A 105,942-nucleotide genomic window follows, 5' to 3' on the forward strand; every position below is an offset into this window, starting at 1 on the left:
TCTTCCCTTGGTGTTGGACATCTTGGTTCTGACACCACAGAGGTGGGGGGAGCATGGGTCCCTTAGGGGACTGATGTTCGGCTTCACCATGAGCTATGGTGTTCAGGACCCCTTGGACTGGGCCGTAGAGTTCTTGGGCTTATTATGGAGAAAGTTAGTGTGATCAGTGGGTTTGTTGTTAAAGTGTGAATGGTTAAATAAATGTGTTGTTTTCTATTTTAAACAAGTGAAAGAAATTACAATATCAGTAATAATATTAACTAATATTTATTGCGTGCTTACTATGGGCTAGGCACCATGCTAAAATACTTTACATACATTTATCTCATTTAACCCACATAAGAGCTCTGCGGGAAAAGGATGATTATTACCTCCATTTTAGACACAAAGAAGCTGGGGCTGAGTGAGGTCAAGGTTCCCTGCCTGTGGTCACCCAACTTGTGAGTGACAAACCCAGCACTTGACCCCAGGCCTCTCTAGCTCCAGAACTGACTGTTCAGCAGTATGCCATTCAACGTTCAATCTTGTAACTACCCATGGGCAGATCCCACTGCTGGAGGGAACCTAAGTATGGCATTGGGGGGTGCCAAGAGTAATATCCCATGAGAGCTCTCTTGGAACCACGTGTTCTTACCCCAGAAACTGGTAGGAGGTCAGAGACTGGGAGCTTATTCTTCACAGAGAAAGGCATGGATCTGACTTCAGGAAGCGTTTGAGGTGGAGAAAGAGGGAGCTTCTGGATCCCTGGGCCCTGAAAGGGCTCATTTAGGGCTTAGCTCATTGGGGTGTGGGTGGTGGGGCGGGCAAAGAAAATGGGACTCAATAATACTGCCTTATATCAACCAGACTGGGACATTTTTTCCAGCTTATATTTTCCATGGACTATTAAAACAAACACATTTTCTTAAGGATAAAGCTACATATGACAATATTAATTACAGATACAGCTCATTGGATTCATGCAGGCTGAGGTGATTCCTGAGATATTGGAATCTAAACGTGGCATCACCATCACACTCTGGACAAGATCAGACATACTGCTGGAGGATGGATGCTAACCTTCTCCACGTCACGTGACAGCAGCAGCAAGTAGGAAACCACATATTTAACAGTTTTCATAAATAGGAGGGGACACATTCATCTTACAGCTCTGGACATTTCAAGTTCTTCCCACTGTCAAGGTGTTGGGCAGCGCTGGCGACATTCTGTCTTTCGCACTCAACTCTAGTGGTGCCCATAGGAGGTCCTGTCACTCTGCACAGGTTTGTTTTTGGACCAGGCTGTCTGCAAAGTTCAGGGCAGACGTTTCAACATTAAAAACAAAAATCAAACCAAAACAACAGCAACAAAAACAACAAATAAGACCCTAGGGGGAATAGGTGGGTATCTTAAAGCCATGGTTTTATCTCCGGACTGTTGGATGGGATAGAACAGAAGAGGAGAATGGAAGCAGGGATAGGAAAGGCGAACCTGACTATAGGGATCTCAGCACTCTGATAAACCTAACCACAGAAGCACACCGCTCCCCTCTTTTTAATTTTAAGGGGGACATTATTTCATTCACTGTCGTTTATAGCAGTGCAACTAAGTTCCAAGCATTTGGTGGGTCTTATCCCTCCTTCCTGGAGGAAGGGGGTGGGGGTGGGGGGGCAGTTCCTCATCCCTGTGGAGAAGGTCATCCCGGGGAAACTGCCTGGATTCCCCCTGAACTGGCTTTCTCCTTCCCTTTTAAGAACGCAGCATGTTTTCCGTAACAGTGCTGCCTCCGCCACTGATGACAAAGCTCCGGGAATTAGACACTACAAGTGCCGGGGACATCTCTTCGGGGTCCTCCATCTCTAGCTGGTGGTCCTCACCCACAGGGCCCTGCAGGCCTGTCTCCTGGGCGGTCAATTCTGAGTCCGTCTCCCCGCACTGCAGCGGGAGCAACGCCTGGTGTTTGGTCAGGGCGTCATTGTTTTTCTGGGCCTCCAGGGAGGTCTGGTGCGTGGAATTCCTGTGAGCCACGGCGCTCTTCTGAGGCTCGTCAAAGCTCAGCGAAAAGGTGACGGTGCCGCTGCCGAAGATGACCTTCTGCTTGCATCGGGGCGGCTGCTGCGACTGTGGCTGCGGCTGTGGGGTCGAGGGTGGCCTCGGCTGTGGCTGCTGCGCGTTGTGCGGGCTCAGGGCCAGCGGCTGCGGCTGCTTCTGCCTCTTCGGCTGCTGCTGTGGGAACGGGTCCTCGCTGTTGCTCTTGCTGCTGATGGAGGAGGAGGGGGTGGATCCCGTGGAGCCCCCTAGGCTGCTGGACCGCTGGCGGGAGACGTTGCTGCGGCGCAGCGTGGCTCGGGCGGCCACCTTGAAGGCGTGTGCCGCGGTGCTGCAGCGCACCTCCTCGATGGTGTTCCGGGAAGGCTTGAAGAGGATGATGTAGACCTTGTTGAAGAAGATGCAGGCCAGCAAGCCAAAGCTGGCAGCCAGGATGGCGATCACCTCCACGGCAGAGACGAACTTGCCGTAAGTGCTGGCGTAGGCGGGGATGAAAGAGATCCAGACGATGAAGAAGATGAGCATGCTGAAGGTGATGAACTTGGCTTCATTGAAGTTCTCTGGCAGCTTCCGGGACTTGAAGGCGAAGAAGAAGCAGATGGCGGCCAGCAAGCAGGTGTAGCCGATCAGGAAGCCCAGCGCCATGAGCGAGCCCTCGTGGCAGGTGATGAAGATGATCTCGTCCTCCAGCTCGTGGTTGCGGTAGCTCGAGGGGGGCGCTGTATTGAGCCAAATGGCACAGATGACAATCTGCATGAAGGTGCAGAGGAAGACCAGCAGAAACTGCAGGTTGAGCCCCCACCACTTCCGGTGGAAGCTGGTGGGAATCTTGGCCTCAAACACCAGGAGGACCCGATTGGTTTTCACCAGGATGCACGAGATGCAGAGCACGAAGCTGATGCCAAAGGCCGGCTGGCGCAGGCGGCACGTCCAGTCCTGGGGCTCCCCGATGAAGAACAGGGAGCTGGAGAAGCAGCAGAGCAGGGAGAAGAGGAGGAGATAGGAGAGCTCCCGGTTGGTGGCCTTGACGATGGGCGTGTTGCGGAACTTGATGAAGACGCCCAGCACGAAGGCTGTGAGGAAAATGCCCAGCACAGCAAAGAGCGTGAGTGCGATCCCAAAGGGCTCGGTCCAGGACAGAAACTCGATCTCTTTGGCGATGCAGGAAGTATGGTTCTCATTGGACCAGAAGTCATCAGGGCACTTATCACAGGCACTTGCATCTGTAAAGTGTCGCAGTGAAGGGGTTAGTACTGCGTGGCAGAGACTGAAATTTGTGAGTTTGAATGTGGTGATGAGGGAACTTTAAATTTGCTTTATTGATGAAATAATTGTGATTTTTACATTATCAGATAATGTACTGAACCCTGACTTATGCTTAATAATAAACTTAATTTCATGTTTCTTTGATGGTTCTATTAGTTTTTTCTTTTGTGCTGTACTCAGTCACGTGTGCCGTGGTCAGTCATATGTGCTGTGTGTTCAGTCATATGTATTGTGCTCAGGTCCCTTCAGTTGTGTCCAGCTCTTTTCCACCCTATGGACTGTAGCCCACCAGGCTCATCTATCCATGGGATTCTCCAGACAAGAACACTGGAGTGGGTTGCCATGCCCTCCTCCAGTTTGTATATATGGGGGATACTTTTTGAAAAAATTTTAAATTTTATGTTGCAATATAGTCAATTAACAATGTGATAGTTTTGAGTGTATAGCGAAGTGATTCAGTTTATACACATATGTGTATCTATTCTTTTTTCAAATTGTTTTCCCATTTAGGTTGTGACATAATATTGAACTGACTTCCCTGTGTTGTACAGTAGATTGTTGTTGGTCATCCATTTTATATATAGCCGTGTGTACATGTCAATTCCAAACTCTAGGAGGGCTACTTGCTTCCTTTAACACTACTTGCTGATGTACAAACCATCATTCAGCAAGCACAGAATGATCAGTCTTGCCAGACAGGTGGCTGCCCTGCACACTGGGGGTCTGGCACTGTCCACCAATTTTCACAGTGATTCACACTCAGTCTGACTTATTTTGGACATAAGGATGGGCTTTATAGACACACCAGAACAGCCTCTTAGATCATGGCAAAGTGCTCAACAATTCTGACCTGTGCCTTCTTCACTCCACATCAGTGGCTTTCTAGTGAGGGTGGCTGCAGACTCATTTGACCAACAAATGTTTATTAAGCCTGTGCTGTGTCTCAGTCAGTGTGCAGTTTTGGGAGGTGAAAGGAGCACGGACTTTGCAGTCAGTGGTCTGGATGGGAATTCTGGCCCTGCCATTTATTAGCTGTGTGACTTTGGTCAGGCTCCTTAACCATTCTGAGCCTCAGTTTCCTCATCGGTGAAATGGAAGCAATAATAACTCCATCATGGTAGTGAGGATGCAATGAGTTAATAATAATGAGAAAAAATTATATTTAGTATTTATAGAGTGCTTCCAATATGCCAATCAAATATTTCTCTATAACTTATCATGTGTTTTACCAGCTTTATCTAATTTAATCCCCCAAACTCTGTAAGATAGGTTTATTATTATTCTTACTTTATAGATGAAGAAACTGAGGCATAGGAGAAATATAAATAAGGTAGTAAGTCCAGTGCCAGGTACTCTGTAGACAATCTATCTTGACCTATTAACTCTGAAGCCTGGAGCACACATCTCTGGTTCCTAAGAGCTCATTCTGTTGTTTAGCTCTATTAGCCCAGCTTTGAATTTGATGTTATATTGTGTTGCCTACAGCATCTTCTTGCTGCTGTCATCCAGTCTCTTACTCATTTTAGATGGTGATTCCCTGATATGCTGTCTAGCACTGCTGCTGCCTTAATCAGGGAACAGACACAACTTTGTCTATTCAGGATCACTGAGCTCTAAGAAAGAAAAACAACATTGGAGTGCAGTATCGAAGTAAGATGGAGGAGGCAATGGCACCCCACTCCAGTACTCTTGCCTGGAAAATCCCATGGATGAAGGAGCCTGGTGGGCTGCAGTCCATGGGGTCGCTAAGAGTCGGACACGACTGAGCAACTTCACTCTCACTTCTCACTTTCCTGCATTGGAGAAGGAAATGGCAACCCACTCCAGTGTTCTTGCCTGGAGAATCCCAGGGATGGGCGAGCCTCGTGGGCTGATGTCTATGGGGTCACACAGAGTCGGACACGACTGAAGTGAATTAGCAGTAGCAACAGCATCAAAGTAAGAGAAAGATGTGCAACAGATGTGTTTGTAAACTTTTACGGTATTACAGAGATACCTAATATTCTGATTCTATCCCCCTCAGTGTGCAGCCCAGTGTGATGCTCAGATTGCACCTTGTTAAATGAGAAACCGTGCTAAGCACCGTCTCAGCCGAGCCCTTTCAGGGACTTTGCTGAGCCCAGGGCCCCACAGTGAAGGGAGCCCTGCATGCCCACCAGGGGTTGCTCCTTTACCTGTCTCGTCGCTGTACTCCCCATCAGGACATTCCACACACTCAAAGCAGCAGGTGGGCTCCCCCTCAATGATTCCTTTCCTGGTCCCTGCCAGGCAGTCTCGGCTGCAGTTGGAGAAAGGCACCTGAGGGCGGAGATCACAACAGAGAGGGGCTGCAGCTGTGGGATCAGTCTTCCAGCTCCTCTGACAACGTGTCAGAGGGAGGAGCTGGGCACTAGCACCAGTGTGGCAGGCTCAGGCCCAATCCAGGCGGAGGAAGGGCCAGCGGCCTGTGTTCCTATTATCTCTGAAGGGGACAAATGCCTATGGGAAAGTGCATGCACACACACACACACAGGCAAACACATCTCAGTGGAATTCGAGGAAGATTAATTGTTGTGAGTCTACACAGTAACAAAATCCTCCATAAATAGCCTTCCCTTCCATCCTCTACAAGTCCCAGAATAATATACTCCTCTTTCCACTTACTTCCTCCCCACCACATAGTCATATCTGAGATGACCATCATCCTTGTTCACCACAAGCAAGTAATACTAAACTTCCAAGGAACAGAGCAATCTTATATTACACAAATTCTAGCAAAGATCAGGAAAATATATATATTCTTAAAGGAGCACCTTCCAACTAATTCTTGTAAGCCCAGTATAATAACCTTGATTCTAAAACAAGACAAGGACAGTATAAAGGCCCATCTCACTTATTAGGTTGTCTTCAGAAGTAGAGCTGAGTTGAGGATTTGTGTCCAAGTGATTTATAAGGAAAGTTCTCCCAAGGGAATCAGGAAGAACATGGAGGAAGTAGGACATAGGAGGGAGGAGAATAAGCAAGGCTATGATTCTGAGCAAAGTCCCTCCAACTTCTGCCTGATCCCCCGGGGGAGCTCTGGATTGTAGGTTAGGCCCCAACGCTGTCCTGACCTGAAGAAAAGGGCTAGACCTTTCACACTTCCACAGCACTCAGAGCAGAAGGGAAATGTAAATTCCTAGGCTCTTCTGAGGTTCTCCTGAGGTTCTCCTTTGCCTCTCTGAGCCTGTAGGCAAAATGGGTTCCATTAGCCTGCAGGCAGTCTCTGAAAAAGAATATGAAGTTCTGATTATTGGAAGTAAAAATGTATAGAAGTTATTGGAAATAAAAATGTATAGAGATCCTGGAGATACATGCAAAGGGTAAGGACTCTGAAAGGATCTGGAAAGAATACAACTACTTTCTACTACTTGAAAACAGATGAAAGTACTAAAATAAAGAGCATGAAAAACAAAATACACCATGATCATGGTGAGTTTCTGCCAGGAATGTAAGCAAGTTTAATATTAGAAATTCTGTGTCACTCACTGTAATAATAAATTAACACAGGTAAACATGATCATCAATGGATGAAAAAATATTTGATGACATTTAACACAAACTGGAGAAGGCAATGGCAACCCACTCTAGTGTCATTGCCTGGAGAATCCCAGGGACAGAGGAGCCTAGTGGGCTGCCATCTATGGGGTCGAGAAGAGTCGGACACGACTGAAGAGACAGCAGCAGCAGCAGAAGCAGCAGCAACACAAACTAGTGATAAAAAACTTAATGATGTTTGACAGAAAACAAAATTCTGTAAAGCAATGATCCTTCAATTACAAAATAAATAAATTTTTTAAAAATTAGAAAAAAACCTAAAGTAGGAAGAAATATCTTTACCTTGAAAAAACATCTCCAAATTGTTAGCATACACATCAATCCATATGACACAATATTATTTAATTTAAAATAAATAAGGGTGTGTATGCCCAGCAGTGGGATTGCTGGGTCATAAGGCAGTTCTATTTCCAGTTTTTTAAGGACTCTCCACACCGTACACCTGTGGCGGATTCATGTTGATGTATGGCAAAACCAATACGATATTGTAAAGTAATTAGCCTCCAATTAAAATAAATAAACTTAAATTAAAAAAAAGTAAAATAAGGGTGCTCAGTATCACCACTATTATTATATATTACACCAGAGTTCCTAGTTAGTGGAACAAGAAAAATATGGGCAAACATATTGGAAAGGGCTAATAATGTTATTTTTAATAATAATGCAGATAACATGCTTGTCCACATTAGAAATAATTGGAGAGCAGCCCCAGGGCTAAAATGCCACAGACTGCCACTGTTAGCTGAGTTTCATTAGTTTTTCTTAAAAAAAAAAAACAAAAACTTCACCTTTCGATGTATGCTATTGGTTGATTTCTAGCTTCTTAAATGATTGTTTTTGACGATTTTGCCCAATCTACCATTGCTTCACCATTCAGAAATCCTGCTTCCATCTCAATCTTTGATCATGCCAGGTAACTGAGTACTTATTAGGTCTTTACTACCTAACAGTCTATGTGTATCAGAGACAGTAAATATATCATAAGAACGCAAAAAGCATAACTTTCTTGAATTAGGGAGCAAGTCTTCATTTTTGTAGCCCCAGTTACAAAGCTTTGAATAACCCTTGATACATGGTAGGGTTCATACTATTTTCAAAACATCTCTTTAAGAAGACTATCCCCCTTCCCACTACTTGCTTAAACTGGAGACATCTTACAAAGTTAAACATATGGAAAGCAGTAAAATAATTATCATTGTTTCCAGCAAAAAAGAAATAACTGGCTTGACAAGGAGTTTTAAAACACTTGAACAGATGATCAGCAATATTTTCTAATGAAAGAGGAATAGAAGTGGCAATACCAGATCTGATGATCACTGAGACTCTCAGGGCCCTGGTTTGAAGGAAGGAAAGGATAAGCTACATCTATGAACACTGTGAACCGTGAACTTCCTGATGTTCAAGCTGGTTTTAGAAAAGGCAGAGGAACCAGAGATCAAATTGCCAACATCCTCTGGATCATGGAAAAAGCAAGAGAGTTCCAGAAAAACATCTATTTCTGCTTTACTGACTATGCCAAAGCCTTTGACTGTGTGGATCACAATAAACTGTGGAAAATTCTGAAAGAGATGGGAATACCAGACCACCTGATCTGTCTCTTGAGAAATTTGTATGCAGGTCAGGAAGCAACAGTTAGAACTGGACATGGAACAACAGACTGGTTCCAAATAGGAAAAGGAGTACGTCAAGGCTGTATATTGTCACCCTGTTTATTTAACTTATATTCAGAGTACATCATGAGAAACACTGGACTGGAAGAAGCACAAGCTGGAATCAAGATTGCCAGGAGAAATATTAATAACCTCAGATATGCAGATGACACCACCCTTATGGCAGAAAGTGAAGAGGAACTAAAAAGCCTCTTGATGAAAGTGAAAGTGGAGAGTGAAAAAGTTGGCTTAAAGCTCAACATTCAGAAAACGAAGATCATGGCATCCGGTCCCATCACTTCATGGGAAATAGATGGGGAAACAGTGGAAACAGTGTCAGACTTTATTTTTCTGGGCTCCAAAATCACTACAGATGGTGACTGCAGCCATGAAATTAAAAGATGCTTACTCCTTGGAAGGAAAGTTATGACCAACCTAGATAGCATATTCAAAAGCAGAGATATTACTTTGCCAACAAAGGTCCGTCTGGTCAAGGCTATGGTTTTTCCTGTGGTCATGTATGGATGTGAGAGTTGGACTGTGAAGAAGGCTGAGCGCTGAAGAATTGATGCTTTTGAACTGTGGTGTTGGAGAAGACTCTTGAGAGTCCCTTGGACTGCAAGGAGGTCCAACCAGTCCATTCTGAAGGAGATCAGCCCTGGGATTTCTTTGGAAGGAATGATACTAAAGCTGAAACTCTAGTACTTTGGCTACCTCATGCGAAGAGTTGACATATTGGAAAAGATTCTGATGCTGGGAGGGATTGGGGGCAAGAGGAGAAGGGGACGACAGAGGATGAGATGGCTGGATGGCATCACTGACTGGATGGACATGAGTCTGAGTGAACTCCAGGAGTTGGTGATGGACAGGGAGGCCTGGCGTGCTGCGATTCATGGGGTTGCAAAGAGTCAGACACGACTGAGCGACTGATCTGATCTGATGAACACTGTAATGTTTGCTATTATTATGTGCTTGTAAATTCACTGCAAATTCTACTGGATCATGATATGTATTTCATACACTGCTGGTCCAACTTTGTTGACATTTTATTTAGGATGTGACCACTGGCTCAGGCCTATAATTGCTTTTTCTTGTACTGTTATTGCCTGTTTTTGATATTAAGATTATATTAGCCTTTTAAAATGAGTTTAGTAGCTTTCCTTCTTGGCTTCTGTTAGGCTGTGAGTGGCAAAAACCTCAAAATAACAAAATAACAAAGGTTCAATCTACACCAATTAGAGACAACTGTGTGCATCAATGGAGGTAAAAGATAACCTGGATGAGTCAACAACAGCAGGGGACAGATAATAAATAACACAGCTGATCAATTTAGACTGTAGTCAATTGATACTTGTGATAATTTAGACAAGAGTATATTTAATGGACAGAGGAACATACCCTCTGGAATCCCCAAAGCTCTGTTTGAAAAAGGGTCATGACATGTTTATAATTGAGAATTCATTCTCTGAGATAGAAACTATAAAGACTTGCATACTGTGGATGAGATTTGCTATCTATAGGAGAACTTCTTATAGGTAACTTATCCTTTAAATTGAGAAACAGTGAAATTGTAGTATCTCATCAGAAACCCATCAACCTATGAAGCATTTGGTAAAAAGATGAAGTTGAATTTTTGGTCATGTCATAAAAAGTGGTCCAAGATACCCAAAAGTGATAATAGAAAGTGTTAGTCCCTCAGTTGTGTCTGAATCTTTGTGACCCCATAGACTGTAGCTCACCAGCCTCCTCTGTCCATGGGATTTTCCAGGCAAGAATACTGGAGTAGGCTGCCATTTCCTACTCCAATAATAGAAAGGCAAATGCAAAGAGAAATGTAGCAGTTCTCATCCAGGCTTTTTGGAAGAGTTAGAGAGGATGCCCAGTCCAGGGTTTGTTCCTACAGAGGATCTGGGTCCTTAGAATATACTGTATTCTAGGACACAATTATTGTAGAATGGTTATTATTTCAGCCTATCACGTATCTTTTCCTTAAGTGCATATTCACTGGGAGTAATGTGCCTCTGGTTATTAATCAGGCTTCTAGATGAAGTGATACCTCATGGAAGGAGGCCGTGATCACAGTCACAAGCATCCTCCTATTTGCTACAGGTTTCCCATAGAAGGAGAATAAATTGTCCTTTTGATTTATAGGCCAGTCCTAAGCTATTTTGGGTAACAGGGAGCTACCTCTGTATGAATTGTCCATGCCCTGTCTTGAGTGATGCTTGTGTTTGCTTAAATATTTTGCTCTGGTTGGGGAAAGTTTTAGCCAAAGAAACTATTATTAGCCATGGAGTCAGATTTGTAAAGAATAAAATTGTTTCAATACAATAAGCATGGGGCTCTGGTTCTGAAAATTCTCTTTAGACTCTAAACACTCATGGATTTCACAGGGAATCCTGACAACGCAGTTAGTGAATTGATGGAAGTGGACTCGTGATTCTGCAACTCCAGTGGCAAAACCCAAGGCCCTCCCAAAGCCCAGCACAGTTTCTTCCCGTGGTGGAGGCATCTAGCATCCTGATGGACAGCACATACCTCCCTTGAGAATCCACTCCACAGAATTTTTTCATCATTGATGAAGAGTCTCTCTCCTTTCTTGGCATAGACATTGTAATATCCAACTTCCTTAAACACTATGGAGCCGTCCTCTGGGGAGAGGTGCCAGTTGATGATGGAATAGTTCCCTGCCAGGTCTCCACATTCATCGAAAGTTACTTGCTCCCCCATATTGCTGGTAAAATTTAGGTGCCGCAGGTGTTTCAGGACCTAAAGAACAGAGATGAATACTCTTAACACAAGCCACAGGGCTGCCACATACGGTTATGTAGGTTGCACAAAGACAGTAAGCTATCTTGTTTACAAAGTGCAAGGGACATGACTTGAGGAAGAGGCACCTTTTTGTAATTTATACTAAGGTACTTAGATGTGTTAGTGGCAGCCTTGGTAAGCCATGAGCTTTATTTGGTATGCGAATTGTGTCAGATGGTCCAAAAAGTCGTTTGGGTTTTTCATAAGATGTGACGGAAAAACCCCAATGAATTTTTTGGTCAACCCAACAACTGGGGTAGGAAACATTTTCTTGAAGTCAGAAAAGGAAAAGGAATACATCTTGCCATGGAACTGGCCAAATCAAGGCTTTTACAGGTGCAGCATCATCTGTTGGTGCCCAGGAGGGAAAGGGTTGTAAGCCAGAGCCATCCCTGGTGTCTTCTGAGATGGGCTTTGGAAAGAGTAAGTACTCTTACACTCTGCACCATCTTTCTCTAAGCTACTGCTTCTGTGGAAGTGTCCTGCTGCCAAAGTTCACAGAGAGAAGGGTGGAAGGAAGAAGGAAAGAAGGCTATGAGCGGAGCTCTGGCCATCACTGCTATAATCATGGCCAGTTATGGGGTGTTATGAGTCACAAAGCCCTTGTACAAAAAATTAATGATAATAATCACCAAACCTTACTAGTCATTTTATTACCTTTGAGGCACAATGCTGAATGCTTTATATTTGTTATCTAATCTTCACAACAGATAGTACTATTAACCCTCATTTTGGGACTTCCCCAGTGGCTCAGTGGTAAAGAATCTGCCTGCAAAGCAGGAGACACTGGTTCAATCCCTGGGTGGGGAATATCCCCTGGAGGAGGAAATGGCAACCCATGCCAGTATTCTTGCCTGGGAAATCCCAGGGACAGAGGAACCTGGGGGGTGGCGGGGAGGGCTACAGTCCATAGGGTTGCAATGAGTCAGACACGACTGAGCATGCATACACTCCCATTTTACTGATGGAGAAACCGAGGAAACAGGAAGTAGCTAGGCCCGAGTACATAGCTAAGAAGTGCTGTCAAGCCTGCACTTGTATTGGCTCTGCTCCACTGCATCGTTAGGCTCCTGCCTCTGCTTCTTGTGCACCCCTGACTTGGGTCAAGAGGAAGCAGTGGGCACTCAGCAGCTTATCTTTCATGTGGGAACTGCCCAGGGCCAGGAGGTCACTGAGGCACCGAGAGAGAGTGATACATACACACAGTCCAGACGGGAGAGTAGGGGTGCTCACTTACACTGTGCCTCGTGACTACAGGGCTTTCTCACTCTCTGGCTCTGAGTGCGTTTCCTCACCAGCAGGATGAGAGGGCTGGGCCCTAGAGACTGCAGGAATCTCCAAGTTCTAGTTTGAACTTCTCTCTGTTCTATGCTGTGGTGGCCCTAGGAATACATTTAGAAGTACCTCTCCCATTTAGCATAACTTTTAAGGTACCTGAAAAACCAGCATCCAATCTGACACCAAGAAAATCTGGGCCCTATTATCCATGTGTGTGACGAAGGAAGGGCAGCTTTCATCTTCTACTCCACTCTAGAGATGATACAGCTTTTTTAAAAAAACAATTTATATCTGTATTTGACTGTATTTTAAAGCCAACATCTATTGTAAGGAAAATTAAATAAAGAAAAGGAGCCACCTGAACTTGCTCATAAACAGCCCTGGGGTGAGTGTGGGGACTGAGAATGTGGCTGGCCACATGTGCATAGAGACACAGCACCTGGGCGCCTCAGTCACCTGCTGTCTGTGTGGTGACCCCTTTAGTGCTCTCATTGCTGCCCTGGTGGAAGTTGGCTGCTCTGATTTTTGTCCCAGGCTTGTGGGGGATGGGGATCCCTCACTCCTTACTGCCTGGTTCATTTGCTCTGCAACCAGAGCTGCTGAGTTATCCTCAAAAAATAAATAAATAAATAAAAGATGGAGAATGAATCCTACTAAGGATGTTCTCCCAAACCTTCCTCAATGATCACCAATCTTCATTTTCCCTTCATTTTTACTGAGCCCTTAAAGTAGTCCTCAGAGAGGTGGTGCCACAGACATGCTCCTTTCCTATATTAGATATCTCCAACTCTCCTCCCTTGGCCCCCTTGCTCTCAGGATGACTTGTACACAGTGAGGGTACATCCTTTTGTTTCTACCCAGATGTCCTGACACATCTCCTTCTCTCCGAGGAACATGCATTCCTTCTGCTCTATAAGACTGACCCCTCATGCAGCACTCAGAACCTCATTCTTCCCACCTACTCTGGAACTTTTCTGACATGACCAGCCCACCCTTCTCCATTCTATAACCATGCCTCTCCTACTTCCTAGTGGGGATCGTCCATGGTTTAGACGAAACGTGCTTCAAACTTCTCTAGGTACCTTCCAAAGCCTTTCATACTTTGGTCCCGTGTATCTACCACTACCTGTCAGTGCAAACGTTTTATCCTTGTCATATCCTTTCCACATGTCATGCTAACTCTGTCTTTGCCCTGATCTGCATAAAAGGTAAGAAGAGTGACGAGAGAGGGGACTACTTCTTATTTACACTTCCTTTCTGCCAGGCATTGTACTAATGCTTTGCACACATCATCTCATCTGACCCTCATAACACATCTATGGATAGGGACTATTAATATCTTCATTTTATAGATGAGGAAACTGAGGCATGGAGAGGTCAAGAAACTCACTGAAGTCATAAGCTAGAAAGTTCTCCAGCTGTGATTTAAACTTGTGCTTTTCTGCTACACCCTCTAGACACCAGTATGAATTGTTGACAGCATGGATGGCAAGTATTTGTCAGAAATATTTCCTCATTAAATATATTTTTTAAAAACATCATTCTTGTTTGAAGAATACTTTAAAAGGCATATGCAACAGTAAAGATAGATTATTTAGCATACATTTTCTTTTGCCTATGCAAGTTTCAATTCCTTGGTTCTTATTTTCCAGACAATTAGCTCCTCCTCTACTTTTTTCAGTCTACAGCTTCTCTGCAAGAAACTCTCTGGGCAACAGTGGGTGAATTGGAAGGGGAACTGGAATAAGATCATTTCACAATTAAATGGTCATCTTCCACGTTAATCAGACTGGACAGAAAAGTGACTCAAAGATCATCACTGTCTATAATTATTCTGTATTGTTGTTGGCATAGGCTAGTGATTTCTAGCATATCCTACCTTAAAAGAAAAGGGAACCAATCAAAATCATTTAAAAAATTTTGATTAAAAAACTCATTGTAGGGGCTTCGCTGGTGGTCCAATGGCTAAGACTCTGTGCTCCCAATATTAAAAACTAAGTTATATGTCAATTAAAAACCCATTGTAAATTCAAGGTTATATTTTTATACTGTTAGAATCAATCAACAAACAAATATTTATAGAATATCTACTATGTGATTTGAATTGGGCTGTGGTAGTACAGGATGTCGGAGAAGGCAATGGCACCCTACTCCAGTACTCTTGCCTGGAAAATCCCATGGACGGAGGAGACTAGTGGGCTGCAGTCCATGGGGTCGCTAAGAGTCGGACATGACTGAGCGACTTCCCTTTCATTTTTCACTCTCATGCATTGGAGAGGGAAATGGCAACCCACTCCAGTGTACTTGCCTGGAGAATCCCAGGGATGGGGGAGCCTGGTGGGCTGCCCTCTCTGGGGTTGCACAGAGTTGGACATGACTGAAGCAACTTAGCAGCTTCAGCAGCAGCAGTACAGGATGTAGTAATAAAGTCCTCAAGGAGTTTACATATGGATTAGAGTGATAAGATATAAGACATATTGGATGGTAGAGCCAACAGTGCAAGATAAAATACAGTTAATGCCTAACTTATGGGAATCAACTCTGAGCACAGAGGAATTCAGGGGAGATGGACATTAAAAGGGGCTTAATGCAGGCTTGAGGCATGGGAGAAATTTGGGGTGGTAAAGGACAAAGGAAAGGAAGGTGTTAAAGACAGTGGGCACAACATGGGCAAACAAAGTATTATGGGGGCAGTGAAGAGACCAACTTCTCAAAATCTGTATAAGTGTTAGAGAACAAGAGGAAATAAAGTTGACAGGCAAAGAGCAGTCAAGGCAAAGAGACTAGATTTCATATCAAGAGGCATAGGATCAAGTAATAACAAGTGTTGATATGAATGAAGAGAAATTAGAATCTTCCATACACTACTGGTGGGGATGTAAAACGAAGCGGCTACTTTTGAAAATAGTCTGGCACTTTCTCAAAAAGTTAAGCATAGAGTTTCCATACAACCCAGCAATTCCACTCTTATGTATATACCCAATAAAAATGAAAACATAATTCCACACAATAACCATACATGAATGTTCATAACAGCAACATTCATAATAACTAAAAAGTGGAAACAGCCTAATGCCGATCAGTTAGATGAATGGGTAAATAAAATACAAGCAGATACTATTCAGCCATAAAAATAAAGTACTGATAGATGCTACAACATGGATGAATCTCGAAAACATGCTAAGTGAAAGAAGCCAGTTGCAAAAGACCACATATTTTGTGACTTCACTTATATGAATGTCCAGAAATGTCCAAATATACAGATACAGAAAGTGAATTTGTGGTAATTTAAGAACGGGGGGAATGAGGTGAGAGGGAGTGATAGCTAAAAGGTACGCTGTTGCTGCTAAGTTGCTTCAGTCGTGTCCGACTCTGTGCGACCCCAGAGAGGGCAGCCCACCAGGCTCCCCCATCCCTGGGATTCTCCAGGCAAGAACACTGGAGTGGGTTGCCATTTCCTGCTCCAATGCATGAAAGTGAAAAGTGAAAAGTGAAGTCGCTCAATCGTGTCCGACTCCTAGCGACCCCATGGGCTGCAGTCTACCAGGCTTCTCTGTCCATGGGATTTTCCAGGCAAGAGTACTGGAGTGGGCTGCCATTGCCTTCCCCAAAAGGTGTGAGGTTTATTTTGTTTTAACTTTTTACTTTATATCAGAGTATAGTTGATTAACAGCATTGTGATAGTTTAACGTGTACGGCAAAGTGATTCAGTTATACAAAGGAAATGGAAATGAGATTTCTTTTTGATACAGTGAAATGTTCTAAAATTGATTGCAGTTATGTCTGCACAACTCAGTGAATATACTAAAAACTGCTGACTTGTACATTTTAATAGGTGAATTGTATGGTGTATGAATTATATCTCAATAAAAGCTGTTTCAAAAAAGAAAGCAAGGAAAGAGATTTAAAATATACAAATATGACTTCGCTGGTGGAGCTGACATTCAGCAGCAGGTAGAGACCTTCATACCAAGATGACCTCCAGGATACTTGGTGCTGAGAGTTTACTAATGCGAGCTGGTAACTCTAGCCTCAGACGGGACAAGAGATAAAGATGGGCAGAGGTAAGACTTAGTGCAAACATCTTATCCAGAAAAGAAAGCACCCTGGGACCTTTGTGGCTGGAAATTTATTTTGTTGTTGTTGTTGTTTGGTTGCTAAGTTGTGTCCAGCTCTTTGCAACTCCATGGTCTATAGCCTGCCAGCTTCCTTTGTCCATGGAATTTTCCAGGCAAGAATACTAGAGTGGGTCGCCATTTCCTACTCCAAGGAATCTTCCTGACCCCAGAATAATAGAATAGATATTAAATCAATACTGCTGGGTTTGTCAAATGGTGCCCCAAATGAGGTTTTCACTGACCTGAGGATAGATGAGAAAAATAAGGCCAATGTGATATTAAAGAGTAAATAGGCAGGAGGACCATAAAAATTAGGTTTTTTTAATAAGACTTTTACGGTTGGAACTTAAACCTATATATTAAAAAGCAAAATATTTAAAATTATACTGCGGGATTAAGGGCCAACACAATTTCTCCTTTTGAGGTATAAATGTAACCTAAGTTCTTGTTTCTGATTTAAAAAGATAAACAAACCTTCTGAAAGTGAAAGTGAAGTCGCTCAGTCGTGTCCAATTCTTTTCGACCCCATGGACTGTAGCCTACCACACTCCTCTTCTGTGGTCTTTTTAGAAAATTGCAGTTAAATATTATATTTTGCATGTTATGTTCTTGGTTATAGGCAAATTTAATTCTCAGTAACCGTTAAAAAATGGAGTAAACTGACTATAAAACCCCTACCACTTTCTTGAGGAAAAAGAAAGTTGGAATCACCATAGTGTAATAATGTTGGAGTGAAAGCTGGGAGTTGCCAGAAGAGAAGGGTAAGTCCCAGACCACAGCTGTTCCATATAAGAATGATGAAGGGATCAATCAACACCTAAAATGCAGGACGGAAGTCTGTTAATATAGTGAGTGCCAGAATTATTCACTTGGCTGCAATAAAGTAATTGACAGTAATTACATAATGCATGATCCTTTCTTTTTTAATAAAAAGGCCAAATATATTAAAAAGTAGTTCATTATGCATAGGCAGTGTCTTAAGCACTGCATGCATATTGACTAATGTCATCTCATAACAAACTCGTAAGTTTCAGATAGAGGCTTCTATTTCTCAGGTGAGGAAAATGAGGCACAGGCACATTAAGTGACTACTCGAGGCCATGAAGCTGTTGGGTAGCAAGTGGGATTTAAATCCAGTTAGTCTGGTGCTTGCACAGAATCAGACACGACTGAAGTGACTTAGCATGCATGCCTGCATTGGAGAAAGAAGTGGCAACCCACTCCAGTATTCTTACCTGGAGAATCCCAGGGACAGAGGAGCCTGGTGGGCTGCCGTCTATGGGGTCACACAGAGTCGGACATGACTGAAGTGACTTAGCAGCAGCAGCAGTCTGGTGCTAGAGTCCGAACTCTCCGACGTTACAATATATACTACCTATGTAAGGGTGCTGTGTGCTGTGCTAAGTCGCTCAGTTGTGTCTGACTCTTGGTGACACCATGGACTATAGCTCACCAGGCTCCTCTGTCCTTGGAATTCTCCAGGCAAGATTACTGGAGTAGGCTGCCATGCCCTCCTCACCTATAGAGGTATAGGAGTCAGATTAAATCGCCTAGCTATTAGGTTGTCTATCTCTAGCTACAACAGTGTGACTAATGTGAAATTTAGGTTGAGAAGATGGACATATTTTAAAATGGGATAGTAGAGACATGTATAATGCTGGTGGCAACACAAGAGGCAGTAACTGGAAGTGTTCCAAACTGAACGGCATTCAAATCTCCGTGCATGACCTGCCCTCCCTTGGAGACTTTCTGTTGTTTCCCCTATTTAATCAGCTTTATTGACATATAGTTTACGTAGGATAAAATGCACCCATTTTAAGTGTAGAGTTCTGAGTCTTGGTGAATATGTATGCCTGTGTAACTACCACTACTGTCACCCCAGAAGGCTTTCCTGATGTTCCTTTCAAGTCAACCTTCACCCCATTTGCAGCCCTGGGTCACTGCTGATTTGTTTTTTTTCTATCATTAGACATAGAATATCATATAAATTGCACAAACAGTTTGTACTCTCTTTTTTTCAATATGGATTTTTTTCATGATGTTTTTGTTATTCATCTGTGTTGTTATATTTGCCTTTGCATTTGACATTTCCTTCAAGGAATAGATCCTTTCCATACATCGTACTGTGCTGTGCTTAGTCGCTCAGTCACGTCTGACTCTTTGCGACGCTATGGATGGTAGCCTGCCAGGCTCCGCCACTGTCCATGCGGATTCTCCAGGCAAGAATACTTGAGTGGGTTGCCATGCCCTCCTCCAGGGGATCTTCCCAACCCAGGGATCAAACCAGGGTCTTCTGCACTGCAGGCGTATTCTTTACCATCTGAGCCACCAGGGAAGCCCTCCATACATCTTATCCATCCTTAAAGGTCCATTCAGATATCATTTACTTTCTCCTCACTTCAGATATCCTGACTTGCACAGTACTGTAGTGTTTCATCCTCATAGCAGGTATATAAGTAAGATAACATAAGTGTTGCACTTTTGTAGTCAAAACTTGCACCTTGTCCATTAATAATCAATTATCAGTTTATTAAGTCATGTCTTCAAGTCATCTCTTTAGGCATCTTTAATATTTCTTCTGGTATATTGACTTGCAAGTTAGGTACTCAAGCACCTGATTTTCTGGATCATATCAATAGCTTTTGTATCAGCAGAGGGAGAGATGGAAACCATTTCACCCTTAAACGCAATGATAGGGAATCTTTACTGTCAATTCTTTTTATTTTATTTTTTTTAAGTCTTCTGGTGTGGGCCATGTTTAAAGTCTTAACTGAATTTGTTACAATATGACTTCTGTTTTTTTCATGTTTTGGTTTTTTGGCCAAGAGGCATGTGGGATCTTAGTTCCCTGACCAGGGACTGAACTCACACCCTGTGCCCTGGAAGGCAAAGTCTCCACCACTGGACCGCCAGGGAAGTCCCTGATAGGGAATCTTTAAAGTGATAATCACTGACCCACAAAAAGGCAACATAAGTTAAAAAATAATTTAGATATTTCCCCCAGAGAAAACACTCTTCTTTTAGAATTTTATTTTATTTTTTAATTTTTATTTTCTTTTTGGCCAAGCCATGCAGCTTGTGGGATTTTAGTTCTCTGACCAAGGATTGAACCCTAGCCCTCAGCAGTGAAAGTGTGGAGTCCTAACCACGGAACTGTTGGGGAATCCCCACACAGACACACTTTTTTTTTTTTTTTTGAGAATTTTAAAAGAAGGAACTAATAGTTCCATTAAAAAATGAAATACAAATTTTACTTGAGATTATAATTCTGTGTAATATGCTTCTAAATTATTTTATCTGGGGAGAAATATGAGAAAGAGGGCTTCCCTGATGGCTTAGCAGGTAAAGAATCTGCCTGCAATGCAGGAGACACAGGAGATATAGGTTCAATCCTTGGGTTGGAAGAAAAAGAAAAAAAAAAACTGAAGGAAAGACTTAAACATAGAAGATAATATATAGACAGAGACTGACAGAGTCAAAAAGAAAACTAAATGCCAAGAAAGGCATCCTAGAAGAAGGACCATGCATCACTTATTATGTATTATTATGTATCGTCTATTGTGTGTATTATCATGCATTATCTAGTATGTGGTAATATTTCCATCTTGTGGCCTTTTGGGGTATTTCTTCTTAAGGATTTTAAAGTCAAATTATTGTTCATTATAAGCATAAATGGGAATCACCTCTTGGTATGTACTCTAAAGTTCAATTGAATTAAGCCAAAGACTAGAAACTAGACTTTCCAGCATGTACATATGACATAACTTCTTAGCACAGAGGGAAAATGGGATGGACTGCATGAAGCCCTCTGTTCACAAAAACGAGGGACAGCTCACATAGAGAAGAAGAGTCTATTGCTTCATGGCCACTTCCTGTGCTGAATGTAAGGAAATCCAGGAACAATTCCTTTCTCTAACCTCAGTTATGTTTTCTTATTTCCCCTTACCTCAATTCATCCCCTCCCTCCCAGACCCCAGTGGTACCAGCAATTCCTAGAAAGATGAATTCCATTTGACTCTTGTTATCACCACCATTCTTTCATCATGCATACCTTTATTGGGGCTGTGTTACTCGGCTTATGGGATCTTATTTCCCCAACCAGGAATTGAACCCGGGCCCCCACAGCGAAAGTATCCACTCCTAACCACTGGACCACCAGAGAATTCCCATGCATGCCTATTTTTGACTAGTAAGTGGCTGGTATAAGGTGGGAGAAAGCAGGAAGCGTGCCTTGTGCACAATCATCCTGAAAGAAGGAAGCAGGTGGTTCCTTACCTATTTATGTACATGATGTTCCATTCAAATTTGATTATTAAATCAAATTTAATATGCTCATTCAATCAGAGTTTAGACTGTCCTGGGAATGTGACCCAAGCTCATCCAATCAGCATCTAGAATATCCTGGCCAGAGTCATTGATTCAAGGCTGGGTTGTTGGGTTGAATAATTGTCTGCAAAGGACTCTCTCTATGTTGTGTTGTCAGGTCAAATCAACTAGATTGCTATTCATTCATTCATTTTTTTCTACACATATTCAGGTGTCAGAGGTTCTAGACCCAGTGCTGAACAATACAGACATAGTTCCTGCTTTTATGAAGCTCAGAGAACAGCAGAGGAGTCAGAGGGAAGAGAAAGCTGAGGAGTTGTGAGAGGAGGCCTTGGGGGTGTCTGTGGAGGTCAGGAGGGAATCGTATGCTGTGTGCTGTTACCTGTTAGTGTTACTTTAAAGGCATATGACTTGACTGATAAATTTTATGGGGAGAAAAGATCAACAAAAGAAGAAAATTGTGATTGACCTTATTTAACTAGGGCTCCTCTTCCCTGGTGGCTCAGAGGTTAAAGCGTCTGCCTGCAATGCGGGAGACCTGGTTTCGATCCCTGGGTTGGGAAGATCCCCTGGAGAAGGAAATGGCAACCCACTCCAGTAGTCTTGCCTGGAGAATCCCATGAACGGAGGAGCCTGGTGGGCTACAGTTCACACGGTCGCAAAGAGTTGAACATGACTGAGCGACTTTACTTTCACTTATTTAACCAGAAGTTTTGTTGATAAGAATCTATTTTGGTCAGTTGAGGAGCTGTAGAAGATTAAATTGGGTCTATATAAATGGTAAAAGTGAAGAAGAAAGAATGGTCAGAAAATGTGTGTGTGTGTGTGGTGGTGGTGAGGGGTATAACTAGAATAGACTTCCAGAAGAAAGAGAATTTTGAAAAAAAGTTAAAAGTTCATGGTGGACAATAACAGAGGAGACAAATATTGACAGCTCTTCAGGTACAAGTACTATGCCCAAAACTAGTAAGTGCTTTGTGGGGAGGTATGAGGCAGATTGGCTTAGAAGAGAATTGAGAGAAGGTGGGGGTGGAATTCCAGGATTAGACTGTATAGATTGTACAGGTGATATGTTTCCATGCAGGTGTTAATAATGAGAGTGAATAATTGTTGGTCCATCTCCTGACAGACCGTGACATGGCGAAGATCTTAAATTGCAGAACGCCCACCCAACCACTGGGTTCCTGAGGCTTAAAGGAGACTTTACAGCAAGCACACAGGACACTTTGCCCAATGCCCACATGTTGCTCCTCCCCAGAGCACTGACCCTATTTTCCTGTCTCCTCTCCTGGATTGTACCAGACCTCATGTGAACCAGGAGGACATATACTTACCTGTCCTAGGGTCAGCTGAGGTGTCTGTGTAGTGGCTACTCTTTATTTTTGCCACTTAGCTTTTCTTTCCTCCTCCTTTTGCTAATAGCATTCTGATTGCCCTTTGGGGATCCAACTCCCCTCTTATGCTCAGTCTAAGTAGTTTGGGAGAACTCCATTTCTAACTTCATGGATGGACTTGTGATCTCAAGCTGTCTAACCAGTGTGGTTTCTAGGACTTTTCCAAGAAATCCTGGGAAGTAAGGGTAACCTAGCAGTAAGGATTTTATGAGCCTGAAGCTGCTGCAGAGGTGGAAAACTGCTAACCCCAAGGGATAAGGAACAAAGAGATGAAGAGAGAGTCTAGTTTTACTTGGAGTCTTTCTGAGATTTTCAGTATTGTGAGATATTAATAATGTTTATGCTTTTGTTTAAGCCAGTTGGTTTGAATTTTCCACTGCATGAAACTGAAAGTCGCACTCTTGACTATAGCTTAATTCTTTTTTTTTCTCATATGTCTGTTTCAGCCTTGAACATCCAGATTTGACTTCCTTGTCTGGGAAAAGCGTCATTTAACAGCAGACCTGTTGAACTACCCACTGGAAGCCTCTTTCCCCTTCAATCCCACCCTGGGATTTTTCTTTAGGGTTTTTTTTTTTTTTTTTACCCATAGGCTTCTCAGGAAGGAAAGGAAGAAGGAGAAGGAGACATGAAAGGGAAGAGAGAAAGACACTAGTATTTACTAAAAGATGGTCTATTCTTCTTTCTTGAAACTCCACTCCTTAATATCATGGTTTCTAAAGTCTTTTTTTTTTTTCAAGTGTGTTTTTTTAAGTGTGTTTTTATTTTTTATTTATTTTATTTTATTTTATTTATTTATTTTTATCTAAAGTCTTTTTGATCTTTGACCTTCATTAGAGCTCCTTTTTCTTTGTCAGGCAGTGTGTGGGGTGCAATGTGAGGAAGGAAACTTTCAGTCCCTCATAACATTTAGCCAACAGTGATGTCTGAGTGAGACTTTTCATACACGAGGGCTGAGAACCTGTAGGTCCTCCTGGCTCATTCTACCAGCCTAGACAGTCAGTCCTTATTCTATGAGAATTGCTAAAGTGACGGACATAGGATGTACACCCTTTGTTTCTTGGCAACTTTTCCCACGGGTTTGAGGTGGTTGGGTTCTGTATGTAAAGCTATTTTCATTATCAATTTTTACCCAGTTTATTGATTAATTTGAGGCATGTTGGACTCCTACTTAAAACAATCACCACCTGTTCAGAGTTTGAAAATTTACTAATTGCTTTCACATAGATCATCTCATTTCCTTTTCCAAAAAACTTGGGTGGAAAGTAGGCTGGGTATTACGGTCATTTTACAGATGAAGAGACTGACTTAGAGCGGTGTCTTTCCTGAGATGATGCAGACAGTAAAAGGGAGAACCATAGCTGAAGCTAGATGCTGAGTCATTCGACCCATATTCAGGGTTCCACACTCTCCCCTCACTACCCTCTCATCATGAACTCTGATAGTTTAGTCTATCAGAGGAAAATACAAAGAGAGTGTAAAACATGGTCTGACTGAAAAATCAAAGTACATATGCAAGACATGAATGGCTTCATGGGATATGTCAGGTCAGACTCTGATCTTCAGAAGCTCTATGAAATAAAAGAAGATTATGTCTCTCCTGTGTATAATTCAAAAATACAAAACAAGTCTAAAGAGTAGAGGTTCCACTGAAGTTTGGATTATTTTTTATGATAACTACTTCAGGGCTTCTTTTTGAAATATCCAGCATCTTTTTAAGAAGAGTTTTTTTTTTTTTTTCTTCTGTGCCCTTGATTTACTTGTGTCCTAAGCTTAGTTGACTTTCTTGGGGTCCAACACATTATATTGTGAGTAATATAAAGGCAAAAGAGGTGGCTGAACATAGTGACACTAATTTTATGGTTTTATGCCCCTTAGCATATGGGATATAATAGGTACTCAAGAAATATTTGTTGTCTACAAGGGAACAATATCTTTAATTTAAGCACTATAAAGACACTCCGCCCAGTACTAAATCTGTCCTGGGATATTTAAAGATATTTAGGGACCATACTCCAGGTATTTTGAACCACTAGCCTAACAAATAGCTGAGCTCAAGGCTTGAAACAGAGAATCAAATTAAATTACTGTCAGTTTTCAGAAGTCAGTTGCCCAGATGTTTGAAAAGGATATTTGACTCCAAGGCTACATCTAGTGACCTCATTCAGGTATTGACTTTTTGAGGTAACCACTTTAATCTGTCTTGCTTGGATCAGTCCAACTCTGCTTATTACACAGTGAACTGCTATCTAAGAGAAGGAGGTACCTGCCAAGCTTCAACCTTCTTGATATCTGCGCAGGAACCGTTGGTGAAGAGCCCTCTCCCAGGTATGCAGGTGTATATATCTTGTAGGGCATGAGCAATGGAGTAGACAGCTAAGTAGACGTTGTAGGATATCCGTAAATGTGTATAATCCATGTAAGGAGTCTCGACACTGCTGATGTTCTCCTCCCCAGTACACAGAGGTCGGAAGGCAGTGGAACTATTGCTTAACCTGACACCTCCTTCTTCATGACCTCTCAGGAAGGTGTCCACGGGTAATGGGCCTTTAGCACCCTCTTGCAGGTGGCAGTTAAATGTTTCTTCCCAAAACTCCTTGGCAAAACCATTGTGGACAGACTTCCTGGGGTGGACTTTCTGCAGGAATTCCCGGAAGCCTGGGATCTGCCCAGCTTTCAAACCAAACCCAATGGTGCCTCCAACCACATGGAAATACTCGGGCATAGCAATCAGGGAAGAGCTGGCCCAGGCCTCGCTGGCCAGCCAGATCCTGCCTGTGATATTGCGCCGGACGATCTCTTTGATGAGGGGTTCCAGGTCTGGGCCGCTGGAGAAGACGACAATGACTTTGGCGGTGGAATTCTGGATCACCTCCACCACCTGCTGGATCTTTTCCTCATCAGAGTATTGGGAGATGAGCTCGCTGAAGTCGATGCAGATGTCCCTCTCCTCAGCTTCCTCTCGAAACTTCTCGATCCCTGGCCGGCCATAGTCATCGTCAGCTGCAATTGTGCCCACCCAGTTCCAGCGGAAGTACTCGATGATGTCAGCCATGGCCGTGGCCTGGTGTTCATCATTGGGTATGGTTCGGAGGAAGGACTTGAATTGATTCTTGTTGCTGAGGAGTCTGCTGGAGGAGGCATAGCTGACCTGGAGAGAATACAGATTGAATGAGTGAGGGAAGTGCCAGGTGGACCACAAGGTGGTGTGGAGGAGAATCTTTGAGCATTCACTGATCTAATACATCAGACATGCTGGCCATGCTGGCCACTGCAGACAGAATAAAAGCGTGAGGACAACCAGAATCTGTTCCTCTCCAGTGTGAGCACTCAAGCACCTGCCAGTCTATCAAGGAGCATTCTAATTTCTAGTAGGTGATCCTTCACATTGCTCCCTTCAAAATGGGTCTGGGACTTCCCAGGTAGTCTAGTGGTTGGGAATCCACCTGCCAATGCAGGGACAGGGGTTCGATCCTCGGCTAGGAAAGATTCCACGTGCCCTGCCTGGGGCAACTAAGCCCCTGAGCCACAACTACTGAACCCGGGCTCTAGAGTTCTTGAAGATGCAACTCCTGAAGCCTGCACACCCAAGAGCAAGTGTTCTGCAACAAGAGAAGCCACCATAATGAGAAAACCACGCACCACAACTGGAGAAAACCTGTGTGCAGGAACAAAAACCCACCATAGACAAAATAAATCAAAAAAAAAAAGGATCTGGCTATAAAGTCAACTCAACAACCATAGGATCTGCTTATCCTGTATGCACTGTTCCATAATTTTTCCTTTCTCTGTGCTTCTTCATTGGTTACAATAGCTCCATGTACATATCTTCTGTCTGTGGGGTCCACACTCTCATTTGAATATTTTAGCTTCCCCTTTACTATAATGAAGACTTTGTCCATGACTCACTTCTGGAAGGAGTCAGGTTCCCTTTGGATTATGAACCTAAGGCTCTTTAGAGGAGCCCCAGGGGTTTCCCTTTCTTATCTGCCTAGTTTCTCTCTTCTAGTCTCCAGCTATTCCCTCTCTTTCTTCCCCTATCTTCCCACCTACTCTACCCCTACAGTACTTTAGACAAAAGTACCCACAATTGCAGTCATTTCTAAGAACTGCTTATCATTTAGGCTCAATTAGCCATTTAGGTTTATTAGGCTCAATTCCCCTTCATCACAATACCAATGAGGCGCATGACCAAATATAGTCAGAAAAACATCCTTTCCTGTCCTGGCTTCTCAGTGAGCTCAACCACCACTGAGAGCCCTTTCCTCTGCAGTTTCAGGTGGTGGTCGAGGCCGCTTGACAGACTTTTTAAAAAAAATATTTATTTATTTATTTGGCTGTACTGGCACACAGGATCTTCAGTCTTTAGTTTTGGCATGTGGGATCTAGTTCCTCGATCAGGGATCAAACCCGAGCCCCCTGCATTGGGAGCTTAGACTCTTAGCCACTGGACCACCAGGGAGGTCCCTTGACAGGCTTTTGATGCGGGTCTCCAAAACTTGGAGAGGCTGAAAAACACCCTGGAGAAGCTGTCTTGATGTATTTCCACTTTCTAGGACATAGCCAGTTCTATATTTGAGCATGGGAGTGGGTCACCAACAACTGAAAGCCAAGAGCTTTGGTGGTAAAAGATCTTTGCCTAAAGGGGTATCCAAATACCATGTAAAGCATTCATTAGTGCAGAGCTTCCAATTTCTTTTCACCTTACGGCAAGGTGGGGTGAACGGAGGAGAGTGACCAGCTCTGACCACCCTAGACCCCACCCACCATCCCAGACCCAGAGAGGATTAGTGTCTTAGCTCATCTGCAGCACCCTTGGGTATTCTGGCTCATCAGTGAGGAAGTTCCAAGTTACTGGACCATTTCTTCTGAAGGACAAAGCATTTTTTACACTAAATGGAACTTCTCAGAAATGAGGGAATGGTAAGAGCTTTGATTTTGGGAATTATAATGTGAAAGTGACACTTTTTTCTTTCACTGAAACAACCTCCTTCCTGTTCTACTATGAGATCTCATCAGGCAGGTAGTTAGATTAATTGTTGAGATGCTATTGTTTTTAGAGAGCTCCATTTGCAGATTCAAGTGACAGAAAAGTCTATTCAGGCCTTTTGTAAATTCATTCATTATTGTTCACTTCTTGATCTTCTTTTGAAAAATGGGCCAAAAGGGTTTCAAAGATTTAAAAATTACAAACAAACATATCCTTCATGGATATGTTTCTTTTAAAGAATGCATTTACAATATTTGTCTACTTTTAGAAAGGCAAACTATAAAAGTGGGGATAAATACCACTTCATTACCCACTCCTCCCCCAAAAAAGCCCCTTAAAAACACACAAAACTTTTTTGTTGTAAGAGGGAAGAGTCTCATGAATGATTCAGAAAACTTCTAACCACAACTTTTTTCCAGCCAGCCCACTTGTTCCAGCCACTTGGTGGCGTGAGTGGCATTAGAAATACAACTGGGGCCTCTGTAATGGCACCCCACTCCAGTACTCTTGCCTGGAAAATCCCGTGGACGGAGGAGCCTGGTGGGCTGCAGTCCATGGGGTTGCTAAGAGTCGGGCATGACTGAGCGACTTCGTTTTCACTTTTCACTTTCATGCATTGGGGAAGGAAATGGCAACCCACTCCAGTGTTCTTGCCTGGAGAATCCCAGGGACGGGGGAGCCTAGTGGGCTGCTGTCTACAGGGTTGCACAGAGTCAGACATGACTGAATTGACTTAGCAGCAGCAGCAGTCCTCACCTTGCAGGGCAGTGGTTCCCAGTTCTGCTGTGTGTTAAACTCCTCTAGAGAGCTTTCAGAACTTCTGATGCCCAGGCCGCATCTCACGTTAATTAAACAAGGATCTCTGGTGGGTGAGTCCTAGTCATCAGTATGTTTAAACCTCTTGAAGTGATTCCAACATGCAGCCATGACAGAGAACTGGGGCCACAGATATACTTACATTGGTTTGACTGATAATCATTATGGTTTCCTCAACACTTTTAAAATTCAAGTTCAACTTAACTTGATCTTTCATCCAAACCACAGTGAATTAAAACCCTCCCCTTCATGTTCTTTATTTACTTGATGGCAATTACATCTTACATCTGTTGACCATGACAACTTGCTTTAACTGTGTTTTAAAGTATTACGGCACAATATGCCAAATATAAAGATGCATATTTGCATCTTGCCCAACACATTTACTGTTGCGGGCTTTGTTAGATCATTTTGGCACAAAGATTACAGAGCCAGGGTTTCCCCATGGGAAACACCTTTAATTCACTGAAGTAAGGATTTGGGAAATGATGACAAGACTTTGTCAGTTGCCATGTATATAAAAAGGGATAATGGCTATCACCAAGGAAATGGAAACCTTCCAGCCTAGAAATGTCAATTAGCAAAGGTACTCTTGCAAATTTTAAATACTAGATGTTGAAGAAAATAATTTAAAGTGTGATTTATAATTACATTTAAAAATTGATATCAGAGATGCAACCCAGTTGGGCTGATTCTCCCATCCACGGACATTTAGGTTGTTTCCAATTTTTCACTATTATAAAATGATGTCACAGACCTATAAATATTAACACGAAAAAAGGTTTGCTCTATAGACTTAATGGGAAAAAAATCAGGTCACAAAATGGCATTTAGAGTTTGCTGTCTTTTTTGGTGAAAAAAAACATGCAACTTGGAACAAATATTTATTAAAGCAGTGAATTGTTAGTATCTGAAAGTGTAGACATCTATTTCCCTATCTAGGCTGAGCTCTTGCACAGTAGACACTGCTTATTCATATACATTGTACAAGTACTTGTTGAATGAAACAGGATATTTTCCAGTTCTAGAATGTGCAAGATAATGATTAAGTTCCGTCGAGAAAATATGCTCTACTTTCCTCTGAGCTAAACTTTCAGCCAGAGGAGAGAGAGACAGAGACTTTTCAGGGAATAGGATTTACGGTGGATATTTTTGGTTTGAAAGGTGGGATTTACAGCATTTGGTCTTACTCCTTTTAGGAAGGGCAGAAGAATGGCCATAAACACTAAAGTTAAAAAAAAAAGTTTTATGTTTGAAATAATTTTGGAAGAACTGTGAAGGTCTAGTAGATGTTGATGACTCTGGGGTCTCAGAAATCCCCAATGGTCATGATACAGATAATTAAAAGATCTTTGGCGCCAAAGTAATGCCAGAGAAAGGAAAATATAACAGCAAACTGTATCAACACTGGGTGTGGCATCCTCCGAGCCTGCTGTTCCTGATCCCTGCCCTCATCGTCCCATCTAAGGCAGCATGGGTACCTGGGGGATGTAGAAGAGCCCCAGCAGGTTGGCCACTGCTGTGGAGATGCCCGAGCCAGTAGCTCCCACCACTGCGATGGTAGAGGGGATGTGCTCTGAGCAGTTGCAGAACTCATCAAGGTTCAAAGAGTCAATTTTGTTCTGGGCCACAAAACTCAGGGTGGCCTCCAAGGCTTTAGAGACGGTGTTACAAGTGTCGAATATCCTGTATCCCAGGGTCATGTTGGGAAGAAGGGCTGGACTGCTGTTTATTTCCTCTATGGCAAATATCATAGCTTGTAACCAGCGAAATCCTCGGAAATTATACCTAGAAGAAAGAAGAAATGGAAGAAAGCAAGAGGCTTTCTGGTCAACTTTTTTAGAGTACAGACCGGGCAAAGCTGGGTTTGAACCTGCTCTGTAACTCTAATTTCATGACATTGCCTTTTCTGAGACTCAAAGTCCTCTCTGTAAAACAGGGATAACACCTACCTCAGAGGGAGGCTGTGAATATGAGATAACTACACAAAATTCTCAGTGTGGTGCCTCACACAAAGTTAGGAATCAATAATAACAAGGACTGTGGTTAGTAATAGAATGAATCATTTTTTCTGTATCATCCAGTAAAGAATTTGAAGTAGCTGATATGAAGTATTTTAATAACAGTAATACAGAGATTAAAAAAAAAAAGGATCAGTGAAAATATAAATAGATTAGGATTTTAACACATAGGAACCTAAAACTAGTTTCAGATTTGCAGTCACAAATTTAAACTATGACATTTCTGGAGGTTGAAGGGGAAACACAAATGAGTGATCTCATCTTCATAAACAAACAAGCAAACACATATTATGCGTAGGAAGCTGTTCACAAACAGTGGTTACTTCTGGGTGGTAGAATGATGAGTTTTAACATCGTGTGCTTTTTCTGGTCTCTTTTATACTTTGTATTTTTAAAAATGAGCATGCATTACTTTTCAAAGAACATTATTTTAAATAAAAATCAGGCAAATGAACAAAGAGAAATAGGGTCCATGACATAGGTTTTGCCCTCCCAGGACACAGCACATAGTGAGAACTTGGTAAGTGTTCTCGATCTGTATCAGTGCCCAGAGAAGAAAACCTAACGATTTCGCAGGTTCTCTCTTTGTATTGTGGGTTTCATGACTTGAACTCAGTGGCAGGGGGAAAGAAATATAAGCTGTTATACTTCACTGTATCAGTTAGCTTCCCAAAGTTCCTGGTCTAACTTTTAACGTGACATTTTCTCTTAGTAATATTTCTTCATATTTCCTTCATTTGTTTATTTTTAAACCTGAAAAGTTATGAAGACATATTATACAATTTTTCATTACACAAAACATCTATACTGCTAAACTGATTTTCCTATCTTTGTGTGTGTGTGTGTGTGTGTGTGCACGTGTGTGCTCTGTTGCTCAGTTATGTGTGATTCTTTGCAACCCCATGGACAATAGCCTGCCAGGCTCCTCTGTCCATGGAATTTTCCAGGCAAGAATACTGGAGTGGGTTGCCATTTCCTCCTCCAATCTTTCTTTAATACAATTAATATATACATATTACTTCAGGGCAAGCTCTTACGTGATCTCAGCTATGTATGTGGTACCTGCACAACTCTGTCCTCTAGGGTACAACAAAGAGGATATGTGTCCTCATGGATTGTGTGAAGGTTATAAGCAGCAGCATCAAAACTCTGCACTTAGCTTTTCTGCACTCATAAAAAAATGTGAGAATGTTATCTAATTTGTGAACCCTCATTAGAACATGAGCAGAAAACCAGTTTTGCTGGAACAATTGTAGCTTTCATTTTCATTTTCTAGCTATCAGAAAGACAAAGGAGAAGTGCTGGATCCCATCTGGAAGTTATAAGTTTCAAGAGAAAGTGCTCTTCTCTCTCAGAAGATGGGTCAAGGCTTGAGGTGCAGTAACGGTCTCTGATGTTCAGATTAAGGGTGGTAATATACAGCCTACTGTCCTCTGCAGAAGTCAGACACTATTTGAAGGAATTGTGCCCAGTGTTAGATGCCATAAGAGGAGTCATGATAAATTAGGGAACATTAGACAGAGGGCATCCAGAGTGGTGAGGGTCTGAAAATCATGCCCTGAAATAATTATTTAGAAAACCGAGACTACTAGGTCTGGAAAAGAAATGATTCAAGAGGGCATGTTAGCTGTCTTCTAATGGCTGAAGAGAGAGTCCATGAGGGAGTTAGATGGATTCTGTGTTAGCAGGGCGATTTCAGCTTTCTATAAGACTTTCTAATAGGAGTGGTTCCAAATGTTATGGGCTGCATTTTGAAGATGCCTGGGTCATGCCAGTCACTTAGCTTCTTTCAACTTTAAAATCCTTAAAAAAATCAGAGTGAGGCAGCCAACACTCAATTATGACCATTGGGAGCACTTAAGGTCAATGGGAGGTTTTACTACTCAGGTTTGCAAAAACCTACAATAAATTTCTTTCTAGGTACTTAATCTTCCATTAAGCAACACTGCTTCCAGATGAACAATCATGAGTCAGTTACCCAGTGACCGAGCCCAGGCTCCAACAGCCAATGGGTTTTTCTATTTAATATCTTTGACATTTGATTTTTAGAAAAATTTCTTTTAAAAAAATGAGGGGAGGGGATAATAAGCAACAGCATGATGACTAATCACCATTTTTGAAAAGAGAACCAACTTTGAAAAAATTATTTTGGGTTTGGTACAGCTTTTTTCTAACCACCCAGAGAAGAAGCAACTTCTGACTTTACCTGATACACTCCACGGACTCCGGCCTCGACTTTAGATCCTGATCTTTCGCTGCAACCCCAAAATGAATAGGAAAGAGCCCCCCGAGGATAATGTCCCCTTTCTTTTGGGCTCGTTGGTCAGGCCCATAGGCGGAAGTGCACCAGGTAGAAAAAGCCAAGAGGATCCAACAGCAGCTATAAAGTGCCATAGTTCTGCTTTCTCTCCAGGAAGAGGGACTCAAGCGCTGGTGGTCTGGGGGCCCCTGAGGACTTTCCCCCTTGGTGCGACTCACTCCCTGCAGTGGGGGCACATGTCTACAGAATTAATAGAATGGAACCGTGGAGTTTGACTTTCCATTTCTGCCTTCTCCATTGCAGACTAGTGAAGTGGGTGGCTCTTGAGTCTTCAGAAGTCACATCATGCAGAGACCGTGTGTAGTACTTTCTAAAAAAAAGAGAGGCAAAATGAATTCAACTAAGCCTCAATCCCATGTTAGGATGACTGCAACAGAAGTGGCTCAGTATTTCCATTTAGAGAGGCAGGTGGGGAGGGCATCGCTTAGAGGCTCATGTTTATAGCAATTCATGTAAGATACAGAAAACTTCACTTGCCATATTCAGAGCAGAACTGTGTTTAAAGAGGCCACTGATAAACTAAAGCTTCACTGATGTTGCCACTGAATTTTAATCCATTCATTCTTCCCTATGAATAATGCTTAGAACTGGCTTAGTGGTAGCTGTTCCTTGTATTATAATATTATTAATGCTCTTTTATTCAGCATACATGTTTTTATGGAAAATATAGAGTGGGTCATATTTAAGTTTAGATCTGACTATAAGTCAAACAAAAATGTCAGAGAAGGCCACTTATTTTTATTTATTATGGCAGCCTCCCATTTTGGGGCCTCTTCATCCCAGATCTATGGTTTCGGTTTGTAAAATGATACTCCATAAACCTTTGAAGAGCAGTTCTTGTAAAGGATGCAGATAAATCAAGGGTCTGATTATGTTCTACCAGACTCTACAGCTGGATCTAGGGAATGGTCCTTCTGCCTTAGCACCATTATCCTAGTAGGAGCTCTCTGCTTCTCACTTTACACTCTGTCTCACCCTTTCTGTGGGTCAACTTCCAATCACCAATTACATGTTGATTACACAGCCTCTCCTGAGGCTCAGGCCAGGCTCAGGCCCAAGCACTGTAACTGTGAGCTGGGCATCTCCACCCCAATGTCCCACAGGTGCTTCCAACTTGACAGATTCTAAACTCACCTTCCTCTCAACCTTGTTCCTTCTCCTCTGTTTTCTGGCTCAACAAATGACATGCTATCCACAAAGACACAAAATAAGGACTCCTCACTACCTCCTCCCTCTTCTCATGACTGTCTTTCACATTCAAATAGTTACCATGTTCTATAGACTCTACTTCCTAAATGTCATTGGAATGCACCTGCTGTTTCCCATTCCCAAGGCCATCTTAAGTCCACCAGCATTTCTTATCTGGATTTGTGCAATTATTTCCTAACTGGTCTTCCTGTCTCTGGTTTTGTCCCTTTGCAATCCACCTTTGCAAGTCTTTGGATGCCATGGAACAAGTGGTTTGGAGCACAGGCTCTGGAGTTAAACCTGGCTTTGAATCATAGTTCCAACCATTTGACTTTGGAAAAGTTACTTAACCTCTGAACTCAATAAAATAATGCATGGAGAGCCATTAGCACAGTGTAACTAGTAAACTCACAGGAAACACCAGCTGTAATGAATACCTTTCCAGTCTCTTGCTAGTCTTCGCTTTGAACTCCACACTGCAGCCTCACTGAACTTCCATTATATCCTCAAGTACAGGCCTTTTTAAAAATCCTTAGACCTCACATATGCCATTCCCCTACCATGATCCCTCTGGCCTAAACTTTGCCTGGAAAACATCTCTTTGTCTTTCAGCTTTCAGACACCCATAACTGAACTCCTGTGGGCCAGACACAGCCTTGTACCAAGATGTGTGTCCAGCTTGGGAGTGGAGCACAGGTTGGATTTCTAGCCACACTAACCCCTCAGTTGTGCAGTAAGCAACTCAGAGGACTCTTCAGGGTCTCTCAGATTAGGTAGGTCCACCTGTTACAGTTTTTTATATCTTGTATCTTGGAGTTCCAGTCTTGGAAGACTGATCATACTTTATTATAATTAGATGCATAAATGTCTGATTTCAGACTCCAAGCTCTTAACCATGGTCATATACAGCCCCAGCCCCTTAGGAGCCCACCTCCTTCTCCAGTAGTCACTCTAGCAGAGGGTGCTGAGCGCCCATTGGAAGGAGCACCCCAGCAGATACTCAACATTCACAGAATTGTCTCCAATAACGTCTGAACATCCATGACCATCCTAGTTCTATGTCTCCAGTCCTGCTCTCAGACTTTTGGCTTCATTTCTTGTCCTTGGTCATATATTCATTCATACATTTAATAAGTACATGTGCTAAGGACTGGAAATATAAAGGTGCCGCACACAAGGATGTTCTCTACCCTCAGGAGCTCCTCAACCAGTGGGCAGAATCTACTTCAACATTCAGAAGTAAACTACACACACACACACACACACACACACACACACAATAGTAACTTTGTTTCCAGTGATTACATTCAACTTTGCTCACCAGCACTTAGCACAACGTCTGAAATAGGAATTGCTGAATAAATGTTTGTTGATTGAATGCATATACAGGAAAGTACTTTGGAAAAAGATAGAAACTAGCATCATGTCAGGTCCTTTAAACATCCAAAGTATTTTGAACCTCACAATGGTGAAGAGGGCAATACCAATTCCACTTTCTAGATGGGGAAATGGATTACTCATGTGAGAAATTCTGGTGCTTGAATTAAGAATGACTCAAGAACTCAGAATTTTAAGAAATCCTGTGTGGTGTACTTTATGAGGAAAGGGGACATTATAACTTGCTAGGGGAAGTCTCTGAGACCTGTTAGATTTTTCCTGTGAAAGATTAACTACCTGGAGAAGTTTATTAACTTCATTAGTACATTCAACAGAAAATTTATGGCAAGTAATAGATAAAGTAGAGATTTTGGGTCAATTTACAGCAGTTAATTCCACGAGTCTAATGTGGTTTCCAAACTACCCTTTTTAGTCTAATTACCGGGGTCTAATTGTTTCAAAGCTGAGAATCATTTTATACCCTTCTTCCCCCTTACCTCCCACATCCAAATATATTGTTCCATTGACTCTACCATCTCTTTCCACTCCGTTTTTCCTTCTTGATTCTTGCTGCCACTGCTTTAGCTAGACTACCATTGCCCCACCACCCCCAACTTCTTTGTTGCAAAAGTTTTCTTTTATTTCCACCTCATTCCTCCTAACCCCTACATATTGACAATCACAGAAGTATCAAGTGTGATCCTAGCACAGAGGATTAACTATTGGGTTCATCATTGTGACTTTAGCTTGTAATAATTCGAATGCAAAAGTTCTGAATAATCACTAACATTTCGGTTGTAGGATCTATGGTAGGGACTTTGAATTGTATCCCTCATATATTATACTCCTTTTATGGCACAGTAAAATAGTTTTTACCTGGATAAGGTTGTTCAGAATAAAGACTACTTTCTCCATAATTATGTGTGGTCATATAACTACATTATAATTATGTGTGGCCATATGACCACGCTTTAGCCAATGGGACGTAAGCTGAAGTACCCTATGGCAGCTAACTATGCTTAAGAAAACTACGAAACTATGCTTAAGAAAGAGTTGGTGTTTGTTCTTTGTTATTTCATCTCCCCCTATGCTTAAGAAAGAGTTGGAAACTATGCTTAAGAAAGAGTTGGTGTTTGTTCTTTGTTATTTCATTTCGCCCTTCCTCTGTTCTGCTGCATGGAGGTGGATGTGACAGCTGGAGCCTATCTTGAACCATGAACCATATCCCAGGGAATGATGGTGCCATGACCTGAGGATTTCATGAAGCAGAATCTCAGGCTGTTCCTGAATTTTTACATGACAGAGAAAGAAAGCTTCTAGCTGGTTAAGCTATGTTATGTATATATATATACATATATATATGTTATGTATATATATATGTATGTATGTATATATATATATATATATAGGCAGCTATGTTAACAGTTGGTTTCTCTTGGTGGTTCAGTAGTAAAAGAATCTGCCTGCCAATGCAGGAGATGCAGGAGAGCCCAGTTTGATCCCTGGGTTGGGAAGATCCCCTGGAGGAGGAAATGGCAACCCACTCCAGTATTCTGGCCTGGAAAATCCCATGGACGAGGAACCTGGTGGGCTACAGCCCACAGAGTTGCAAAGAGTTGGACACAACTGAGTGATTAAGCAGCACATGCACGATATTAACAGTGTCTTATTCAAGAGTCACAAATAAACTCATTTGTTCTCCTCACTATAAGTTCATTTCACCTAAATCGTATATAATCATGTTTACCTCCTGCAAAAAGTATCTCAAACACAAGCTGAAGCTAGTATTTCTTCTTTATCTCAATGGCAGACAGAAGAAGAAGAAATGACTCAGACTAGCTGGTTTTAATTTAGAAGGTCCTTGAAGTCGTGAGTGTTTCGGTACTGACAGGTGATTGATTGATTATTGAGCTCCTCATCCAAGAGACTTGGGATGGGAGGTCAGAGCAGACTGGTCTATGGTTCCACAAGTTCATGAGCTTCTAAATTCATGCAATTACTTATTCACTCAAAAAACATTGATTGAGCTCCTCTATTTGCTAACCAGTCCATCCTAAAGGAGATCAGTCCTGGGTGTTCACTGGAGGGACTGATGCTAAAGCTGAAACTCCAATACTTTGGCCACCTCATGGGAAGAGTTGACTCAATGGAAAGGACCCTGATGTTGGGAGGGATTCGGGGCAGGAGGAGAAGGGGATGACAGAGGATGAGATGGCTGAATGGCATCACCGACTCGATGGATGTGAGTTTGAGTGGACTCCGGGAGTTGGTGATGGACAGGGAGGCCTGGCGTGCTGCAATTCATGGGGTCGCAAAGAGTCGGACACGACTGAGCGACTGAACTGAACTGAGGGAGTGCAAGGTATTAAGGAAAGAAAGTTGAGATTGTTGTCGTCAAGGCGCTCAAGGTTTAAAAGGAGACAGGATGGTGTATTATAATTACAGTGATACAAATGCTAAGAAGAAGAATGAATTAAGCATTGAGAAAGTACACAGGGAGGCGTGACATTCTTTCTGGTGACTGCCTTGAGACAAAATTAATTCACAGTAGGGGCTGGAAGCTTCAAGGGGGTGGGGCCTGTCTCTTTTCCCCATTGTAAACTGGCACCAAGCACAGTGCCTAGAACTTAGTAGATGCTCCACAGATATTTGCTGAATGAATAAATGAAGCATAACCAGTTAAAACTAGGGACTGGTTGGGCAATTCTAGGATGGAACAGGGAAGGGGTTAACCCACAAGACTGAAAGTTCCCAAGGGAAGGGGCTTCAGGATCACAGTTGCATCCCCAGCATGGAACCAGGAACCTGGTACTGAATGGGTGCCCCCAAAATACCTGTTGAACTTGGCATTTGTCCAAAAAGTTGGATGGCTCATCCAAATTCCAGAGTCAAGGACAATTAACACAGGACAGTGAGGCGAGGTTAGGGGGTCAACCCAGAAACACTTCAATTTTCATAAAAGAAATCTTGGCTCTTTTAAATGGCTTTAACATTTTGAGAAATTCTGTACTCTAGAGGAGAATGGTTTTGTCCACATTTCAATGAGAGAAAACAGAGGCACAGACCTTCTGAACATAAAATTACTTAGTAAATGAGAAGCACAACAAGCTCAGAAACTACAATTTCTCAACTCCCAGCCTGCAGAAATAAGAATTCTAGGTTGCCTAGAAAAAAGGTGATTATGGAACCCAAATAGATTTCCAATAGAGATCACTTATCATTTTTCTTCCTAGGGCAAGTACACGGATTTGTCTCTGGTTTATTGTACTGTAATCTTTGCCCTCTTTCGTCATTCTGATTTTGAAGAATACTAACAGTAAGCTGTGAAGCCACCACTGCAGAAAGATGAAACGTGTATGTTTTAATGGGGGTGAACAGGAAGGAAAAACCTGAGAAAGTTCAACTGATAATCACAAAACCCCATGGAGCTGGTTCTGGTTACAGACTTTTTACCTCTTGCTGAGGACACATCCACAATGTGGGTTATTATAAGCACCTGATACACATTTGCCAAAGAATTAGAGACCTCTTATCTGTGATCACCGATGTGACTGATCTCAGTTCTGTGTCAGACTTCACTCTTTCTATATGAGAGCAGGGGACACCTTGTTTTACCATGAGGGCCCTCTTTCAGCACCGCGGGAGCACAGACTGCTGGGTCACACTCGGCTGCCTTTCTCCAGCCCTGCTCGCCACTGCCCACCAGCTGCACAGGTTCTTACCCTCCATCTCCCTGACGACAGGTGTGACTTTTGAAGAGTCCATGCCTCATTTAGCTCTGGTAATGGCTTAATTGAGTCGGAAAATGCAAGGACAGGAGCGTGATAAAAAACCAGCTGAGTTGGGTTCCTGTTAGTCATTGGAAAAAACTACCAGGGAAGGGACAAGAAAGGAAGGATGGACTGGAGTGGGGAGGAGCAGCATGGGGTGCCAAGCAAAGTGGGGCAGAGAGCTCAGACAAAGCAAATAAAGAAGATGAATAGGAGAGGAAATGGACATTCATTAATGTTGTACTATGAGCTCCTTGATGCAGGGTCTGGGACCTGGAGGGGTTCCGTGAATGACTGAATGACTATGTGTGTGGAGGGCCCAGGGCATGATACACTGTCTTAGAAGTTTACAAAACTATTGCAAAAAGAGACAGAAGAAGAAAAAATAGAATGAGAGTTGAGGGGGGTGAAAATTCCAAGTTAAAAAATGACAAGAAATGCTCATTTCTCTGGTTGAGAATCTCGTGAGTTGAAAATAAGTGGACACTGGCTTTGGGCTTTGATTTTGCCTGTTCTGTTCCATGGCAGAACTGAATGAGTTCCTGGGGGTGTGAGACACAAGTTACGAAATTCCTTGTTCTGAAATGTTTCCTTTAAGAAAGCTCTGCTGATAGATGTGTGGACACCCTCAGACTTAGTGAAATGTTTCAGGTGAAAAGTAAAGACATGCAAGTCATGTTTCTATAGAGAAAATGCCAGAGCCTCAAGTCCTATGTGAAAGAACTATTTCTGTTGAGTAATGTCTCAGTATTGCCTTTCAAAATCTCAGGGAACCCTGACAACCCAGGGTGGCATTTTTCAGCTTCGTTCCCCAAGATGATCTGCCACCACAAAGTATTCTGCGGGTAAAATAAGGTTGTGTACTTTATGCCACAAGGGCACATTCACCTCCCCAAAGCTCTGATAAGTCTTGCAGTAAAGAAAGCTGCTTCACTTTAACCCACTCATTTCCAGATTTATTTCAGCCTGGGACACGTTTCTCCCTTCAGGACACTTGTTACAATGCTGTGAAGTACAGGCTGGGGAAGTGCTGATGTAGGTGAAAGCATAAAACCCTTCACCTGAGCCTTTCCCATTCTCTCTGGATGCATTTTTGAATGAGGAGGTATGTCTGCCTCTCCCTGGACCTAGCATTTTTTGTAACCCCAGCTATGAAATTCCAAAAGATAATACCGGGGAAAGGAAGGATTGAGGTGGAGAGGTGAGCACTGACACATATTAGAGTCATTTTCTGGTTTTGAGCATATATGCCTTCTCTCTCCTCCTAAGGGAATATTTCTGCTGAACTCAATAAACTTGCACACCCAGCCCTTCTCTCTCCTACTTGCAGTTCTTCTGGCCTCAAAACTGTCCCCCTACAAGACCATGGGAACATGCAGTGGTGTGCTGGCAAACCAGCTCTTTGAAGGCCAAGTGAAAAACAAAAACAAACCCCCAAATGCCCTGATTTGTAGTGTTTACTGAACATTCCCACCATGGCTGAATTCAAGCTACCAATGGCTTAACAAACAACTTGCATAAATCCTGGATATTTAACCACGGGCTCTTGTGAAGCACTAGAATCTACTGAAGCATACCACTCGGACACATCTCTAAGTAAATGGAATCCTGGTCTTTGGCAAAACTGCCCAAATTACTTTATAGACATTATGAATCTTTTATCTGCTGTTTCCCTCTCTGCTCCAACTGCAAGCTGCAAGGAAGCTGCAAGCCAAATTTGTGGCCTCATTCTAGCTAAGATAGACACTGCTGCTAAGCTGTTAAGTCACTTTAGTTGTGTCCGACTCTGTGCGACCCCAGAGACGGCAGCCCACCAGGCTCCCCCATCCCTGGGATTCTCCAGGCAAGAACACTGGAGTGGGTTGCCATTTCCTTCTCCAATGCACGAAAGTGAAAAGTGAAAGTGAAGTTGCTCAGTCATGTCTGACTCCTAGTGACCCCATGGACTGCAGCCTACCAGGCTCCTCAGTCCATGGGATTTTCCAGGCAAGAGTACTGGAGTGGGGTTGCCATAAGTTTGCTAGATGATACCAAATTGCTTTCAGAAGTGATTATACTTATCTTTTTTACTTATCTTTTCATGGTCACCATATTATCCAACTAGATTGTTAGCTATTTAAGACAGAGATAGATCTGATACTATTTTTGCCTAGAAACATTAGGCATTTAATAAATATTCATTAATTAATTGATTCACTGATTGGTATTAAAAAGAAAATTTGAGGGATTCTTTTGGTATTTTCACAATAAGAAGATGATCCATGGGAAAATCAAATGTAAGAATGTTTCGTTCACTACCACAGTTGTTGGGATGGGCTTGATTATGATCCTGAGGAAAGCTTAAATTCTTCAAGATCAAAGACTAGGTGCCTTTTCATCCAAATGGAATATTGTGATAAAGGTACGTTGGAGCAATGGATTGACAAAAGAAGAGGCAAGGAACCAGACAAACATTTGGCTTTGGAGTTCTTTCAACAAATAACAACAGGAGTACATTATATACATTCAGAACAGTTAATTCATAGAGACCTTAAGCCAAGTAACATATTTTTAGTAGCTATGAACCAAATCAAGATTGGAGACTTTGGACTGAAAAATGATGAAATGTGGACAAGTAAAAAGGAAACTTTAAGATACATGAGCCCAGAACAGCTTTCTTCCGTGAAAGACTATGGAAATGAAGTGGACATCTATGCTTTGGGGCTGATTCTTACAGAACTTCTTCATATATGTCCCACTTATTTAGAAACAGCGAAGTTATTTGACAATCTAAGGAGTGGCAACTTAGACGTATTTGATGACCAAGAAAAAGATCTTGGAGAAATTACTCTCAGTGGACCCCAAGAAACGACCTACCACATCTGAGATACTGAAGACTTTGAAGGAGTGGAATAATGTTACAGAAAAAAGGAAACGAAACACATGTTAGATGCTTAAAAAAGTATCCTGCTTCTGATAATTCCATTTTCCTGTCAGTGTCTAAAATCTGCTTGGGAATATTGATGGTATTTATCTTCTATTTTCATTTTTTCTCTTAATTTTTTTTTTGCCACATTTGAAGAAAGGTTTACATTTTTTCTTACTTCAGATAGAAACTAGAAGCGTGCATTTTTGTGTTCTAATATTATTTGTGGTATTACTTTTTCTTATTTCTTACTGCTCTTGTTTCACTCCAATTTCCTCACCATGTTAAATCTTTCATTTTTATAAACGGTGATGGGAATATAAACACACAAACAAATGCATGAATCTGGTGTTTTGCTGCAGGCAATAAGTGTCCCCAGGTGAAACTCCCTGTGTAAGTAGGAAGAAGGGGCCTGGGAAAGTCATTATTTCCTCACTGAGTGAGTAGATTTAAACAGACTGGGACACCAGGACATTAGTTTAAAATAAACTACAGAATTTTAGAGGTAGACGGGACCTGGGAAGTTTATCTAGTTTATACTGAAGCCTTCTGACTCACTGATGTTTGGATTGTGGTGGCCAGTTTTATCACGCATAGGAACTTGAACTCAGAACTCACTGAAAAAACTCATTGTAAGGTTTAGTAATGAAAAGGAAGTAATTTTCTTTCTTTCTTTCTTTTTTCTGATTTGTCAGTGTACCCTAATATGTCTTAGTATTATTTTAGGTCTTTGAAAGATTAAACTTACTTTCAGTTACAGTCTGAAATCTATTGTGGGAATTCTCATAGTTTTAATTGGACCTCAGGTGCACAAAATTGGATTAATCCATGGTTGGTGACACAGCCTCATCATTGGCCCTTAGTCCTTTTTTATTTCTTTATTATTTTGATTTTTTTTTTCTGTTCTTATATCTTTCCCATTTTTTCATCAGAGTTTTGGTCCTTTCTTCTCAAATTTTAAGAGTTCTTTATATATTACAGATTAGCCCTGTATCTGTGATATATGTTGCAAATGTTTTCTAATTTGGCAGCTCTTTTTTGATTTTACCCTACCATGCAATTTAAAAAAACACTTTCATGTAGCCAAATTTATGAATTATATCTTTTACTGCCATTGGATTTTGAGTCAATGTTAGAAAGCTTTTCCTTACATTGAGTTTATAGAGAAATTCACCATATTTTTTCTAGTTTATTAAATTATTTTCAATCAATTTCTTTTTTACATTTAGTTTCCTAAAGAGTGTGGAGTTTATTTTAGTATACGGTGTAAGGTATGGATCTTTTTTTTTCCCCTGCTGTATCCTTGTCCATCTTTTATTTATTTGTTTATTTTTGGCTGCACTGTGTTGTCATTGCTGCACAGGCTTTCCTCTAGTTGTGTTAAACTGGAGCCACTCTCCAGCTGCAATGCGGGGGCTTCTCCTTGCAGCGGCCTCTCCTGTTGTGGAGCACTGGCTGTAGCGTGCACGGGCTCGGTAGTTGTGGCTCCAGGGCTCTAGAGCACAGGCTCTATAATTGTGGTGCATGGGATTAGTTGTTCTGTGGCCTGTAGGATCTTCCTGGACCAGGGATTGAACCAGTGCCTCCTGCACCGGCAGGCAGGTTCTTAACCTCTGAGCCATCAGGGAAGCCCTAAAGTTTGAATTTTATCTTTTTTCCAAGTGGCTGCCTCCTTGTGCCAGCAATAGTTATTAGAAAGCCCATCTTTGCTTCCATGATTTAAAATACCACATTTATTATCTCCATATTTATTCAGATATACTTCAGGTCTTTCTATTCTATTCTACTGGTCTATAGGTCTATTTTGGCAGTTAGGTTCAGTTCAGTTCAGTCGCTCAGTCGTGTCCGACTCTTTGCGACCCCATGAATTGCAGCATGCCAGGCCTCCCTGCCCATCACCAACTCCTGGAGTTCACTCAGACTCATGTCCATCGAGTCGGTGATGCCATCCAGCCATTTCATGCTCTGTTGTCCCCTTCTCCTCCTGCCCCCAATCCCTCCCAGCATCAGTCTTTTCCCATGAGTCAACTCTTCGCATGAGGTGGCCAAAGTACTGGAGTTTCAGCTTTAGCATCATTCCTTCCAAAGAAATCCCAGAGCTGATCTCCTTTAGAATGGACTGGTTGGATCTCCTTGCAGTCCAAGGGACTCTCAAGAGTCTTCTCCAACACCACAGTTCAAAAGCATCAAGTCTTCGGCATTCAGCTTTCTTCACAGTCCAACTCTCACATCCATACATGACCACTGGAAAAACCATAGCCTTGACTAGACGGACCTTTGTTGGCAAAGTAATGTCTCTGCTTTTGAATATGCTATCTAGGTTGGTCATTACTTTCCTTCCAAGGAGTAGTACATTATTTTCATTATGGGAACGTATAGTATAGTTTCACCTAGTACAGTTTGATACCTGGTAGACTGGTCCACCTTTGTGGCTTGTATTTCTTAGTGTGTTCCAGCTATTACTGCATGTTTTTCCTTAAGAACTTTAGCATCAACTTGTCAGTTCCACAAATAGCTTGTAACTATTTTTACTGGGATTGTGTTTCACCTTTATGATGATGAATTGTCCTATCTAAGAACAGAAATGCCTTACCTTTTGTTCAGGTCTAATTTTCGAGTGTTTCATCATTTAGGTTTTGCACATTTTTGTCAAGTTTATTCCTAAGTATTTAATCCCCTTTGTTATTATAAAGGATCTTCCTTTACAATTATGTCCTTAAGCTGATCATTGTTTGTGTCTGTGAAAGCTATTGTGTTTCATATATCAATTATATATCAGATATCTTGCTGAGTTCTTTTACCATTTAAATTTGCTTTACTGTTCACTGATTCTGTAGTATCTTCTAGAGATATTTTCTTTCTTTCTTCCAACCAATTTTTTTTTTTTTTTTTGGCCACGCATGTGGAATCTTAATTCTTGTAGCAGGGATTGAACCTGCACCCTCTGCAGTGGAAGCACAGTGTCTTAACCACTGTACTACCAGGGAAGATCCTATTATTTCTTTTTTTTATTGAGACATAATTAACACATAACATTATATTAGTTCCAGATGTGTAACATAATGATTCATTTGGCATTTGTATATATTGTGGAATGATCACACAATAAGTTTCATTAACATCATCACCATTTATAGTCACAAGCTTTTTTTTCCTTGTAATGAAACTGTTAAGATCTACTTCATTAGCAACTTTCAAATATACAATACAGTATAATTAACTATAGTCCCCATGTTGTACATTACATTCCCATGACTTATTTATAACTGGAAGATTGTACCTTCTGACCAATTTCTTTTATTTCTTTATTGACCCACTTTTATTTCTTTACTTCTGAGTTACTTTTAATAATGAATAAAATCTATCATCCAAAACAAAGAACATCAGTAGAAACCTATGTTCCCCTCTTGTATACTGTTCTGCCTCCCTCCCACCAAAGAAACCATCACCCTAAACCATGCATTCATCATTTCTTTGCTTTCCTCCCCACCCTTACCCCCCAGAACACCTGCCTAAAGACTTTTAAAATCATAATAAAGCCTGGGAAGATGCACATCAAAATGGTGAGTGATTAGATCTCAGTGATGAGATTTGTATTTTTCCTCGGTTGTTTTTGTTTTTGAAAAAAAAAAGTATTACTTTTAAATCAGAGGAAGGCAGTATTGTAAATTTTTACTTAAAAGGATGGCAATACAAAACAAAAACATTTACCAGGAATGAAAAACATTGCAAAAAAGAGATTTTACTAAGATTTTACCATCTAGTTTTAGTATATATGGGCTTCCTGGGTAGCTCAGCTGGTAAAGAATCCGCCTGCAGTTCAGGAGACCTGTTTCAACTCCTGGGTTGGGAAGATCCCCTGGAGGAGGACATGGCAATCCACTCAAGTATTCTTGCCTGGAGAATTCCCACGGACAGAGGAGCCTGGTGCACTACAGTCCATAGGGTCACGCAGAGTCAGACATGATGGAGTGACTAAGCATGCACACACTCAGTATATATACTCTGAAATACATTTTGAAAATATGCCTATGGATACTTTTACTTCTTCATATCCTCCATACTTTTTTTTTTCTTATTTTTAACTCTCATTTTTACTTCATCTCACTTCTATCTCTATCTCTCTCAAAATAAACTTTTAATTTATATCTAAGACATTAGATATGTACAAATCATAAGAAAACTGGCACAATGTAAACATATCCATGTAGGCAGCATTCAGATCCAGAAAAGAACCAGAATCCCTGAAGTCTCACTCATGATTCCTCCCAGTCATTACCCTTCACCCAAGGTAATCAGCAACCTGACCCCAGAGAAGGGCATAGCTACCCACTCTGGTATTCTTGCCTGGAGAATTCCATGGACAAAGGAGCCTGGTGGGCTACAAGTTCATGGGGTTACAAAGGATTGGACACAACTGAGTGACTAACACTTTCACACTTCACAACCAACAGCCTGACCTCTTAAGATTACAAACCAGTGTTCCATATTTTTGAACTCTGTATAAATGGAATTATACAATATATACTTTTTTGTGTCTGCCTTTTGTCCAACATTGTTTTTGCAAGATTCATCTGCATTGTTATATGTAACCACAGTTTGTTTTTCTCACTGTTATATAGAATTTTATATGATTATATAATACATTATCCACCTGTTGATGAACTGTTTGGAGTTTTAATGAATAGTGCTGCTGTGAATATTATTGAATATGCCTTTTGGTGAAATATGTTGAGTATATACCTAGAAGTACAAATGTGGGGTCATAGAGTTTGTGTATGTTTAGCTCCAGTAGGTAATGCAAAAAGTTTTTAAAATGGTTGTAACCAGTTTATCTTCCCATCAGCAGCATATGAAAATTTCCACTGATCCATACCCTTGCCCACCCTTGGTATTGCCAGTCTTTTATATTGTGGTCACCTCTTGCTTTCCTTTTATATAGTGATATTGTGTCCATCTGTATTCCTAAAAAGTATTAAAATTGTTTTTAGTTTTGAACTTTATACAAGTGTATCATGCTGTAATCTTCTGAGACTTACTTTTTTGGCTTAATATTATATCAATAAGATTTGCCTATATGACTATGTTTTACTACGGTTCATCATTTGACTGCCGTATAATAGTCCACTGTGTGAATATATCACACTTATGCACTTTCCCACTGATGGGCATTTGGACTGTTGCAGTAAATGGCAATCCTTTCCTTCAAGTTTGCTCTAGGACTGTGCAGGACTCATGCAAGAGCTTAAGAAATTCTAAAGAAACTTGAAATGGATAACTGCTTTTAGCTTCTTGCACATTTATTTGCAAGGCCAAAAATGACATACCTTCAGTATTCTATCATCCTGCTTTCAAGAAGATGTTCTCCTCAAAGTTAATGAAAGTTACATACATTTAAAAAATTAGGGCTGTTTCCTCTTGCTTATTTTACCACTGCAATGAAAGACCAGAGGTAGAAAACTCAATCATTTAAAGGTAGAATAGAGTGGCTTCATTTTTTTCCAGGCTTAGCAACCCAAATTTCTTTCAAATGTTTCTGTTAAGGGTTATCTCAAATATTTTCTAAAGAGATAGTACACTCATATCCCATGGACTTTCTCTAACTCTTTTATGTCATTTTTTAGAGTATGCTAACAAAACTTGGTGCCATGGTTGAGACTGACCTCAGGTTGGGGTGTACCACATCCCAGTCCTCCCATGACAGATCTCAGGATGCGTTTGCTGCCTTTTGCCCATAACTCCACACTCTAGCTGACTCACATCCACATTCTGTCATTTAGGTCCTCCTCATTTTTCTAATACACATTTGATTGAACAGTCCTATCCAAACTTACATTTGTATGTTTTAAATCCCCAAATATATCACAGTGCAACCATTAAAAATGAATATTATGTTATTATTGAAGAACTATTGCATCCTGTTAAGTTCATTTTGGATTTTGTTCCTATTTTTTAAGGACCATGTCTCCCTGTCAGGAAATGCCAGGAAAATTTTAAGGACTGAATAACTGGCCTCTCTAACTCTGTACAGAAGACTCATGAGCCATTATTTAAAAAAAACAAATCCTACAACATGCCACCTTCCATTGCCCCTGTGAGAAGATGCTCCACTGTTAATGACACCTGCTGCTCTTCTGGAGAAAGCCTGTCTCAAAGTGATAAACTTTCCCCAAATAAATCACATCTATGTTCCTATAAGCCTGACTTTGAAGCTGGAATATGCGACACATCCTCCCACATGGTGGAAACCCATTCAGTTGATTCTCTGTAATGTGGTACCCCTTAGGCAGAACTGTGACTGTATAAAGAGCTTCATATCTATCAGGCTGGGTGCAGGGCAATGTGAGGTCCTTGGATCAGCAGCAGCAGCAGCATCACCTGGGAACTTGTTAGAAATGCAAGTTCCTGGTCCCACCCCAATCTACTGAATTAGAAATTCTGTGGGTGGGACCCAGCAACCTGTGTTTTAACAGGCCCTCTTCGTGAATCTATTGTACACTTAAATTTGAGAAACACTGCATAAGCTCAAGTGAATAGTCTATTCTTTGCCCTGAAAAATCTGTTTCCTAAAATATGATTTTCAGAATGAAACTTTCCCCCCACAATACTATAATCACTTCCCCCAACTCCTGTCCATCCCCACCAGCATAACCTAGGAAAACCAAAATGCACAGGAACAACAACAGTTTCCTGTTAATTCATTCTTCAGTTTTCTTGAAATTTTTCTCATGCAATAATTGCTAACATTTTAAGACACTAGTATTCCAGGAAACATAATTCAGAAATCATTGCTCTCTTGCTAGGGTAACTTTCTGAAATGCATCCATAAGCAGTACACATGTTCTGTGAACTAGAGAAAATGGCCATTTACCACAGAATGGCCACTTCTTGCCCTTTCTCCCAAGAAATGGAGGGGTTTCCATTCTATCTGGTTTCCATTCTCCTCTACCTTTCCCTGCAGAATCTTGGGAGCTCTATTTTTAAACCTAAATCTTTCATTATTAACCATTTTAAGATTTGCAAAATTTGAGGTACATACTCCTCACAGCCAGTACATTAACCCCAGAAGCCCAGGAAGGCGGAGGACCCTGTTCACACTGGGCCATTAGAAGTCACCTTCACAAACAGTCCCTGTTTAGCATCATTGGTCTCTTCTGCTCTCTCTCAGAGTCCTTCCAGGGGCTCAGAAAGGCCTCTCTTCCCCAGGAACTGTAACAGTCCTGAACACTCCGAATCCCTGGCCATCCAGTATCCTCTAGTGCTCTCTGCTGGCCCCTGAGCCAGTGAGGGGCTCCTGAAGAGCTGGTCAGGGTAAGAGGCAGCCACCAGAGGCTTTACAAAGAGCTCCCCATCTCAAAAAAGGTCCTCATTCCTTTTTTGAAATAAAATTCTATTCTCTTATTTTTGTTCTCTTCTCTCTCTCTTTTTCTTTCCTTTGTCTTTTGGAAGTTTTTAACTTTTTAAAAAATCTTTCTGATGAAAAATAAAGCTCTTTTACAAGTTACAGGTAAGGTTATTATTCCTGCTCTTATTCAACAGTGCTCATGTGTCGATTACAGTAGACCAAGGGTCAGCACACCAAGCCAGTGTTTTTATAGATAGTTTTCTTGAAATACAGGCATGCATATACACTTGCATATTATCTGTGGTTGCTTTGGGGCTAAAAGGGCAGATCTGAGTAGTGATGGTTTGGTCCATCCAGAGACTATTTGGTCCACAAAGCCTGAAATGTTAACTGTTTGGTTCTTTACAGAGAAAGTCTGTTGACCCCTGGATTACATGGAACATGGAGAAAACTCTACTTTTGCCATGACAGTATGCTGACAGTTTTGGAAATAGTTATGTGCCTGGTGTGAGCAATGATTTCTGCAGGTTAAAAGGAGCTGACTCCACTAGCCTTCTCAGAGAAATGAGTCCAACAGTCTGTCCTGTGGCCAGAGAAACAGGTCACTTCTTCCCCCTGGTTGCCATCTGACTCAGGAGGCGTCAGGGGTGGTATTTGTTTACCATCTGTTTGTATGAACAGAGTAGAGTGGGTTGTCCAGTGGGACTCTCCCCACAGTGAAAACACTTTAGCTAAGGATGGGAAGTCCAAGCTGAGAAGCTGAATCACCACCAGCAGCAATTTCTGCCCCCATCAACACTGCCAGATGAGTCAGTTCTCTGGGAGCCAGCTATCTTCCTGTGAAGATGACTCTGAGGGAGGGTATGACTGCTGTGGGTTTGGTTGGGAAACAGAAGTACCACTACCTCCTGTGTAGCCCAAGCTCGATCTGGTGGGGGAGGGGTGGGGGTGCTGCAGGCCTGAAAGAGAAAGCCCAGGGCTTCCAGCGAGGGAAGAAACGTCCACTCTGGAGGCAGCCTTAATTCTGCTCCTTCATCCTTGTTGTTGCTGTTTAGTTGCTAAGTCGTGTCCAACTCTTTTGTGACCCCATGGATTGTAGCTTAGCAGGCTCCTCTGTCCGTGGAATTCTCCAGGCAAGAATACCAGAGTGGGCTGCCTTCTCCTTCCCTAGGGGATCTTCCCTTCCCTTTCGCTTCCCTTCCTGAACACAGGTCTCCTGCACTGGTAGGTGGATTCTTTATCACTGAACCACCAGGGAAGACCCTCCCTCATTGTTGGATGGGAGCAAATTCCCTGGTGATGTTGTTCTCTTGAATTTTCCTTCCTCACTCTCTTCTCCTCCCCGACTTCAAGGCCCCACTTCTTAATATCCTGAGGCCCAGAGCTGGGTGCCTGGGCTGAGATTAGAGAACATCAGAATTAGAAAAGGCTGATGTAACACCCTTTGGCCAAGGAACACCAGGATGGGGCTGGAACTAGGATGAGGAAGGAGAGGCAGCGAGGGTCCAAAATGTAAAAGGCGCTGCTTGCTATGGCGGCCCACCCTGCTCGAGGAACACCCCTGCAGTTGGACAAGGGGGTTCATTACTCACTGCAGAGATGTAGACTGTTAGCAAGGACTTAACAGGGTTAGGGCTTGTGTGTGGTGATTTGGGAAAGGGTTTAAGGAAGCAGAGCTTGCTTGCTGTCAGGAAGCAGGGGTCCTTCTATGATTGTGTATCTTAGTAAATTTTGTCTAGAAGGGGGAAAGACTAGAGTGAAGCTGAAGCTCACTCTAAAGAGGCAGCAGTCATCTGAGCCAGGATAGGGAGATGTTTGGTCATTTCTGAGGTTTGGACAGTGTTCATTTTTTTTTTTTTTTTCATGTCCAAATGTGACTGTGGAGTGGAAACAATGTTATTATTATTATTTTTTTTTCGTGTTCAGATGTGATCACAGAGTGGCCTTATTTTTGTCCTTATCCATCACAGTCACAGAATGGCCATGTTGGACGGTATTATTCTATGAAGTGGTTTATGTGTAACAGGAGAACACCAGGGCCTCATTGATAGTGCTACCCTGCTCCTGGCTAGCAGCAGCTGTTTTTCTCTCTTTTACAGATCACTTCACTTTTTTTCAATGTCACAAAGTCACTGGAGAGTGGAAACAGAGAGAACTTTAGAAACCAACTGGTTCAAAGTTCTCATGTTTAAGCTCAGGAAATGAAAGCTCAGAGATGTTACCTGCCTTACTAATGTCACACAGCCAATTAGTGTCACAGTTGGCACTAGGATCCATGTTTCTTGACTCTGGAAGCACTGAATACACAGGCCCTACCTCCTTAGCAGCCTCATCCGTAGGTGCAGGGAGAGCCTACCCTGCTTTCCCTCTTTCTGTGCTCCAGCCTGCCCAGCCCTTAAGTTCCTCCAACAGGTTCTTTATCGTCTTAGGCCGTACTCACTAGCTATTTCCTCTGCTTGGGATGCTCTTCCTCCCCTCTGATTTGTACCTCTTGCTTAATCCATTCCTTCTTGTCCTTAGGGATTGGTTCAAACACCACTTCTCAAGAAGGCCCCTCCTGATTCCCCAGGCCTCGCTCTCTTGTGCTCCATGCATCATTCTAACACTTCCCTGCCAGAGTCCTTCTGAGTCTCCAAGCAATCAAGGGTCTGGCCTATCAGGTTCCCTGCTCAGGACATAGAAGATGCTCACTGATGAATGGACACTTTACCCCAGGCCTGCTGGAGGCTCTGCTACTAGAATTCTTTTTGTAGTAGAGTTAAAAAAAAGGATTCTGAAACATTTTCCTGGGGCTTCTATATAAACAGTACAGTCTTATTGCAAGTAAAGAATACAACAGGCTAAAGTAAAAATGCTGAGGTGTTGCAAGGAGGTGGAGGGTGAATTTGATGATCTTATTCCAATGTCGTCTTTCCTGCGATTGCTATCTGGACATGCGGGTGTTCTTGAAAGGCCTCCTTGTGCAGCCAGGAGCCCTTCACACCCCTGAACCAGAGAAAGGTCCTGGAGTCTGCAGCTGTAACTGCATCATTGTCTAAAATGTCAGAAGAGAATATAGAGTAGACTGGCATGGAAAAGCGTAGAAACTTAAGATAGTTCAGAGAGCTCTGACACATACATATTATTTTTTGCAGGGGAGAGAGGGTATATGAATCTAACTGAGATTCAGCTGATGAAAACTATGGCTCCTCATCCTAGAAACATGCACATAATTCTATATGTCTCAGGGGTTTCATGTACCTGAAAAACAAGGCGAGGTGACTTGCCCACAGAGGTAGAGCCCGAATGGAAGGCTTGCTTCCTCATTCCTCATGGAGCATCCTTTCCCTTACACCAAAACATTTATTCTATTATGAGCAGCAACAGGGCGTAACCTTTGAAGGCACAGGTTCAGGACGAACCTGGGATTCAAATCTCTGCTTCAACAACTACTGTTGGTGACTTGGGGGCAAATTGTTTAATTTCCGTGACTCTTTTTACTCATCTGTATAACAATACTGGAATAACAATAGCAGGGTTGCTGTAATGGAAATCTTAAAATAACACGTGAGAATCTGGCAGAGAACCTATCACATAGTAAATGCTCAAGAAACCTTGGTTCTTATATGATGAAGATGGTGACTCCCCACTTGAATTGAGCAGAACTGTCAGTTTGTCAGGGCTTCCCTGGTGGCTCAGTGGTAAAGAATCCACCTGCAATTCAGGAACTTCAGGAGACCTGGGTTCAATCCCTGGGTAGGGAAGATGCCCTGGAGGAGGGCATGGCAACCCACTCCAGTATTCTTGCCTGGAGACTCCCCATGGACAGAGCAGCCTGGCGGGCTGCAGTCCATGGGATCGCAAAGGAAACGACTGAAGCGACTTAGCCCGCATGCACACCAGTTTGTCATTTCCCTCTGGTCCTAGAAGTCACCTGGCTTAGTTCACTTGCAGCATGGGTACCTTCAAACAGCAAGTGTATGATGATGAGACAGGACTGCTTCAGGAAGCCAGGCAAGCCACCCAATAGCTTGATTAGAGAAATGGAACTGTCCCAGATGCAGTTAGCATCTTGTCCACAGGGTGGATGAGATTAGCTGTGTGACACACTCTTAACATGAGACCATGGTCAAAACATTTGCTGACATCTCTAAGGTGACACAGGGCAGATGGTGACACTCTGGAAGCTGCAGAAAATCTGAACTGACGGCAAGCAGAACAAACAAGCAAAGTCTGCTATTGATTCCATAGGGAGTTTCCAAACGCGCAAAGCCATCAATTTGACAGGTGAATGCAACAACTCGGAAGGCTGCTAGCGAAGAAACCCAGAGAAAGCCCTTAGGCTAAAGGAATCTGGTGGAGGACACAGTGGTCTAGAAGGGGTCTGGAGACCCTGGTCCTAGTCTCGGTTTCGCCCCTGCTCCCGGAGACCAGCTGCTGCCCGCACCTTGGGCGTTGGTCTGCTCATCTGTATGCTGGCTGAGTTGAGCCGTGGGTACTGAGGATCCGTCTACACAGGCGGAGCCTCAGTAGAGGCTGGATTTAGAATGGCCACTCTTCCTGTCCCCTCCCCTCGTTTGTGACAGGGTCCCTCTTCTCCTTCCCACCACCGCCCACCACCTGGGGACTCAGCCACCGTCCTGTGGCCAACGCCAGGCGGTGAGAGAACGCCCCACCGGACGCGGGCTTGCTCGTTTCTCCGCCGTCAGCAGCCAGCCCGCCGCCCGAGCGCCGCCCTCGGCCTTTCAGCCTGCGCGTCGGCGCCCGCATCCGCGGCGGGGCCGGCTGTGCTGGAGCAGAAAGATTGAGGATCGATTTTCAGCCCCATCCCGGCCGTGGCGTCAGCAGGGAAGAGAGGCTGTTTTGACTTGTGATGCGGTGGGGCTGGAGGAGAGGCGCTCCGGCCTGGCCCCGCGGAGAGGGGACGCTGTGTTTGAGCCTCCTGGTCCAGGCTGGCCACTCCCCCAAAGGGCCGGCCCTACGCGCCTCTGCTGGGCTTGGAGGATCCCGGCCAAGGGTCCTAGCTCCTCCAGGGGTTATTGATATCGTAAGACCAGTGACATACTATAAGCAGAACAAATATGTAATTAGAACCCAGTCATACCTGGGCCAGAAGGCATCTTAGAATACGTTTGGCTTAAATCTCTCATTTGTAAGTAAGTACAAAACTTTTTTAGTGTGACTTTTTACAAGAGAAAGTATAACAACAGAAATGAAATAATTCATATTTTAAGTCAAGACAAGAAAAATTTAAACAAAAAAATTTTCTCTGCCCGTTTTTGCCTCCTCTCTGCTCTCTGTTGTGCATTATGCCTTAATCAGACCTCCCCAATGGCAGAAATACCCTCTTAGCAATAAAAATTAAGTTTTCTTATGGTATCAGCCCTATAGCTCCCCAGACAGTAACATTTTTTTCTCAATTCTGTAAGGACGACCTTACAGGTCACAATGTTCTACCACTTGCTCTGCATGTGCAGACATCTTGATGAACTTTATGTACAAATGCCAATATATTATCTCCCTTAAAGATATCAACTAGTGGAGACTGGTCAGATGATCTGGAAAGATACTGGGCACCGCATAATGGAAGTTCTTAGCTTAAATACTTACTTATGATCCTATTGATGTTACTTGCTATATTACTTTTATTTTGCCAATTTTATACGGTTATTATTTCTTGCATTACCAAATGTGTGACTGAGCCTCCAGTAACATTAACAATGATTAGGTGACTTGAAACAATTGACCAAATTGGAGAAGGCAATGGCACCCCACTCCAGTCCTCTTGCCTGGAAAATCCCCTGGGCAGAGGAGCCTGGTAGGCTGCAGTCCATGGCGTCGCTAAGAGTCGGACACGACTGAGCGACTTCACTTTCACTTTTCATTTTCATGCATTGGAGAAGGAAATGGCAACCCACTCCAGTGTTCTTGCCTGGTGAATCCCAGGGACGGGGGAGCCTGGTGGGCTGCTGTCTCTGGGGTCGCACAGAGTCGGACACGACTGAAGAGACTTAGCAGCAGCAGCAGCATAGTCCTATAAGATCAATGATTGTAATAGTGTAGCTCTAGATACAGAAAGAAGCAATAAGAGAGAACCATTTTTCTTGGATCATAAAAGACCAGTAAACTGGTGATTCAGAGGCTTTTGACTACTGTTAAAAAGTAGCCAAGTCCAGTAACAGCACATGGAGTGGCCTATCAATAAAGTCCTCACCTGACCTGGGAATGAACATTCCTAACACCATGGGACGAACTGGTCACAAAATGCCACCCAAACCTTGGTCGAAATTAAGACTGAAGGGAAAGAAAGGAAGTGCAAGTGCTGGTCGCTTCAGTTGTGTCTGACTGTTTGCAATGCCATGGACTGTAGCCCACCAGGTTCCTCTGTCCATGGAATTCTCCAGGCAAAGATACTGGAGTGAGTAGCCATTCCCTTCTCCAGAGAATCTTCTGAACCCAGGGATCAAACCCACATCTCCAACCCACATCTCCTGCATTGCAGGCAGATTCTTTATCATCTGAGCTACCAGGGAAGCCCATGAAGGGGAAGGGATGGCAATATAAAGAATGTTGCCCACAACCTAGTGCTACATGAATCCAGTCATTGGCCTATGCGGGGCTGCTGACCTAAACACACCCTGAAAGGAATTCAGGGTGAAGTTCAGGATGAAGCACTCTGTGCTCTGGGAAAACTGACAGAACTGGCCCTCAGATACATATTTTCAGGAGAAATTTTTTATGAACCTGGATTCTGGCATCTTCTCATGCTTAGGAAAGCACTAATATAGTTAACTAAGATGTCTGTTCCTCATGCAGCAACCTTCGACCAAGATGTGTGCTTGATTGCATGTACCTCTTTCACCAAAATCACATACTTCAAATCACAAAATACCCCCTTACTTCTTCAGAACAGTTCTCTGAGCTCTCTGAGAGACTGTCTTCCAGGTTATAATCCTCAGTTGGGCTTGAATAAAATGTTCTATTTCTTTCTTAGATTGACTATTGGTTAATTTATTTTTGTTGACAGAAAGATGCATCCCACTGGAACATTTACATATTATGTCCAAATGATACAAAATTTTACATTTAGAAAGGATATTAGAGGTCTTCCAGCTCACTCCCTCATTTCAGTTATTGTGACTTAGTGGCAGAGAAGAGCATCATCTTAATAGAAATGCAAATAAACCCACACACTCCAGAAGAAAGTAAAAAATTTTTTCTTCTAGTGTATGTCCTGATTTTGAGGGAAAAGTGTGTATGTGTGTGTGTGTTAGGCACTCAGTCATGTCCAACTCTTTGCAACCCTATGGACTATAGCCTACCAGGCTCCTCTGTCCATGGGATTCTCCAGGCAAGAATACTGGAGTGGGTTGCTATTTTCTTCTCCAAGGGATCTTCCCTACCCAGGGACTGAACCTGGGTTTCCTGCATTGCAGGCAGTTTCTTTATCATCTGAGCCACCAGGGAAGTCCCAGGGAAAAGTACAGAGGCTTGCAAAAAGTGTTTAGCAGACTTAAAATGTATTTCAAATTTAAGACTGTTTACAATAAAATATGCATTTAGTATAGAGTATCTTTATAGTGTTGTGGGATCATTAAATTTTAACCTCCAAGTGTTTGTCTATCTTGTAAGGACCTGACTGCACACAGGCAAGGCTGTGTGAATAAATTGTGGTCACCCTAAGAATCTGAGGATTAGGTCATTCATACCAAAATGCTAATATGTGACTGAGAATTGCAGAGAGGATAAGTTAGATGGTATCCGAGGGATGTATTTGAAAGGAGGGGTGTGTTAGGGGGTGGAAGGTGTGGACAGGGGCACAGCAGGGGTGGCACAGTGTGGTTCTGTTCTTAGGGGACAAACTTTACATTGCAGAATTGTTGCTCTAGCACATGTAAAAGTGTCAGACCTCAATAAACAGACGCAGCTCTGGCTCTGTTCTAATCAGCCCCTTCCTCCTAAGTCACCAATCCTTCAGTCCCTTGGGTTTTCAGGGTCTTGATTCCAGCAAGAGACAGATACAAAGATGGATCTATTTATGGAGAGAGCGAGAGGTGTGATCTCAATTTGAGGAGCTCAGATTCCTTCCTTTTCTTTGCATCTGACAACACTATTTCTAAATAATGGAACTCCATGACCAACAAGTGAGGACTGGCATGCAAAGACAGTATCACAACAGAAGACTGTGCAGTCCTAAAAACACACAAGAAAACTACCTAGAGACGTGGAACAACACTCATGATATGTTGTTAAATAAATTTAAAAAGCAAATTTACAGAACAGTATATACAGTGAAATTAATTTGTTCTGAAAATATGAAGAGACAAAGGAAGGAAATATGGAGACTTATTAACATCCTTGTGAGCTAAATTAGGGAAGAGATTATTAGTGACAGTTCCACAATGCTGAAAACAAACAACAGGAAAAACAAAATTACTTGAGATTCATGGGGATTAAGCAATTTACTTGCCCAATATTATATAACTGGCAATCGACAAAGCCTTAGCTGGAACCGGATTTCACATTCTTGATTCAATATTCTTCCACTGCACCATTCTAATCCACTCCTTCTCAGATCGTTGGTGTCCCTCTTATGTATATATATTTCAGGAAGGGTATGTTCCTTTCACGTAGCCATACTGACATGGCCACGGGGTCATTTGGGTGCCATCCTCCTGGCTTCCTGAATCTCTCATGGGCAAGTGGTGTTGGCAAGCTGCCAGGCACTTTATGCACACACTCTCTGCACCTCACCTCTCAGAGCTGGTGGGGACCTTGAGAACTACTTAGCAAATGAGAAAACCAAAGGTCAAAATAAAGTGAATAGTGTTTACCCCTGGCTGGGAATGGACACTCCCAAGGGCCTCTTCGAGTCCCCATTACCTCACTTTGTAGAATCTACTCTGAAATAACGCTGTTGTCTTTTGAGGCCATCCCAGAAGAACAACCCCACCTTAAACTTGGAAGAAAGAGGCCAGGCAATTCTCCTTTTCTGATAGAATTCTCAGTTGATGTGCATGGGTTAGGACCTCACGTACTTGTAGCCCACTAGGCTCCTCTGTCTATGGGATTATCCTGGCAAGAATACTGGAGTGGGCTGCCATTTTCTCCTCCAGGGCATCTTCCTGACCTAGAGACTGAACTCTAGTTGAACCTGCATTGGCAGGCAGATTCTTTACCACTTGAGCAACCCAGGAAGCCCCTTGGGTCAGAAAGAAGGGGTTTAATAGATGTGGATGCAGATGTTTTGAGTGGAGAATGTGCTAGCTTACTGGATCTCAAAATATTTGGGAGCTAAATAGACAAACAAGAGAGAGGTGAATAAAAGGTATTTGCCAAAGCTGTTCATTAAATCCTCTTAACAATTTCCACAAATGTTTTTCTCACTCATAGGACAAATTTTGTGAGACTTAGAAAGGTGAAGCAACTTGGCCAAGTCACATTGTAACAAATGATAGAGAAAGAATTTAAACCTAGAGTGAATTGTTCCCAGAAGACTTCACCGGTATACTGGAGATTTTTGCTGTTTTTATTGTTGCTCTGGCCATCTGATGCAAAGAGCCAACTCATTGGAAAAGACCCTGATGCTGGGAAAGATTGAGGGCAGGAGGAGAAGAGGGAGACAGAGGATGGGATGATTGGATAGCATCACTGACTCAATGGACACAAATTTGAGCAAAATCCAGGAGACAGTGAAGGATGGGGAGCTGGCATGCTGCAGTCCATGGGGCTACAAACAGTGACTTAGTCACTGAACAACAAAAACAATTGTTACATCTTTCTAGCTATAATAGATCAGTAAAGATTCTGTATCTTTAACAAAAGACTTGACTTTGGGTGGCTTAATAAAAACTGCAGAATTAGAGTCTCTGCCATACCAATTGGATTCATTCTTCATTTTTGTCAAATGAAAGATTAATAATTCTAAGCTTCCTCCAATCCATGCTACTCTGTGCAGTGGGAGTGATCTTGGAATACAGGAATTTGGTCATTTCATGTTCTTGTTTAAGTTACTTCAATGGCTTCCTTTGCTGTGAAGGTCAAGACCAGAGTTGTTGTCATGGTCTACAAGGCCCTGCCTGTTTCAATCCCTGCCAGCTCCCAACCTCATTTTCTGCTCCACAGCCCATCACTCTCATTCCTCCAGCCATGACTGTGTCCTGTTCTTCCAGCCTCTGGGCCTTTGCTTCTGTCATTCCTTCCCCTGGGAATCTGCTTCTCTTTATCCTCTGGTATGTTTGTCCTGCTCGTTATTTGGATCTCAGCACATCTATCATTTACTTAAGGTAAATTCCCCTGAATCCTCCCTACCTGCTCCCCATCCACCCACACCTGATTAGGTCCCCTAAGCTGATCTCATAGAATTATACTTTCCCATCATTACATTTAAGTTCTAACAGAATATTCATTTCGGTAATTGTTTACTGCTTGTCTCCTTCGCTAGACAGTAGCCTCCATGGGGATGAGGGCTGTTTGGTTCTCTGTTGTATCTCCAGTGGACACACAATGCCTTACATATAGTAAACACTCAATAAATATATGACAAATGAACACATACAAGGACTTCCCTGGTGATGAAATGGTTAGGAATCTGCCAGCCAATGCAGGGGACATGAGCTCTATACGTGGTCTGAGAAGATTCCACATGCCACAGGGCCGCCCCTAAGCCTGTGCACCAAAGCTACTGAATCTGTGCTCTAGGACCAGGAAGCTGAAGTTACTGAGTCCACATGCTGAAACTGCTGAAGCTCAGGCACTCTAGGGCCTGTGCTCTGCAACAAGAGAAGTCGCTGCAATGAGAAGCCCGCACACCGCAACTAGACAGTAGCCCCTGATCTCCACAACTAGAGGAAGCCTGTGAGCAGCAGTGAAGACCCAGCACAGCCAAAAATAAATACATAAATAAAATAAAAAAGAATTAAAAGTAGAATACAAATAAAAAAGCAGACATTCCAAATGGTGAAATTATATCTGTAAATTACGTTTGAGTAACTGTAGATCATTACTGCTGAGGTACTCTTTCATGTATCAAAGTCACTGATGACATATACATCGACACCTTTCTTAGAGAGTCAATAGAGTCCAATCGTTTCTTAATAATAATACCAAAAGTAATAGCTAGCATTTACTGAGCACTTCTGATGTGCCAGACTGTACCAATACCTAAAATTTAGCCCAACTCAACCACCTATTAGGATGGTACATTTATTACTCCCATTTTTATAGATGAGATAACTGGTAGTTTTAAGTCTTCCCTTTTTAAATGCATCATGGGAATTCAGATTCCCTTGTTCTGAGAAAGGTGATTTGATGAGTTTCAAATGTCAAAAGAACTTTCAGGTAAATAGTAAATTGGCCAGATTCTTTTAAAATTCCGAGATAGATACTCCAGACTGAGATCACTCACACCTTTACCTGCACCGCCTGCCCTCACTGGCTGCTAAAAGCTAGAAATGCCAGGGGTAATGAGTCAAACAGTGTCCCACTGGCCTTCTCTGATTCTCCTTGTCCATGTTCGGATATTGGAAAGTCAAGTAAAATGAGCATAAGGCCAAGGGCAAAGCAGCCTTGAAGGGATAATAAACCTGCAACCTGAGGAGAGCAGAAGGGAAGAGAATGGACCTACCCACTTATGCTTTGATGATGTGATCATGGAGTGACAGTGTTTGTAGGAAGTGCGCCTATCAAAAAACAAGATTAATTTGACAAACATACTTAAGTAATAGTGCCTTATATTTGTACAGGGCTTGCCAGTTTGTAAAATAGCTGTCACATCCATGACTTAATTTGATTCTCATAACAGCTCATGAAAAGTGGACATTATGAACATCTCATTAAAGATGAGCAAACAGAGGCTCCATAATGGTAAGGTCCCTGATTGAGGTCACACCCTCAAGTCAGGGCACAAGCCTGGCTCAGTTCCAGAGTTTATGGTTCCCTAGGCTTCTGCCACTCTGTGCACACAGCCTTCAGAGACAGCTCTCAGAGGGCAGCTCTTGTTGATGCTCAGAACAATTCTGATATGGGTGCCCCTCTTGGAGCCAATTTCTGAGCTGTCCAAGAAAACCAATTACACCCGACTTGGCAATAAAATCTTGTTACTTAGCTTAATCATTACCTTCACCAGACTTAGCTGGTTCTTAGCAACTTGGACCTATTTATGAAAATAAAATCCTCTTTCAAAGATGGAAATTTTGCCAAAACTCATATTCAACGAATGGCAAATACAGATAAATGCCTGGGATCATGTTTACCAAATAATTAGTGATAAACTTTTAGGTATTTATAAGCAATCTTTTAATTTTTGTTTCTTTTTCTATATTACTTGAAATCACTGTAATAAACCATGTTTCATTTTAATGAGAAAAATAGAAAGGAATTTCTTAAATGAAGAAAAAATGACAGAAGCAAATATGCCAAAATAATAACAGCAGCTAAGTCTGAGTTGTAGATATAGTTGGTTGTCATTTGTGTATGTTTTCCTTAACCCAATTCCTCAACGATCTTTTGAGCAACAGAAGCATCATGGAATAAGTGGAAAGCCTTTCAAAAGCCTTTTCTTAAAAGGAGACCACACTCATATGGCTGTGTACCCAACAGCATGTTGGTAGAAAATCAGTAAGTTATTTTATACTTCATTCGTAGTCCAACTGTCCAGCTGCACCCTTGGGTCCCACCAGGAGGCAGAGGGCTGTAATCATAACAAGGCCCAGCTCACACATATGTGCAGGCAAGGATCTTTCTCCATTTGTTAGATGGTGCAGCTTCCATGTTTGAGAAAGTAGCAAAGGCAAGGCTAAAACTACTTCCTCCTTTCTTCTACCCTCCCCCTTACAGGTCCAGAGAACTCTGGTTCATGTCCTTTCAGTGATACAGATTAGTCTCTTGGTGATGCATTCCACACTCCTGAGGTTAATAAATGACTCTGAAGAAAAGCAAGTCATTTATCATGGGCTTTTGTGTGACCCTCAGTCCAGTCCATGAAAAAATACTGTGCTATGGGCGCTTTTGAACAAGGCTTTGGCCTCACTGACCCATTGCCACGTGTCCAGTTAGGGGACACGTTCTTTTTTGGTCATTTTCATTCCAAGGACTCCTTAGCAGCCAAGAGAGATTTTATTTGGCTAAATTTTAGCCGTTAGAGTCTAACCTGTAAAGTGTTTCTATATAGTCCAAGTTCAAAGTGAATGACAACTGAACTTACTTTAATAGTTGGTCACTGTTCCCTGCTGGTCTAGAGTTGGGACTCAGATGTGGCATTAGATGATCCTGATGTTTCCAGCCCAGCATTCCCACCTCCCACCCAGCCCAGTATCTCCCAGAGGTTTATAAACATTCTTAACGAAGAGGGAACAATAAGGTTGTGTCTCTATCCTCTTGTCCGTGACACACAAATGAGAAACAGGAGAACTGGGTTCTCTTCTAACTCTGAAACTGCTTGTCCACCACTTCCTCTCCCATTTAAGATGCCATAAAACTACTACGGCATATTTTAGAGAGGATCTGAAGAAAGCTTTTTTCCCCCTTTTTTAGAAGACAGAACAAAATAAAGATTTTAATGGGTAAAATATATACTCTCCATTAAAGAATCTTCAAATGGATACTGTAGGTAGAAAAAAGGAACATAGTCATAGTAGAGTAGAGTAGACTCAACAAACCTAAAAGAAAAAATGACAGACTCTGGCGCAGCAATCAGAGGGACAAAGAGATAAGGAAACAGTGAATAAAACAACAAAAATGCAAAAATGCAGGCCCTTCTAAAAGTCACCTTGGAGTTTTTCAGAAGAGGGGATGACACAGGATCAAGTGTTGAGCTAAATGTGAGCAGACAATGCCCTGATACAGGTCCGGGACAACAGGCAGAATCTGGTTGAGAGCAGCAACCACATGCGAGAAATGAGAAAGGCATCTTCAAGTGGAGGCTTGTGCCTCTTAGAAACCATAGTGAAATAGTCAGGTGCCACCCTGAGCAAGTCATCCTAGAGTATCCTTGACCTTTTCTTGCTGAGGTCGTCAAAATGGCAGAGAATAAATGATTTCAGTAGTTCAGACAGGTGATTTTTTTCAAGTATTTTTAAAAAAGTCTTTATTGAATTTGTTACAATATTGCTTCTATTTTCTGTTTTGGTTCTTTGACCTTGAGGCATGTGGGGTCTTGCTCCCTGACTAGGGATTGAACCCTCAACCCCTTTACTGGAAAGTGAAGTCATATCCACTGGACCACCAGGGAAGTCCAAGATAGGTGTTTCAGACACTGGCTTAGTAGCAGCGCATAAATAGGAAAAAAAAAAAAGAAGAGTCTATAATGCCTCATAAAGACAATATGAGCCTCAGGGTCAGGTGATTACTAAAGCAATGGATCGTTAGCAAGGACCAAGGGAACCAAGAACCTTATCAGCCTCGTCTTGGCCTAGACTTCATACGTGGTATGGTGTCCATGTATATGTACTTCACTCTTAGAGAAGAGGACCCAGACAATGAAAGCTTGGAAATGAAACCATGGAGAGGAAACAACTGTGGGACTGCTGAGAGTTTGCCTGGAGAAAACAATTCTCACTTGGACCATGATTGGGATCTTCAGGATGCTAAGAGAAGTCTTAGACTTTTTTTCTAGATGAGTATGGGGAATAGGGCTGGCCAGACAGGCAAAAATTCCAGGGAGACAGATATTGGTGTGATGTAAGGAAGAATATTCTAACCATCAGAATTGCAGAGCAATGCACTAGGTTTCCAACAGAAGTCAAGTCTCTCATTACAACAAGAAGGACTATTCAACAATGGAAATAATACCTCCCAAAGTGAAGGTGAGAAAGTCAGAAAGAGGCTAGATGATCAGGTGAGAGGGAAACAGAGAGGTCGCTGGCATAAGGGTGAGTGCAGACATTAGATGCAGGTCCAACTAGAAGAGCTTGCAACTCTAAGAACCATCTCAAATTTATACTGAGCATTTTTCTCTCTTGAAACTTGAAGTTCTTTTACCTCTAGTCTCACAAGATTCAGTGAATCACAGACAGTGTTAGGCAACTTGCTTAAAAATTGTTTGCAGCCAGTTCGGATCAAAACTCTTCCTAGGGACTTCCTTCTTGGTCCAGTGGTTAAGGATCCGCCTGACAATACACAGGACATGGGTTGGCTCTCCGGTCTGGGAAGATTCCACATGTCTCCGAGCAACTAAGCCCATGTGCCGTAACTACTGAGCCCATGAGTTGCAATTACTGAAGGCCACACACCCTAGAGCCTGTGCTCCACAATAAGAGAAGCCGCTGCAATGAGAAGCCCGCCCACTGCAACGAAGAGTAGCCCCGCTCACTGCGACTAGACAAAGCCCTTGCAAAGCAATGGAGGACCTAGTGCCATCAAACAAAAACAAAATAAACAAAGAAAACCTTCCCAGGAGCTCCTAGTTTGGGCCTCTCATGAGCCCCAACAGTGATGCTGTCCACAGGGCAGCACAGCCTTTCTGTGCGCTTGTCAATTGGTGGCCAGCGGGCTCTGGGCCTCTGAGAACCATCAGTGGCTTCAAAAGGTTTAACCTATTGCAGGTTAAAGCAATGAGTTATATTGTTGTTAGTGGGGGTGACAGAAGTCGTCCTTTGCAAAAGTAGACTTAATATTCTTAGTTTAGAAATCATAACATTTACTTTGACAATGCAAATAACATTGAAGGAGAGTGATTTAAAAATTTTTTAAGGTATAGCTTTTGAATGGATTTCTCTGGTGGCTCAGAGGGTAAAGCATCCGCCTACAGTGTGGGAGACCTGGGTTCTATCCCTGGGTTGGGAAGATCCCCTGGAGAAGGAAATGGCATCCCACTCCAGTACTCTTACCTGGAAAATCCCATGGACGGAGGAGCCTAGTAGGCTACAGTCCATGAGGTCGCAGAGTCAGACATGACTGAGCGACTTCACTTTCACTTCTACTTTTGAATAGCTGAAAAACATTTAGTTTAAAAGAGCTTTTTATGGAATTTAGAAAGATGGTAACAATAACCCTGTGTACGAGACAGCAAAAGAGACACTGATGTATAGATCAGTCTTATGGACTCTGTGGGAGAGGGAGAGGGTGGGGAGATTTGGGAGAATGGCATTGAAACATGTATAATATCATGTATGAAACGAGTCGCCAGTCCAGGTTCGATGCACGATACTGGATGCTTGGGGCTGGTGCACTGGGACGACCCAGAGGGAGGGTATGGGGAGGGAGGAGGGAGGAGGGTTCAGGATGGGGAACACAGGTATACCTGTGGTGGATTCATTTCGATATTTGGCAAAACTAATACAATATTGTAAAGTTTAAAAATAAAATAAAATTTAAAAAAAGAGCTTTTTGGATTGCTTTTTTAATGCTTGCATTTTTTTCCCTTAATGCCTTAAAAATATACAACTGTGATATGTTCCCTTTGACACATGGTACTATTTCCGTTTCTCTTGAAACATTGGGCATAATGTCATTTACTCTACGATCTGGGCTCCAGTGAGCTGGCAGGATCAGATGTATCAGTCTGAGAAGCCAAGCTTTATTATTAAAATGAAGCTTCATCATTAAAATAAGCCAAAGACAAAACAACAACAACAAAAACACCCAAACCCTTCCTAGGAATATAATTCTCTATGGTTTCTATGCACTTATACCTATGAAGCTACTTGAGTTTACCCAGAGACAAGATACTATATAAATCTAAGACAAGTTTTTCAGATTTTATCCAGTAAATAAATTGAATCAAGCAGTCCTAAAAACAAATTTGTGAAATAAAGTAAATGAATGAATTCTGTTACTCTGGTTGACCTTTGGCAAGTCACTCCTGCTGTCTGGGCCCCACTGGACCAGCGAAGATCACCTCTGCAGATCTTTCCAGCTCTGACATGTTGTACACTACCAAAGCTAGAGGCAGCTTTAAGACGTGACGCTCCAGAGAGCCAGCTAGCCCTTGACTGGGAGGTGGTTGGCAGCAGGTATGAAAGAGGGGGGAAAAACTCACACCCTTCTTATTTTTATCAGTTGCTTATTCACCTTGTTGATGAGTAAAAACCCAAATTTGAAAGCGCCATATGATTCCAGTCCTTTGTGTAGAGTAACTCTTTGGCTCTCTTTGGCACTTCTGGTATTGCCTTCCCTCCAGCACAGCAAAGCCCCAACCTCCTCCTCCTCCAATGACTCTCCCTGTCCCACCCCTGCCACCTTGCAGGCCTGAGCCCAAGTCAAAGCCTCTGACTTCTGGAGTTGCAGCTCCTGAAGTGAGGAAGGTGACTTTGAGCCTTGTTTGCTTGTAATACTTCCCCCTTTCCTTTCTACTTTAAGACTAAATCCAGTTTATCTGCTTCATAGGAAACTTGCATTAAGCCTGTCACTTCTTAGAGCTTGGCTTTCTGGTTTATACAGCACTTACTGTCTTACCTGGCAGAGGCCCATCACTATGTGCAACAGATCTTCACAAGGAAGATCTTGTGGTTTAAATGGCCATGGTGCCATTTCTTCCCAAAGCTACATGGGTCTGTTATCCTTCCCCTCGGTGTCTTTGTGGGATGCAAACTGAATGATCAGCCCCACCTGATGTGTTTGTTTACTCATGGCTCCCGTCATACTTTTCTGTGAATTCCTTACACAGAATTGTTCATTGTCTTGAATCTCCTGCATTTCCCTCTTTTTCCATTCTCCCATGTTTGGAGGTAGCTGACTGTCATCCTCCAGGGATGATACTCATGGTTAGCTGCTGTCACTCTTTGGAGTTTTCCTCCTTCCTTCTCAGGCACTTTAATAATTTTGTTGCCTTGTCTCTGTTCTGCCCACTGTTAGGATGTTTTAAAGAGAGTATTAGGACAGTTTTTTCAAAGCATGATTCCAAACCAGCAGCATCAGTATCACCTGAGAACTTCTTAGAAATGTGAATTCTCAGGTTCCAACTCAGACCTTCTGAGTTATAATCTCTGGAGTGGGACCCAACAATGTGTGATGCTGATACCCATCCACTGCATTATGACATGGCTTTGGTTGGGGACTCACAACTACTCAAATCTTTCCCTCAAGATTTCAGAGGAAAACGCACGTGCAGAGAATATTAGTTGGGCTTTGCCGCTCAACCCCAATGTCAAACTCTAGTGACTGAAGGGTGGCCCACACAGAGGATCCTCTTTCTCCACTATGTTAGCCTAAGTAATCTAGACTAAGGCAAGCAATCCTGCCTCTTCGTTCGAGGTTAACTCTGAGTTGAGTTCTTTCCAATCAAGTACGAGAAAAGTGGACTCCAAAATACACAGAGACTTGGTGCTAGAGGTGCTGAACACAGCATGTAATGATAAAATGTTAAAAGCCTTCCCTTTAAAGTCAGGACCAAGACATTAACATTTAACATTTTGCCTGAAGTTTTAGACAGTTTAGTAACTTAGTGAAAAGATATAAGTGTAAGGTTTAGGAAAAAAAATAAAATTATCATTAACTATAGACAACATAATAGTCTTGGAATCTATGTTCAAATAATTGGAATTACTAAGAGAAATTAGCAAAGTTACTAGACATACTATAATACAAAAAAGTCAATTGAATTTCTATTAATCATCAGTAACAGAAATATATACTTTATAAGCAGATATTATTTATACTAGAAAAAAGTAAGTTTCTCAAAAATAGAATGAATTATAGATGTGCAAGAACTTCATGGAAAATTTCAAACATTATGGAAAAACTTTGAAGAAAATTTAAATAAAGGGAGATCTCTTTTGTGTTCATGGGTATGTTGTGATATCAATATTGTTATGATGTCAATTCTTCCCAAATAGATCTATAAATTCACTGCAATTCTAATAGAAGTCTCAACAGGCATATGTGTGCATGTGTGTACTTGATAGTAGGTATGTGTGTTGCATGCGCACAACTTGACAAACTTCTGAAAATTATACGGATGAGCAATGGGCTGAGAATAGTCAGTTCTCCTGAAGAAGGATATAGAAGGGAGACTCACCCTACCAGTTGCCAAAACAACATTATGCTGGAATAATTGAGACAATTGATAATGGCAGAGAAGACAAATATTACAGAACAGAGAGCCCCAAAGCAGATTCATGCAACATGGATGATTCATGAATAACTGGCAGCATTTACACTAGTAGGAGAAAGGGCAGACTATGCAATAAGAGTACTGGGACAACTGGTTAACCATGTGGGAAAAAATCAACTGGATATGTACTCAGATTATACACAAAAATCAATTGCAAATGGCTTGAAGATTTAAATGTGATAGACAAAAAATTTTAAAATTTAGGAGAAAATATAGAATGTCTTTATAACCTTAAATATAGAAAGATTTCTTAAGTAAAAAAAGCACAAACAACAAAAGAAAAATGATAAATTCAACTATATTAAACTAAGAACTACCATTCGTATAAAGGTCTTATAAAGTGAAAAGGTAAGCTGCAAGTAGGAAGAGGATAGTTGCAGCAATGTAACTGAAAAAAAGTGGTATCCAGAACATACAACATCCCTATTGTAAGAAAAATAGAAACATCCCAATAGGAAAATAATGGGCAAAAGACATCAACAGACATTTCATAGAGGAAAAAATCAGTTGACAAGGAAACAAACATATACACATTTATAATCAAATTAAAATCACAATTTGGCAGCAACTTAACTGTTGGCAATGATGTGAATAAATGAGAAGTCTCATACACTAATGGCGGAAGTCTGAATTGGTAAAATCACTTTGCAAATCCATCTCACATTATCTAGTAAACATGAAAATGTGCATACCTTAAGCCCAGCACTTCTACCCATAGGTAAAATACACTAGAGATTTTTGGACAGTATGTCAAGGAGTCATGTACAAAAATATTATAACAACATTTTTTTTTAAACAACAGCAGGAAACTACAAATATTAGTTGCTGGTCGACAGGAAGATATATACATTTTAGTACACATGAACAATAAAATTCCATATAGCAGTGAAAATGAATGAACCATAGCTATTGCCATTAACATGTATTACTCTCACAAATAAAATATTTTTAAAAATGTACATTGAAGAAGAATGCAAAGACCATGACTCCATTTATACAAAGTTCAAAACAATGCAAATTAAACAATTTAGGGATTGTTTAGGGAAACACTGGTGTTTCTCATAAAGGGTAAAATATGTATTTTTTAAAACATAAATCTCTCATCCTAAAAAACGAGCATTAACAGTAAACCAGAAATTATGGACTGTTTTCCTATGGAAAAAAAAACAGAAAAAGAACTTCTACATCATGCTGTAAATCGAATATTAATAAAACCAATAGAAATCCTAATAAAAACATTAACATAATCACAACACACATTATATTCTTAATAAAAAAATACTACTGCAAATGCTGGGCTTCCCAGCTGGCACTAGTGGTAAAGAACCCTCCTGCCAATGCAGAAGATATAAGAGATTCAGGTTCGATCCCTGGGAGCATCCCCAGGAGGAGGAAATGGCTACTCACTCCAGTATTCTTGCCTGGAGAATCAAATGGACAGAGGAGCCCGGTCGGCTACAGTCCATGGGGTCAAAAACAGTCAGGACATGACTGAAGTGACTTAGCATGCGTGCATGCTCTACAAACATGAGAAAAGAGAAAGACAGCTTTTTACGAGAAGGTTTAAAAAAAGTTGAGAAAGCTGCCTCAGGACAAAATGCCTGAAGATCAGGGCATGTGTAACAAGCACTTTCCATACAGGATATGATGCCAAAGTTAGCCAAGGGGAGAACTTGGCGTGGATGAGCCTGGTGAGCAGAGATTCAGAGCATGCCGCATCCAGCTGTGTTAATATACTCTGTGGTCAATTGCTGATCCTTGGTGATACAGAACATTTATGTGTGGGTAAAAATATTGTATAAACAATGTGACATCTGTATATATTGACACAATTTTTTAATTTATTGCAATGTAAATATTTACTGATGTTTGTTTATTAAATATTTATTGATTGTATATGAACCAGCGTTTATTACAATAACACTAAGTTGTAGCATAATGAACAATTGAACACGTGTATCCCATAAAACTATAAGGTAAGGGAATGTGAAATACAAATTTGGGAGTGGAAAAACGAGTAGGACTTGATTAGAGGCACATACGGGCCCCAAAAAACTAATTTTCTTAAGCTGGATTTTAAGTAATCAGGAATCCATTCTATTATTATTTTTTAAACTATCATGTTTTTGCTGACTGTATAGAGCTTCTCCATCTTTGGCTGCAAAGAATACAATCAATCTAATTTCAGTGTTGACCATCTGGTGATGTCCACGTGTAGAGTCTTCTCTTGTGTTGTTGGAAGAGGGTGTTTGCTATGACCAGTGCGTTCTCTTGGCAAAACTCTATTAGCCTTTGCCCTGCTTCATTCCTTATTCCAAGACCAAATTTGCCTGTTACTCCAGGTGTTTCTTGACTTCCTACTTTTGCATTCCAGTCCCCTATAATGAAAAGGACATCTTTTTTGGGTGTTAGTTCTAAAAGGTCTTGTAGATCTTCATAGAACTGTTCAACTTCAGCTTCTTCAGCGTTACTGGTTGGGGCATAGGCTTGGATACTGTGATATTGAATGGTTTGCCTTGGAAATGAACAGAGATCATTCTGTTGTTTTTGAGATTGCATCCAAGTACATCTTTTGTTGACCATGATGGCTACTCCATTTCTTCTAAGGGATTCCTGCCCACAGTAGTAGATATAATGGTCATCTGAGTTAAATTCACCCATTCCAGTCCATTTTAGTTTGCTGATTCATAGAATGTCGATGTTCACTCTTGCCATCTCCTGTTTGACCACTTCTAATTTGCCTTGATTCATGGACCTAACATTCCAGGTTCCTATACAATATTGCTCTAAGCATTGGACCTTTCTTCTATCACCAGACACATCCACAACTGGGTATTGTTTTTGCTTTGGCTCCATCCCTTCATTCTTTCTGGAGTTATTTCTCTACTGATCTCCAGGAGCATACTGGGCACTTACCGACCTGGGGAGTTCCTTTTTCAGTATCCTATCATTTTGCCTTTTCATACTGTTCATGGGGTTCTCAAGGCAAGAATACTGAAGTGGTTTGCCATTCCCTTCTCCAGTGGACCACATTCTGTCAGACCTCTCCACCATGACCTGTCCATCTTGGGTGGCCCCACACGGCATGGCTTAGTTTCATTGAGTTAGACAAGGCAGTGGTCAATGTGATCATACTGGCTAGTTTTCTGTGATTATGGTTTCAGTGTGTCTGCCCTCTGATGCCCTCTCACAACACCTACTGTCTTACTTGGGTTTCTCTTACCTTGGATGTGGGGTATCTCTTCACAGCTGCTCCAGAAAAGTGCAGCCACTGCTCCTTACCTTGGACAAGGTTGCCCATCCTGACCTTGAACGTGGAATAGCTCCTCTTGGCCACTGCCCCTGACCTCAGACTTGGGGTAGCTCCTCTTGGCCACTGCTCCTGACCTTGGACATGCGGTAGTTTCTCTAGGCCGCCGCCCCTGACCTTGGGCATAGGGTAGCTCCTCTCGGCTGCGTGGTCTGTCGCAGCCGCCGCAGCAAAAACAAGACCGGGAGCTGACTGTGGCTCAGATCATGAACTCCTTATTGCCAAATTCAGACTGAAGTTGAAGAAAGTAGGGAAAACCACTAGACCATTCAGGTATGACCTAAATCAAATCCCTTATGACCATACAGTGGAAGTGAGAAATAGATTTAAGGGACTAGATCTGATAGACAGAGTACCTGATAACTATGGACGGAGGTTCGTGACATTGTACAGGAGACAGGGATCAAGACCATCCCCATGGAAAAGAAATGAAAAAAAGCAAAATGGCTGTCTGAGGAGGCCTTACAAATAGCTGTAAAAAGAAGAGAAGTGAAAAGTAAAGGAGAAAAAGGAAAGATATAATCATCTGAATACAAAGTTCCAAAGAATAGCAAGGAGAGGTAAGAAAGCCTTCCTAGCGATCAATGCAAAGAAATAGAGGAAAACAACAGAATGGGAAAGACTAGAGGTCTCTTCAAGAAAATTAAAGATATCAAGGCAACATTTCATGCAAAGATGGGCTCAATAAAGGACAGAAATGATATGGACCTAACAGAAGCAGGAGATATTAAGAAGAGGTGACAAGAATATACAGAAGAACTGTACAAAAAAGAGCTTCACGACCCAGATAATCACGATGGTGTGATCACTCACCTAGAGCCAGACATCCTGGAATGTGAAGTCAGGTGGGCCTTAGAAAGCATCACTACAAAAAAAGCTAGTGGAGGTGATAGAATTCCAGTTGAGCTATTCCAAATCCTGAAAGATGATGCTGTGAAAATGCTGCACTCAATATGCCAGTAAATTTGGAAAATTCAGTAGTGGCCACAAGACTGGAAAAGGTCAATTTTCATTCCAATCTCAAAGAAAGGCAATGCCAAAGAATGCTCAAACTACTACACAATTGCACTCATCTCACACGCTAGTAAAGTAATGCTGAAAATTCTCCAAGCCAGGCTTCAGCAATATGTGAACCGTGAACTTCCAGATGTTCAAGCCGGTTTTAGAAAAGGCAGAGGAACCAGAGATCAAATTGCCAACATCCACTGGATCATCGAAAAAACAAGAGAGTTCCAGAAAAACATCTATTTCTGCTTTATTGACTACACCAAAGCCTTTGATTATGTGGATCTCAATAAACTGTGCAAAATTCTGAAAGAGATGGGAATACCAGACCACCTGACCTGCCTCTTGAGAAACCTATATGCAGGTCAGGAAGCAACAGTTAGAACTGGACATGGAACAACAGACTGGCTCCAAAGAGGAAAAGGAGTACATCAAGGCTGTATATTGTCACCCTGCTTATTTAACTTATATGCAGGGTACATCATGAGAAACGCTGGGCTGGAGGAAGCACAAGCTGGAATCAAGATTGCCAGGAGAAATATCAATAACCTCAGATATGCAGATGACACCACCATTATGGAAGAAAGTGAAGAGGAACTAAAAAGCCTCTTGATGAAAGTGAAAGAGGAGAGTGAAAAAGTTGGCTTAAAGCTCAACATTCAGAAAACTAAGATCATGGCATCTGGTCCCATCATTTCCTGGGAAATAGATGGGGAAACAGTGGAAACAGGGTCAGATTTTATTTTGGGGGGCTCCAAAATCACTGCAGATAGTGACTGCAGCCATGAAATTAAAAGACGCTTACTCCTTGGAAGGAAAGTTATGACCAACCTAGATAGCATATTAAAAGGCAAAGACATTACTTTGCCAACAAAGGTCCGTCTGGTCAAGGCTATGGTTTTTCCAGCGGTCGTGTATAGATGTGAGAGTTGGACTGTGAAGAAAGCTGAGTGCCGAAGAATTGATGCTTTTGAACTATGGTGTTGGAGAAGACTCCTGAGAATCCCTTGGACTGCAAGGAGATCCAACCAGTCCATTCTGAAGGAGATCAGTCCTGGGTGTTCATTGGAAGGACTGATGCTGAGGCTGAAACTCCACTACTTTGGCCACCTCATGCCAAAGAGTTGAGTCACTATAAAAGACCCTGATGCTAGGAGGGATTGGAGGCAGGAGGAGAAGAGGATGACAGAGGATGAGATGGCTGGATGGCATCACCGACTCGATGGACATGAATTTGGGTAAGCTCCAGGAGTTGGTGATGGACAGGGAGGCCTGGTGTGCTGCGATTCATGGGGTCACAAAGAGTCAGACATGACTGAGCAACTGAACTGAACTGAACTGACTGAAACTATCATGTAAATTATCTCTAGTATGAATGACAAATTTCATAATAAGAAGCCAAGCAAAGGATGTTTGATGCTTTCATAGTAAACATTAGTAAACTAAATAAAATATGAAGTTAGTTATATAATTTACTAAGAAAAAAACTTGACTATTTTTGTTTAAAAACAAAATTTGCTAACTGTAAAATAGGCATGCAATATAAAAAAATATAAAGAAGAAATAGAAAATTAAAATTACCCAAAAAGTCCATCATCAAGAACTTTCCTTTGGTGACTCTATACAGATATGCTGCTGCTGCTGCTGCTAAGTCATGTCAGTCATGTCCGACTCCTAGCAACCCCATGGATGGCAGCCCACAAGGCTCCTCCACCCATGGGATTTTCCAGGCAAGAGTACTGGAGTGGGGTGCCATTGCCTTCTCCGCTATACTGACATAGATGTATAATTTTACAGAAGTGGGATCATCATATATTCCAGTCTGCAACCTCATTTATTTATTGCCATAAATACAGAATAATCATATTCAATGTCTTTATAGTACTTTATGGAATATATGAATCAAAATGTACATAGCTAATGATGTACTGCTGGGCATTTAAGATATTTCTTATTTTTTACTATTACAAACAACATTTCAATCAACCTAGTTTTAAACACTTCTTTTTAACACACGACAGAGATTTCTTAGGATTCATTCTCAGAGGTGGAAATGATGTATCACAAACTATTTTTTTGGGTAGTCAGGGATAATATATATATATATATTTTATAGAGGAAATGCTAATTAGTATTTTGTTTTTCTGAGGTTAAACTGTTCCATCTACAACTTAGGTCCTAGAGAAAAAGGCAGGTGTCAGAAAACTCCACACCCCTCTCAGAAGAGTGTGTGGTGAAACTCATTTGTTTGTTTTTTTCATAAAAGAACTGAATTCCTTTTGTGGGGGATTGCTTTTAAATTATGTGAAACAACGCTTCCGGAAGGCCCAAAACAGAAGCTGAAATGATCAGACCAAGGATTACCAGCTAAATGGAGAATATAAATAGTTGAGAGACAAGGTGGGCCCTATTGAAACAGGAAAGGGAAATGCAAAGGGGCTGGTGAAGGAAGCAGCAGACAGATGGTGAGAGTGGTGAGAGAAGAAAGAAAAGCTGAGGCAAGAATGAGGGCTCTTTGCAAAGACGGCTTGAGGCCTGATGGAAGGGGCGGCAGTGTGATGAGTGCAGGAGATCAGTGTGAGTCAACAGCACAGGCGGTTTGGAAGTGACTTGGTCAGAACATCAAAGCACAATAGGCCAATGAGAAAAAGTGAATGAACTCTTGCACTAACCAACCCCTCTCCCACGCACCAAAAACCCCCTAAGACGACAACAACAAAACCGAGAAGATAGAATTTGGTGTCTGGAGAAATGCTTGTTTGTGGGGGAAACTGTAAATATAAAGTGGGAGCACTGGTAAATAGGAACAAAGACCACACGTTCAAACAACAAGCAGCCACTTTCCTAATTAAAAAATAAACAAATAAATACAAAATTAAAAAACCTCAATGTCAATTTAAAAAGTAATTATTATATACAAAAAAAGATACAAGAAAATAAAAAATCAGTCTTAATTCTATTCCTTTAATCTCACAAACTCTTCATAGTTTTTATATATACTACATATCTGAAATCCTATAGTATGTTATTTATTACATAATGAACACATTTCTATACCACCAAATGTTCTTTTTTTCAAATAATTTATAATGACTGCTTGGTATTTCGCTGTCGGTATGTATCATACTTAATTTAGCCAATTCCTTTCTGTTGGACATGGAGCCTGTTTCAAATTTTTCATATTATGAAAATCGCTGCGCTGAACTTCCTTGATATCCCAGGTGGCTCAGTGGCCAATGCAGGAGACTCAGGAGAAGCCAGTTTGATCCCTGGGTCAGGAAGATCCCCTGAAAGTAGAAAATGGTAACCCAGTCCAGTATTCTTGCCTGGAAAATTCCATGGACAGAGGACCCTGGCAGGCTACAGTCCCTGGTGTTGCAAAGAGTCAGACACAACTGAGCACAGCACAGCAGAACTTCCTTAGGGTTAAATCTTTACACTTACTAATGATCATTTCCTTAGCATAACTTTAGGCATGGAAATTGTTAAAGTGTAAGAACATTTTAAAACTTTTAATATGCATTGCCAAATTGCCCTCCAGAAAGGGTGTACCCATTGACACTGTCACAACCATGTATACGAGAGCTTTGGCAAAGTCATATTTTCTGAAGGATGGAAGAAAGTTCCCAGAAACAAAATTTTGACTATGAGCTTTTGAATCTAGCCTGTTCTACTTGCTGGCCATAGACCTCAGGCAAGTCATTTAACCTCCTAAACCTCAGTTTCCCCACTGTATTGTGATAAAACCTAACTAAAGTTTTTGACAGGCTTAAACAAAACAATATCAGATCAGATCAGATCAGTCGATCAGTCGTGTCCAACTCTTTGCGACCCCATGAATCGCAGCACGCCAGGCCTCCCTGTCCAAATGCTTAGTACCACGACTGATAACATTGTAAATCCTGAGGAAACAGTAAAGGGCAGTCCTCAGAATGACTTTTATCCTAGGGTTTCACTCGGAAATCTTCCAAGAATATGGAATGAGGCTCCAAGGTGAAGGAATGGAGGTCCCAGGAGACACTGAAGGAGGGTGTCGGGATCACCCCAGAGTTGGCTCATAACCAGGGTCACAAAAAGCCTTCTGAATGAGAAACCTGACTGAATCTAAAATCATGGACTAATGGAGGTGCAGTTTAGCAGTGCAGCTCCGTGAGGCAGACACAACCAGCACTTTCATACTAATGGACAGGGAGGAAATGAAAGCATCACAGAAATCTCACCCTTCGCTACGAGGCCCAGCTGCTCAGCAGACCCTTTACAAATCTGGGGGAAATTACAAAAGGACCATTACAAGCCCTGAGACGTGTAAGCCATCAGAGTCACTTTATAATGCCACCCATACAATATCAGGAATAATGACCTCAGAAGAAAGAGGGAGGGAGAAAGCAAAGGAAGGGAAGAGGAGGAAGAGAAGGGGGAAGGGAGTGGAGGGCAAAAAAGAACCAAAGTATACAGACCAGATGAATGTGTCCCACTGTATTGGCCCCAGGAGGGTCTTGTTAAGGGGGAAGTGGCCCCAAAGATGTACAAGTTAGAAGTGGGCAGGTGAGACCTCTTGACAGATACTTGAATGAAGACAAGGATGCACAGTGAAACTGAGAAGTAAAACAAAGGACATGAGATTTGAAGAAATATGAAAGGAGAGGAAGATGTCTAGAAACCTTCAAGAAGATCCAAGGGTTAAAGGGCACTGCAGGTACTTGGCTGCCCAGTGCAGAGCCCCATGGAAAAGTGCCTTCTCATGACACTGTGGACATGAGCAAACCACCCACAACTGCACTGCAGGGAAGGGCATTAAGAAGGGTTCAACCTCACCTATTTAACACCTTCTCATTGATGTGGCTTGATTTTACCAAATTAGGCAGGGACATGGAGAAGGAAATGGCAACCCATTCCAGTATTCTTGCCTGGAGAATCCCAGGGACAGAGGAGCCTGGTGGGCTGCCGCCTATGGGATCGCACAGAGTCGGACATGACTGAAGCGACTTAGCAGCAGCAGCAGCAGCAGGCAGGGACAGGAGTAGACTGGGAGGATAGGAAAGGAGGAGAGCAGGAAGGGGGGTAAGGCAGGCAATTAGTCGCCATCACAGCTGTTCCAAGGGGGACTCAGAGATGTAAGAGACGGGCCCTTCCTTTAAAGAGTTCCAAGTCCAGATAGGAAGATAAAATCCCTTGGTATGAAAATGCAAACATATAGGCTAAATGGCCAGACAAGAATAAAAGATGTAGAGGGGTATGGGCTGTGGCAGGACAAAGCTAGGAAAGCTTCCTGGTGTAGAAGGCCTGGATGGGATCTGGATGGGGGTTGAGAAGAGGGGCATTTTATACTGGGGAACTAAGCAGCTGGGGCAGGACTGAGAAAGCATGTCACGGGAGACTTGGTGACGTGTACCACTGTTCGAAAGAGGTAGGACAGTAAAATGGAAAGTAAATTGTTCCTCTCACTCACTGGGAGTCCTAACACCTCAGTTTTCTCACCTCTGAAGTCAAGATAACAATGTCCTTTCGGGGTTGTTGCAGGATGAAAAAATAATATGAATAGAGTACTAATACCATTACCGGCACCTGAAAAGTGTTTAGAAAGTGATAGATAAGTTTATTATATTACTACTCCTAGACATAACAACACAGCATAGAAATAAAGGGACAGGAGAATGAAAATCTAAAAAGCAAGCTGAAGATATCCAGAAATGAAAATGTTCACATTAAAAAGATGCAACGTAAGGGGTGTTAAAAATTAAGGCATGGATTACAGTGGGACTACTTAATGTGTGGTCCATGGATCAGATTACCAGCATCAGTTTGGGAGCTGTAAAAGGTGGACCTTTGTCTTCTCCCCAGACTTACTAACTCAGAACTTCTAGGGGTGGAGCTCAATAATCTGCATGTTAATAATATTGTTTTTGCTGTTCAGTCACCCAGTGGTGTCCAACTCTTTGTGACCCCATGGACTGAAGCATGCCAGGCCTCCCTGTCCTTCACCATCTCCCGAAGTTTGTCCAAGTTCATGTCCATTGCATCAGTGATGCCATCCAGGCATCTGATCCACTGACGCCCTCTTCTACTTCTGTCCTCAATCTTTCCCAGCATCAGGGACTTTTCCAATGAGTCGGCTGTTCGAATCAGATGACCAAAATACTGGAGCTTCAGCTTCAGCATTAGCCCTTCAAACGGGTATTCAGGGTTGATTTCCCTTAAGATTGACTGGTTTGATTTCCTTTCTGTCAAAGGGACTTTCAGGAGTCTTCTCTAGCACCACAGTTTGAAGGTATCAATTCTTTGTCGCTCTGCCTTCTTTACAGTCCAGCTTTCACAATATAATATATTATTTCCAAAGAAACTGTGGAAAGAAGAGGTTAGCTCAAAGTAGATATGCCTGACTTCAGTTAGTTTTGTCCTCAAAACTAATCTTTTCACTTGTGCATGAGGGTTATTAATTTATAAAAAGAATCTTAGAGATTCTATAAGGAAAGTAACAGTATAGAAAAGAATTAATACTCAATCTTAATTATAGTAGTAGAAAATAGCCACAGTAAGTAGAATAAAGTTACGGTAGTTTATGTTATTTAATCATGATAATTAAATTCTAAAAAACCTTTATGTTTTTAGAGCTTTGAAGATTTGAGAATTGTAAACATAAAATGATTCATTCAATTCACAAAACAACCCTTTTGTGGTAGGTACTCTTGTCATTGCCAGTGTATAGATGAGCAAAATGAGACATGGAGAGGTATCTAAGCCTAAAGGGCTAATAACTGGCAGAGTCAGGATCTGAACCTAGGTCGTGAGACTCTAAATCCACACTTCTAGCCGCTAGTCTGTGCTGCTTCACCCCCACCATAATTTATTTAACCTCTACGTTATTATTGGACACACAAGTTTTTTCTAGTGTTTCACTGTCATTAATAAACACTGTGAAGAACATATCTGGGTATAAGTTTTTAACCATATTTCTGATCATTTCTTTAGGACAGAAATTCTGAAACTGAAATCCTTGGTCAACCTTGATCAACAATTTAAAGGCAGTTATTTTACAGACATTATGTTATAAGAATAGCCATTTCCTCACTGCACCAGCATTATCTTTACAGTCTTAGTATTTTTTTTTTTGGCTGCACCATGCAGTATATGGGATCTTAGTTCCCTGACAAGGGATGGAACCTGCGCCTCCTGCACTGGAAGCACAGAGTCTTAACCACTGGACCGCCAGGGGAGTCCTCAGTCTTGGTATTCTTGATCAACAAATTGGTATATCACTTTAAAAAAATTCTTACTTCTTTTATTAAGTAAAGTTAAAATATTTATATATGTTCACCTACTATGTGCTTTTCCTCATTTGAAAACTCTTACTATCCTTTGCTCACTTTTTTGAATCCATGGTTTTAAATTCTATGAGCTCTTTCAATATTGAAACTTTTAACCATCTGGCATACTTGCTGCAATAGTTTTTAGTTTATTTTCCTTTTAATTATGACTTTCTATATATGTGTTTTAAATGTTTATGTAATAAAATCTAACAAAATTTTCCTTTATGATTTTCTGTTACTTTTTCACTTTGAAAGAACTTCCTAATTCTTGTAAAATATCCTCTGCTTTCCTCCTTCACCTCCAAAAATAGAAACTTTCCAAACCTCAAGTTTTAACTTGAGGTTACTCTTCTGAGTATATTTACAGTAAGAAGGGGCGGCAGAGGGTTAGATGGTTAGATAACATCACTATCTCAATGGACATGAATCTGAGTAAACTCCGGGAGATGGTGGAGGACAGACGAACCTGGAGTGCTGCAGTTCATGGGGGTCACAAAGGGTTGGACATGACTTAGCAACTGAAACACAGTAACAGTAGTAAGAAGTTCATTTTTTTTTTTTCAGAAAGCTAAGCAAGCCATGTGTGTTCATTTTTTTTTTTTTTTTCCAGTTGGACCTCCTTTGAGTTCCACTAAACACGCACAGGACTGGGAGACAACCAGAAAATAGGACGAGGAGAGGGCTAGCAATGGAGTCAGGAGAATTAATCAGCTCTGTCATTTACAGCTGTGCTTCCTCTGGCAAGTCACTCTACCTTTCAGTGCACTAGTTTTCTTATTTGCAAATGGAGATGATGACACCTGTCCTGCCCATCTCCCTCATTTATCTTGTGAGATATTCTGAGGATCAAATGTGTTAATGATACAAGAGTGCTTTGTCAGTCACTGACTACTACACCAGCCTATATATTAGACTTGTTCACTCAGTAATCTCCTCCAGTATACCAGGTAATATGCTGGATTCTGGGGTTTCAATGTTAAATAAGACACGCTGTCTATGCTTGATGACCTTGAACAATGTGTATTAGCTCAGTTAAGTCCTTTAATAATCAATGAGGTAGATAATATTAATAACCCCAGTTTATAGATAAGGAAACTGGGACATAAAGAGGTTGAACAACTTGTCTAAAGTTACACAATCAGTAAGGTGTCGAACGGGGAGATAATCCAGGCAATCTAACGATAGAGCCCAGACTTTCAACCAATGTACTGCACTGCCTCTCCAAAGACAAGGCTGAAAATTGGCTGACAATTGCACAGAGCCAAACTTTAGCTGAAATATTTTAATTTTTAAGCGTGCAGAAAGAGAAGGGCACCTGGCTTCCTCACTACCTTCTCCTCCTGGCCTCTCAACTGGGAAACACTAAGGACAGAAGGGTCCCTGTGGGCAGTGGCTGCGGGTGATGAGCAGACTGGGACCTGAGCCTGAAGGTGCTCATGAGCTGACAGACTTGTGCTCTGAAGCTGCGCTGGAGACCCTCGGCTTGTGTGTTCCCCTCTCACCAGCTCTCTCAGATCAGCTGGCACTCCCTCCTCTCCCTGGGAACCATCTTCCACAGAGGCTACCAGACTGGAGGTCTGGGTAACACATCTGGCGTCTCTGAGTGAATGGTGGCAACTCAGTGTCTGACACGCAACTGGAGCTCAACTGAAGCTTGTTGAACTGAACTATGTCAAATTATAGAATATTTAGAAAGACTGAAGAAATGATCATTCTTTCAACCATCAATCTCTATTATGAGCAGAAAAATAAAACTTTTTCCCCCCTCAGTATAAGCAGTTCACCATTATTAGGGGGAACAACTAGAGTCTCTTTGAGCTTGCTTCTTTTTTTCTACATGAAAAACAATTTAAATAAGAAACATGCACGTCAGGAACTCCAGCAACAAAAACATGGATGAAAGAAGTCAAATAACTCCATTTTGCTATTTGATAGTAATTTTGCTTGTGTGTATTGAAAGATTTGTTGAAAGAAGAATATCTAAAATTAGCTTCCTCTCAGCAGGTATCATATTACCTTTGCCCCCATCACTGATAAGCATTCCCTGAAGGTGGAGGAAAACAGGTTTCCAACCAGTTCCCGGGGAGAAGGGGTGGTGTGTGTGTGAATCAGTCACAGATAAGAAATACATAAAAGTCAATTAATTCAGGTTACTTAAACAAAGAAATCCTCATTCATCTTACTTTTTCCATGTAAGCCCCAGAGATGAGCTGCGGCAAAGGATACAGGCCAGGTAAGCAGCTAACAAATGCCAAGCACTGTATTAAGCACTTTTCATATCTAGTCCATAAGGAAATATTACCTCAGTTTTACAGATATCAAAGGGATTTGTTGTTGTTATTAATATTTAGTCACTAAGTTGTATCCAACTCTTTTGCAACCCCACGGACTCTAGTCCACCTGGCTCTTTTGTCCATGGAATTTTCCAGGCAAGAACACTGGAATGGGTTGTCATTTCCTATTCCAAGCGATCTCCCCAGCTCAGGGATCAAACCTGCATCTCTTGTGTCTCCTGCATTGGCAGGCAGATTCTTTACCACTATGCCACCTGGGATATCCACCAGTAAAAGCTGAGGCTCACAGAGCTTAGATACATTGCCCAAGGTCACAGAGATGGGAAGTCCACTTTTAACCAAACTCTAGACCATCCATGGCAGAGGCAGACCGTTTTTCCCCTTCATTTCACATTTTGCCACCTTACTCCTTGAAAGTGAAAGTCATTCAGCCCTGTCCGACTCTTTGTGATCCCATGGAATAGTCCATGGAATTCTCCAGGCCAGAATACCGGAGTGGGTAGCTGTTCCCTCCTCCAGAGGATCTTCCCAACCCAGGGATCAAACTGGGGTCTCCTGCATTGCAGCAGATTCTTTACCAGCTGAGCTACCAGGGAAACACCTTATTCCTTCAGTTCAGTTCAGTCACTCAGTCGTGTCCGACTCTTTGCGACCCCATGAATCACAGCACGCCAGGCCTCCCTGTCCTTCACTAACTCCTGGAGTTCACCCAAACTCATGTGCATCGAGTAGGCGATGCCATCCAGCCATCTCATCCTCTGTTGTCCCCTTCTCCTCCTGCCCCCAATCCCTCCTAGCATCAGAGTCTTTTCCAATGAGTCAACTCTTCACATGAGGTGGCCAAAGTACTGGAGTTTCAGCCTCAGCATCAGTCCTTCCAATGAACACCCAGGACTGGTCTCCTTTAGAATGGACTGGTTGGATCTCCTTGCAGTCCAAGGGACTCTCAAGAGTCTTCTCCAACACCACAGTTCAAAAGCATCAATTCTTCGGCACTCAGCTTTCTTCAGAGTCCAACTCTCACATCCATACATGACTACTGAAAACACCATAGCCTTGACTAGATGGACCTTTGTTGGCAAAGTAATATCTCTGCTTTTGAATATGCTATCTAGGTTGGTCATAACTTTCCTTCCAAGGAGTAAGCGTCTTTTAATTTCATGGCTGCAATCACCATCTGCAGTGATTTTGGAGCCCCCAAAAATGAAGTCTGACACTGTTTCCACTGTTTCCCCATCTATTTCCCATGAAGTGATGGAGCCAGATGCCATTATCTTCGTTTTCTGAATGTTGAGCTTTAGGCCAACTTTTTCACTCTCCTCTTTCAGTTTCATCAAGAGGCTTTTTAGTTCCTCTTCACTTTCTAACCTTATTCCTTGGCCCTGCCTAATTTAAAGTCGGTGCATCTCTCTGTCTTCAAGTAATCAGACAGTTGTTCAAGCAGCTGAATCCAAAAGAAAAGAATTCAATCAGCATTCCCCAGGATCCACATTTGGAGGGAACAGGCATAAAGCTCCTAGCAACTTTTCAGTAAACACTATCATCCACATCTGGATTATTTTCAGTCTTATGAATGGATGATGTGGCTACCCAAACTACACTGTATTATAAAGTATGTGTGTGTGTGTGTGTGTGTGTGTGTGTGTGTGTGTGTGTGTGTATTTCTGTGTGTGTGTTAGTCACTCAGACTCTTTGCAACCCCATGGGCTGTAGCTCACCGGGCTCCTCTGTCCATGGCACTCTTCAGGCAAGAATACTGGAGTAGGTTGCCATTCCCTTCTCCAGGGGATCTTCCCAACTCAGGGATCGAATCTGGGTCTTCTGCATTGCAGGTGGATTCTTTACAGTCTGAGCCAATAGGGAAGCCTGTATTATAAGGTAGGGAGCACTTAAATCCTCTAATTCTCATTGGCTTTAATAAACATGCTTCAGCCAGAGGTTATTGGATTGTGGGAGGACACTTGAGAAAAGAGAAGGAAAAATTCAGTCATGCTAATGTCAGGCAAGAGTTGCACCAAAAGTATCAGACATAAGCAACCTTTATATGTGCCACTTTATGACAATGGCAAATGAATGAAGTCTAATGTTCATCCACCTGGAACTAAAAGCCTCCCAGAAATGAGAGAAAGAGAGAGAGAGAAAAGGAAAGAGACAGGGAGAATGAATAAGTGAAACTCATTACGGATGAACTAGACCTTCCTGATCCTATCAAAGTTATGAGATGAAAGGTGTCAAAAGGTCTCTTAAATCAAAAAGACAGCTTTTTGGAGATACCAATCATTAAGTCCTCAGCATATAAACTAAATATCTGATTCCCAGTCCTGCTTGACACCTGGCTTCCTTTTGTTTATCCTAGGAACACCTGGATGACAGTACCAAAGGATGACAGACCAGAATCCCACTGCTGTCAACTAGTAAGTAATTGAGTTCTGTGGCATCTACCTTGCAGTTGTCTCAAGCACTTGTCTCCTTTTCTTCATGGTTCAGGCCATCATCACTATCATCTGAATGGCTATAATCTCTTTAAATGATTGGTTTAGTTGCTAAGCTGTGTCTGACTCTTGCGACCCCATGGACTGTAGCTTGCCAGGCTCCTCTGTCCATGGGAATTCTCCAGGCGAGAATACTGGAATGGGTTGCCATTTTCTTCTCCAGCTTTAAATGACTGCTCTGCTCCAAACTTAATCCCCTTTCACCCAGCATCCACATCCAGCCAGAATAACTGTGCTCTAAATAAAACTGCTCCCTAAGTCACTTCTTTATGTAAAACCCTCCAGTGGCTCCCTTAGCCCTAGGATAAAAAATAACAGCCAGCAACAAGTGGGTGCATAATCTGTGCCAGGTACTCCATGACTTAACCTCAGTTCCTGCAACAACCTTATGAGAGATATACAACCTTCATTACCATTACTTATTACCAAATAAGTAATTATTATTTATTTATTACTAAGTGACTTGATCAAGACCCCACGGCTGGAAAGTGGCAGAACCACGATGCATACCTGGGACTGTCTGACCTCAGAGCACATGCTTTAACCACAATGCTATCAGTGTGATGGCATGCAGGTTCTGTGACCTGGCATGTCTGCCACTCCAGCCTCATCTCTTAATGAGCCCCTCTTTGTTCCTCATGCCTCAGCTCTTCGAGCCAGTTGCACGTCCTGGACCTTGACACTCTGTTTCATGCCTGTTTGTTCTGGCACATGAATTCCTCTTCTAGAAAGCCCTCTTCCCTTTGTCTATCTTTTGGAATGTCTCATCTTTCAAGATTCAGCTCAAGTATTAACTCCTCCATGAACCTTTTCCGGCAGAAATGACCACTCCTTTCCCTTGTGTATCACTGTTCTCTACTTATGCTTCCATTACAGCAACCACAATACTTCCCCACCCTTACACAGATGAGGACGACTCTCTCCTCTTAGACTTCTATGAAGTCTCATCATCTTACTAATCCATCTTACCCACAGTATCTCACAGAGTGCTAGGCACATTGAAGGTTCACCGTCAATGTTGAATGAATAAAAATATTTGTTTGCACATGAAATATGATGCCTGGTCAAAGCTCACCATGCCATTACATTGTGAGATTTATGTTAATTTTACTTTATTGCATCAATGCAATTAGCAATTTTTTTCTTTACCTAACAACTGTATATGAAACTTGAAGAGATACATGCAGCTTTAGGGCAACTAAAATCAAAGCAGTGGATAGGAGTGGAGAGAAGACACTGTAGCTGACCTGCCGCACCTGTTTTCACCTGGGAAAGTATTCAGTGACAATAATGAGCTATCACCACACAAGCCAAATTTGGTATGGGAGTTATGCACATATCTACCTCAGCAGTGTGATGATTCACATTTGAAGCACAATGCATACATTTTATTGTGCACAATAAAATAAACTGACAGACTAAAATTAATCTAATACAATTTGTAAAGTTTAAAAAGAAAAAAAAAGAAAAGCAAGAACATCAGCAATGGAAAACCATGACCAACTCAGGACAGTACAAACGATGCTGTGATAACAAAGCATCTCTCCCAAATTCCAAAAATGTCAGCTCTACATCTGTACATATGCAGTATTGCAAACACTACATCTGCCTTCGTGATTGTTGTTATTGCTGTTCAGTCGACCAGTTGTATCTGACCCTTTGTGACCTCCTGGCTGCCCAGGCTTCCCTGTCCCTCACCATCTCACCAAGTTTGCCCAACTTCATGTCCACTGCATCGGTGATGCCATCCAGCCATCTCATCCTCTGACGCCCTTTTCTCCTTCTGCCCCCAATCTTTCCCAGCATCAGGGACTTTTCCAATGAATCGGCTGCTTGCATCAGAAGACCAAAATAACAAAATGCCTTCTTGATTACTGGCAACCAAATGGAATTCCTAACTGATTCTGATCCTGCCTCAAAGCCACCTACACCCCCAACATTTCCACTTACTCCCGAATCTCAGCTCAAGGGAAACTTCCTTGAGAAAGCCTTCCCTGATCTCTAGGGTAGTCTATATACACCCTCAAAGACCTTTATTTCTTTCCTTGACAAAGGTTATCTTAGTTTATAATTACATATATTCAATACTCAGTTATCTTACTACTGGTTGCCTCCCTGAAGCATCTATAAACCCCAGGAGATCAGAGACCTTGCCTGGTTTCATTTATCAACTTTCCCTCAGTGACTGGGACATAGCCAGGCACTCTGCAAACATTTTGAATGCATAAGTGAATGATGAATGGATTCCTTCACCTCTTATTTGTTTATTGCCTTGTTCTAAGAACTGTACCTGATTCCTTACCAGTCTCAAGGTGGTACTCAAACCATTCCTCTTCATTATTCCCCCACCTTACCACAAGGCTCAGTCCTTATTTTCTAATCTTCTCTCCCAATCCCCTCTTCAAAACGGTTCTTAAAAGTGGCAGTTTCTATCCAACCTGAATTTCCTGAACTGTGTGGGGTCAAGGTCACGCAACATGAAAAAATGAACACAGCAAAGGAAAACATCGTGATGGGAGTAGCTATTAGGTTATTTTAAATAGTCTACACAACTCCTAAAAAAACAAAACCCATTAATTCAGTAAAAATAATTTTTTTTTATTTTTTTAAATTTTATTTTATTTTTAAACTTTACATAATTGTATTAGTTTTGCCAAATATCAAAATGAATCCATCACAGGTATACATGTGCTCCCCATCCTGAACCCTCCTCCCTCCTCCCTCCCCATACCATCCCTCTGGGTCGTCCCAGTGCACTAGCCCCAAGCATCCAGTAAAAATAATTTAAACCACTTCTATTTTATCACAAAGACAAAAGTGGCTTGATTTGTTGATTTTTTTCCACTTCCAAATGTTTTGTCCTTGCATAGAAAAAGCCTTGGAAAGTAGTTACTTGTGCTGGTTGTCAGCAAGCCGACTGTGTGGTCTCCCAGCCACATCATCTGGGGGTCCTTCCTAAATGACAGGGCCTGTCTCCAGAATTCTCCTCTTCAGGGTCTTGATCTGCTCCCCCCCTTCTAATCCCCTAATCCCCTCTAATTCCTTCTTCTATCCCTTCCCCTTTCCTCTTGACTACCACAAAGCTATGTCTTGAGCCCCTTCACCTATATAAAAATCCACCCTATTAGGTTCCTACTAATGAAAAATCCTATGCCTGTTTCTTTGCTGGTCCTGGGTGGAGGCCACAGAAGTAATGAGAGGTGTGACTGGCAAAGCTCTGCTTTCAGGAACAGGAACTAGTGAAGTGTTAGCTTTTGGAAGTCTAGAGCATTTCAGGAAATTTCCTTCATAAATTTTCATTCTACCAGACTACTTAAATTGCATTTGGAAAGTCCAGTTTAAGGAAGATAACTGGTAGTATAAAATTCTTCAGGGACCCTTCCCCAAAGCTCCTTTCTTCAAATCTCTGGGAGAGTTAAGGCAAGTAAAAGAAATGTCCTCTTGGCAGTGGACTCACTACCCCAAGGGCTACTCTGGTGAAAGAGACGTTTAAAGAGATCAGGGGTGGGGCCAGCAAGGAACCCTAGACATTAAGGGATGCGGGCGGTGGCGGTGACGTCATTTTCTTTGGATACTTTTTTAGGCAGGAGGTGAGATAAAGAATCAAAAGGAGGGGACGGAAGAAGTAGGGTGGAAAAAGATATGGGTTAAAAAACAAGCGGGTATAAGTAGACACAAATGCTAGTATAGGAATATCTCTTGAAGTTACATATTTTTTTATAAACCATGTATTGAAACTACAATTTTAAAAAATAAATAGTAAAAGACTACCAAACTGGTACTTCTTTTTTCTTCCTAAGAAATATGGTGTATGGTGAAAAGGCCTGGGGACTGACACCTTAATTGGGGTCAGTGAGGCTAGGTCCCCAAGGCAGCTGGAAGCTTGGGCCAAGTATCCTGAGAGGGGACTCATGGCCCATGAGGATGGATTCTGACACAGTACCCTTCCATATGCATATACTCCAGAAAACTGCCTGTTCCCTGTTGCCACACGGACAGGGAATACTTTCTGACCATGGTCACAGGCAGAAACAAGGCGGAGGCAGAAGACGGCACCCCACAGCCGTGTCTTGGTACGCACGCACTCCCGTGTATCTAAGAGGGTGACCCACTGCCGCTTCTGAGGAGCGGTAAGCCTTGGGTCCTGTAAGCTGGACCCTGACGTCCCCCGTGCCCTACGCTCAGCGTCCCCAGGGCTGAGCTGGTCCAGCTTGCGCCCTTCGCTTAGCCCCCTGCCCGCGACCCCCAGATCCTCCATTCCGCCTCCCCACCCGGGCCCTTTCTGCCCGCCCTCCTCGCGGTCGGTGGTCCTACCTGGTGTCCCGGCTCGGGCTCCCTCACTCCGGGCAGCGCCGGCCCGTCGGCCGTGGGTCTCCACGAGGCGCGCTCAAGACGGCCCGTGGGGCCCACTCGCGATGGCAAGGTCACTGGCTCGGAGAGGCGCCAGTCCTCGGGTCCTGCCGAAGCAGCCCCCGCAGACCCTCTGGACCGCCGCCGCGGCCCCTGCCTCGGAGCTCCGCCCCTCTGGCGCCCGCCCCCTGGGGGTCCCCAACTGCAGAGCCTAGCTCTGCTCCACTCCTCTGGCGGGGTGCTCGCTAACCCTCCACCCGGCAGCCCTGGTTCCCTCACCGGCTTCCCAGTCGTGCTGAGCTGAGTCCCCGGGACCCCGGCGCCGAGGACCGCGCGTCGGGTCTGGTTCTCCCGGCCACGGGCCACGCTCTCGCCTCCTGTGCTGTTCTTTCCGGTGCTACCTTGGGGTTCTCGGACCCCAGATCCAGCTCCTCAGGTCGGAAAGAACCCCTCTTCCCTCCTTCTCCTTGGAGATGCAGAGAAGTTTAAGAGGTTGGGGGCTTACGACTCTGCCAACCTTCTCTGTACTAGAGTGGGGAACTTTTTTTTTTTTCCGATGAAAGGCCGGAGAGTCAAGGTAAAATAAATACAAATCGTGGACCAAAATTCTTACTCATTCTGCAGGACTCAGTTCTAAGCTGCAGAAACTCCTCGGTGTTTGCAGGCAGCTCCCTCCTTCCACTCTCTTGCGCAAAAGGGCACTTCGGTCCTCCCTAGGCGGAGGCAGACAGACACCTGTTGGGTGTAATTTCCTCTGCCCGACCTGACCGTGAGCTCCTAGGAGACCGCGACCAGCCGCCCCTGCTCATTCCTGTCTCCTTCACTGGCATGGCACCTGCCACCTATCAGGGGCGTGAATACTTTATAAGTAAGTGGAAAATTAATTTCTTTTGTAGAAAGCCAGTTATTTCCTTTTATCCTCAGATAACACATACTGTTTTACGTGAGCAATTTGCTAGTCTCTATAAAGAGCCACAAGAGTTGTTATCCTCTTTGATGCAGAGGATGCATTAATTCCATTCTTGGGGAATTTTCCAGAACAAAAGATACTTATGTGTAGATGTTCATAGCAGGATCTTTTTTTACAGAATGTCATAATTTTAAAAAACCACAAAAGCAAGAAACAAAGCCAACCTTGTCAACAATAGGAAATTGGTAAAATAAAATACTTTCATATTTTGGGGTAACTTAATGAGCTATAATATAGTCGTTAAAATGATAAACATCAAGGCAGGAGTGCCTCAAAATGTTTTTAGAACAAGGAGGGAGTATTTATTTACTTATAAAGCTAAAAAAAAAAAGGAAAATATGAAGCAATGTGATAAAGTGTTTACAAAATAACATTAAGCCAAAAGAGTAAAAAATTGCATAGTTACCATGCTTAAAAATGTCAAGTAAAGAAAAATGCAGATTTTTTTCTCAGTAGACTGGGGTTAACACTTACCTTAAGGGATTCTTGGAGCATTAAATGAGGTATTGGAGAAAATTACCTGATACTCAGCAAAAAGTTTTCTTTTTCCTCCTCCAAAGGGACAGACACTCATGCCTAGAGTCACAAATACATTGTCATCCTAGCTCAGTTCTGCTGGTTTGACCTCCTTCCGTTCAAATGTAGGGTAAGAGAAGGAGTTGAACAAATGTGGAAGCGCCAGGTTAAAGTGAAAGGCAGAATCCAGTTAATAAGAATAAACGCCAAGTCCTGCCTCAGGCCCAAATCTCCAGCAGTACAAGTTCACAATGGGGGATTTGGCTCAGCAGCAGTCCACATCAAAATATCTTAGAGATTTTAGTTGACTACCAGCACAGCCTGGTCAGTGCCCAAAGGAGGAATTAATTCAGCCCCAAGCTGAATGACACTGCAGTCTTAGCCTGAATTTATACTATTCAGTCATCAACTTACAACCAGAGCAAAACGTTCAAATATCCTTAAGAAAATCACTCTGAAGAGCTAGAGTTACTTCCACTTTAAAGACGAAGAAACTGGTTAAGGTGTTTAGAATTGGGCAGCTAGGAAGTGGCAGAACTGTGACCTGAATCTGATCAGGGTGAACACTGTCCAGGTGCTTTGCTAGTGGGTCCTCGTCTGTACACCTCCCATCAGAGGTATAGGCAATGCTTTTGAGTGGTACATAGACAATGATGTTAAATAACAGTGGATCACATGGTGAAAAAAGTTATGCTGTCTTTAATTCTGTTCAACCTACAGATGTTAAGACTTTGCTGACAAAGGTCCATCTTGTCAAAGCTATGGTTTTTACAGTAGTCATGTATGGACGTGAAAGTTGGACTATAAAGAAAGCTGAGTGCCAAAGAATTGATGCTTTTCAACTGTGGTGTTGGAGAAGACTCTTGAGAGTCTCTTGGACTGCAAGGAGATCCAACCAGTCAATCCTAAAGGAAATCATTCCTGGATATTCATTGGAAGGACTGATGCTGAAACTGAAACTCCAATACTTTGGTCACCTGATGCAAAGAACTGACTCATTGGAAAAGACCCTGATGCTGGGGAAGATTGAAGGCAGGAGGAGATGAAAGCAGGGGATGACAGAGGATGAGATGGTTGGATGGCATCACCGACTCGATGGACATGAGTTTGAGCAAGCTCTGGGAGTTGGTGATGGACAGGGAAGCCTGGTGTGCTGCAGTCCATGGGGTCGCAAAGAGTTGGACACGACTGAGCAACTGAACTGACTGATAGATGTTAAGAAAAAGGTATCATTCTATGGTGCTCTTTGGGATTTATCCTTGAAGGGAGTTAATGTAATTTACTCCAAAATCAAGTCTCTTCAGTGACCAGATCCCTGGGAAGCTGATTTTAAAAAATGTCATATTCTCTGGTTGGCAGCTTCTAGCCTATTTGGTGTTTGACTTCCCACAGTATTATTCATAACAAACAGGCATCTAACCTCTGCTTCAACCCGCAGAGTGAGGGGGATGTGGTTAACACCCTTAAGGGAGCCCTTTTGAATCTTCCTAGACAGCTCTGATAGTCAGAAAGTTCTCGTTTGCTTTGAACTGAAACTTGCCTCACCACACCTTGCATCCACTGATTATAACAGAGTATAAGGCATTACTTCCCAAATGTCGGGCACTTATGTACCACCTCCACGTTCTGCCCTTTTTACCATATCTATTACTGGTTCATGTAGCTCCTTAATATCTTCCTTTCAAATTACCCAATTTTCTTAGCCAAGTAATTTCACCTTAATTGGAAACTACATCACTCTGTAAGTGAGAAAGATACACCAATTAGAAAGTAGCAGCATCAGAAGGAAGAAAGAGTGATGTTAATTTCTGCTTCAGAACTGATGCTTGGCAAAAGTGTTGATCCTGAGGCAAGCTCTCTCTTTATTAGAACAAATTAGCAAATGTTTGGGAGAGAATGGATACACGTATATATAGTATAGCTGAGTCCCTTCACTATTCACCTGAAACTATCACATTCTTTGTTAACCAGCTATACCCCAATACAAAATTAAAAAAAAAATTGTTTTAATACATGGGAAGTGAAAAAGGTCAATAGCAGTTTAAAAATTACCTTAGTATAGGAAATTTGCTTTGCAGCCATTTAGCCTAAAATTTATAGTGTACAGACCATGTTCCGCCTGCCTTAGAGTTCTAGAATATTTTGCACATGACCTATCTTAGAGGTCACCTGGGTCTATCACCTCAAAGGGCAGAGATCCTCTTAGGAGCTTCTTTGGCAGGTCAGTTGGAGAAAGAAGAACTTTCAGAAGTCCCCATCAAGGAATAATGGCTTCCACTTGGATAACTGCATTAAAGGAAAGCTCAACCAGTTGTCAGCTCTTTGGCTAGGAAGTTCTTTCCTGAGGCATTAGTGATGCCTTTCTTTCTCTCACGTTCCACGTCCAGTCTGTCTGCAAGTCTGTTGACTCTGATTTCCAAATACATCCAGAGGCATCTTATTTTCTCTACCTCCATCACTACCAGTTCCTCTAAGCCAGCGTTATCTTATCCTTAGAAAACCTTCTAACTGGTCCGGCATCCACCCTTGCCAAGATCTCTGTTCTTCACATGGTATCTGGACTGATTGATAGATTTAAAACAACTTGGATATGTCATTTCTCTGCTCAAAACTTTGTGTGCAATGGCTTCCTGTCTCATTCAGAGTAAAGCCTAGTAAAATCCATGCTCCATGGAAACCAGCATTATCTGGTTCCTGACTATTTCTTTGACATCATCCCCTACAGTCTTTCTTGGCTCCACACACACTGGTTCCTTTACTAGTTTTTGAATGTGCCCAGCACATTCTGCCTTGAAGTCTCAGCATTTTCTCAGCCTGAAATACTCTTCTCTCTCACTTCTTTTCTCTCTAAGCGTTACCTTTGCAGAGATGCCTTCCTTTGGGATTCTTATCCTTTAAAAGCAGAGCCTCTCTTCCATCCCACTTTATCACTATTTTTTTATCCTGATTTACTATTTTTAAAAGATGTTATAAACTTTACTCATGGTTTGAGAGCAGTAAATTTGGGGTCATAGAGAGGTTAGAGCAAATCATAGCACAAAAAACAACTTTAAAATGAATATTAAATACTCTATTCTTTAAAAACACTTAAGGAATTCAGCTACTGTGAATTTCTTGTTGGCTGTCTTTCCTCCTCGGTTCCCAGTCTCCTGTTTCACTACTGTTGGGTTTTCTCACAGTCTCACTGGTAGCCCAAGTTCTTTTAGTATTCTAGTCCCTCTCAGGATGCTCTAAAAACTTGAGTGGGTCCTATCTCTTTTGCTCGTTTTTGTTTTAATTAACTAATTTCATTAAAGTGTAACATATGTTTAGAAATATGTACAATTTGACCAGTGCTCATACACTTTTCCATTCTCTAAACCCTGCAGAGAGTAATCACTAGCCTGACCTTTAACACCATATATTATTTATATTTCTACTAATGGGATCATCCTGTAAATACTCATTTATGTCTAGCTTCTTTCACTCAACAATTTGTGAGCTTCAACCATACTGTGCTTTTTTATTGCTGTGTACTATTCCATTGTGTGAACATGTCACAATTTATTGATTCATTTTACTGTTGATGGGCATTTGAATTGCTCTCAGTTTTGAGCTATTACTAATAATGCTGCCATGAAATTTTTTTAATATCAATAGAAATGTTTAATGTACAAGTACAAGAAGAGTTTTATAATAAAAAGATTTCCATCCAGTGATAATTTGTCTTTCATTTGACATCTCTAAACCATTGCTATTGCTATGTTTGGAAATATTTATGTAACTGAATTGATATAAATAATCCAAAGGAATGCTATTTTTGATGTACAAGTGAATTTTCCTCTTAAGTTACCTTGGATAGTATTGGGTGCATTGCTTTTTATTTTTAATTGGAGGATAATTGCTTTCCAAAGGTATGACAAATCTAGATAGTGTATTAAAAAGCAGAGACATCATTTTGCTAACAAAGGTCTGTATAGTCAAAGCTATGGTTTTTTCCAGTAGTCACATACAGATGTGAGAGTTGGACTGTAAAGAAGTTTGAGAGCCAAAGAATTGATACTTTTGAATTGTGGTGTTGGAGAAGACTCTTGGGAGTCCCTTGAACTGCAATGAGATCAAACCAGTCAACTCTGAAGGAAATCAATCCTGAATATTCGTTGGAAGGATTGATGCTGAAGCTGAAGCTCTGATATTTTGGCCACTTGAATTGAAGAGCTGACTCACTGGAAAAGACCCTGATGTTGGGAAAGATTGAGGGCAGGAGGAGAAGGGGGCAACAGAGGATGAGATGGTCAGATAGCATCACCAACTCAATGGACATGAGTTTGAGCAAACTCTGCTGCTGCTGCTGCTGCTGCTAAGTTGCTTCAGTCATGTCCGATTCTGTGCGACCCCATAGACGGCAGCCCACCAGGCTCCCCCATCTCTGGGATTCTCCAGGCAAGAACACTGGAGTGGGTTGCCGTTTCCTTCTCCAATGCATGAAAGTGAAAAGGGAAAGTGAAGTCGCTCAGTCCTGTCTGACTCTTATCGACCCCATGGACTGCAGTCTACCAGGCTCCTCTGTCCATGGGATTTTCCAGGCAAGAGTACTGGAGTGGGGTGCCATTACCTTCTCCTAAAACAACATGAATCAGCTGTAAATATACATATGAAATTCTTGTTTATATCTCTTCTGTTGAGCAATATATAGGAATAGAATTACTTGGTTAAAAGATTTGCATATGTTTAGTACTAGAAAATATTGCCAAAGAATTTTCCAGAGTGGTGACACCAATTTATATTTCCACCAGTAGTAAATGAGAATTCTTACTTATCTCCTTTCTAACACTTGGTATAATCTTTTTGAAAAAATCACTCTTTTGTATATAAAATGATGTCTCTTTGTAGTTTTAATTTGCATTTCCCTGATAACCACAGAAGTTGTACATTTCATATGTTTACTGACTATTTAGATATTCTTTTTAGTGAGGTGTCTATATCTCCCTTCCCTCTTTTAAAAATTGGGTTATGTCTTTTTCCTTATGTATATTTTTTTTCTGATATTCTGGGCTTATATTCTAGGCTTTTTGTCAATTACTGATATTAAAAATATCTTTTTCAATTCTGTGGTTTGCCTTTTCACTCTAGATTGTGTCTGACTGGCCTATTTATCTATTCTTTTGCCAAAACACCACACTGTCTTATTTATCATGGCTTTATAATCTCATACAGTAAGTTCTCTAACTTTATTTTTCTTTAAGATCATCTTGGCTACCCTTAGGCCTTTGTATTTCCATATGCATTTTTAGAATCAGCTTGTCAACACACACACATACACATACACACACACACACACACACACACTGATTTTTCATTGGGATTCCATTAAATCTCTAGGACAATTTTGGAGAAAACTGACATTGTTAAAATATTTAAATTTCTAATCCACAAATACTTTTTCTTCCACTTTAAGTTTTAATTTCTCTCATAAATAATTACAGTATTTTGTGTATAAGTCATGCACATATTTTGCTAGATTATGCCTAGGTATTTGGTACTTTTTGTTGCAATTGTATTTGGCATCCTTTTAAAACTGTATTCTTAATTGTTGTTGATACCTTGTTATATTTAACTTCTTAGGATACATCACCTCATCACCTGATATACTGTGTATTTATGTCATTGTTTATCTCTCTAAAAATATAAATTATGTGAGGATAGATAATTTTGACCATTTTGATCAGTTCTTTATGCCCAGTACCGTAACAGTGCCTAACACATAATAGACTTCATATGTGTTTATTGATTTGGATCAACTTATATTGAGCTGAAATCTTCTTGCAACTCATACTTCCTTCCTCCAGAACAATACGGAATAACTTTCCTTCCTCTTGTTTATGATGGGTCATCACCTATACCCAGCACTATTCCCTTCCCAAAGCCAAGTGCCTCAGTTCCTTCAGCAGTTTCTCATGACACAGCTTTTAAAGACTCTCTCATTAAATTCTCTCTCTCCCCTTAGTGCATGCTCTGGTTTGCCAATATTTGTTTTTAGTCTGGGATCCCTGAATTGATCTGATCTATATATGTGGCAGAGAAGGCAATGGCACCCAACTCCAGTACTCTTGCCTGGCAAACCCCATGGATGGAGGAGCCTGGTGGGCTGCAGTCCATGGGGTCGCTAAGAGTCAGACACGACTGAGCGACTTCACTTTCCCTTTTCACTTTCATGCACTGGAGAACAAAATGGCAACCCACTCCAGTGTTCTTGCCTGGAGAATCCCAGGGATGGGGGAGCCTGGTGGGCTGCTGTCTATGGGGTCGCACACGACTGAAGTGACTTAGCAGCATATATGTGGTAAATTTAGACTATTACTTGCTTGAGCTGGATCATTTTTATTTGCTGTCACAATATTGATGCATAGTAAAATTGTGGTCAAATGGTATCCCCCAGCCTGTATTTTTGAAATAAAACTCAATTATTTTAATAAATATGAAGAACTATTGTCAGAAGTGCTTACACACTGAAGCTAAAAAAGTTTAAGCTTTAGGGTCTTCTATTTGTATGACCCCTGTGAATGTAGGGAGAAGTTGGGAGTCGGATAAAAAGATTTAGTTCCAAGGCTGGGGTGATTTCTTTATCATGCTAGTAAATATTCACTTTTTATTTTATTTCTTTATTTTTCTGCATTCACAATTTTTTAAATTAAAGAAGCCCCTCCAAATTCTATAGGCTTCAGGCCCCACAAAACCTGCATCTGCTCCCATTAAACTTTAGCCTAGCATTCCAGTTCATTGAGATCATTTTGAGTCTTAATCCTATCATCAATCATATTACTAAACTCTTACGTATCTAGAAAATTTGATAAACAGGTCCTCTTTTATATTATTTTAGTAACTTAAAATCTACAAACCTAGACAGTGTTAAAGACCAGGCCCTGCAGCTCTTTACTTATTTACAGCTTTGGGTGAATACCAATCTCTTTACCAACCCTCTGTAGATATCTAGTATATACTTGCTCAATCAGCTGCAGAATTTCTGACCCTATTATTATCTAGCTCTTATTTTACCATACAAGTGACATTACTATCATGAGAAACTTGCCAACAAGGAATCTAATACCATCCTTCTTGTTATAATCCTAGTTATTCTGTAAAAACAGAAATAACATTCATTTAGTTCAACTTGGTAAATTCCATGACTCTTTATTCTAAATACTAAAAAGAAAAATTTTAATTAAAAAAAATTTTTTGCTTGAATTCAGCACCCTACCTTGTTTGTCTTTGAGTCCAGAATCCATTTGTTGCCCATTATTTGAAAATAAGGAGATTATTTGCCTTCTTTATCTATCCTTTATGGTTTCTCAGTGTTGCATACAGGGACTTTTGGATTATACCTTTAATTTTTCTACTTCATGAGAATGAGGTTTTCTGGAATTTGAGGAGTCAACCTGTTCATAGGGGTTTGGTGTCTTTATTATCTTTCTATCTACCTCAGACCTTTCTTTCTAATGTTAATTCTTCCCTTTTCTATTGGAAGTCTATTTTGATTAATTGAGAAGATAGAAGCAAACAGATCTAGAATAGTTTTGGCTTTTCTGCACCAGTAAACAACTACTTAGGCATTCTCTTGGAGGAAATTTAGTTTTCCTCTCTTTGCTCCAGTCCCAACAGAGCGTCTTTCTTGAGCCACAATCCTTTAGGAATATTAGAATTGCTAAACTTTTCAAATTTACCAGGTTCTATTGTCCTAACCCAACCTTTTGCCACAGTTTCTCATGACTCAGCACTGACAGCCTTGCTATAAATTATTTTTGAACTAGCTATTCAATTCCTTTTTCATAAAGAGTTTTAATCTCATTGGGAAAAAGAGACCACACTCATGCAAGTATCAGAGAATTAGGAAAAACCCCCACACAATGAAGTCTTTTGTTTAGCGGAACTGGCAAGAGTCCTAGGACAGACAGACTCCTCTCTTCAAAGAAATATAATTTGCAATTTCAGACAGCTCTGTCTGGACCCAAGCTGTTGACCATCACTCTTCTCTAGCTTCCATACCCGTAAGAACATTCCTTCACCTTCCTAACTCCAGGTACTAGTCTTGATGTCACCTGTAATAATATAGGGATAAGTTGGGCCAGTGGTAGATGTGCTGAAGAGAATATACACTCTTTCCTGACCTCTGCTTCTCTTTCCTCCCTCTGATTCCACCTTTGCTTTTGTCTTTTCTCTCAAGTTTCCTCCTTTTCCAGCTTGGAGGAGAAGGGGGAGGAATGGAACTGAGCCAAAGAAGCAATTTGCAAGTTTTCTTCATCCAACTTTATGGTGGCATCAAAGGAGAGCTAGCAGATAACTTTTAAAAAATCATTAGAGGAAAAATAACCTCAGATATGCAAATGACACCATCCTTATGGCAGAAAGTGAAGAGGAACTAAAAAGCCTCTTGATGAGAGTGAAAGTGGAGAGTGAAAAAGTTGGCTTAAAGCTCAACATTCAGAAAATGAAGATCACGGTATCTTGTCCCATCACTTCATGGGAAATAGATGGGGAAACAGTGGAAACACTGTCAGACTTTATTTTTTTGGGCTCCAAAATCACTGCAGATGGTGACTGCAGCCATGAAATTAAAAGACGCTTACTCCTTGGAAGGAAAGTTATGACCAACCTAGATAGCATATTCAAAAGCAGAGACATTACTTTGCCAACAAAGGTCCATCTAGTCAAGGCTATGGTTTTTCCAGTGGTCACGTATGGATGTGAGAGTTGGACTGTGAAGAAGGCTGAGCACCGAATAATTGATGCTTTTGAACTGTGGTGTTGGAGAAGACTCTTGAGAGTCCCTTGGACTGCAAGGAGATCCAACCAGTCCATTCTGAAGGAGATTAGCCCTGGGTGTTCTTTGGAAGGAATAATGCTAAAGCTGAAACTCCAGTACTTTGGCCACCTCATGCGAAGAGTTGACTCATTGGAAAAGACTCTGATGCTGGGAGGGATTGGGGGCAGGAGGAGAAGTGGACGACAGAGGATGAGATGGCTGGATGGCATCACTGACTCAATGGATGTGAGTCTGAGGGAACTCCAGGAGTTGGTGAAGGACAGGGAGGCCTGGCGTGCTGCGATTCATGGGGTCGCAAAGAGTCAGACACGACTGAGGGACCGAACTGAACTGAGAGGGAAAAAAAGTGAACAAAGAAAACTTGATCAAGAAACAAAAAGCAGAAAATAGAAAAACAAGACCCAAGAAGAATCATAGTAAATAGAGAACATAGAAGAACATGACTGGAATAGATTCAATACATTACTAATCATAATAAATTATTAAAAGGAAGAAAACTGCAAGTATAGTTTAAAAGAATCCAGCTATATATGTTGTTTCAAAAGACACACCAAAAATAAAATAACACAAGAATATTTAAAATTATCGAATTAAAAATATATCTGATAAAAAGACTCATAGACTTAGAAAATGAACTTATGGTTGCCATGGTGGTGGTGGGGAAGGGCCAATTATGGGGTTTGTGATGGTCATATACACACTGCTATATTTAAAGTGGATAACCAACAAGGACCTACTGTATAGCACATGGAACTCTGCTCAATGTTATGTGTCACCCTGGATGGGAGGGGAGTTTGGGGGAGAATGGATACATGTATATATATGGCTGAGTCCCTTCCCTGTTCACCTGAACTATTGCAGCATTGTTAATTGGCTATCAGATCAGATCAGTGGCTCAGTCCTGTCCCACTCTGCGACCCTATGAATCCCAGCATGCCAGGCCTCCCTGGTGTAAATACAAAGTAAAAAGTTAAAAAAAAAAAAAGAGGAAAAACACTAAATTTTAAAGTATATATATATATCTGCTAAGTGCTTACAAAAAGAATATTAGTAACAGAAAAGGCTGAATTAAAAGCAAAAAGCATCAAATGGAAAAATTTTTACATTTTGTAGAAAGTATAATCCATCAAGAAGACAGGGAAATTTTCAATTCTTATGCATCTATCAAGTTAATTTTGAAATAATCTTGTGGGTGTTTTTTAAAACCTTAGGTATAAAAATTAAAATCAAAACAAAGTTTTTTTGTAAGTGAACTTAATTTTTGTTTCAAGTGTTCATGCTTCTAGATAGCAGAAATGTAATTCAGTTTAGGCTAATGTCAGTGAGTTCAGATTTTCCATATTCCATTTACACTACCTTACTTACCTTAACTCCAAATTCTTGGAGTTAAATTTGTGTTTCAGGGGACATACTTAATGCTGGGGTAGTGGAACATTATTTTCTGTCTATTCTAGCATCTGCTGAGATGCTTATTCCTGATTGTTTTCTGATCATTAGTCCATGCAGATTAGTGAGGCAGTATTTTTATCCTCATTTCAAGGCCTTTTCAGATCTGACTCTCTCTTGGTTACTTCCATGTCCCTCTTGGAAAAATTTTGGAAGCTCCTATTGTATGAAACATTTGCCTGGTCAGTGAATGCAACCGTCTCTACTCCACAGCTTCCATTCCATATTTAATGCTGGAGAACTTTGAGTTTTTGCCACTTCTTCAAGGTTCACCCAGGAAGCAAAATGCAGACCTTTCTGATCTTAGATTCTTCAACTCTGTCTGGAGTTTTTAGTGTGTCCTCTAACCAAAGGAAGTTAGCCCAGAGTAGGGAGTGGTAAGGAAGCTGGTCAGTTTCTCAAGGAGGCACATCAGTCTCCAACTTCCTTAATTCCTTTCCAGTCTCCTGATCCTAGCCTGAGGAACACTAATCTAGTCTGAGGTAGTAAAAGCTAGCCATTGTAACATCAGGAATTCTTGCAAATTTATTTTATGACATTGGGTTGCTAATTCATCACGATTTAGACCTTTGAAACCCAAGCATGTGCAACTCAAAAGTTTTTGACTGATATTGGACTTCCTTTGCTTCTGTTTTTCTGTAGTAGCCTTCCTCACTCAAAGAAATGAATGATTCAAAGTCTAGTTTGAACTACATATAAAGTAGATAGCTAATAATAAGGACCTACTGTAGATAGCACAAGGAACTCTTCTCAATTCTCTGTATGCATAAAACTTTGTAGTCAATAGAGAATATTCATTCCTTTTAGTCATTTCTAGAACATATTTTTTAAGTTAACCATGTATTAAATCACAAAAGACTCTGATGCTGGGAGGGATTGAGGGCAGGAGGAAAAGGGGGCGACAGAGGATGAGATGGCTGGATGGCATCACTGACTCGATGGACGTGAGTTTGAGTGAACTCCGGGAGTTGGTGATGGACATGGAGGCCTGGTGTGCTGCAATTCTTGGGTTGCAAAGAGTCGGACATGACTGAGTGACTGAACTGAACTGAACTGAAATCATATAAAAAAAATCTCAACATTCTCCAAAGTAGACCTCATAAAAACCACATTTCTTAAGTATAATAAAATAATGAAATACCCAGACATTTAAATTCTCTATAGTTGGATATTTTTTAATCTTTTTATTTGAAGTATGGTTGATTTACAGGGTTGTGTTAGTTTCAGGGTTACAGCAAAGTGATTCAGTTATACACATATAATATATGTATATTTTTTCAGATTCTTTTCCCTTATAGGTTATTTAAAAATTGGGTATAGTTCTCTGTGCTATATAGTAGGTCTTTGTTGGTTTTCTATTTTACATATAGTAGTGTCTCATATCTGGAGGAGGGCATGGCATCCCACTTCAGTATTCTTACCTGGAGAATCCCTATGGACAGAGGAGGCTGGTGGGCTACAGTCTGTGGGTTGCAAAGAGTCAGCCATGACTGAGGGACTAAGCATAGCACAGCACAGTGTCTCATATAGTAGCGTCTACAGTTGGACATTAACAAAAATTATTCTAAATAAAACTTAGGTTAAAGAAGAAGCAAAAATTGACATTATAGATTATTTAGCAGTAAGTAGAACATACAAAAACCTGTTGAATTTAGCCAAAGCATTATTCAGACAAAAGTGTATAATCTTAAATTTTCTTCTTGGGAAGAAAATAAAAGCTAAACATAAAGTAGCTAAACATTTAAGTCCATAAAAGGACAGTAAATTCTCTAAAAATGTAGAAGACAGGAATTAATAGATGTTGAAAATGGAAATGAACAAAATACAAACATACAAAAAGAAATCCAGTGCTTCAGTTAAATCAGATACTATTTTTTTCTGGAGAAAACCAATATAATAGATAAATGTGGTCAATCAAAATAAGACAAAAAAAATCACAAACTTGTTAGAAACAAAAAAGAACACATAACTACAGTGGTTTAAGGAAAATCATTATATCAATATATTTGACAATATAGATAAAATGGAAAAATTAGTAGGAAAACGTAAATGATCACAATCAAGCTCTTGACTTCTAGAATGACAGAGTAAGAGCTCCTGAAAATCTCTTCCATAAAAGCAATTGGAACACTGGCAAAAATGGAGAAGGCCAGGTTTTTAAAAATTCTGGAAATTCACTACTGTCGAATAACAATCAGAAGAGTGCTTACTTAAGAAAACTTTCTGAACCTTAATTGGAATGGCAAATCTTGTGGCATTTTACCTTGCCTTGATCCTGTCTCCCTCTCCTCACCTGTGCCTTACACAGCTTTTCGAGCGAAGAGTCATGCAATTATGGTAGCTGTGAAAATCAGCAACCTAGGAGCTATTGAGTGAACAAAAAGAGTTTGGAACTCCCCAAAACCCTATTTCTAGAGAATAATCACCATTTTACATGCCCAGTAACTTGTTTAAAGGCTCCATTCTCAGGGATTTCTTTTTTATTTTTTTAACCTCACTCTGAGCTCATCCCTAGTTCTGGCTTCTGGACATTTGTTGAAAACAATCAGCAGTAATTAACATTATAGCTGCCTGATGTGGTATTACCAGCCAAGGCTAAGAAGAAGTTGAAAAACTTTTAAAAAGATGAGGAGTAGGATGTCACAGGGAACTTTAAAAAGTTGCGACATGTGTGGAATCTAGAGGGTTGCATCTATGTGCAGAGCTATGCATATGCTCAGGAAAGATCTGTGAAGGCTTTAACTTCTCATTTCTGGGCTTGAGACTCTGTACAAACAGGAAGCAAAGGCTAAAACAGAGTTGTAAACTGCCCGTGGGAGCATTGAAGGCATGCCCCAACACTCAAAGTCCTTCAGCAAAGGCTGAGAGCCATTTAAGGAAATCCCTGTCCAGTCATAAACTGACACTAAACTAACTGAGCAGAGATTTCAGTGGCTGCACACCACAAAGAATACAGACTTTACAGACCAGGAATGTTAGCAAACAAACAATACTTATCAGCAACAACAAACTTTGCAAGGAGCAGGATTTGATTTCCAGAATTTACACACTATGTCTTCTTAAATGTTCAGTTCTCAATAACAACAAAAAATATATAAGATATACAAAGAAACAGGAAAGTAAGGTCCATACAAACAAAAAAAAGCAGTCAATGGAAATTGTCCCTGAGGAAGCCAAGACATTGGACTTCTTAGACAAAGATTTTTTAAAAACTAGCTATTTTATACATGTTAAGAGAACTAAAGGAACCCATGTCTGAATAAAATTTGAGTTGTGTCTTCTCAAATAGAGAATATCAATAAGGAAATAAAATTGTGAAAAGAAACAAATAGAAATTCTGTCACTTAAAAGTAAAATAATTGAACTAAATTTGTTAGTGGATAGACGCAACAACATATTTAAACTGGCAGAAGAAAGAATCAGCAAACTCAGAGACAGATTAATTGAAATTATTTATTTTCAGAGAGAAAAAGACTAAAGAAGAAATAAACAGAGCCTCATAGATCTGTGGAATAATATCAGGAATATCAATAAACACATAAAGGGAGTGTCAGAAGGAGAGCAGAGACAGAAAGGATATAAAGGATGTTTGAAGAAGTAATAGTGGGAAAAATCTCAAATTTGGTTTAAAAACACATTAATCTGCACATTCAACAAGCTCAATGAATCAAAGTAGAAAAACTCAGATAAACCATTATCTAGCCATAATAGTTGTGGGGCCCTATACTGAGGTCATAGGGCTATAACTCCAGAATTAGCCACGTTCCATGATAACCATTGCCACGAGCCATCCTGTTTATTGTGAGCCATCCTGTCACTAACCAGCCAGCTCCCATCTCCATATTAGGCAAAGTGGGCGCCAAAAGACCACTGACCAATGACTTAACACCACCCTTCCCCTTAGAAATTTTCTTTGTCTTCCGCGAGGACCCACTGGAGGGTAAGTCTGGTACCAGCAGCCGCGGTAATTCCAGCTCCAATAGCGTATATTAAAGTTGCTGCAGTTAAAAAGCTCGTAGTCTGATCTCAGGAGCGGCTGGGCGGTCTGCCGCGAGGCGAGCCACTGCCCGTCCCAGCCCCTTGCCTCTCGGCGCCGCCTTGATGCTCTTAGCTGAGTGTCCTGAGGGGCCCGAAGCGTTTACTTTGAAAAAATTAGAGTGTTCAAAGCAAGCCTGAGCTTTCACGCCAGTCAGAATGGCGGCAGTCCAAAAGTCTACAAGCAATAAATGCTGGAGAGGATGTGGAGAAAAGGGAACCCTCTTACACTGTTGGTGGGAATGCAGACTAGTACATCACTATGGAGAACAGTGTGGAGATTCCTTAAAAAACTGGAAATAGAACTGCCATATGCCCAGCAATCCCACCGCTGGGTATACACACCGAGGAAACCAGAATTGAAAGAGACACATGTACCCCAATGTTCATCACAGCACTGTTTATAATAGCCAGGACATGGAAGCAACCTAGATGTCCATCAGCAGATGAATGGATAAGAAAGCTGTGATACATATACACAATGGAATATTACTCAGCCATTAAAAAGAATACATTTGAATCAGTTCTAATGAGGTGGATGAAACTGGAGCCTATTATACAGAGTGAAGTAAGCCAGAAAGAAAATCACCAATACAGTATACTAACTCATATATATGGAATTTAGAAAGATGGTAATGACAACCCTGTATGTGAGACAGCAAAAGAGACACAGATGTACAGAACAATCTTTTGGACTCTGTGGGAAAGGGAAGAGGGGGATGATTTGGGAGAATGGCACTAAAACATGTATAATATCATATAAGAAACGAATCGCCAGTCCAGGTTCAATGCAGGATACAGGAAGCTTGGGGCTGGTGCACTGGGATGACCCAGAGGGATGGTATGGGGAGGGAGGTGGGAAGTGGGGTTCAGGATTGGGAACACGTGTACACCAATGGCAGATGCATGTTGATGTATGGCAAAACCAATACAATATTGTAAAGTAAAAAAAAAAAAAATTTCAGAGACTAAAATTTAAAAAAAAAAAAGGAAAGAAATTTTCTTTGTTTCGAGACTATAAATATTGGCCATAAGCCAAACTGTTGGCTTTCCCTTGAGCAGTCCACTGTTTTAATAGCATCCTATTGGCTCCTCCTGATCTGTCAGGAAGCTGGCTCCCTGTCTTTGCAGCAGCTCTCACTATCTAAGCGCTTTCTTCTCAATAAATTCTTTCTCTTCTAAGATATGCTGCTGCTAAGTCAGTTCAGT

General features: G+C 41.6%; 1 protein-coding gene and 1 pseudogene across 3 annotated transcripts; one reads left to right on the forward strand and one right to left on the reverse strand.

The window, feature by feature from the left end:
* Positions 1-251: 251 nt before the first annotated feature.
* Positions 252-89,796, reverse strand: CASR (calcium sensing receptor). Of its 3 annotated transcripts, none has more exons than XM_086403475.1 (7): positions 89,580-89,796; positions 32,480-32,903; positions 29,734-30,040; positions 24,713-25,597; positions 11,058-11,288; positions 5,469-5,592; positions 252-3,251 (listed from the first exon to the last, which is right to left on the reverse strand). In XM_086403475.1, the coding sequence occupies exons 2-7, from the start codon at positions 32,665-32,667 to the stop codon at positions 1,729-1,731; spliced, it is 3,258 nt and encodes a 1,085-aa protein (XP_086259601.1). In that variant the 5' UTR covers positions 32,668-32,903; positions 89,580-89,796; the 3' UTR covers positions 252-1,728. The 3 variants fall into 3 exon arrangements, with proteins under 3 accessions (XP_086259601.1, XP_086259593.1, XP_086259612.1); XM_086403467.1 differs by having other exon boundaries at positions 89,246-89,796; XM_086403486.1 differs by lacking the exon at positions 89,580-89,796 and adding an exon at positions 88,931-89,112.
* Positions 38,775-41,857, forward strand: LOC147379896 (interferon-induced, double-stranded RNA-activated protein kinase pseudogene; annotated as a pseudogene).
* Positions 89,797-105,942: the final 16,146 nt, after the last annotated feature.

This window comes from Bos grunniens, chromosome 1 (assembly GCF_055505025.1).
Source record: "Bos grunniens cultivar Pamir isolate PY7600 chromosome 1, Bosgru_T2T1.0, whole genome shotgun sequence".
NCBI classification, from domain to species: Eukaryota; Metazoa; Chordata; class Mammalia; order Artiodactyla; family Bovidae; genus Bos; species Bos grunniens.

What these genes read in the sequence shown, in the direction of transcription:
- CASR (XM_086403475.1), bottom strand. Translation starts at nt 32,667, where the DNA reads ATGGCACTTTATAGCTGCTGTTGGATCCTCTTGGCTTTTTCTACCTGG. An exon ending in GGCTCTTCTACATCCCCCAG is followed by an intron (nt 25,598 to 29,733) that starts GTACCCATGCTG and finishes TATTCTCTCCAG; the next exon opens with GTCAGCTATGCCTCCTCCAG. An exon ending in GGAGTACAGCGACGAGACAG is followed by an intron (nt 3,252 to 5,468) that starts GTAAAGGAGCAA and finishes GACACTTTACAG; the next exon opens with ATGCAAGTGCCTGTGATAAG.